The sequence below is a fragment of the Mytilus edulis genome, chromosome 7 (assembly GCF_963676685.1).
Source record: "Mytilus edulis chromosome 7, xbMytEdul2.2, whole genome shotgun sequence".
NCBI classification, from domain to species: domain Eukaryota; kingdom Metazoa; phylum Mollusca; class Bivalvia; order Mytilida; family Mytilidae; genus Mytilus; species Mytilus edulis.
In genome coordinates, this window is record NC_092350.1 from 85,252,465 (window position 1) to 85,396,643 (window position 144,179).

Below are 144,179 nucleotides of genomic sequence, written 5' to 3' on the forward strand. Positions count from 1 at the left end.
TTCTGATTTTTTATTTTCAAATAACAACCTTGCTGCACACAACACAAATCGTGTGTGGCAAGGCATTATGGCCACTGACCACAATTAATTCCTCTATCAAATCTTTATAACCTTTTGCATCATTAAAAAAATTGCACCATGCACTTTTGTCAAATTGTTTGTGTGTGTAATGTATAGTCCTAGTCCAAATATATATCCAAAATTCAGAAAGATTGAACCAATCACTTTTTTCAAATTTAGCCAATACACATCCATACCCCTATTGAAAAGTCAAGAGATGTTTCGATAACTGTAAATATTACCTTTTTGCACTTGGCCTAATCACTCATTCCATATCAAAATCAGTTAAAATATAACATCCAAACATTTATTTCACCTCTCTTCTTTCATTTCCACCCCAAAAAATTAAGACATGAGTGAGGAAGGGAAAGAAAAAAATTAAGGAAAAATACACACTAATTAATAGGAACTATATGAAAAGTGGGGTCATTAATTGTGGTCTTGGGCCTATTATGTTTAATTTGTTTTCCTTGATTCCGAATCATATAGACGCTTCAATGCAAAAATGCCTTGATTTAAAACGCTAGTTGACTACAGCATTGGAAAGGTATGACATAACCAACGCACGTTTACTACAGCATCGGAAAGATATCACCAAAAACCAACATAGCAAAAAAAGAATTCTGGACAAGAATGGCCAATGAAATTTTTTGAGTCGCGGTGATTTTACCGGGTCGGTCGGGGGAAGGGAAACAAATAATATTTTATTTGTGGCCTGGTATTTAAAAAAAAATGCTAAAACAAAGTAATTTCTGCATATCAAATTGCTTTCACGGCGATTGTCTTGCCAGAAGAAAGTTCTGTTTACCAGCTGACGTTGTTTTGGTTTTTTTCGAGATCATTGTTTCTCATTTATTTTTAGTTTTCAGTATTAATTGCTCTGTACTTAATGTCTGTTTTGTTGAAGGAATGTACAAAAACACTGCCACGTCCTGGCTGTGTTTTTGTGATCTGATCAGTTAAGCCCGTTCAACTGATTTTTATAGTTTGTTTATATATTCTGTATGTTCCTGTTCCATGTCAGCAGCCTATAATTCAGTGTTGTCGTATGTTGCTGTATATCATTTTGTATTTCATTAATCACTTTTTTTACATAAATCAGGCAGTTAGTTTTCTCGTTTGAATTGTTTTACATTCGTAATTTGGGCCTTTTATAGCTTACTATGCGGTATGTGTTTTGCTCATTGTTGAAGGCCGTACGGTAACATGTAGTTGTTAACTTTTATGTCATTTTGTCTTTGGTGGAGAGTTGTCTCATTTGCAATTATACCATATCTTCTTATTTTTATATCTTTGCTCTCATTTTAACATGCGTAGTCATTATATTTGTCAACATTTTACACTGCCTACTAATATTAAAATGAGTTGTTGGTCGCTACCCCATTATTTATAATTAGGGGTCGCAGGTCGAGAAGATAGTATTGGTTTTATATGTTTCCGAATTGACAAAAATAAATTGCAATAGATGCAGTTAGGTAAGATTTAAATCTCTGCATGTACTAAACTATATGCATCTGGAACTGGAGAATCGCGAAAAACGTGCGTGGATTTACAAGAAGAAGTGAACATAGTGTGAACGGAAACGTTAAATGATGCTTGATGAATGAATTGAATTGAGAATGGAAACGGGGAATGCGTCAAAGAGACAACAACCCGACCAAACAGTAGAAAACACCGCTAGGCCACCAATGGGTCTTCGGAAGTATTAACGTTTAATATAAAAAAAAAATCCATTAATTAATAATTCAACATTCTCTCTGCATGCTCTACCTTCAAGTTCTGTCGCTGATTTAAATTGTTGTAATGAGTTATAAGATCATTATGGAACGGAAAAACCACATTAGTAAACAATATCAGATAGTTTTTACGGTCATCCATTATCGATGGACTAATCAATGTGACTCCCGCGCTGTAAATGATAGTTAGGTTTTTGTAAATGCATTTACGGTCGTAAATCGAAATGAGCTCGCAAATGAAATTCTACTCCGTCCCGGTAAATTACAACCCGAGAGAGAGAGAGAGAGAGAGAGAGAGAGAGAGAGAGAGAGAGAGAGAGAGGGAGAGAGAGAGAGAGAGAGAGAGAGAGAGAGAAAGAGAGAGAGAGAGAGAGAGAGAGAGAGAGAGAGAGAGAGAGAGAGAGAGAGAGAGAGAGAGAGAGAGAGATGAATTTGATGGTTTTTCTTTTTGTATTGTCGTGAATCAATTTAAAGTTCTTAGTATTACTTCGAATATCTACATGTATTTTGTTTCTGTAAATGTTGATACAGTGATTATAGAAAAACTGCTATATTGTTAATTGCTTTGCATTGAAAGTGATAACTTCAAAATTGCTGATCGTTATGGAGAGGGGACTGAAAACTCCATTCCCAATCCCCTATAAAATATGTATACACATATCACGTTACATTATGTACTGTAATTAAGAAGCTTGTTCGATAGTCTCTGTCATGGTACTCGACTTTACGAGGAGCAAAACCACTGTGGAACGATATATTTTTTGTATCATATACTTAGAGTGAATAACTTATATTTTTTACAATATGATCTCAGCATTAACTTTACGTGAATTCCATATTTCCCGAATTGGTGCTTAGTCGGCTGATATAAAAAAGAAAAGATGTTGTTACTATTGCTACGCTCATTCGACATTTACCTTCATATTATGGCTCGCGGACTGATATGTAACGTTATCGCAAGGGACGTCACTTGGCAAATTCCGGAAAATTCACCTCAACGGTACGTTTTCAGTGAAAAATAAAAACAAAAAAACTTAGTATGATACAAAACAAATATAAGAAAACAGCATGATATTTTAAGTCATTGCTCATGTGCATCGTCACAATACAATTACAGTCCAGCTGGTCATATTATTACTGGAGACCTTGGCATCGTTACCAATGAACAACTAAGAGAGTTGTTAGCCAAGGGACCAAAATATAGAATCCCCCAGCCCATCAACTGGAAAAAGAATTTCAAGTTACTGATGGATGCAGTTGAGGACTATGCAAGAAAATGGGTAAAGCGCGAACCAGACGAACCAGAACTGGACACTTTGTCTGAATGGATCAAAGCTATTCGATCATGCATTCAGAGGCGCATACAAAAACTACGATGTAATATGAGTACTAAAATTTCTAACCCTTTCAAGAATCCGGAGGTTGTGGATGCTTTATCCTCTTTGCATGACAAATATGTCGTTGTTCCAGCAGATAAAGCCTCCAATAATATTGTCTTCATATGTAAAAAACATTATTTGCAATGTCTCACTACAGAGCTTGGAATTGATAAAACTACTGGTAATCCTACATATTCTTTAACATCATTTACCAAGGACGAAATTTTACAAAATCATAAATCTGTCCTTCTTTCTTTTGGTATCAACATCAAAGAAAACGAAGAAAACTTGCCTTCATTATACTGGATACCCAAATTACACAAAACTCCATATAAAGAACGATACATAGCTGGGTCTTCAAAATGTTCAACCAGACATCTTTCTAAAGTACTGACTACTATTCTTTCGACAGTTAAAGATGGGCTTCAAAAATATTGTGAGGAGATATATTCTACCAGTGGTGTTAACCAGATGTGAATTCCCAAAAATTCGAAAGATCTACTGCTTAACCTTCAATCACAATCTTTGCAATTTTGCAGCAACATAAAAACTTTTGATTTTTCTACGCTATATACTACTATTCCCCATGCTCAGTTGAAAGATCGACTACACCATCTCATAAAACAGAGCTTTTTCTATAAAAATGGAAATCGTAGATACAAATTTCTTGTTTTGGGTTACAATAATTCATATTTTGTGAAAAATCACACTGAATCTCCCAGAAAATATACAGAAGATGATATTATCAAAATGCTGGACTTTTTGATCGACAATATATTTGTTGAGTTTGGAGGATTAATATTTCAACAGACAGTCGGTATTCCAATGGGTACTAATTGTGCACCCCTGCTGGCTGATTTGTTTTTGTACTCGTATGAAGCAGAATTCATTCAGAACCTTCTAAAAGACAAAAAGAAAAAGCACCTTGCGAAATTCTTTAATTTTACTTTCCGATATATTGATGATGTTCTATCATTGAATAACCCATATTTCAGCCAATACTTACATCTCATATATCCAAGTGAACTTGAAATTAAGGATACCACTGATACTAGAAGGACTGCTTCATACCTTGATCTTTTCCTCAATATTGACGTAGATGGACGACTTCACACGAAAATCTATGATAAACGGGACGATTTCAACTTCCCAATTATCAATTTCCCATTTCTTAGCAGTAACATACCCTCTGCCCCTTCGTATGGTGTTTACATATCACAATTGATACGTTATTCACGTGCTTGTTCACACTATACGGACTTCATATACAGGAGTGTGCTCCTTACGCAGAAACTGCTCCAACAAAGTTATGAGGAGGACAGATTAAAATTGACACTCCGTAAATTTTATGGACACCATCACGATTTGGTGGATCCATACGATGTTTCGTTGACCAAACTAGCTAAGGACATTTTTACCACATGGTAGATTGTGTTTTGTCATAATGTCGTCTAATCTTTTAATTACCAAACGTGACTTATTCCCGATTGTGACTGTTTTGCCGAGTGTGAACTCGCATTACTATAAGACGTGGTACGGTACTTATCCATCCCAAATTCATGTATTTAGTTTAAATGTTTAATGTTATATTTGTAATTCTCATCGGATTTTGTCAAATGTGTTGACGTCTTTTCTATTATATTTATGTGTTATGGTAAAGAAAATTATTCACCGCCTTCATTTATCAGATTTGATTTCGTTCAAAGTAATCAGTACGATATTTTACGTTTGAAGTTAGATTCATAACAAACCTGACATAGTTTTATAATATAGTTAATTGCTACCTCAGTTTTATATTAATAAGAATTAAAATGTGCTTTGTTATTAAATGCAATATCAGTATTTAGTTCAAATATGTAATCTTAAATTAATCTTAATTCTAACTTATTCATTCTTATGTGACGTCATTTTTCATTTTTTGATGCTCTGTTTTACTAATTCAAATGACGTCATTTTTTCGTCATTTTTCAGTTTCAAATAGGACGTCACTTGGCGTAGAGGTTTAAACGTATTCGGATGTGTCTACTTTTGTGTTTCAAATGTCTGGTTATGTAAATGTATTTCAGTTGTTTCCTGTAATTAGTTTTATACTTCAGCTTTATCATGTACATCTTTTGAATATTCATTTTATTAAATTTACTGTTTGCAAAAGTATAAATTACTCTAAATTATAGGGATTTTCTGGTAACTTGACAGAAAACCCTTGCCGTTTTTGGCACAACCTTTTTGATCTTTTGGTCCTCGATGCTGTTCAACTTTGTACTCGTTTCGGCTTTCAAACTTTTGTATCTGTGCGTCACACATAGGTCTTGTGTGGACAAAATACACTTCTGGCGTATTAAAATTTTGAACTTGTTGCCTTTTGTTGGCTGTTGTTCGTGTGATTCTTTGTCAATTGTGTTCTCCAATTTATTTATATTGTAGTCCTGTGTTGTCATTTTGATGTTATATTTCACATGGCCATAAAAGTGCGAGGTTTGGCATGCCACAAAACCAGGTTCAACCCACCATTTTTTCCTTTAAAAATGCCCTGTACCAAGTCAGGAATATGGTCATTGTTATATTATAGTTCGTTTCTGTGTGTATTACATTATAACGTTGTGTCGTTTGTTTTCTCTTATTTTTGAGTGTAAATTCACATTGCGATAAGACGTGTCACGGTACTTGTCTATCCCAAATTCATGTATTTGGTTTTGATGTTATATATATATGTTATATTTGTTATTCTCGTGGGATTTTGTCTATATGTGTTACATTTTAGTGTTATGTCGTTGTTCTCCTCTTATATTTAATGCGTTTCCCTCGGTTTTAGTTTGTTATCCCGATTTTGTTTTTTGTCCATGGATTTATGAGTTTTGAACAGCGGTATACTACTGTTGCCTTTATTTAAGTAAAATGCAAAACAAATGATACAACAAATGCATATATTTAAATATAGTTCTTGTCTGTATTTCTTATGCTGAAGTATATAATAAAAAAATCATCATATGTCACTTTTCATATCATTCATATTAGATGTATTACATTTACATTTGGCGTCCGTCGTCCGTAAACTTTTCACTTTATGAACTTCTACTTGAGAACCACTTAAAAGGATCGATATATTAAACTGTTATTTTCTTCCATTGTTGAAGCATCTGATAAAAAGATCATAACATGTAATTTTTCATATTGGATGTATTATCAGCCCTTGGATTAATATCAACCCTCGAGCATTTGACTTTTTGACTGATATTGAACCTTGGGCTGATGATACATCCGATATAAAAAATGCCATGTAATAATCTGATAGTATTGATCGCAAAGAATATAAAACGTTTGCGGTTAACTCCTTTTTACGCATTTAAATGAAATAAAAATGTATTTATAGATTTCTTTAATTGCCCATTTTAATGAATATATCATTAATAAAATAAAACGAGAGGCATACATACACCAATGAGACAGCAACTCAACATAAACTGGATCTTTCATCACTGTATTGGATACCTAAACTACATATGTGTCCTTACAAAAAACGGTATATTGCTGGGTAGTCCAAATGCTCCACGAACCTCTTTCTAATTTATATAATCAATTTTATCAGCAAACATAGCCGGTCTTCAAAGTTATTGGGAAACTACCTACTATCTAGAGGTGGCTAAATCAGATGTGGATGCTTTAAAAAAAATCTTAAGATCTCTTAGAGTATATGCAATTCAAAACACTTTCATCTTGCAATAGTACTAACATATTTGATTTGACTTTTCTGCACTTTGGACAAGTATTCCACATTCCAAACTAAAAGACAAATTGAAAGAGTTGGTCCTGCTTTGTTTCATAAAAAAAGAATGACCAATGTAGATACAATTATCTTGTCTTAGTGAGGGACAAATCCTACTTTGTTAAAAATCACTCTGATTCAAACAAAATATTCTCTGTAACTGACGTTATCAAGACGCTTGATTTCTTGATTGATAACATGGAAACAAACTGTGCCCCTCTTCTTGCCGACTTGTTCCTTTGTTCATATGAAGCTGACTTCATACAGGAACTTCTTAGGAAGAAAGAAAACAAGTTAGCAGTATCCCTTAACTTTACTTTCCGTTATACAGATGATGTGTTCTTTCAAAATTAGGTGACTATGTTAAACGCATATATCCCATCGAACTTAAGATAAAGGATACAACAAAAACAGTTACGGTTGCTGTTCACAAGGAAGCTATCAAACCAAGAGTTCCAAGTGGTGAAGATAAAATCATCACAACTTAATTGTTTCGGACGCCATCATGCGTTGTTTGGCCGTTAGGGAATACCCGTTTCACAGATGACAGCGGATATGTTCCTAATGTCGTTACTACAATCGCGTTCACTTTTTCCGTATGTGACATATCGAATTATACTTATTACCGGATTTATACTAACATGAGCAACACGACGGGTGCTACATGTGAAGCAGGATCTGCTTACCCTGCCAGTGCACCTGACATCATTCCAAGATTTTGTTGGGGTTTGTGTTGCTCAGGCTTCAGTTTTCTATGTTGTGGTTTGTGTATTATTGTTTGTCTGTTGGTCTTTTTCTTTTTAGCCATGGCGTTTTCAATTTATTTTTGACTTATGAGTTTGAATGTCCCTCTGGTATCTTTCGCCTCATTTGTAAATATTGTAAATTCAGAAATAAATTGATGCATTTTTTTTTTTCGAATCACCAACTGCTTGTATAAATGCTGCATTCATCAAATGCAATTGTCAAAATTTGGTGTAGAAAATCACTAGTCTACTGTGTGCTGCTGGTTAAGAAAGGAATACAAATAAGCGCAATACGACAGAAGTGTTAATTATAAAATGTATGTGTCGCCTGAACTATAATATAAATTGTCAAGCGACACAAATATTTATAAAACAGACAACACATTATAACTTTGCGTTTGTTTTTTTTTAAATATTCCATATGTACACACACCTCTTCTATCCGTCAAAATGTAATCTTCAATTTTATGTGTCTGGTCTCTGACTTTTCTGGCAATATCAGTTGTATTTGATTCTTACTACGGAAGCGTATTAGCGCCACACATTTTTTTATTTATAATTTTCTTCCTATCTTTGCGTTATGACGCAAACCTTTGCAATATAACGCAAACCTTTGCGATATAACGCAAACCTTTGCGATATAACGCAAACCTTTGCGATATAACGCAAACCTTTGCGATATAACGCAAACCTTTGCGAAATAACGCAAACCTTTGCGTTTAACGCAAACATCTTGATTTCAATTATTCATTAAGTTTTGTATATGCCCGTCTGTCATTAAATTTCTGTTGTGATTTAGTTAGGAAAAGAACCATAAATACAAGAAAAAGTCGTTGAAATAAATATGCATAGGAATCAGAAAAGTATATATTTTAACAAGAAAATAGATATGTTATATGCATATTTTATTTGAAAGGCCAACATTTTTTAAATTTTGATAAGTAGATTATAAGAGCAAAAATAATGTGATACAATTGTAAAACTGTCAAATAGACAAAATGATCGTTCTGCTGTAAAATGAGTAATTGAGAAAAAAAAATTATTTTCAATTTTGATGTAAGAAATCGTTTTTTTAAATTTCAGAATATGATAAAGATTCTTTGATAAAAAGTCATGAAATTTTCAATCTAGAGTTGTCACTTGGTAGCAATTTATATGGAGAGAACATAATTTTATTAATAAAACGTCTTCATAATATTCATTTATTGCAAAAGGGTAGTTAACCAACCTTACACAATCCACAAACGAGAGCTTACTTTGGAAGTATATTTATATTCGGCTATAGCTATATTAGCAGGGTTGGTTTTTTTTCTTCGGTATAACTTTAATTTACTCAATTTTCATTGTAATATATGTACATGTATTACATGTACATCATTTTGGGGGCACTTGATAGCTTGATGTTCGTTGTGAGCCATTGCTCCGTGTTGATGACCGTACTTTGAGCTATAATGGTTTACTTTTACAAATTATGACTTAGATGGAGAGTTTTCTCATCGGCACTCATACCATATATTCTTATATCTATTATCCTTCTCATTATTAGTTAAAAAGTAAAGCAGTTTACTTTGCAATGAGTACAAAGAAGATGAATTTTAATATATGCAGCCTCCTCCATTAATAACTGCTGCTTCCTTTGAATCTTAAATAAGAAATAAGATAAAACAAATGTTTGCGTTACATCGCAAATGTTTGCGTTAAAACGCAAATGTAAACACAATATGTGGGGATTAATTTTGTTTTCCCGCACACTTTGTTATATTATATCAACAATTTTTAATATACAAATTAAAGTAAAATAAGCCGTTTTCTCTCTCTTCTGTTTGTTTAATTATTTAAAGGCTTTTAAAAGTAAGATATTTTACACGTTTGCCGATAGATTCCTCATTTTTGGCATTTGTAAGGCAGTTTCCTTCTGACAAAACATTGACCAAACGCTTCGACCAAACTAGCTATAACACCAGTATGGCATCATTTCAAATACTTTATTTACGATTCGAAGGCATCTTTTTGAAATGTTATTAGTGTGGAAAAGCGTTGACCGAAGCACATTTTATATGAAGCGCAGAATAAACATGTGTGCACGGTCAACACTTTTACAACCCTGCAAACGAACAAATAGAATCATTCAATTCTTTAAAATTGATATATATATATAATATACCTTGATTTTTTTTATGACTCAAAATGACCAGCAGCTGTACACCAACAGAAAAAAAAAAATATTCCTCAGAAAACTTATGATGATGATCCAGCTTCTTACTGTCCAGCAGCTGCACACCAGCAGAAATGTTTAAATTCCATACCTCAGTACTTATGATGATCCAGCATCTTACTGTCCAGCAGCTGTACACCAGCAGAAATGTTTAAATTCCATACCTCAGTACTTATGATGATCCAGCATCTTACTGTCCAGCAGCTGTACACCAGCAGAAATGTTTAAATTCCATACCTCAGTACTTATGATGATTCAGCATCTGACTGTCCAGTAGCTGTACACCAGCAGAAATGTTTAAATTCCATACCTCAGTACTTATGATGATCCAGCATCTTACTGTCCAGCAGGTGTACACCAGCAGAAATGTTTAAATTCCATACCTCAATACTTATGATGATCCAGCTTCTTACTGTCCAGCAGCTGTACACTAGCAGAAATGTTTTAATTCCATACCTCAGTACTTAGGATGATCCAGCATCTTAATTACTATCCAGTAGCTGTACACCAGCAGAAATGTTATAATTCCATACCTCAGTACTTATGATGATCCAGCATCTAACTGTCCAGTAACTGTGCACCAGTAGACATATTTTAATTCCATACCTCAGTACTTATGTTGATCCAGCATCTTACTGTCCAGTAACTGTGTACCAGTAGACATATTTTAATTCCATACCTCAGTACTTATGATGATCCAGCATCTTACTGTCCAGTAGCTGTACACAAGCAGAAATGTTATAATTCCATACCTCAGTACTTATGATGATCCAGCATCTTACTGTCCAGCAGCTGTACACCAGCAGAAATGTATCAATACCATACCTCAGTACTTATGATGTAAATGTAGTACGCACCCAAGATCAGATATTTATTTGTTTTATATTGAAAGTTTGCTCTCAAATACATTTTAAAATTTTTACTATAAATTATGTATCACAATATAAAATGTCATTTTCATCGATGATTTATTGAATAACTAAAACTATAAAAATCAGTTGAAAAAGGCATAACTTTTAAGATCCTTTTTGTGTTTTCAATAAAACATCGATGAAAATGACATTTGATATTGTGATACATAATTTATAGTAAAAATAGTAAAATGTATTTGAAAGCAGACTTTCAATATAAAAGAAATGAATATCCGATCTTACTCATATTTATGAACTTAAGGAGATATAGAAACCATCATTGAGACAGCAACCAAAAAACAAAAATATGCAAAAGGCAAGTGTCTATACAATATGTCAAGCTCTAAATTTGCCCAGAAAAGGACGAAGGTTTGGTACCATTAAAACGTTTAATCCAGCTGCAACTGTTTGCACCTGTCCCAAGTCAGGAATCTGATGTACAGTAGTTGTCGTTTGTTTATGTAGTTCATACGTGTTTCTCGATTCTCGTTTGTATATAGATTAGAACGTTGGTTTTCCCGTTTGAAAGGTTTTACATTACTAATTTTTGGGGCCCTTTATAGCTTGCTGTTCGGTGTGATCCATGGCTCCGTGTTGAAGGCCGTACCTTGACCTATAATGGTTTACTTTTATAAAATGTTATTTAGATAGAGTTGTCTCATTGGCACTCATACCACATCTTCCTATATCTATTTTGATGAGGTTGATACTTATAGAATATAGATTGTTTTTCAAACGAGAAGCCTGATATGAAAAATTATCCTAAAAAAAGATCAAAGCAGACTTTCAGAAAACAGCGAAAGTGATTTATCAACCCCACATATACGATATTTACTGAGGCCTACAGCACTTCTCTATGGTTGATAGAATATACGATATTCACTGAGGCCTACAGCATTTATCTAGGATTGATAGAATATACGATATTCACTGAGGCCTACATCACTTCTCTAGGGTTGATAGAATATACGATATTTACTGAGGCCTACAGCACTTCTCTAGGGTTGATAGAATATACGATATTCGCTGAGGCCTACAGCACTTCTCTAGGGTTGATAGAATATACGATATTCACTGAGGCCTACAGCACTTCTCTATGGTTGATAGAACATACGATATTCACTGTGGCCTACAACACTTTTCTAGGGTTAATAGAATATATGATATTTGCTGTGGCCTATAGCACTTCTCTAGGGCTTATAGAATTTACGATATTCAATGTGGCCTATAGCAGTTCTCTAGGGTTGATCGAATATACGATATACACTGAGGCCTACAGCACTTCTATAGGGTTGATAAAAAATACGATATTTACTGAGGCCTACAGCACTTATCTAGGGTTGATATAATATACGATATTCAATGTGGCCTACAGCACTTCTCTATGGATGATAGAAGATACAATATTCACTGTGGCCTACAGCACTTTTTTAGGGTTGATAGAATATACGATATCCGCTGTGGCCTATAGCACTTCTCTAGGGCTCATAGAACTTACAATATTCACTGTGGCCTATAACAGTTCTCTATGGTTGATAGAATATACGATATTCGCTGAGGCCTACATCACTTCCCTAGGGTTGATAGAATATACGATATTTACTGAGGCCTACAGCACTTCTCTAGGGTTGATAGAATATACGACGATATTCACTGAGGCCTACATCACTTCTCTATGGTTGATAGAACATACGATATTCAATGTGGACTACAACACTTCTCTAGGGATGATAGAATATACGATATTCACTGTGGCCAACAGCACTTTTCTAGGGTTAATAGAATATATGATATTTGCTGTGGCCTATAGCACTTCTCTAGGGCTTATAGAATTTACGATATTCAATGTGGCCTATAGCAGTTCTCTAGGGTTGATCGAATATACGATATTCACTGAGGCCTACATCACTTCTATAGGGTTGATAGAATATACGATATTTACTGAGGCCTACAGCACTTATTTAGGGTTGATATAATATACGATATTCACTGAGGCCTACATCACTTCTCTAGGGTTGATAGAATATACAATATTCACTGAGGCCTACATCACTTCTCTAGGGTTGATAGAATATACGATATTCACTGAGGCCTACATCTCTTCTCTAGGGCTAATAAAATATATACGATATTCACTGTGGCCTACAGCACCTCTCTAGGGTTGATAGAATATACGATATTGACTGAGGCCTACAGCACTTTTCTAGGGTTGATAGAATATACGATATTCACTGAGGCCTACATCACTTCTCTAGGGTTGATAGAATATACGATATTCACTGAGGCCTACATCACTTCTCTAGGGTTGATAGAATATACGATATTCACTGTGGCTTACAGCACTTCTCTAGGGTTGATAGAATACACGATATTCACTGAGGCCTACATCATTTTTCAAGGGTTGATAGAATATACGATATTCACTGAGGCCTACAGCACTTCTCTAGGGTTGATTGAATATACGATATTCACTGAGGCCTACAGCACTTCTCTATGGTTGATAGAACATACGATATTCACTGTGGCCTACAACACTTTTCTAGGGTTAATAGAATATATGATATTTGCTGTGGCCTATAGCACTTCTCTAGGGCTTATAGAATTTACGATATTCAATGTGGCCTATAGCAGTTCTCTAGGGTTGATCGAATATACGATATTCACTGAGGCCTACAGCACTTCTATAGGGTTGATAAAATATACGATATTTACTGAGGCCTACAGCACTTATCTAGGGTTGATATAATATACGATATTCAATGTGGCCTACAGCACTTCTCTATGGATGATAGAAGATACAATATTCACTGTGGCCTACAGCACTTTTTTAGGGTTGATAGAATATACGATATCCGCTGTGGCCTATAGCACTTCTCTAGGGCTCATAGAACTTACAATATTCACTGTGGCCTATAACAGTTCTCTATGGTTGATAGAATATACGATATTCGCTGAGGCCTACATCACTTCCCTAGGGTTGATAGAATATACGATATTTACTGAGGCCTACAGCACTTCTCTAGGGTTGATAGAATATACGACGATATTCACTGAGGCCTACATCACTTCTCTATGGTTGATAGAACATACGATATTCAATGTGGACTACAACACTTCTCTAGGGATGATAGAATATACGATATTCACTGTGGCCAACAGCACTTTTCTAGGGTTAATAGAATATATGATATTTGCTGTGGCCTATAGCACTTCTCTAGGGCTTATAGAATTTACGATATTCACTGTGGCCTGTAGCAGTTCTCTAGGGTTGATCGAATATACGATATTCACTGAGGCCTACATCACTTCTATAGGGTTGATAGAATATACGATATTTACTGAGGCCTACAGCACTTATTTAGGGTTGATATAATATACGATATTCACTGAGGCCTACATCACTTCTCTAGGGTTGATAGAATATACAATATTCACTGAGGCCTACATCACTTCTCTAGAGTTGATAGAATATACGATATTCACTGAGGCCTACATCTCTTCTCTAGGGCTAATAAAATATATACGATATTCACTGTGGCCTACAGCACCTCTCTAGGGTTGATAGAATATACGATATTGACTGAGGCCTACAGCACTTTTCTAGGGTTGATAGAATATACGATATTCACTGAGGCCTACATCACTTCTCTAGGGTTGATAGAATATACAATATTCACTGAGGCCTACATCACTTCTCTAGGGTTGATAGAATATACGATATTCACTGTGGCTTACAGCACTTCTCTAGAGTTGATAGAATACACGATATTCACTGAAGCCTACATCATTTTTCAAGGGTTGATAGAATATACGATATTCACTGAGGCCAACAGCACTTCTCTAGGGTTGATAGAATATACGATATGCACTGAGGCCTACAGCACTTCTCTATGGTTGATAGAACATACGATATTCCCTGAGGCCTACAGCACTTCTCTAGGGATGATAGAATATACGATATTCACTGTGGCCTATATCAGTTCTCTAGGGTTGATAGAATATACGATATTCACTTAGGCCTACAGCACTTCTCTAGGGTTGATAGAATATACGATATTTACTGAGGCCTACAGCACTTCTCAAGGGTTGATAGAATATACGATATTCACTGAGGCCTACAGCACTTTTCTAGGGTTGATAGAATATAAGATATTCACTGAGGCCTACAACACTTGTTTAGGGTTGATGGAACATACGATAATCACTGAGGCCTGCAAAACTTGTCTAGGGTTGATGGAATATACAATATTCACTGAGGCCTACAGCACTTCTCTATGGTTGATAGAACATACGATATTCACGTGGCCTACAGCACTTCTCTAGGGATGATAGAAGATACAATATTCACTGTGGCCTACAGCACTTTTCTAGGGTTGATAGAATATACGATATCCGCTGTGGCCTATAGCACTTCTCTAGGGCTTATATAACTTACAATATTCACTCTGGCCTATAACAGTTCTCTATGGTTGATAGAATATACGATATTCGCTGAGGCCTACATCACTTCCCTAGGGTTGATAGAATATACGATATTTACTGAGGCCTACAGCACTTCTCTAGGGTTGATAGAATATACGACGATATTCACTGAGGCCTACATCACTTCTCTATGGTTGATAGAACATACGATATTCAATGTGGACTACAACACTTCTCTAGGGATGATAGAATATACGATATTCACTGTGGCCAACAGCACTTTTCTAGGGTTAATAGAATATATGATATTTGCTGTGGCCTATAGCACTTCTCTAGGGCTTATAGAATTTACGATATTCAATGTGGCCTATAGCAGTTCTCTAGGGTTGATCGAATATACGATATTCACTGAGGCCTACATCACTTCTATAGGGTTGATAGAATATACGATATTTACTGAGGCCTACAGCACTTATTTAGGGTTGATATAATATACGATATTCACTGAGGCCTACATCACTTCTCTAGGGTTGATAGAATATACAATATTCACTGAGGCCTACATCACTTCTCTAGGGTTGATAGAATATACGATATTCACTGAGGCCTACATCTCTTCTCTAGGGCTAATAAAATATATACGATATTCACTGTGGCCTACAGCACCTCTCTAGGGTTGATAGAATATACGATATTGACTGAGGCCTACAGCACTTTTCTAGGGTTGATAGAATATACGATATTCACTGAGGCCTACATCACTTCTCTAGGGTTGATAGAATATACGATATTCACTGAGGCCTACATCACTTCTCTAGGGTTGATAGAATATACGATATTCACTGTGGCTTACAGCACTTCTCTAGGGTTGATAGAATACACGATATTCACTGAGGCCTACATCATTTTTCAAGGGTTGATAGAATATACGATATTCACTGAGGCCTACAGCACTTCTCTAGGGTTGATTGAATATACGATATTCACTGAGGCCTACAGCACTTCTCTATGGTTGATAGAACATACGATATTCACTGTGGCCTACAACACTTTTCTAGGGTTAATAGAATATATGATATTTGCTGTGGCCTATAGCACTTCTCTAGGGCTTATAGAATTTACGATATTCAATGTGGCCTATAGCAGTTCTCTAGGGTTGATCGAATATACGATATTCACTGAGGCCTACAGCACTTCTATAGGGTTGATAAAATATACGATATTTACTGAGGCCTACAGCACTTATCTAGGGTTGATATAATATACGATATTCAATGTGGCCTACAGCACTTCTCTATGGATGATAGAAGATACAATATTCACTGTGGCCTACAGCACTTTTTTAGGGTTGATAGAATATACGATATCCGCTGTGGCCTATAGCACTTCTCTAGGGTTCATAGAACTTACAATATTCACTGTGGCCTATAACAGTTCTCTATGGTTGATAGAATATACGATATTCGCTGAGGCCTACATCACTTCCCTAGGGTTGATAGAATATACGATATTTACTGAGGCCTACAGCACTTCTCTAGGGTTGATAGAATATACGACGATATTCACTGAGGCCTACATCACTTCTCTATGGTTGATAGAACATACGATATTCAATGTGGACTACAACACTTCTCTAGGGATGATAGAATATACGATATTCACTGTGGCCAACAGCACTTTTCTAGGGTTAATAGAATATATGATATTTGCTGTGGCCTATAGCACTTCTCTAGGGCTTATAGAATTTACGATATTCACTGTGGCCTGTAGCAGTTCTCTAGGGTTGATCGAATATACGATATTCACTGAGGCCTACATCACTTCTATAGGGTTGATAGAATATACGATATTTACTGAGGCCTACAGCACTTATTTAGGGTTGATATAATATACGATATTCACTGAGGCCTACATCACTTCTCTAGGGTTGATAGAATATACGATATTCACTGAGGCCTACATCTCTTCTCTAGGGCTAATAAAATATATACGATATTCACTGTGGCCTACAGCACCTCTCTAGGGTTGATAGAATATACGATATTGACTGAGGCCTACAGCACTTTTCTAGGGTTGATAGAATATACGATATTCACTGAGGCCTACATCACTTCTCTAGGGTTGATAGAATATACGATATTCACTGAGGCCTACATCACTTCTCTAGGGTTGATAGAATATACGATATTCACTGTGGCTTACAGCACTTCTCTAGGGTTGATAGAATACACGATATTCACTGAAGCCTACATCATTTTTCAAGGGTTGATAGAATATACGATATTCACTGAGGCCAACAGCACTTCTCTAGGGTTGATAGAATATACGATATGCACTGAGGCCTACAGCACTTCTCTATGGTTGATAGAACATACGATATTCCCTGAGGCCTACAGCACTTCTCTAGGGATGATAGAATATACGATATTCACTGTGGCCTATATCAGTTCTCTAGGGTTGATAGAATATACGATATTCACTTAGGCCTACAGCACTTCTCTAGGGTTGATAGAATATACGATATTTACTGAGGCCTACAGCACTTCTCAAGGGTTGATAGAATATACGATATTCACTGAGGCCTACAGCACTTTTCTAGGGTTGATAGAATATAAGATATTCACTGAGGCCTACAACACTTGTTTAGGGTTGATGGAACATACGATAATCACTGAGGCCTGCAAAACTTGTCTAGGGTTGATGGAATATACAATATTCACTGAGGCCTACAGCACTTCTCTATGGTTGATAGAACATACGATATTCACGTGGCCTACAGCACTTCTCTAGGGATGATAGAAGATACAATATTCACTGTGGCCTACAGCACTTTTCTAGGGTTGATAGAATATACGATATCCGCTGTGGCCTATAGCACTTCTCTAGGGCTTATATAACTTACAATATTCACTCTGGCCTATAACAGTTCTCTAGGGTTGATAGAATATACGATATTCACTGAGGCCTACATCACTTCTTTAGGGTTGATAGAATATACGATATTTACTGAAGCCTACAGTACTTCTCTAGGGTTGATAGAATATACGATATTCACTGAGGCCTACAGCACTTCTCTAGGGTTGATAGAATATTCGATATTCACTGAGGCCTACAGCACTTCTCGATGGTTGATAGAACATACGATATTCACTGTGGCCTACAGCACTTCTCTAGGGATGATAGAATATACGATATTCACTGTGGCCAACAGCACTTTTCTAGGGTTAATAGAATATACGATATTCACTGTGACCTATAGCACTTCTCTAGGGCTTATAGAACTTACGATATTCACTGTGGCCGATAACAGTTCTCTAGGGTTGATAGAATATACGATATTCACTGAGGCCTACATCACTTCTATAGGGTTGATAGAGTATACGATATTCACTGTGGCCTACAGCACTTATCTAGGGTTGATATACTATACGATATTCACTGAGGCCTTCATCACTTCTTTAGGGTTGATAGAATATACAATATTCACTGAGGCCAACATCACTTATCTAGGGTTGATAGAATATACGATATTCAATGAGGCCTACATCACTTCTCTAGGGCTGATAGAATATACGATATTCACTGTGGCGTACAGCACCTCTCTAGGGTTGATAGAATATACGATATTCACTGAGGCCTACAGCACTTTTCTAGGGTTGATAGAATATACGATATTCACTGAGGCCTACATCACTTCTCTAGGGTTGATAGAATATACGATATTCACTGAGGCCTCATCACTTCTCTAGGGTTGATAGAATATACGATATTCACTGTGGCTTACAGCACTTCTCTAGGGTTGATAGAATACACGATATTCACTGAAGCCTACATCATTTTTCAAGGGTTGATAGAATATACGATATTCACTGAGGCCAACAGCACTTCTCTAGGGTTGATAGAATATACGATATGCACTGAGGCCTACAGCACTTCTCTATGGTTGATAGAACATACGATATTCCCTGAGGCCTACAGCACTTCTCTAGGGATGATAGAATTTACGATATTCACTGTGGCCTATATCAGTTCTCTAGGGTTGATAGAATATACGATATTCACTTAGGCCTACAGCACTTCTCTAGGGTTGATAGAATATACGATATTTACTGAGGCCTACAGCACTTCTCAAGGGTTGATAGAATATACGATATTCACTGAGGCCTACAGCACTTTTCTAGGGTTGATAGAATATAAGATATTCACTGAGGCCTACAACACTTGTTTAGGGTTGATGGAACATACGATAATCACTGAGGCCTGCAAAACTTGTCTAGGGTTGATGGAATATACAATATTCACTGAGGCCTACAGCACTTCTCTATGGTTGATAGAACATACGATATTCACGTGGCCTACAGCACTTCTCTAGGGATGATAGAAGATACAATATTCACTGTGGCCTACAGCACTTTTCTAGGGTTGATAGAATATACGATATCCGCTGTGGCCTATAGCACTTCTCTAGGGCTTATATAACTTACAATATTCACTCTGGCCTATAACAGTTCTCTAGGGTTGATAGAATATACGATATTCACTGAGGCCTACATCACTTCTTTAGGGTTGATAGAATATACGATATTTACTGAAGCCTACAGTACTTCTCTAGGGTTGATAGAATATACGATATTCACTGAGGCCTACAGCACTTCTCTAGGGTTGATAGAATATTCGATATTCACTGAGGCCTACAGCACTTCTCGATGGTTGATAGAACATACGATATTCACTGTGGCCTACAGCACTTCTCTAGGGATGATAGAATATACGATATTCACTGTGGCCAACAGCACTTTTCTAGGGTTAATAGAATATACGATATTCACTGTGACCTATAGCACTTCTCTAGGGCTTATAGAACTTACGATATTCACTGTGGCCGATAACAGTTCTCTAGGGTTGATAGAATATACGATATTCACTGAGGCCTACATCACTTCTATAGGGTTGATAGAGTATACGATATTCACTGTGGCCTACAGCACTTATCTAGGGTTGATATACTATACGATATTCACTGAGGCCTTCATCACTTCTTTAGGGTTGATAGAATATACAATATTCACTGAGGCCAACATCACTTATCTAGGGTTGATAGAATATACGATATTCAATGAGGCCTACATCACTTCTCTAGGGCTGATAGAATATACGATATTCACTGTGGCGTACAGCACCTCTCTAGGGTTGATAGAATATACGATATTCACTGAGGCCTACAGCACTTTTCTAGGGTTGATAGAATATACAATATTCACTGAGGCCTACATCACTTCTCTAGGGTTGATAGAATATACGATATTCACTGAGGCCTACATCACTTCTCTAGGGCTGATAGAATATAAGATATTCACTGTGGCGTACAGCACCTCTCTAGGGTTGATAGAATATACGATATTCACTGAGGCCTACAGCACTTTTCTAGGGTTGATAGAATATACAATATTCACTGAGGCCTACATCACTTCTCTAGGGTTGATAGAATATACGATATTCACTGAGGCCTACATCACTTCTCTAGGGTTGATAGAATATACGATATTCAATGTGGCCTACAGCACTTCTCTAGGGTTGATAGAATACACGATATTCACTGAGGCCTACATCACTTTTCAAGGGTTGATAGAATATACGATATTTACTGAGGCCAGCAGCACTTCTCTAGGGTTGATAGAATATACGATATGCACTGAGGCCTACAGCACTTCTCTATGGTTGATAGAACATACGATATTCACTGAGGCCTACAGCACTTCTCTAGTGATGATAGAACATACGATATTCACTGTGGCCTACAGCACTTTTCTAGGGTTGATAGCATATACGATATTCGTTGTGGCCTATAGCACTTCTCTAGGGCTTATAGAACTTACGATATTCACTGTGGCCTGTAGCAGTTCTCTAGGGTTGATAGAATATACGATATTCACTGTGGCCTACAGCACTTTTCTAGGGTTTATAGAATATACGATATTCACTGACGCCTACAAAACTTGTTTAGGTTTGAAGGAATATACAATATTCACTGTGGACTACAGCACTTCTCTAGGGTTGATAGAATATGCGATATTCACTGAGGCCTACAGCACTTCTCTAGGGTTGATAGAACATACGATATTCACTGTTACATATTTTTATATAGTATAAATAATTAATACATGAAAGTCAAATGGAAACAAAAAAATATACATCAACATATATCTTTTTTATTATGAATGATTTGTATGATATTTTCTTTATAAATTAACATTGACAATTTATTAATCTTCAAAACTCCAATCCTCCTTCGAATTGTCATTAATGCACTCGAATGCGTTTTTTTTCACTGCAGTCTACTTGACTGGTCTTTTATTTGTTCATCACTCATCCCCCATCTTTATCCCAATTAGAACTTATTATGCTTGCTTACTGCACCTTTGTCCAGAAACACATCACATCATTTCTATAGATGTGGCTTCGATTGATGTTTTTTCTTCACATGATACATGAAAGCCTGTACTCTCTTTTGACCTATTCATTCAAGAAACTTGCATTACATAATGGGTACTGATTGTACACAGTTCAGAGAGAAAACAGGTTTTGTTATCCTCTTCGTGGCACGCTTTTCCAATAGAAAGTATTGGATGTCAAAAACTGATTTAATGTGTGTTTGTCTACTTAAAACGCATGGATTGAAGAAAATCTCTGTCATTGTTTTTTTATATGTTTTTGTTTGGCGGATATAAACGACCAAAATGGCAAAACGATTCACGGTAAATTCGAATTTTCTTAGGATCCGAAAAATCAACGACTAGGTCAGTATGTATATTAGCTTTAACGTGCCTATTTATTAACTTATTATTGATTATCGGAGGTGTTGAACTAAATCCCGGACCTAACCACTAAGTCGAAAATTCTGATAGTACCGTTAGTGGAAACTCGTTTGATCTCACCTCACTTTTTTGAAAATAACATATCCTTTATTCATTTAAACGTCCAAAGTTTAGTCCCTAAGCTAAAAAGATTACCAATAGAATATACTGAATTTGATTTGATGTCATTTACTGAGAGCTGGCTTAATCCATCTGTACATGATACCGACATTTCAATTCCATCATATAAATTGTTTCGTAATGATAGAACTAATCGCGTCGGTGTAGGCGTGGTAGTGTATATAAAAGAAAATATTAACTGCGTCCATAGACCCGACTTGCAGATAGGTAGTTTAGAATGCGTCTTGTCAGAATTAAAACCAAAAAGCAAATCCTATTTATATGGAACATTTTACATTTGTTTTACATACCCCCAAATAAATCAAAACAAACATGGGAAATTTTGTATCATTCAGTTAGCTATTTCTACTAATAAAAACATAATCCTCACAGGCGATTTGAATATAAACCAAAATGACAACAATCCCAATGACAAAATTACAAACGTAATTGCTCAATATAATCTTAATCAATTAATTGAAGAAAACACTTATTTTACTGAATACAGCTCGTCAATTTTAGATTTAGTCATTGTAAGTGTTATGAATATGGTATACTCGGAACAACATATATTATTACCCATGTACACTCGGAAGACTACCACGTCATATTAAGGAATTCCGGGGTTCCCCATGATATATTTGACATTCATTACCCCAGTTGTTATCCAGATCGGACGTCCCCACATTGATGAGCGACCTTCTAGATGACAAATGACTCAAACCTAGGATTGTTATACTTAGGTAATATAACACATACACATAATCCTATAAAATCATTACAGTGGTGTCAGAAGTGGGCACGAATACACTGATATACACTAATAATCGGTGACATCCATTCGCGCCATATTTTTTCTTTGTTTTCGCGAGAGGAAAATCTTTGTTTCTTCTCTTCCGCGATTGTATTATTTTATGGCGCGCTGATTTATCAGTACTATTGATATTTGCGCGAGTGATATATTCGTTTCATATTTTCATTGTGATTATCAGACTTTCCGTGTGATAATAAATCCCATCCCCCTTTTTGTAACACATTTACCAAATACACAGATTTGCATACACCTTGAGAAAAAGACAAAATAACCTTATAAACAAACTACTAGTGGATAGTTTTTGATTATCCATTTGGTTTATTTCAGGTTTTGTTTATTTATATTAATACAAACCAACATATTTTTTTTCATTCATTGATATTCCGTTGAGCGTCAGATCTTCTGATGTCAGATATCATTTATATGTTTTTCTTTTGTTTGTCATAAATTATTGATACAACTGTGCGTCAGATCTTCTAATGTCATAGTTGTTATCAATTTTTTTTTTTCATTTTGTGTAATTGTCTTGTCGGTTTTACCGTCTGAAAAGTTTTCACTCATTAAAGAATGTGTCGATAATAAAACTTGTACTGTACTACTACTTGTTGTTAATTGTCATTGTTTACAATTTCATGCCTGTGTTTAAATAGTTTTTTTTTATCTGAGTTTATGAATTTGTATGTTTGATATTAATGAGAAAGACAAATATTAACATATTTGCTTGTGCATATTATATGTTTATTTACATTTATGCATATGTGGAAGTTTTTAATATTTAGGTCCATTGACTTATATGATGATATAATCAGGGTTATTAAAATTAGTAAATTTCTGAATCAGCTTTGCACGTCAGATCCTCTGATGTCATAGGTGTTTTCAGATTATTTTTTGTTATATACACATGATACACTTGTGTTTTAATTTTCAAATCAGAATAAAATCAAAATACCAATTTTTCTAAAACTGTGATTGTATGTACAGGTGTTTGTGATTTTGTTTTTAAATCTTGTTTGTGGGTGTAGTGTTATTGTATATTGTAGTGTTACACAATTTGTATTGTATATATTTTGTGTGTAATTCCTTGTAATTTTATTTTTTTAAAGCTTTTATTGTAATCTTAGTTAGTAAATCACAACTCAATTCAAAATATGAGTAGCTCAAGTAATTTTGACGGAACAGTGCCACTCGAATGGTCTCTGCTGAAAGCCGATATTGAATCTACAGCTTTCGTGAAAGGATGGAATAGTAAAATAAAATTGCAAACATTGGTTTCGAGAATTTCTGGAAAAGCACTGAAGTTCTTTAATAACAGGTCATATACAGTAGAAGCAGACTACGACACATTTTGCAAACTCTTTAACGACCGATTTGACTCAGTTGGCAACCCATTACTCATTAGGGAAAATCTAGAGAATACCTTTCCATATCCAGATGAGTTGTTGGACGTATTTACAGACCGGATTGAAGCGTTGGTAGAAGGGGCATTCCAAAATGAATCAGAACATGTAAAAGAACATCTGGTTATAGAATATCTTACTAATGTTTTTGTGAGAAAGAAGGGAAATAACTAGTACAAGCTGTCGCCGAAGGTTCAGTTTACGAGGCAAAATGTTACTTCTGTACATTAAGTAAAGTACCATCTAAGAGATATCTAAAACTGAAAAGTTTATGGGAACCTAAAATGACAAATAATAGATGATATTAATTTCAATATTGAAAAGACCGAAGACCATGATCCTATTGTAAGAAGACAAGAAACAGATGAAATTGTTGATTCCAAAGAGATAACTAGAACAATTAACAACAATGAAGCAGAATGTTATACCCCATCTAAACATTGGAGTGAAGTGGAATGTAATGAAGCAATGAAAAAGAAAGGAGCTGATACCAATTTGATAGAAAAGACGGAAGTCCACAGTCCCGTTATGATAGGACAAGGAACAGAGAAAACGGATCAAGGAAAGACAATCGAGAAAGTATTAGACCCAGTAATAGAACACCATGCAACACCATGCCATTCCAACGTTGTGAAGGAAGATACAGTTTACACAATCGAAAGTCAGTATCCCAATTACGAAGCGTATTGGTTAGGTGAAGATGATGATAAAATGCACACAGAGGAAAGTTCCAGTTCCAAGTACGACACAGATTGTTTAGGTGAAGATGATGATAAAATACAAACAGATGAAACTCCCAGTTCCAACTGCAAGTCAGGTGCAATATGTGATACCGAGGAAAAGGGACAGAAAAAACTTAACGAACAAAAACGTGATTGTAATAACAAAATAAATAAAAGTAAAGTCAGTGCAGCTAAACCATGCAAAGAAACATCGATGTTAATAACTCGACACAACCTCCATCTACTTGTTCAAGCAATGGTTAAAGACAATAATGACACAGATAAAAAAAAGTCAACAAACAGACAGGAACATATTTTAGAAGAAAACATAAATATCAATGAAGATTCACAGTGTATACTAAAATACGACCAGGTCATGCAATCGCAACCCAAACACGAGGAAGGAGGACATAAAGACTTGAAACATTTTATCAAGTTAAATTCATCCCAAAATCAGTTAAGTCAATCAGAACTAGAATTGCTTAGTAACACCATTGACCGCCTTACTCCAAATAATGTATACTGCCAAAATAACCTGTTGACTCTTGAACTCAAGTATAAACAATATCGTTACTGGATGACCCGTAAGCATGATGAAGATGAAGATAGGGAAAGAGATAGTAATAAACAGGGAAACAGTTTTGAAGATACTCTGAGTAACTGCGTCTAAAAACAAATTCTAAAGAAATAACAATAGACACAAACTGATGGCCTATCATCGGAAAAAGAATCCAATCTTACAAAAAGAAAGGAGGTGAAAGATCAAAGTACACAAACATCAGATGATAAACAAACTCCAATACACTTTGATCAAGAACATGAATGGAACATGCATTTTAATCAGACAGCCATCAACCATTGCAATACAGTCAAAACAGGCGATGAACATATTGATCCTGGTTTTCTTGAAGGAACACAATTAAAAGGAAAAACACGTACAGAAAAACTTCAGGAAGCAAAGAGATGTACAAGAGCATACGAGAACAACAATATAGGTCGAGATAGTTTGAAACATACAGAAAAGAAAGCTTACGTAAAGACTAAAACGTCCAACTACAAGAAAATAAAAATGGAACAATAGATTAAAAAGATAAAGCACAAGTTAATCACCGACAAAAAAGAAAGTGATACAAGTAAAAGGAATATGATGAGCACAATTAAAAGAAAGGACGAACTCGTAAAAATGAGAGTGTTACTAAAGACAATGAGTTGGGGTAAAGACGTGAAACTTAGATGGAAGAGACCGAAGGCTAAAAGATTCCATAGTAAAACATTGGGGAGATCCGATTGGAACTTGAACCTTAACAAAAATGATGTTCAGACTGAATGTTTGGTGACGGGCACATTGCTGCAACCGAAGATTGAGATACTGTTGCCAAGCATTAGTTTCTTGAGTTGTGTTTTTATGGTTTCAATTTGAATTAACATAGATGTATATAGTTACTGTATTAATTTTATCAGAATTAAATTTATATTGAATGCTATAGTTACTGCCATGCATACGTGTGCTAGTGTTGGTTCTGAATACTAGCGTATAATTTATTTGAATTAACATTTGAGACATATAATTACAATGTACAAATGATGTATATATATAAGTTTATGACATTAATTTCTTTAGATATTCGTCACTGGACTTGAATGAGTAAAAGACAATCCATCCAAATATTCATTTCAAAGTAATGTATCAATGGAAGCGTCACTAATTTGAGCTTAATCATGGTTTATGTCGACAATCATTTTATTCATATTAATCATTTATGCGGTTCTTTCTAATATCCTATCTTCCAAAATTTCTACTGGTAGGATCATGACAACGACGAAGTGAACTATTTCACCCCAACGCAATTGAAGTTGTATTTATGTAAGCGTGCCCAACTAATGTTTTTGGAGTAGAATCGTTATTGTTATTGAAGAGGGAGGAAGTGGAAAGTATATTTATTTCAAAGTCATATTTTGCATTTACATTTTAAAAGACATGCATCCTGTATTCTTTAAATAATTCTATTTCCACCAAATATATGTGATCCTGCGGATAGACGAAGTTCAACTTGTTCAGCAACCACAAGATGCCGTGATGAAAATTAAGCTGTGTTTTTAATATAATTGTATAGACGTTTTAAAATAAGCATTGACAACACATTATATTTCATAATCTTCATAATCAATTTTGTTTATATGGAGATTGTTTTATATATATATGTGTGTACAGAAGAAAAAGGTTGGCTGAAATTCTATTATTAAAGCGTTATGTATACGGCATCACATTTGAGAATTCATCTACATGTATCAACTACAACTGTACTGACTAGTGGTTTCAAATTAAGGATATATTTTCTCGCATATAAACTTCAAACAGTAATTCTACAGAACGGGTCCAATTCTACGAAAGAGGAAGGAATGTTATGAATATGGTATACTAGGAACTACATATACTATTACCAATCTACACTCGGAAGACTACCACGTCATATTAAGGAATTCCGGAGTTCCCCATGATATATTTGACAGTAATAACCCTAGTTGTTATCCAGATCAGACGTCCCCACATTGATGATCGACCTTCTAGATGACAAATGACTCAAGCCTAGGATTGTTATACTTGAGTAATATAACACATACACATAAACCTATAAAATCATTACATAAGCGAGCCGGAGGCCAGAGGGTGATCTAACACTGACACACCGAGTCTGAGTGGGATAACTATTTTACATCCCAGTTGTTTAAGATTAGATGAAAAACCATTTACAATTCATAAAATCTAGTTCAGAGCACCACACAACCATTACAATATACTTTATATAAATTATTACTATATGATGTATACCCTTTATGACCCCCAAACACGATGAGTAGATATCAAACAATGTCAACTCGACCCACTTGCAGTCGGCCCACACTATATCGTCACTTTATAAAAAAATCGCCCCACTCTTGTTTACCGACTCGCCCCACTTTTGAAAAAGTGTAAAATCAAATTGAACAATCAGTCTGAAGAGTCATTATTAACGAAAAAAATTTAAACCCCACTGAATAAAGGTCTGGCAACTCGCCCCACTTATAAAAAGATCTTGCTTCCTTTAAGTATGTCAAATTACTCTTAGTTTGTACCCAATCTCCTGGTGTAGTGGTATGTGTCGTGGCTTGATATGCTAAAGGTCCTGAGTTCGAATCCCAGCATATACATTGGTTTTTCTCTACGTGAATTTTGATAGATAGTCTTTTTCGTATAAATAATTATAAGTTTATAGTGGATTTGACATTCCCGCCAAAATGTTACAGAACAAAGGAAAGCATGCATAACAAAGAAACTCAAACTGGGGTGATCTGGTAGGGGTGATCCGGATCCAGCTCCTTTGTTCTAACATGAGTGATAAGAGCCGGATTACCCCTGTTAGAACAAAGAAGCTGGGATGTAATTACACAGAAATCGGTCCACCTCTGTTATAGATAATGCATATTTTAAGGTTTTTGTTGTCGTAGAACACACCGAGGGGTGTCAGGATTGATCAATTGAAAGACCGACCGGAGGGAGGTCTTTCTTTGAACAATCCTGACACCCTGAGGTGTGTTCTACGACAAGAGAAACCTTAAAATATGCATCATCTGACTTATATACCGTAAAAAAAAAAAAGTTATAAAGATTTGTAAAATTTAGTATCCTATGTTACCGACAACACTAAAGTGGGATATTTCTTCCTAATGCGTTCAGGTTTTAATACGCCCTGTGGCTCATTTAGAATGTGAAATAAAACTTTCTAAATAATTTATAAAGATTTGTAAAATTTAGTATCCTATGTTACCGACAACACTAAAGTGGGATATTTCTTCCTAATGCGTTCAGGTTTTAATACGCCCTGTGGCTCATTTAGAATGTGAAATAAAACTTTCTAAATAATTTAGATATAAACCTTTTAAAAATATTATCCATACACAATTAAAATATTACTTTAACTGCATGAAGTAAGACACAAATGTATTGTTACCATCCGATAACGGTGTATGACAAATACAAGACACATTGTAAGTACTGTATTGTACCACTAAGCTTATGAAAAAGGGGGAGGGGGTATTTTTTTTCTATTTGTTATGTTATTTCTATCGCGGAAAAGTGGTTATTTTTTTAACAATTTTACATGAATCGAATGAAAAATTCAAAAAGATTGTCTCTTGAATAGCAATACATTTTATTAAAAGATAATCAGGATATAATTATATACACTCCGCACCCGACCCTTTCGTGAGTTACGTTAATGTTATTCAATAGAATATAAGATTATCTTATTAGTTGATCATTTGAGTAAAAGGTATACATAAATTTAAAAAAGTTAAGAACTGACACGAAGACGAATATAAATACATGTACATGTGTAGGTCACAGTATGATTTCCTATTCAGTGTGTATCGTCAAAAACATGCTTGAAATATTTGCCACTGGACGTTAAGCAAGCAACCAAAAATCAATCAACCTATTCAGTTTGAATCTTACACACGAATATGATAAATCTGGATTTATTTTATGAAAGTCTACATTAAAATTCATCTGACATATATGATAATGTTTCTTTATTGGAGCGATAAATTAGCAAAACTTCAAGTTATTTGTCTCTTAGGGACCGTTCAATATTTATCAGATGGATGGGCCGGTGCAAAATGGGGCGGGGCAAGCACTTTTTTTGTGGAAATATTTGGATGGGCATGAACTTTTTTTTTAAATATTTAGTGGATGGGCCAGAACATATTTCATAGGAAAAATTTTGCTATCAATTTTATTGGTTTGTAGGATATTTCTTTTGCCGGCACTCAAAACATGTCTCAACAAACTGGTAGCTTGGCTCATTTCTGTCAATTTTAAGGATTTAATTAAGGAATAAAAAGCTAGAATTTTCTGTTCAGACCTATCTTTTAAATTATTTTGACCTTATAGAATACCAAATTGTTTAATAGTTTGGTGTATTGCGGTAAAATTTATGGATTAAGTAATAGGTAAGAAAAAAAAGCTCAAATTTTTAGATAAGGCTAAATTCAGATAGTAAACTTTAAATTTTTTTCTAACTTTTTCAAATCAACTTGGATTTTTCTAAAACTCTACAGCTATCTCATTTATATATTGATCTTATAGAAAGCCAGGTTGTTTGGTAGTTAGGTGTATTGCTGTCAAATTTATAGATTTAATTAATAGATAAGAAAAAAAAACTCAAATTTTTAGATAAGGCTAAATTCAGATAGTAAACTTTAAATTTTTTTCTAACTTTTTTTAAATCAACATGGACTTTCATAAAACTCTACAGCTATTTCATTTATATATTGATTTTACAGAATGCCAGGTTGATTGGTAGTTTGGTGTATTGCTGTCATTCTTATGGATTTAATAAAAAGGTTAAAAAAAAAAAGCTCAAATTTTCAGTTAAGGCTAAATCCAGATCGTCATGGATTTAATAAAAAGGTTTAAGAAAAAGCTTAAATTTTCAGTTTTTGGTTATTTCAAGATAGTCATCTTTAAAATTTTTCATAACTTTTTCAAATCAACTTGCATTTTCATAAAACTCTACTGCTATATCATTTTTATATTGATCTTACTGAATGCCAGGCTGTTTAGTACTTTTGTTTTTTGCTGTCATTTTATGGATTTAGTTAATAGGTTGAAAAAAAGCTACAATTTTAAGTTTAGACTAAGTTCAGATGGTCACCTTTCATTTTTTTTATAACTTTTTCAAATCAACTTAGATTTTCATATAACTGTACAGCTATCTCATTTATATATTGATCTTAAAGAATGCCAGGTTGTTTTATAGTTTTGTGTTAAGCTGTCAAATTTAGGGAATTAATTAATAGGCGAAAAAGGCTGCATCATTAAAGTCAAAAACATGTCTGCCTATATTTGCTTAAAAAGACCATATTAAATATCTTTTTGAAAAGTAGAATAGATAAAGGGACAGTGATATTTGAACTATAAACATGTTCTGTTATTAGGACAATAATGAGTAATTCAGTATATGATAATATGTTTTCTAGTCCAAGAGTTATTGTCCCTTAATTTAAATTATTTCCTTTATTTTAAATCAATATTGTATTTGAGGCTGTACATATAAAATCAAATCTGTACATGTATATTCATACTGGTTTTGAAAATCAATAAAATGTATGGTTCTGATACACACATAGATATCGATATATACATATAGAATTAACTAGCACATTTTAAATTTTGTATAAAGATTATTCTTTGATTTCAAGACATAAAAATTTAAAAACTTAAAAATAGAAAAAGAACCTAAATCATTTTTGATTGTCTTAAGAGTTTTAGAGGGGCAAGGACTTTTTTTATAGATTTTTTTAGATGGGCAAGGACTTTTTTTCAGAATTTAAAAGGATGGGCTATAACTTTTTTAATGAAACAATATTAAGAATGCACCGGCCCATCCATCTGATAAATATTGAACGGTCCCTTAAATTAAAATGCGGGACTACAATGACAGTTTCTTTTACACCTATCATCGATTGATCTTTAAAAAATAAATTTCCAAATACATGAAATAGGCAACAAAAAACTGTTAGACGAATAAAGTTTTGAAGTAAATCATAGATTGCATGTTTATCAAGGAAAATAATGACCTCACATAGGTCATTATTTTATGCCATTGTCATCGAAAGATGGTATCGTTCTGAAAGAAAATTACTCCATATAGGTATATAAACTTGAACAAACGCGTTATCATTTACCAGTTATAGGTATTATTAATTGTATTAAAAAGAATGATCATCCCATTAGGCGAAAAATTTACCTGTACGACCGTGGTGATTATGAATCATATGGACAACGGCTTTCGGACATAAATTGGGACTATTTGTTCATCGCAGATAATGTTGAAAAAACTACCATAAACATAACTAAAGTTATTCTCGAAATCGCCGAGCAAGTAATCCATAACCGATTTATAAATGTAAAAAAAGGCGACCCCCCATGGGTAACTACAATGCTGAAAAAAATTATAAAGAAAACAAATAGATCCCATAAGAAAGCTAAACAATCTTACACACCCTATCAGTAGGAAAAATTAAAAAAAGTTAGAAATAAATGTGATACTGCTGTTATAAATGCCAAAACAGATTACAAGAAGAAATTATCTGATAAAATTATGAACGAACCCGTTAATAGTGAAAACTGGTCTAATATGGTCAAATCATTATTTGGAAAGCAACATAAAGAAATTCCTTTACTAAAAGTAAATGACGAATTAATAGATGATCGTAAAAAATGGCTGATATTTTTTATGTATATTTTTGTGATCAGTCGAATATCGATGATTCTAACGTCCAACTGCCAAATTTAGAAAAGTTTACTTCAGAATTAACCACAATAGAAATTACAGAAAAAGAGGTTGAGGACATATTGTTAATTTTAGACACGTCTAAAGGCTAGTGGACCCGATTGCGTAAGTCCTCGGTTATTGAAAGAAGCGAGTAATATTGTTAAACATCTTTTTTGTAAATTATTTAACATGTCTCTTTCTGTTGGTAGGTTTCCCAGTGACTGGAAACTTGCCAATATTATTCCTGTTTTCAAAAAAAAATCTTCTACGGAAGTATCAAATTATCAACCGATTTCCCTGATAAGTGTTCTCGGTAAAGTTATGGAAAGATGTGTATTTAAGCATGTTTACAACTACTTACTTGAAAATAATATTTTGACGGACAACCAGTCAGGATTTACACCTGGTGACTCGGCTATCAATCAATTATTATATTTGACAAATGAATTTGGGAGAGCTTTAGATGAGGGTAAGGAAATTCGGGTTATATTTTGTGATAAGTAAAGCTTTTGATAGAGTTTGGCATAAGGGGTTGATTCGTAAATTAGAAGCAATTGGTATATCAGGTCAGTTGCTTCACTGGGTCAAAGACTGCTTAAGAGGCAGGAAGCAACAGTGGTTATTAACAATAAAACGTCAGGATGGCGAGACATTAATGCCGGTGTTCCTCGGGGATTAATCATTGGTCCTCTCTTCTTATTAATATTTATAAATGATATTGTAGCTCAAATTCAGTCAGAAATAAAACTGTTTGCAGCCTATATCTTGTATGAGTTTGACTGTCCCTTTGGTATCTTTCGTCCCTCTTTTATAGTGGACAATCCAGTAAATGATGCATTAAAGATAAATGAAGATTTAGAGAAAATTCACTACTGGTCTGAGAAGTGGTTGGTTAATTTTAATGCAAAAAAAAACTGAGAGCATGAAACTAAAAAAAAAACATTGCATCCACAGCTTTTCATGAATAATTTTCCCTTAAACTCTGTAAATGAACACAAGCATCTTGGTGTGATACTGTCAAACGACGGTCATTGGCACAAGCATATCGATGTGATGGTTAAGGAAGCTTATTCCCGCTTAAATATCCTTAGAAAATTTAATTCATTTTAAATAGAAAAACTTAAGAACAACTTTATTTTTCTTATTTAAGGCCGGTTCTTGGATATGCTGATGTAGGTTGGGATACATCTACATTAATTTTAATTCATTAAATAGAAAGCGTCCAAATAGAGGCTGCAAGGATTGTGACTGGAGGAACACGGTTAACATCTATTAACTTACTTTATAAGGAAACGGGACGAGAAAAACTGAAGAATAGACGAGAGGCCCACAGACTTACATATTTGTACAAAATGTCTAACAATATTACGCCATCTTATCTTAATAATATTTTACCTGAACGGTTCCGTAATATAAATGAATATAATACGCGTAATGCGAATGATTTTCAACCTATTGCAGCTAAAACAACAACTTACTCTAACTGTTTTCTCTCATCAACAGTAAAATCCTGGAACTCGCAGACAATTGAACTACAAAACAGTCCGTCCCTTCTCGTTTTCAAAAAAAGTAACCGTGAAATTAAGGCGGTCTTTTATCATAATGATTGTGGTTCCAGATCCGGTCAAATATATCATGCGAGAATAAGAATGAACTGTAGTGGACTCAACATACACCACTGTGACAGAAACTTGATACAATCCCCGAAGTGTGTTTGTGAAGACCCTGAAACAACGGATCACTATCTATTAAAAGGCAAAATATTCAACGTACCTCGCAAAAGACACATTCACAATTTACAGATTCCAATCAAAATTTCCACTAATGTCTTACTTTTGGGCTCGGGTAGACTCACAGTAGAACTAAACATACTAGTATTTAAAGTTGTAGAAAACTTTATTATAAGTAGCAATCGATTCACATCCACAATCAAATAATTCTAATTACTCACTCCTCCCCTATATAAAAAAAAAATTCATTCTTTAATAACACCCTCATTTTTCTAAAAACACCTTTCACTCCCTTCCTTTGCTATATGTTTTGTATTTCTTATGAATTTTCCTTTTGTTACTGTAATCATTGACTGTATTTTATTACATATTCAGCATGTGTTCATAGCTTGTAATTTTATTTTCGAATTTAGGGAGACGGATTTATATAAGAGCACTGCTCTTGTTTCTTAATCCCGATTATTGAATCTTTTGTATATTTCGTATTTATGTCTTTACCCTTGTATCTATATATATAATGATTTCTTTAATAAAATATGTTTACAGTAAGATCCGTTTCTCGGATATTACAAGCAATAGTACAATTATATGGTGTATGGAATGATTGAAAGGGGTACATGTCAGTCTGGCATGTTTTTATTAGACCTTTACCGTTTACCTCACTTTTATGGTTTATTGGTCAATGTTCGGTTGTGTGTTTTGGTCTATTTTTTAAGTACCAAAAGTTATATGTAAACTGTATTTGGTGTATAAAATGATTGTGATATGTACATGTCTGTCAAGCCAGTATCATCTGACCTTGAACTTGTTTTCATGTTTCATTGTTAAGTTTTTTTTGTGTTTTTGTCAGTTTTCAATTACTAATAGCAACTTGTGAGCTTTAATTGGTATATGGGATAATTATAAGATGTATATTTCTGTCTGGCAGGTAACATCTGACCTTGACCATGTTGACCATATATTCATGGTTCATTGGTCAATGTTAAGTTTGTGTGTTTCCTGTCTGTTTTTTAATTACCATAAGCAATACATCACTTTATTTGACGAATGGAATAATTGTAAGGTGGACATGTCTGTCTGAAAAGATGTATCTGACCTTGATATTATTGTCTTGATTCTTTAAAGATGTTTATCTGATACTTGTAGTGAAAGTTTTACTGTAAAACCTCATCTTTTAACATACAATCAATGGTCAGTAAAGCAGGCGAGACATTTCAGCACGTGCAATAACGACTACTATTTAGGTCAACATTCCTTGTAGTACATTGTAACATGTTTATCTTTCTATAAATTCATGATTATCTCGCTCAGATTTGGAGACATAGGGATCTAAATCTGACGGCTGTGTTAGCTTTTGACAAACTATGTGAGTAGGTTGAAGACCTGGATAATTATGAGAAAATTGAGAAAATATTCAGGGGTTATAAAAAAACAACTTGTATATACATGTACATGAATAAAAAATTACCATAAGACATTTAAAGGCCAATGCTGTAAATTCAGACTTAATACGTGCATTTATTATTGTATATCACTGATTACTTGTAAAACGTGAAGACTTATTAATTGCAAACATTTTGTTCAGGAAAATCACTTAATCAATTTTCAAAAAAAAAAAGAAAAAGCAATAATTTGAATTGAAGGTCCAGCTTACCACATTCCCTTTGTATGAGGCATTTTCATGGAAGATCTTTTATATTTGAACGCAAATGGAAATATTTTAGACGACCGATAAACATAAACCAATGAAATGCAGACAAGCCATAGAAGACTGAAGAATTTTAAAACTTCAAAGGCCAACTGGGTTTGAATCACTTCTGAATGCTAGTTTTTATTATTGCACTGTAAGCCACTTGTCCTTGGCAAGCAAGCAGAAATTTGTTTCGACAAATGAGAAGAAAAATGTCAGAATATCAGTCTGGGACTTGCAGTAGGAAAAGATGTTTGTGTAGATTGATGCAAAAAAAAAACTAGTATACTGGGAAAGGAAGCAATTACATATTTCTTTAAATATTCCCTTTGACCAGGTAACTTACTTGATAATATAATTACTATAGCCCCAGACTAAAACCCAACACATAGTTCAGGAGTATAGGAGCTATGGCGACGACTGTCCCTCTCTTTTTGTACTTTTTTTTTTATGAAAGTAAACCGTGATAATAAATGAGGACATTGACTACTGTGAATTCAGATATTATTGCGAGGTTTTTGTTAATTCGAATAATGCGACTGGATGAGTTAAAACGAAAAGAAATAAGCAGGTGTAATACCATCATTGAATTTCCCCTTTTAGTCTTTGCTAGATTTGCACTTTTCAAAAAATTGTGCAGAATTCATCTTTTTTTTAAATAAAGAAATACTTGGCATGAATAAAGTTGTATCATGTGCATTACTATAGACAAAGGCTCATATACTATTCCATTGCATATCAGAAAATAACAATCACTGGAAGTTAACCAATCAAATGTTCACCTCTTTTTTACCTGTGTAAAAGCTTTAGTAACCATGTAACCTCAAGTTTCCAAAAAATTCTATATAGAAACACCAAATAAAAAAACAATGGTGCTTTGAAACACCCAAGATATATGTTTATGACCAAGAATTTTTTTACTGCAATGAAAGGCAAGATTAATTACCTACAACTGTCAAATTCAAGGGAATAATGTTTTTTAACCTTTTTCGTATGCAACCGGATGTGACGTACTATGATTAGGTATTATTACACCAGCAGTCTCCTTTAACTTCACTCTCCCCTATATAGATGATGATCTCTTGCTTAATAATTCAAAATGTTGTGACTATGTTGAACCCATACATCTCATCGAACTTGGGATAAAGACTTCAGTTGACTGATACCGTTAAATCTGTCTCATTTCTTGACTTACTTTGCAACAGGCCATCTACCGACACCTCAGAGAGTTGTTTCAAGGGTTCATAACGTGCAGAGAGCCCTGCACACTTTTTACACCATGCATCATATTTAACGTCCCAATTCAGATTCGATGTCCTTTTAGCAATGGTTTTTCTGTCGGTTGGTAAGAGACCAAGAATGACCATACTTATATTCCTCAGTCACCCTTGGGATTCCTCAACGATGAAATGTATTTTCTGTTTGAATAATGATGTGCATATGCTGATAAAATAGAGTATGGACATGGGGAATGTGTCAAAGAAACAGCAACCCGACCAAAGAGTAAAACACAGCCGAAGGCCACCAATGGGTCTTCAACACAGCAAGAAATGTGATGTATGTTATGGTTTAAATCCTACTTTAATCTTAAACTGTATCGTAATGTTAACTGCGAATGATAACTACGTCCATTTATCAGTGACATACAGATGGATACTGTCTTCTGATCATATACAGCTTGTTGGTGTGTAGTTCTATTCCAAGAAGGTTTGGGTTAAAGTTTTGACATCTAAACGAAATTCTGAACCTAAGTGTTGATGCTGCAGATGGAATGTTGTATCGCTATGTCTCGCTTTCGGGACAAATTGTCGCAGGCTCAACAAATGTATCTTGCATTATGTGTCAATAATCAATACTTTTAAGAAAGATAAGACATTTTTGTATATGTTAAAGAAAGTTTTGACTTAAAAAAAAAGTTGCCGAGAGTCACACATATTGAACTTATCAAAAAGATAACAAAAATTTGAATTGAGAGTCCAACATACCTAATTCGCTTTGTTTGAGGCAATTACATTGACAAACTTTGATTTTTAACGTTTATAGACATTTACAAAAAAAAATAGTTATGAATAAACAAATAAAAGGGAGAATATTCAAAGAAGCATACAGACTAAACGTATAAGGTCAACTGGTTTTTTATATAAAGATTGGCTGCAGGAGATTCAAAATTGAGTACTTCATATTTTATTAAGGGAAATATCAAGATTGCTTTTTATAGAGATTTGTTATGACATAATCATTGAATGAAAAACATGCAAAACATAACTTTCGTATCTTTAATTAATTAAATTTGATGTAGAAAAAAATCATTAGATATATCACCTATCAAGAACATTATGCATACAACTGTAAAATTTACATATACAATATAAACTAGTTTAAATGAGTACACATCGCACCAGTAAATACTAACTTTTATCAAGGGCACTACTCACATCACTATAGCATTTACATATGGAATATAAACTACTATCAAATAATTACACACCACAACAGTAAATACTAAGTTGTATCAAGTGCAATATACATACAACTATAACATTTACTTATTAGGTAGTATAAAATAAGTACACATCACACAAAAGTAAATAGTAGCAGACCATACATTACATATTAATCCTAACTGCTAAAAAAGACAGTCCTTTCTCAGTAAAATTCAGAAAAATGAAAACAAATACCTGCGAAATCTTACACTGGATGCTGTCATTTGATCGTAAGAAAGCTCTGTACTAGTTTTAGTCAATTCTTAGAAAGTTTGACAACATTTTAACCACAGACTAAACATATACGTTGATGCGACGGATGACAGATTAGAGAATTGCTATGTATCAATTTGGCTACAAAATGTTGCATGCTCGACAAACATGTATCATGCATTATGTGGCAATATAAATTCCTTTTTAAAAAGATAAGACATGTTTGCGTACGTTTAAATGTTTTGACTGTGTATAGAAATGTATGCTTACATCAATTTAAAAAAAAAAAAAAGAAAGACATAATTTGAATTGAAGGTTCAGCTTACCACATTCCCTTTGTATGAGGCATTTTCATTGAAGATGTTTTATATTTGAAAGCAATGGAAATATTTTAGAAGACCGATAAACATAAACCAATGACATGCAGACAAGCCATAGAAGAATGGATACTTTTAAAACTTCAAAGGCCAACTGGGTTTGATGCACATTGATTCTTAACGTTATAAAATAAAAATAAAATGATTTAACAGTATTTATCTAAATAGCGTTCAATGTAAATGGAATCACTATTAGACAAAAAGATTTCATGATGATCCGGCCCCAAGTCGATCCGTCCCAACGTCCTATGTCGATCCGGCCCAAATCTATCTGGTCCCATATTTAAAGACGATCGGGCCCCAATATAAAAAAAATATTTACAAGGAATAAAAATAAAAATATATATGAATTCAGTGTAATTCATAAATGTTTATAATTTTTTTAATAATATAAAAGGTGGGAAATAAAAAAGTTTGCCTTAAACGAATAAATTTTTAAAAGATGAGACATTTATTTCATTTTTTTTTTTATATTTACATTTTATATAGAAATCTAATATTGTTTTTAATATAAAATATTTGAATTTTAACCAAAGTATCACCTTAAATTGATACGGATGGTTATGCATTATAAAACAATTATGTTGATTATTACAAGTTTTTAAGACTATTGAATATGCAAAACTAGAATAAAAATATATCTAAAAAAATTTAGTACCATCAACATTAACAACAGTAATAAGCATGATTTTTCTTCAATTGACTGTGACCTTAACAAGTCTGTCAATGGGTGTACTAGTAAATAGTTACATAGCTGCACACGCTGATCCCGAAGCTGATGTATACACACTTTATTTTTGTTCAACGTATAAAGACTTCTCAAATTGAGAAATGTTTTGCCGAATCCTCCCATAAAAGAGGAGACATATGTTTTTCTTTTAATATTGCAATTCAATGGTACAAAAAAAAAAACAGAAAAAAAACCCAGAGAAGACAGTTGTGGAAAGAAATAAAAGTACATTTCTTCTTCCTGTTATCTTTAAAAAAAAGAATAAAACCAGGTGTAATCCACCATTTCTCTACACTTGGAAATGCCTGTACTAAGTCAGGAAAAAATGACAATTGTTTTCTATTCGTTTGATGTGTTTGAGCTTTTGATTTTGCCATTTGATAAAGGACTTTCCGTTTTGAATTTTCCTTGGAGTTTGGTAATTTTGTTTATTCTACTTTTTATTCATATCTTATATAACATACAAATTAAAGAAGTAGAAAAATAATATGAATACATCATGCATATAACACTATAGAATTGACTTAAGCAATATATGCAATTAAACATTATTTACAAACTACACCATCAAATACTAATATTTAATAACGTGTATTAATAAAGGCAATAGTAGTTTACCGCTGTTCAAAAGTCATAAATCGATTTAGAGAAAACAAATCTGGGTTACAAACTAAAACAGAGGGAATCACATCAACTGTAAGAGGAAAACAACGAAATAACCTAAACAGCGCACCAAGCATGCAACCTTATGTTGTATACAAGCAATAGAAAGCTTTAACTTGAGCAGCACAAACCCCACCCAAAACTAGGGGTAACATGTATGAAATACAAAATGTATATAAAATTCACATAAGCTGAGTCATCAGTTTTCTATGTAGTGTTTTTTGTTGACTTGTTCCTCTTTCCGTTATGTTTCATTTTTTTGCCATGGTGTTGCCCGTTTTTTTCTTCGACTTATGAGTTTGATTGTGTCATTTGTATTCCGCCTCTATTTCATCACACATAAAATCATCTTTAAATATCATTCAACTAAATGTTACAATAAAATTGAAAAAAAGTCTCATATCAGCGTTTTGAGCAACACAACTAACTGTTAAGAAACAGAAAATATCAAAATCATTCCTGGAAAGTTATGACAAAAAAAGGAGACCAGTTAAATGAAACTGCTAAACAAATATGATTAATAGCAATAAATCATTTACAATTCATGTCGACATACCATTTCATAGTTATTTATATACAATAACCTGGACAGATGTGGCATACAAACAGAGTAACCATAACATGTTAAACAAAGACAAACTTTGGTAAAAAATTTCATGAAAAAAAATCAGTTCATCGTGTAAACAATTGAAAAAAGTTAAGGATGTGCTGATGTCAGGTTTAAGAAAATTGGTCAAATGTTCGGACTTGTTGGGTTTTTTCCTCCAATAAAGGGTAAAATATTTTGCTCATAACACCCACTTTTTCAATCCTGGTGTCTATGATGAGTTTATTTTTCTTCATATAAGACTTCAATAGCTCATAAAAGGTCACTTACCAATATTTAATCAGATTCTTGATTTCTTTTCTTATGATTTGAGACCCAAATAATTCCAATGCTAAATATAAGTCCGAGTCAGACGTTTCCCGACATTTTTTCAAAACCAAATATCTCAAAAAGGAGTTTCATAACCTATCACTATTTTTAGCTCCTATTTGGATCCTAAACTAATGCTCTTTTGACTAATTATATCAATTTGAAATTCTAGATTTTTTTAATTTCACCTAAGTACATCCTTAATCAACTATGTTCTTAGACGTTATAAATAAAAGAGTTTTTTTGACAAAGCAAAATTCTACCAAAGATGCATACAGTTAAATAATGTATTTCGAAATATTTACAAATTTATGTAAACGTATTTACAATTACTTTTTTCTTCCAAAAACCATTAGGAAGGTAATTTTAAAAATGCTACGTTACCCTAAGCAGATAGAAGTATTAAAAAAAATCAATACGAATTGCACTGAAAAGGGGACAATATACAAGTGATCGTTTTCATTTTAAATGTAAATGCAAATGTATTTTCACTAATTGTTCAAAAAATTTTCTAGGTTGTCAAACTTCAAAACACCAAACTAGTCAACATTATTCAAGAGAAGTCTGCCAAAACATTTTCGATGATTTTTATATTTTTACCAATGTTGTTGAACGCCTGACCAATATGTCTCAGAGATGGTCTGATAGCATGAAGATTACAGAATGTAGACTTCCACTCTTGCATAATGTCTCGGTTAAGTTTCACCAAATCTCTTTCCTTTTGTCGGAATCGAATCTGCTCCCAGGTTTTGAATTCCATTCCAAGCTCAATAAGAAATGGCAGCGAGTTGTTTCCTACAAACGGGGCGAGTCTGTCGAAGTGTTCTTCTGAAGGTTCATAGTCCCAAATTTCTGGTTCCTGGTCTAATGCAAAAAAGCAAATTGTTATTTTTGGGTTTTGTTTATATTAATTATTTGCCTTAAATAACATGTACTTTTATTGAATTGTATTTTAACCTTTACAACTTTTTCATTTAAAGAAAAGGCTGTGTATATGAAAGTAGTTACATGTTACTGCAGTTTACACTGATTGTGAACAAAGTTCAACAAAACATATATATGTATAATTGGACATCCTACTGATGAAGGATATAAGTTATCTAAAATATTTAACATTTGTATATGAGTTCATGTTTTTTTGTGCTGTTGTACCCTTTTAGACTTCCTTATATATAATATATATATATAAATTATACATTATTTAGTATGTAAATATTAGAATGTTTAAAATAGTTTACTAAATAATGTGTTAAGATTACATAAGGCAATCTATAATTTTATTTGTGTAATTGTATTATTCTCTAAACTGATTAATCCAAACTCCCATAGACTTGTAAGTCATATGATGCTACTTACAGGCACTTATATATTTATATAAATATATATATATTTATTATAGTGTTAGACCTGTATAACCAGTGCTATCCGATTGAGAATGTCACATGTTTAGACGTGTATATGTATACGCCTAAAAAAGTGTACAAGACAACACCAATATTAAACTAGAGGCTCTAAAGAGCATGTGTCGCTCACCTGTATTTACTGATGCTTTGGAAATCATGTAAAATAAGGTTTAAATCATAATTTATAGTATAAGATATTGTTATATACTATAATAATATCTAAGATAATAGCAAAAAACTGCATAATTTCCATAAAATTACTAACTCAGGGGCAGCAACCCAACAACTGGTTGTCGGATTTGTCTGAAAATTTCAGGGCCGATATAGCGAAATCAGATGAACATTTTTGCCACCTGTCAGATTTGCTCTAAATGCTTCAGTTTCTGAGATATAAACCAAAAACTTCATTTTACCCTATGTACTATTTTTAGCCATGTCTGCCATCTTGGTTCGCAGGCAGGGTCATCGGACACATTTTTTAAACTTAGATACTCTTATGATGATAGTGGACAAGTTTGGTTACATTTTGTCTTAATAGTTTCAGAGGAGAAGATTTTTGTAAAAGATTACAAAAATTTAAGAAAAATTGGTAAAATTGACTATACAGTTCAATAACTCCTGAAGGGGTCAACTGACCATTTTGGTCATTTTACTTATTTGTAGATCATACTTTGCCGAACATTATTGCTGTTGACAGTTTATCTCTATCTATAATAATGTTCAAGATAATAACCAACCAGATGCTCCACAGGGCGCAGCTTTATACGACCGCAGAGGTTGAACCCTGAACGGTTGGGGCAAGTATGGACACAACATTCAAGCTGGATTCAGTTCTAAATTTGGATTGTGATTAAATAGTTGACACAGCAAAGGTTTCTGACACAGAATGAATGTGGGCTAATAAACTTAAAATTTGTTTTTTGCCTTTGTGCAATTCACTAAGCTGTTGAATATTAATCCTCACAAAAAAATGTTTGAAGAAATTTTCTTTCTATATATGAAATCTGAAATGACAAAATTTAACCCCCCCCTAATTCTTTTTCACATCCCCCTTTCCCTTATTCAAAAACTGATCTCAATTCAAATTTCGAATGGAGTTTGCAACAATAACTACTCATTTAAATACATCATAAAATATTAAAATGTAAAAAAAGTGTTTGTTATCACTGAATAGTAAAGATTGTTTTAATTTATCAATTTATCAGTTGGTAGTTAAAGTGAATATACATTGTATATTGTATAAAACAATGATTTAAGTTGATTCAACTACTATTCTGGACAAAGAAAGATAATTCCAATTGAAGATTTCTTGCTATTGCGCAATACTGTGCAATTGAAAATGTCTTGCTATTGCACAATACTGTGCAATTGAAGATTTCTTGCTATTGCTGAATTCTGTGCATTTGAAAATTTCTTGCTATTGCACAATACTTAATATAATAATTTTGGATCCTGATTTGGACCAACTTGAAAACTGGGCCCATAATCAAAAATCTAAGTGCATGTTTAGGTTCAGGATATCAAAGGAGCGCAAGAATTCAAATTTTGTTAAAATCAAACTTAGTGTAATTTTGGACCCGTTGGACTTTAATGTATACCAATTTGAAAACGGGATTAAAAATTAAGAATCTATATACACAGTTAGATTTGGCATATCAAAGAACCCCAATTATTCAAATTTTGGTGAAATCAAACAAAGTTTAATTTTGGACCCCGATTTGGTACAACCTTAAAACTGGGCCAATAATCAAAAATGTAAGTACATTTTTAGATTTAGCAAATCAAAGAACCCCAAGGATTCAATTTTTGTTAAAATCAAACTCAGTTTAATTTTGGACCCTTTGAACCTTAATGTAGACCAATTTGAAAACGGGACCAAAAATTAGGAACTACATACAAAGTTAGATTCGTCATATCAAAGAACCCCAATTATTCATTTTTTTATGAAACCAAAAATAGTTTAATTTTGGACCCTTTGGCTCCCTTATTCCTAAACTGTTGGGATCAAAACTCCCAAAATCAATCCCAACCTAACTTTTATGGTCATAAACCTTGTGTTTAAATTTCATAGATTTCTATTTACTTATACTAAAGTTATTGTGCGAAAACCAATAAAATGCTTATTTGGGCCCTTTTTTTGTCCCCTAATTCCTAAACTGTTGAGACCAAAACTTCCAAAATCAATCCCAACCTTCCTTTTGTGGTCATAAACCTTGTGTTTAAATTTCATAGATTTCTATTTACTTCAACTAAAGTTATAGTGCGAAAACCAAAAGTCTTCAGACTACAACGACGACGACGACGCAAACGTGATACCAATATACGACCAAAATTTTGTCCGGTCGTATAAAAATGGCAAAATTTCTTTAAAAGTACCAATTAAGGGATAGTAGCCCAACAACTGGTTGTCCGATTCACCTGAAAGTTTCAGGGCAGATAGATCTAAACTTGATAAACAATTTTAACCTATGTCAGATTGATCTAAATTATTTGGTTTCAGAGATATAAGCCAAAAATCTACATTATACTCTATGTTCTATTTTAAGCCATGTTGGCCATCTTGGTTCGCGGGCGAAGTCACCGGACACATTTTTTAAACAAGATACCCTAATAATGATTGTGGACAAGTTTGGTTAAATTTGTCTAAGTAGTTTCAGAGGAAAATATTTTTGTAATAGATTACAAAAATATTACTATGTTCTATTTTTAGCCATGGCTTCACCGGATACATTTTTTAAACTAGATAACCAAATGATGAAAGTGGCCAAGTTTGATTTAATTTGGCCCAGTAGTTTCAGAGGAGAAGATTTTTGTAAAAGTTAACAACCACGACGACGGACGATGGATGCAAAGTGATGAGAAAAGCTCACTTGGCCCTTCGGGCCAGGTCAGCTAAAAAAGGAAATAATAAATGTAAATATCTCTATATATATTTGTATATCTAATATGTTAATTGTTGCACTTACCGAAGTCAATTAGCTTGTCTCTCACCACCTTAAAAGAATAATGATGAAAATAATTGATTGAAAGTAAAGCAAATATTGTTAAGGCATTTTAAAAGGTCAGAGCAATTGAAAAAAAAATCGATTAATACTGAATACAAAGAAGCTTTATATAGATTAAGAACTATATCGTCTGGTTATAAATCGATTAATACTGAATACAAACAAGCTTTATATAGATTAAGAACTATATCGTCTGGTTATAAATCGATTAATACTGAATACAAACAAGCTTTATATAGATTAAGAACTATATCGTCTGGTTATAAATCGATTAATACTGAATACAAACAAGCTTTATATAGATTAAGAACTATATCGTCTGGTTATAAATCGATTAATACTGAATACAAACAAGCTTTATATCGATTAAGAACTATATCGTCTGGTTATAAGAATGAATTGTGTACCGTAGCATTTAAGTGTAAGAAGTAGTAATGTACAATTAAAATTCCCCTTACTTTGCAAAGAGTGTGTGGGTTCTGTATGTTGCCGATTGCAGCAGCTTTCCTGATGTCATCAAATGTAATGGAAGAACTGTCAATACACCTATGCAGTATTTCAAAATTTAATCTTTCTGCTTCTTCCCCTAATGTATCATACAAACTCTCCCATATATTATACTTCATTCCAAGATGAATAGATAACTCTTTGGTTTCGTGTATGCTGTACTCCATTGACAATCGACGTAGGTGAATATCTGTTGGAGTCTGCTTTAAGAACTCGTTGTCCGTCACTGAAATAGAATATTAAGTTTCTGAATTTTCTCAAAATTTGTTAGATTTTAATCTTTACTGAAGGTTATGCCAGAAGTTGTGTTATTAATATTTATTTCTTAAATGCTGTTAATTTCCCAAAATAGCATGACAGATGGAATGGTGTTTTGTTCAAATGCAGATAGGTGTAGGGTGCACATGGAGTGTTAATACAAACTACGCAATGGAGGTTGACTATGGAGACGGACATATATTGTATTGAGCAATGGTGTTGTGTATGTGATTATATGATGTTTCAGCTGGGTTTTTTTTCGAATCGTAATAAAATACAAACAGGGAAAATGAAAAAATGGAATTTTACCAAATCAAAAGAATAATAACATTTTGTTACATCAGTTGCATTGAAATATTGTGATTTATTTCCAAGGAAAAAAAATGATAAATCGTTCCTCTAATGTCATACAATAATGCCGGTGTTGTCCAGACGTTGGCATTGACCTTGTGTAAAACTAAACTGAGAATGCAAAGACAAGTATAGTTCCTAGCATTACTTATTCTAAATCCACTTCAAAGCCAATGTTATAAAATGAATAACTTATCTTACGAAAAATCAAACCGTCAATGAATGTGTTGTTTTATCATTAGTTGAATAGTTTTCCTTATTTGAAATGTAGTTATTCTGAAATTACACTGTAGGTTGGGAAAAAAAAAACATCTTTTACTTATCATTTAACCTAAGCTAGCTATATAGTGACTCGTTAGTGAATGTACTGATACTTTTAGTTACTTTAATGGCGGTCAACTATTTTGATCCAGTTGATGTTGAGTTTTAATTTTGAGTTTTCATGCACTTCAAGCTGTTCAATAGTCATAAATCGATTTAACTGAAACAAATACGTGTCACAAACCAAAACCGAGAGAAACACATGAGTTATAAGAGAAAAACAGAAACAATGAACTGCTATTAAAACAAACGCCAACATACATAAAAACGAACTATTTGATAACAACTGCCATATTCCTGACTTGGTACAGGACACTTTAAAAAAAAGGTGGGTTGAACCTGGTATTATGGCTAGCAAAACCTCCCGCTTATATGACAATATTAAAAATACAACTAAGTAACAACTTTACGTGACAGGAATACAGTACAAATGAACGCAAGAACACTCAGGACAGAGAAATACATAAATAAATAATATAATAGTACATTAGAACATGTAAACCTCAAAATAACAACGAGCACCTCATATAAATTTACAACAGTACACAAGTCCAGCACAATATAATTATGAACTGTGCATCAGACGAGTGCATTAACGCCACAAAAAGTGATGTCACAGGTAAATATGCATTTTGTAAGTTAAAGAATGATCAGCCTATGCTAGAGTACAAACCATAATGTTCTGGTTTTTAAACTGCTCATTGCAAACCCACTCCAATATATGTAATAAAAGGACAGATCTTAGTATCAACAATTACAAATGACAGACTTTAATTAAGTGTTAACTAGTTTGAATGTGTTTCAATACATTTATATTGACTATGAATTATCTATTCAAATGAAATCCTCTTCTATATTATTCTAAAAATAAATAGAAAATGTGTCCATGGGACACAGATGATGCCCCTGCTTGCATTAAACATTATAAAGGTACACATAAATCCAAAACAGTAAGAGTGACGCTACCCAAGTTTGTACCTGGTTTGCGTTTTGTTGTAATAAGCATTGTGTATAACATGTATAAGTTTCATAACATTTAGTTTAAGCAAACTTGAGTGAGAGAACATAAACGAGAAATTCAGCAATATTTCCATGTGTAAAGGGCATAACTCTTAAACAGTAAAAATGATGCCACCAACATTCAAACTTGATTTTTGTTGTGTGGTAATAACCATTGTGTATAAGTTTCATAACATTTGGTTAAGGCAAACTAACTTTAGACATCTAAAGAACGGAAACGAAAATTTCAGCATTTTTTCATTTGTACAGGGGCATAACTCTAGAACGGTAAAAGTGACACAACCAAATTCAAATTTTATCTGTGTTATGGGGTAATAAGCATTATGTGTAAGTTTCATAAGATTCGGTTGAGGCAAACTAAATTTAGATAATGGAAACAAAACATTCAGCATTTATTTCATTTGTAAAGGGTCATAATTCTAGAATGGTAAAAAGTGATGCCACCAAAATTCAGACTTGATCTGTGTTTTGTAGTAATAGGCTTTGTGTATAAGTTTAAACCAAATCAACATTTGTTTGAAGCAAAATAAAGTTAGAGAACGGAAACATATTTTGGGACATACGGACGGACTGACATATAGATGGACAAGGGTTAGATGTAATGCCCCCTCCGCTACTTTGGGAGAATAATAAACATTGACTTTATCTAACTAGAGGCTCTAAAGAGCCTGTGTCACTCACCTTGGTATATGTGAATATTAAACAAAGGAAGCAGATGGATTCATGACAAAATTGTGTTTTGGTGATGGTGATGTGTTTGTACATCTTACTTTACTGAACATTCTTGCTACTTACAATTATCTCTATCTATAATGAACTTGGCCCAGTAGTTTCAGTGGAAAATGTTAGTTAAAATTTACAAATTTTATGAAAATTGTCAAAAATTGACTATAAAGGACAATAACTCCTTTGGGGTCAATTGACCATCTCCGTCAAGTTGACTTAATTTATAATTATATTCAAGATAATAACCAAAAACAGCAAAATTACTAATTCAGGGGCAGCAACCCAACAACAGGTTGTCAGATTCATCTAAAAATTTCAGGGCACATAGATCTTGACCTGATAAACAATCTTACCCCATGTCAGATTTGCTCTGAAGGCTGCGGTTTCAGAGTTATAAGCCAAAATCTACATTTCACCCCTATGTTCTATTTATAGCCATGGCGGCCATCTTGGTTGGTTGCCCAGGGCACGGGACACAATTTTTAAACTAGATACCCCAATGATGATTGTGGCCAAGATTGGTTAAACAGTAGTTTCAGAGGAGAAGATTTTTGTAAAAGATGACTAAGATTTACGAAAAATGGTTAAAAATTGACTATAAAGGGCAATAACTCCTAAAGGGGTCAACAGACCATTTTGGTCCTGTTGACTTATTTGTAAAACTTACTATGCTGAACATTATTGCTGTTTACAGTTTATCTTTATCTATGATAAAATTCAAGATAATAACCAAAAACAGCAAAATTTCCTTAAAATTACCAATTCAGGGGCAGCAACCTATCAACGGGTTGTCCGATTCATCTCAAAATTTCAGGGCAGATAGCTCTTGACCTGATTAACAATTTTACCCCCATGTCAGATTTGCTCTAAATGCTTTGGTTTTTGAGTTATAAGCCAAAAACTGCATTTTACCCCTATGTTCTATTTTTAGCCGTGGCGGCCATCTTGGTTAGTTGGCCGGGTCACCGGACACATTTTTTAAACTTTATACCCCAATGATGATTGTGGCCAAGTCTGGTTTAATTTGGCCCAGTAGTTTCAGAGGAGAAGATTTTTGTAAAAGATGACTAAGATTTACGAAAAATGGTTAAAAATTGACTATAAAGGGCAACAACTCCTAAAGGGGTCAATTGACCATTTCGGTCATGTTGACTTATTTGTAAATCTTACTATGCTGAACATTATTGCTGTTTACAGTTTATCTTTATCTACAATAATATTCAAGATAATAACCAAAAACAGCAAAATTTCCTTAAAATTACATATTCAGGGGGAGCAACCCAACAACGGGTTGTCTGATTCATCTGAAAATTTCAGGGCAAATAGATCTTGACCTGATAAACAATTTTACCCTCATGTCAGATTTGCTCTAAATGCTTTGGTTTTTGAGTTATAATCCAAAAACTGCATTTTACCCCTATGTTCTATTTTTAGCCATGGCGGCCATCTTGGTTGGTAGGCGGGGTCACGCCACACATTTTTTAAACTAGATACCCCAATGATGATTATGGCCAAGTTTGGTTAAATTTGGCCCAGTAGTTTCAGAGGAGAAGATTTTTCTAAAAGATTGCTAAGATTTATGAAAAATGGTTAAAACTTGACTTTAAAGGGCAATAACTCCTAAAGTGGTCAACTGACCATTTGGTCATGTTGACTTATTTGTAGATCTTACTTTGCTGAACATTATTGCTGTTTACAGTTTATCTCTATCTATAACTAGAGGCCCTAAAGAGCCTGTGTCGCTCACCTTGGTCTATGTGAATACTAAACAAAGGACACAGGTGGATTCAAGACAAAATTGTGGTTTGGTGATGGTGATGTGTTTGTAGATCTTACTTTACTGAACATTCTTGCTGCTTACAATTATCTCTATCTATAATGAACTTGACCCAGTAGTTACAGTGGAAAATGTTAGTAAAATTTTACAAATTTTGTGAAAATTGTTAAAAAAAAATGACTATATAAAGGGCAATAACTCCTTAGGGGTCAATTGATATTTTGGTCATGTTGACTTATTTGTAAATCTTACTTTGCTGAACATTATTGCTGTTTACAGTTTATCTCTATCTATCATAATATTCAAGATAATAACCAAAAACAGTAAAATTTCTTTAAAATTACCAATTCAGGGACAGCAACCCAACAACATGTTGTCCGATTCATCTGAAAATTTCAGGGCAGATAGATTTTGACCTGATGAACAATTTTATCCATGTCAGATTTGCTCTAAATGCTTTGGTTTTTGAGTTATAAGCCAAAAACTGCATTTTACCCCCATGTTCTAATTTTAGCCATGGCGGCCATCTTGGTTGGTTGACCGGGTCACCGGACACATTTTTAAAACTAGATACTCCAATGATGATTGTGGCCATGTTTGGTTTAATTTGGCCCATTAGTTTCAGAGGAGAAGATTTTTTCTAAAAGATGACCAAGATTTACGAAAAATGGTTAAAAATTGACTATAAAGGGCAATAACTCCTAAAGGGGTCAATTGACCATTTCCGTCATGTTGACTTATTTGTAAATCTTACTATGCTGAACATTATTGCTGTTTACAGTTTATCTTTATCTATAATAATATTCAAGATAATAAACAAAAACAGCAAAATTTCCTTAAAATTACATATTCAGGGGGAGCAACCCAACAACGGGTTGTCTGATTCATCTGAAAATTTCAGGGCAAATAGATTTTGACCTGATAAACAATTTTACCCATGTCAGATTTGCTCTAAATGCTTTGGTTTTTGAGTTATAAGCCAAAAACTGCATTTTACCCCTATGTTCTATTTTTAGCCATGGCGGCCATCTTGGTTGGTAGGCGGGGTCACGCCACACATTTTTTAAACTAGATACACCAATGATGATTATGGCCAAGTTTGGTTAAATTTGGCCCAGTAGTTTCAGAGGAGAAGATTTTTCTAAAAGATTACTAAGATTTACGAAAAATGGTTAAAAATTGACTATAAAGGGCAATAACTCCTAAAGGGGTCAACAGACTATTTTGGTCCTGTGGACTTATTTGTATATCTTACTTTACTAAACATTTTTGCTGTTTACAGTTTATCTATATGTATGATAATATTCAAGATAATAACCAAAAACAGCAAAATTTCCTTAAAATTACCAATTCAGGGGCAGCAACCTATCAACGGAATGTCCCGATTCATCTCAAAATTTCAGGGCAGATAGATCTTGACCTGATTAACAATTTTACCCCATGTCAGATTTGCTCTAAATGCTTTGGTTTTTGAGTTATAAGCCAAAAACTGCATTTTACCCCTATGTTCTATTTTTAGCCGTGGTGGCCATCTTGGTTAGTTGGCCGGGTCACCGGACACATTTTTTAAACTAGATACCCCAATGATGATTGTGGCCAAGTCTGGATTAATTTGGCCCAGTAGTTTCAGAGGAGAAGATTACTATATAAAGGGCAATAACTCCTTAGGGGTCAATTGACCATTTTGGTCATGTTGACTTCTTTTAAGGTCTTACTTTGCTGTACATTATTGCTGTTTACAGTTTATCTCTATCTATAATAATATTCAAGATAATAACCAAAAACAGCAAAATTTCCTTAAAATTACCAATTCAGGGGCAGCAACCCAACAACAGATTGTCTGATTCATTTGAAAATTTCAGGGCAGATAGATCTTGACCCGATAATTTTTTTTACTCATGTCAGATTTGCTGTAAATGCTTCGGTTTTTGAGTTATAAGCCAAAAACTGCATTTTACCCCTATGTTCTATTTTTAGGCGTGGCGGCCATCTTGGTTGATTGACCGGGTCACCGGACACATTTTTAAAACTAGATACCCCAATGATGATTGTGGCCATGTTTGGTTTAATTTGGCCCAGTAGTTTCAGAGGAAAAGATTTTTCTAAAAGATTACTAAGATTTACGAAAAATGGTTAAAAATTGACTATAAAGGGCAATAACTCCTAAGGGGTCAATTGACCATATGGTCATGTTGACTTATTTGTAGTTTCAGAGGAGAAAATTTTTCTAAAAGATTACTAAGATTGATGAAAAATGGTTAAAAATTGACTATAAAGGGCAATAACTCCTAAAGTCGTCAACTGACCATTTGGTCATGTTGACTTATTTGTAGATCTTACTTTGCTGAACATTATTGCTGTTTACAGTTTATCTCTATCTATAACTAGAGGCTCTTAAGAGCCTGTGTCGCTCACCTTGGTCTATGTGAATACTAAACAAAGGACACAGATGGATTCAAGACAAAATTGTGGTTTGGTGATGGTGATGTGTTTGTAGATCTTACTTTACTTAACATTCTTGCTGCTTACAATTATCTCTATCTATAATGAACTTGACCCAGTAGTTACAGTGGAAAATGTTAGTAAAATTTTACAAATTTTGTGAAAATTGTTAAAAAAATGACTATATAAAGGGCAATAACTCCTTAGGGGTCAATTGACCATTTTGGTCATGTTGACTTCTTTTTAGGTCTTACTTTGCTGTACATTATTGCTGTTTACAGTTTATCTCTATCTATAATAATATTCAAGATAATAACCAAAAACAGCAAAATTTCCTTAAAATTACCAATTCAGGGGCAGCAACCCAACAACAGGTTGTCTGATTCATTTGAAAATTTCAGGGCAGATAGATCTTGACCCGATAATTTTTTTACCCATGTCAGATTTGCTCTAAATGCTTTGGTTTTTGAGTTATAAGCCAAAAACTGCATTTTACCTCTATGTTCTATTTTTAGGCGTGGCGGCCATCTTGGTTAGTTGGCTGGGTCACCGGACACATTTTTTAAACTAGATACCCCAATGATGATTGTGGCCAAGTCTGGATTAATTTGGCCCAGTAGTTTCAGAGGAGAAGATTTTTGTAAAAGATTACTAAGATTTACGAAAAATGGTTAAAAATTGACTATAAAGGGCAATAACTCCTAAAGGGGTCAATTGACCATTTCAGTCATGTTGACTTGTTTGTAGATCTTACTTTGCTGAACATTATTGCTGTTTACAGTTTATCTCTATCTATATTAATATTCAAGATAATAACCAAAAACAGCAAAATTTCCTTAAAATTACTATTTCAGGGGCAGCAACCCAACAACATGTTGTCCGATTCATCTGAAAATTTCAGGGCAGATAGATCTTAACCTGATGAACAATTTTACCTGATGTCAGATTTGCTCTAAATGCTTTGGTTTTTGAGTTATAAGCCAAAAACTGCATTTCTCCCCTATGTTCTATTTTTAGCCATGGCGGCCATCTTGGTTGGTTGGCCGGGTCACCGGACACATTTTTTAAACTAGATACCCCAATAATGATTGTGGCCAAGTTTGGTTAAATTTGGCCCAGTAGTTTCAGAGGAAAAGATTTTTGTAAAGTTAACGCAGGAGGACGACGACGGACGACGATGACGGACGCCAAGTGATGAGAAAATCTCACTTGGCCTTTCGGCCAGGTGAGCTAAAAAGTAATTGAGAATGAAATAGCTATCAATGTAATCAAGAATTTTAACTGGCTAAAACTCACTGTGTATCATCGCCACTGGAAATTGGGTACTAACGAAGCAAGAGAGAAATAGAAAAAAAAGTAAACAAGTTAAGAATTCATTCAATTTAAAGCATTTCCACTCATTTGATGAGGGTGCCGCTTAAGAAATGATTTACTGATATATAATTCTTTAAATTATTAGGCCGATAAGCATGATAAGTACAAAATTAATACAAGATTTTGTGTAATACTCAAAAACTTACCACTAAGTACCGGAAAATTTTGTCGCCCCATTCTCAAGATATTGAACTGTTTTTCATTATTTTTCCAGGCACGTTTTTAGATTATTATTATAATAATTATAGTGTGGCATCATATTTACTGAAATTTGTTGTCAAAAACATGTTTTTTAAAGAATATAGACCATAAAATATAAAGTCTAAGGTACGACAACTTGCTCGTGTTGACAAATTTACTGTATGGCAACTTGTTTTCAACTGTATGGCAACTTGCTAATTTTAGAATAGTTATTTACCGTCCTTTTAAAAAAAATAAAGTATTAAGTTCAAATATCTAAGGTTTTTTTTGGGGGTGGGGTACCTTTTTATGTTAAACTGTTTTTGTCCTTTTCAAGGTTTAAATTTGTTTAAAACTGTTATTTGACTGATAAATTTTAAAAACTGTTAACTGTTTTCGATCCACTTTCTGTAATAAATCTGTTTTGTTAATATTTGCAATGTTGTTAACTGTTTATTTTTGAAATTGAGATTCCTGTTATCTGTTACTTAATACTTAAAGTGTTCACTGTTTTTGACATTATTTTCTCTGTTAACTGATCTTAACAGTTATTTACAAGAATCAAAATTAAAATTTGCTGTCCATCTCTTTCTTTACGTTGCTTCCCCAAAGGAGTAACATAAACAGCATATATGTAACTGTACATGTCTTTAAAAAATCTTTGAGTATAGTAAAATTAATCCTTGATAAAATTGAGAATGGAAATGAGGAAAATGTCAAAGAAACAGAAGGCCGCCCAAATAGAAGAAACAACCCAACGCAGCGAGAAAATTATGCACTAGGGTGGGGTAAATCACAGATAGGAAAAAACTTAGAATTGACACTCATAATTTTTAAACACCCTCTTTCCCTTCCTTCCTAATAAATAAGGCTTAATATTTGAGTTATGCATGTGTATATTTATGGAAAGAGAATCGTCCATAGATTTGATTTCCAATAGTAATAATGGTGAAATATAATCTCTTTTTTTTTGTGTGACCATGCCGGCAACAATCAGCATTTATTTGATACCAAATATTGCAAAATAGGGGGTTGAACATGTCACAAAGATCTCAACAATTTGGTCCAAAGGAAAATTTAACAATCAATAAAAGTGATACCTTTCCTGAAACCATAGACATATATCTATCAAGAGGTAAAAAAAATCATATGCATTTCTGCTGTTTTTCCATAAAATTGAATTGAAAAGATCGAGCCTCAAATCTTTGTTGAAAAACAATACAAAATTTCTAAATCTATGGTGGTACGGATAGGAACGTATGGACGGTCAAACTGAAAAATGGCTTATAAAACATGCTAAAAACAATCTAAATGTTCATATAAACCCACTAGGAAGGCTATTATATTATTTAACTATCTAAAAATCAATTCAATTGTACAAAAACTTTCATATTTAGAAAATTCACCATGGCTATAATGCAAAACTAAACTTGTAACTGTGTATTGGTATACCTGAAACTGTCTCCTAAGTGAGCAATCATTTAACTACAAAAAGGGGGTAGAAGTTCAATGTTTGTTTCTTGAAACATATAAATGAACCAAAATTTAAAAAATGAAATAAATACAAGACTATATAGCAAGGGTAAGGACTCAAGTTGGGTCATGCAGGTGCAACAAATGCGGCAGTGTTAAACATGTTAAGGGATATCTCATGCCCCTCTTTATACGTCTAACCAATGTAGTTATTTCTGGCTTCTATTTGTAATGTATCCAAAACGTGAAAGGCCACTTCTTATCCAGCTAAAACCCTGGTCAGTCCTATGATGAAAATAATTTAGATGTATATGGAATGTTTGATAAGTTATATTGACCAAAAGTACCTGGACGGAATTTTCAAAAATAAAGTACCTTTTCAATTTGCAATGCGTAAAATAACTGAACAGTGTGGCCTGGTAGAAGAGGCCGAAAAATGAGGACTTGGTTCTCAAATTGATGTCAAATTTGCTAGTCTAAGACTTCAGAAATGTAAAGAAGGACCAAGGCTTTTTTTTTATATCAGCTCAGAGTTCTTAATTGGGACTTGGAGATGAAAGAGTGCTTCAACTTGTGACACCTTACATGTTACTTTCTGATTTATACACTGGTTTTGATGATTTAAAAAAAAAAATAGTAAACCTTCGTAATTCCTTTTAATAAAATCATGTAAGCAAGGAGTCGTATGAATACCCTGACTGAGTGTAACCCTAATTTATAAGAGCCCCCGCCATAAAAAAAAAAATAATGTTCGCGCCCTATAGTATTCACTCATTCTATCTGTTTGTACACTTTCCGACGTCATGACGATAACCCAAGTTTGCTACGACTGATTGACATAACACATTTACTCAACAATATACATAACCAGACGAAGCCTCCCTTTTGCTGTTTGAAGTATTTTCGATTATTCATGACATAATTCTTTTTCTTGGAGTCAATCACTCCGTCTGAGTTTCCATCCGTTCAATTGTCTGTCCATAAAAGAAATATGGTACTTGCGTGTGTATTCTGAAAATTAGTCAGCTTTTTAAAAGATTCCTTATGGAGTCTGGCATTTCTGCGACTTTGTACAGTGGTTTTCAAATTTTTTAATACATTGAAGATATGCACTTCCCCTTTTCATTGCTTTCGGGTTCGTTTGGAACTAGAGGCTCTCAAGAGCCTGTGTCGCTCACCTGTTACTGTATTTACTGATGTCGGCCATCTTGGTTGGAAGGTGGAGTCATTAGACACTTTTTTTTTTAAATAGATACCCTAATAATGATTGTGGCCAAGTTTGGTTAAACTTGGCCGATAGTTTTAGAAAAGATTTTTGTACAAGTTACAAAAATGACGAAAAGTTGTTCAATATTGACTATAAAGGGCAATAACTCCTTAAGAGGTCCTCTAACAATTTTGATCATGTTGACTTATTTGTAGATCTTACTTTGCTGAACATTATTGCTGTTTACAGTTTATCTGTATCTATAATCATGATAATAGTATTCAAGATAATAACCAAAAACTGCAAAATTTCCTTAAAATTACTAATTTTAGGGCAGCAACCCAACAACAGGTTGTCGGATTCATCTGAAAATTTGTGAGGGAATAGATCTTATTCTGATGGACATTTAAATCTTGAAAGATTTGCCTTAAATGACTTAGTTCCGAAGATATAAAGCAAAAACTGCATTTTACCACTATGTTCTAATTTTAGCCATGTCGGCCATTTGTTTGGTAGGTGGGGTCATCGGACACATTTTTTTAAACTTTATACCACAATGATAATTGTGACCAAGTTTGGTTAAAATTGGTCAAGTAGTTTCAGAGAAGAAGATTTTTGTACAAGTTACAAAAAAAAGACGAAAAGTTGTTAAAAATTGACTATAAAGGGCAATAACTCCTTAATGGGTTGACTGACAATTTTAGTCATGTTGACTTATTTGTAGGTCTTACTTTGCTGAACATTATTGCTGTTTACAGTTTATCTTTATCTATAATAGTATTCAAGATAATAACCAAAAACTGCAAAATTTCCTTAAAATAACCAATTCAGGGGCAGCAACACAACAACAGGTTGTCCAATTCGTCTGAAAATTTCAGGGCAGATAGATCTTGACCTGATCAACAATTTTACCCTTTGTCAGATTTGCTCTAAATGCTTTGGTTTCAAAGACATAAGCCAAAATATACATTTTTCCCCTGTGTTCTATTTTTAGCCATGGTAGCCTTCTTGGTTAGATGGTCAGGTCATCGGACACATTTTTTAAACTAGATACCCCAAGGATGATTGTGGCCAAGTTTGGATAAATTTGGCCCAGTAGTTTCAGAGGAGAAGATTTTTGTAAAAGTTTACGGACGACGGACGACAGACGCAGGACGACGGACGCCGGACGACAAACGACGGACGCCAAGTGATGAGAAAAGCTCACTTGACCTTTCAGGTCAGGTGAGCTAAAAAAGGGGTAAATCAAAGTTGCTGTTAACTCTTATCAGCATTTAAAATGTGTTGTTAACTGTTTTTGCCAAAATCGAGGTGTTGTTAACATGTTAACAGACCCCCTACCCCCTTCTAATTTTGCATTAGATAAAATGCATTAGATAGAAATATCATTTGCTTGACAGCATTTAAGATGTATACAAATTATATATTTTCAAAAAGAAACTGACAAGAAAATTAAATCGAAATGCAATTCACGATTTGTTTCTTCTTACTTTCGGTGAATCTTAATTTTTCTTTTTACAAATGAATCATTTCAGAAATTAATTAATTAAACAATGTTATGTGTCTGTCTGAATTTTCGATCCTGTGGTTGTCGTTCCTTCATCTCTATCTTATTTTTTGTTTTCATAAATTGTTTTGTTATTAGTTAGGCCGTTAGTTTTCTTGTGGAGTCCTTTCACATTTTTCAGTCGGTGCTTTTTATAGGTACGAGTTTTCGTTGTTGAAGGCCGTACGATAGCATATAATTGCTTACATACACTTTATTTGATCCTGATGGATAGTTATCTTATTTGCTATCATACCACATCTCCTCTGTTTTTATTTAAAAACAGCTAGCACCAACAAAAGATGAATGGACGGTTTATTTTATTGAACTTACAAAATTTACAAAAACAACAAATAAGACAACAGTCGTTAGTAGTATAACGATCTATGGATGTATTTAGGATAATATGGTTGAAAATTTTTTTTTGTACAAAATCGAAAAGCGGTACGCAAAGAGGCCATCTGAACTGAATTAACGGCATATATTTAATAATTTTTGATAAGTAAGACATTTTGTATATTTGTAAGCCTGTAAAGCTTTGATATCAACAAAATATCGTTACTTGATATTATCTAAACAGTGATTAATTTCCTCTTAAAATTATAATATATTGCAAGACGCCGTACAGACAAAAGTTGTTATTTGCAATTCGCCGTACAACGTCCTGCAATTCGCCGTACAACAAACAAACAATGTTTTTGTCCATATTCTTTAAAAAAAAATGTTTTTGACAACAAATTTCAGTAAATATGATGCCACACTATAATAATCTAAAAACGTGTCTGGTAAAATAATGAAAAACAGTTAAATATCTTGAGAATGGGGCGACAGAGGACGATCAACCTCGAAATTTTCCGGTACTAAGTGGCAAGTTTTGGAGTATTACACAAAATCTTGTATTAATTTTGTACTTATCGGCCTAATAATTTAAAGAATTATATATCAGAAAATCATTTCTTAAGCGGCACCATCATCAAATGAGTGGAAATGCTTTAAATTGAATGAATTCTTAACTTGTTTACTTTTTTTTCTATTTCTCTCCGCTTCGTTAGTACCCAATTTCCGGTGGCGATGATACACAGTGAAACAATGTCTGTCTATAGATTTAAACAAACAGAGTAGTGAACAGAATTTAGTTAAAAATGTTGCTTAACTTTGCTCTTGAAACTGTCGCTTGATCATCACAAAGCTCTATTGAAAAAAAATGGACAATAATGCGAGATTAATCATTGCAATTTTAGGAAAATCTGCATACAGTATTTTGTATTAGATATCACAATGCGAGTTTTTATTATTGCGATACTCAATCAGTCGCATTTTTAATTAATAAAAAACTCATAATAATTTCAGAATTTACAGTATCAGATAGATATACAATAATGTATACATTACCTGGGCATGCTACTCCACATGTAATTTCTGCCTGAAAAGTTATCAGAATATAAGTTAATTGAAAACAAATTAAAAAAACAGTTTGCTTGAAATACGTCCACATACTTTTTTTTAGCATTTGATGAACGATTGCTATTGTTCTAGTTTTGGTATCTTGTGCTAAGTGTTATTATCATATTTTCACTATTATGTTTTTGTTTTTTATGTAATCAGTTTTCTGATAAGTTTCCGAAAATGTCTGCAAGTTTTGTTCTTAAAATGTTGTGTTTACATTTAATTATCAAACTGTATAACAAAGATTAAAATTTGCTTTTTATCATTTCATAATTGATATATATTGATACCTAAATATTTATCGTTTTACAATGCTTTTTTTGTCATTTTGTAGACTACATGAATGTAATAGAAGCTGCATTTAAGGAAATGCTACACAAAATAAATTATTAAATAATAAAATATCAGTTAAACTATATTTGTTTTATATACAACATAACTATATTTTTGTCCTTTACTGGTATTTACCTTTTGTAAGGCCCAGGAAGATAAGATCTCATTGGTGTGCTCAATTCTGTGTTCTGGACATATCCATGAACCATCTTGTTCTTGATGTTCTGACATTGGCAGAAGACAAGGATTTTCCGGTGAACTGCAACACAAACTCAGATTAAAAGAGCCTTCATTTATAACAGATCCTGTACTGCTTGTCTTGACGTAAAGCTGACTAATTTTCTCGAGTGCAATAGCTGAACATTCCCTAATACACGATGCTAGATCTCTCATTATAAGTTTTCTATTCGTTAGGTGAACAAGACGAACAACAATCATCTCATCATCACAGTTAACGCACATATCTAGAGATGGGTCTATATTAAAAACCGCTGACCTATGGAACAGCATTTCATCGTTTTGCTGTCCGTATGTTTTCACTGCAAATATGCTCAAGCAGTAACTGATGAATCTAAAGGACAACGCTGGGGGAATCATTGACGAAGGTGAGCTGAATGCTATTGCGATATTTCTCTGAACGAAATTAGTGGATTTAAGATACCCAGTTGTATCATTGGTTCTAACCATGCTAGCAACGTAGTAGAATTCAGCTGGTATACGTTTGTGTGTCTTGTCATATCGCCTTGGTTCAACCAGTATATCAAGATGTGTCATGACTCCCAGTAAATAATCTTTATGTTTTTGAAAAGACTTGTATTTTTTCTTCTGCCAGATATCGGCTACTGACTTTTTTGCTATTACACCCTTCTGACTCATTAATTCCCATGATACCTGTCTAAGTGTGTCATCTTCACAGAATCTTCCATCAGTAACGATTGACTTAAAGGCATCAATCAGGTGCGTCGGTGAAAGAATGATGTGTTGATCCAAGCCTGATTCATCAAAATACAAGATTCGTCCTACAGAATGCTGAAACTTGAGAAATACTTTCAATTCTTCATCTGTCAGTGGTCGAACGGGCTGAGCAGAATTTATCTTCATCATATGGTCCATGGTTATTAAAGGAATGTTGCGGTTTAGAAGTGAGTCAAATTCGAGTTCGAGAGGAATAAAACATTTTGGAAGTTCTTGACCCCATGTTGGTTGCTCTATGGCTTGTTTGATAATGTTCTTTTTAATCTTCGCCATTTCTGGATCAGATTTGTCCCTTGCATTTACAAAAATTTGGTCTTTAATGACTAAATGGGACAGCAAGGGACTTCCAGAAAACATCTCTTCTATAGCATGGAATAATTGTTGACGTCTGGGTTCAACTTCCATCTGTAAATAAACATCTCATCTTGAATCTTGTGAATTAGCTTTTGCTTGTATAAATACTATTATTCAAGTGCTTGTCCTCCCCCAAAAAGTGTATATAAATGGCAGAGGCAGAAGTGATAACTTGTCAGTTTCTTTTACTTTTTACTTAATGAAATTTGTGATGCATGATTTTACCTTTTTCATGTAAACACATTTTCAAATATTGTTCCACATTTTGCCTGTCTGTCAAAAGTCTTACAAAATGACAAGAAAGAGCAATAAGTAGTTTCCTGACGGAAAAGAAAATGATACTAGCTTCTAGCAAATACTATCTATCACTATAGTTTCGTATTTAACAAAATGAGATATAAGGCAAACATATGCGTTTGAGACAGCAAATCAACAACACAGATAAAATCATGTCATTTAACATCTAAACTAAAAAAATAGATTTCTGTTAACAAACTTACAGCTCTCAATTTATCCTTGTGAGTTAGAACAATCATGATTTTAGGAAATCCTGGTCCACTTCCTTTACAGTATGTGACTATGGTGTTTATCCAAAATCTGAGGTAGTCTAAAAGAAAGATGTTGTATAAATAACAACAATTAGTGAAAGAATGTCCATGTATTTTTATCTTTTATGGATAATTATTTAGGCAGTCTAACATTTCTAAAAAAAAAATGAAAAGTAAAAAGGATGATATTTTGTTTAAGTTAAAGTCTTGTTTTTTTGCATTGCTCTCCTGCATATCTCAAATTGACCACAAATACAATTATTAAACTTGTACCAAGTCAGGAATATGACAGTTGTTTTATATTCATTTGATGTGTTTGATCTTTTGATTTTGTCAATCGTAAAGGGACTTTCTGTTTTGATTTTTCTTTGTAGTTCAGTATATTTGTTGTTTTACTTTTTCTTAGAATTACCCCAAAAAAATAAATAATAAAATTAATCCATTCAATTAATTGAATTTGTCAAAACTATTGATCGTCAGTAGTAATTATAAGTAATGACTGGCAGAAACTAGTAATTTATTTCTGAGAAACTCGTTCAACTTTTAAGTAGTCTATTTCAGTAATTTTGAGTAATCAATATTAATAATTTCTAGTAATACGCAAATCAGTAATTACGAGTAATAGTCTTTGTAATTTCAAGTATTATAAGTAGCTGCAAGTCTCACAAGTAATTCAAAGAAATAACCCAAGTAAACTTTTACATATTAGTCAAACCATGTATCTTCACTGCCTTCAACAATGAGCAAAACATATACTACATAGTTAGCTATGAAAGGCCCTAAAACGACAAACGGCCTGATTTATGTACAAAATATTTAACGAAAAACAGATGTGATATACAGCGACAAACGACAACCACTTGTTGATAGTCCTAAATATAAATCTGTACTACAAGTATCATATAAACTTAACATGATCCAACATTGTCCAAGAAAATGCGGTAAAAGTCAGATAAACCTAGCTAGAAATACATGCACACCTTACAATCATTCTATACACCGAATGTAGTTGACGTATTGCTGATAGTATATATACAAGAAATATACCAAACCCTTGAAATTTTATACTGACCTATGAACCATGAAAATGAGGTCAAGGTCAGATGAACCCTACCAGACAGACATGTAAACCTTACAATCATTAAATGCATCACATATATACATTTGTAGTTGACATATTGCATAAAGTAACTACGAATCAAAATTAACCAGGAAAACTTAACATGCAAATGATGTCAAGGTCAGATGATACATGCCAGGCAGACATATACACATAGAAATCATTCCATACACAAATATAGTTGACCTATTGCTTATACTTGTTATAGTTGAAGAAAAGCAGAACAAAGCACAAACACTTAACATTGAGCAATGAACCATGAAAAAGAGGTCAAGGTGAAATAAAACGTACCTGCCTGAAATGTACATCGTAAAATATTTCCATACACCAAATATAGTTGACTTATTGTGTACAGTATTAGAAAACAGACCAAAACACCAAAACAATAACTTTAACAACTGACCCATGAACATGAGGTCAAGGTCAGATGACACCAGTCAGTTGGATATGAACACCTTACAATCATTCCATACACCAAATATAGTAGACCTATTGCTAAAAGTATCTGAGACAAGGACTTGACCACGAAAAGATAACCTTGTTCACTGATCCATGAAATGAGGACAAGGTCAAGTGAAAACTGTCTGACAGCCACGATGACCTTGCAAGTTACACACATAAAAAATATAGTTATCCTATTACAATGTACTTATAATAAGAAAGAAATTTAAGTTACAAAAAAGCTGAACTTTTTTTCATGTATTCACTGAACCATAAAAATGAGGTCAATGACAATAAACAGATGACGACAAAAACTTTATAACGTAAGGCATTTATATACAAAGTATGAAGCATTCTGGTCTTCTACCTTCTTAAATATTAAGCTTTTGAAAAGTAAGTTAACACCGCTGTCAGATCACTATCCCTCTATCTTGCTTTCGGCGACAGAAGTCGCAGGCTAAACCAAAACAGTTGAAAACGGCTTAACTCATTAGATCGATACAAATCACACAAAAACCCTTACAAAAACACAAAATACTCAAGAACAGATCTGAAAGTATTCGCAGTTACTGAAAGCTAGTTGCAAACCAATGATAACGAAACAACAAATCATGTATCTAAAACTAAAATATCAATTACTACACATCTAACATCAAATGGATTTCGTGTAAAGACGTCAGAGAAAAATATGACCTTGCACAATGTCAAAGGTATTGACGATTATAGGACCATGAATGGGTATAAAATGATAATGAGTTTTGCTTTACTTAAATGATTTTAAAATCAATATTTCTACTGGAAAACAATGTTCAAAGATCTATTTTCAGTGTTGAATTAATAACCCTCTAGGATAATTTTATTTAAAGAATTGTATCTAAATTTACAGGTCTGGTAATCAACATCACTGTTAAAATGAGGACGGCTATCCTGTTGGCGATTAAAGAACCAGCTCACATACTCCTTGGCCCCATATTGTCACTGGGCAAACACAATCTCATCAGCTTTCAAAGTTCAAAGACTCCTAACTCTTTTAAAAGTTAACCTATAAAAACTTCTTGTGGATATGCACATTTACATATTATGTCCTAATTATCTATAAAAAAGTTTCATGAAAATCAGTTGTGTCATTTGACAAATTGATGCAGAAGTATATTTTGACCAAAAGTTCAAAGGGGCATTCCTCCTCTTTAAAAAACGTAATCATAACTTCCTCTCGATATGCACATCTACATATTAAGTCCTAACTATCTACAAAATTTACTATAATAAAGTTGTGTGGGTTCAGAGGAGTTGCAATCACAAACTGTTGTAGTAGTATAATTAGGCCAAAATTATCAGTTTAAAAGGCATAACTCTAAGAAATAAATGCTTCGCTGAGCGCAGCCTGATACGATCGCAAAGGTCGAACCCTGAACAGTTGGGGCAAGTTTGGACACAGTATTCAAGCTTGATACTGTTAGAATATGGATTGTGATAAAAAATTTGAAATACTTTAGGTTTCTGACACAAATTGAATGTGGTCAACGATCTTAAAAAATTAAAATGGGACATTCAATTTACAAAGAATGGTCTGATATCCAAAATCTAACAACATGGGAAGATTTAGCATACATGTATAAAAACACCATACATTTTATTTTAGTTGATATTAAACATAATATGGACTAATCTGAAAACAGGGCCTAAAATATAAAAACTAGAGGCTCTAAAGAGCCTGTGTCCCTCACCTTGGTCTATGTGCATATTAAACAAAGGACACAGATGGGTTGACATTCATGACAAAATTGTGTTTTGGTGATGGTGGTGTGTTTGTAGATCTGAACATTCTTGCTACTTACAATTAGCTCTATCTATAATAAACTTGGCCAAGTAGTTACAGTGGAAAATAGTTTGTAAAAATTTACCAAAATTTACAATATTTATGAAAATTGTTAAAAATTTACTATAAAGGGCAACAACTCCTTAAAGGGTCAATTGACCATTTTGATCATGTTGACTTATTTGTAGGTCTTACTATACTGTACATTATTGCTGTTTTTAGTTTATCTCTATCTATAATAATATTCAAGATATGTAAATAACAAAAAGCTGCAATTTTTTTTTTAAATTACCAATTCATGGGCAGCCACCCATCAACGGGTTGCCTGATAGGTCTGAAAATTTCACGGCAGACAGATCTTGACCTAATGAACAATTTTATCCACGTCAGATTTGCTCTAAATGCTTTGGTTTCAGAAATATGAGCCACAAATTGCATTTTACCCTATGCACTATTTTCAGCCATGTCGGCAATCTTGGTTCGCAGTCGGGGTCATCGGACACATTTTTTAAAACTAGATACCCTACTGATGATTGTGGACAAGTTTCGTTAAATTTGTCTTTATAGTTTCAGAGGAAAAGATTTTTTTTAAAGATTACAAAAATTTACGAAAAATTGTTAAAAATTGACTATAAAGGGCATTAACTCCTTAAGGGATCAACTGACCATTTTGGTCATGCATACTTATTTGTAGATCCTACTTTGCTGAACATTATTGCTTTTTTGCAGTTTATCACTATCTATAATAATATTCAAGACAATAACCAAAAACGGCAAAATTTCCTTAAAATTACCAATTCAGGGGCAGCAACCCAACAACGGGTTGTCTGATTCATCTTAAAATTTCAGGGCAGATAGATCTTACTTGATAAACAATTTTCCCTGTCAGATTTGCTCTATATGCTTTGGTTGCAGAGATATAAGCCAAAATCTACATTTTACCATATGTACTATTTTTAGCCAGGTCGGCCATCTTGGTTCGCGGGCTGGGTCACTGGACACATTTTAAACAAGATACCTAATGATGATTGTGGACAAGTTTGGTTAAATTTGTCTTAGTAGTTTCAGAGGAGCAGACTTTTCTAAAAGATCACAAAAATTAACCAAAAAGTGTTAAAAATTGACTATAAAGGACAATAACTCTGTAAGGGGTCAACTGGTCAGTTTGGTAAAAATTTACGGACGCCGGACGACAGACCACGGACGCCAAGTGATGAGAAAAGCTCACTTGACCCTTTGGGCCAGGTAAGCTAAAAAGTAAATGCACTATAAGATTCAGCATATCATACAGCCGCAATAATTCAGTTTTTGAAAGTTTAATTTTGGACCCTTTTGACCTCAATGTAAAAAAAAATGGGGTCTAATGTTCAAAATAGTAATATAAGATTAGAAGCCTAAAACATTAAAGACTGTAAATCAATCCCATTGAAATTAGGTAAAAATTTGTATTTTTTTCAATTGACGATTTCTTGCTATTGCGCAATACTGTGATATTTATATGCAATAATGTGCTACTGTGCATTACTGTGCTGTTGCGCGAAACTGTGCTATTGCGCAATACTATTGCTATTGCCCAATTCTGTGCTATTGTGCAACACTGTGCTATTGCGCAATACCGTACAATTGAAGAGTTCTTGCTACTGCATAATATTGTGCTATTGTGCAAATATAAACCCCGCCAAAAAATGGAACCCCCCCAAAAAAAACTTTTAATCCCCCCTGGGGTAATTATCCCTAAACTCAATCACAGCTTCCCTTTAAGGTATGGAACCTTTTAGTACAATTTTAGAAAGATCCATTCACTTTAACACACGCTATTGTCTGGAAACTAGAAACATGCTTGATTTGGCACCTTTGTTGCCCCTTATTCATAAACGGTATGGACGATTACCCCAAACTCTATCCCAGACTTCCCTTTGTGATATACTGTGAAAGTACTTTTATTCGTGGGGTACCAATTTTCGTTTTTTTTCGTGGATGACTTTATCCACGAATTTAAGTGTCCAACGAAATAAAACAACTATTGTCCAAATCAAGACATGGAAAGATCCGCATCGGTAGGTTTGACTACTGATATGATCTAGACACTATATTGAATAAAGCCAAATCTGAGAATAATTTAATAGCAGTCACAGAACTGCAACTGCATGCAGGATTATACCCATTTGCTCTTTAATAACCTAAACTGTACAACTTTTGATGTTTTAATTCTCATAAAAATATTTTTGATCGATGAAAGTTAGATTTCCTATGCTAGTATGATAAAGTGTTCATTTGATATCCTCATAGTTATCGTACTTATGGGAAATAATAATTTTATGCTGGGCTTGATTTTGATAAGAATTATTTGACAATTCAAAATACGTTAATAGCATTTGTTTATGTTACTGTTTTCTTTAGGTGACATGTTTATGGCCTAATTAACACCTTTGATGGTCTTTAATCTGTTGATCACTTTATCATGGGTTAATTAGTGATATCACTACGATTTTGGGTCAATGTTTACTTTGCAATTTCCTTCAGTCCAGAATATTTGTAACCTTCGTTTCTAAAGGCTTTAATTTTTCAATTGTTTTTTTTTTAGAAAACTAAAATCCACGAATTTAAATACCTACGAACATGTAAATATTGCTCAAACCACGAAAATTGATACCCACGAATTAAAGTACTTCCACAGTAGGATATTTTACAATGTCAGAGAGATCCATACACTCACACACAAGTTATTGTCTAGAAGCTACAAAAATACTTGTTTTGGTCCATTTGTGTGCCCCTAATTCCTAAACTCTTCGGGCAAATATCCCCAAAATCGAACCCAACCTTTCTTTTGTGGTTTTGAACCATCTGGTAAAATGTCATAGAGATCCATATACTAAAACAAAAGTGATTGTCCGGAAACCAAATGTGTCTTCGGACGACGCAGTCGACGACATGATAGCATTATACGAATGCAAACATTTTTTGGCAGTCGTATAAAAAAAATAATCGTAATTTTCTGTCGATATGCACATCTACATAGTATGTCCTTATCATCTATAAAGTTTCATGAATTATGTTGTGTGGTTTCAGAGGAGTTGCGATGACAAGAACAAAACTGAAGGACAAACCGACTGACGGAATGATGGACTGACAGACGGACAGACGGGTCAAAATCATTATAACATACATGGGATATAGGTACAGAAAACTTCCAAATAAATTTTTTGCATCTTTGGAAGAATACTTCTTTTCGAATCTTATAATCCATACGCTTTCAAATTTATCCTCGAGCGTTCCTGATGACGGTTAATTTAGAAAAGCGCATCGGACACATACATTTTATAAAGTGTTGTTATATTTTTTGCAGCAATAGGTAGTTACCGCTGTCCTTGAGTGTTTTAATCAGCCCATTTGTCAGTTATTCGGTACTGACATGATTCAGAACAAAGCTTTCTAAAATTGTCCGCTTGAAGATTTTTAAAGCATTAAGAAGCTACTTCAGGCGAAGTCAAAAGCAGGTTTTTTATTTGCTATTTATCTAGGTCCTATTTCGTCAAACAGCTCTCAAATCTTTGGCTTAAATATTCAAATATTCGGCCTTGGGGGTTCCAGTTGAAGGTAAATTCGGAAAAATGCTTCGGACACATGAAGTTTATAAAACTGGTAGACTATCTGTCACCAAGGGTATCATCAGCTTGATAGCCAGTACTTATATACCGACATGATTAAATCAAACCTTTCCTAAATTGTCAATTTATAAATTGTGAAATTATGGAGACGTTAAGTTTCAACTCCCTCAGACAACATTGAACTCAGGTGGATTCAGCTATTTTTTTAGGTCCTTTTTTGGTCATACAACTCGGTTCCTATAAATGTTTTACTTTAAAATTATCAGCGTTAGGCGTGCTTAATAAAGGTGAATTTAGAAAAGCACTTCGAACAAAAAACAATTATTAAGTTTTAATTTTTTGTCCTATCATATTGTCCTTTAGACCAAGGGGATATGCTGTCTGTATTCACCTTTCAAGATTTTAGTCAATTTCTATTCTCATTTGCTGTTATGTTCAAAATTCGATTTCTCCCAAACCACTCTTTGGTTCTGCATTTTTTATTCATTTCAAATAGTATAAAAACAGTGGCCAGACGTCTTTTCTTTATCCACTTCAGAATTGTTCAAATATTCAAATTCTAATCGGAACATGCTATATGAGGTCCTTCAATTTTCTTAAAACAGCTTATCAAAGTTTGAATGAAAGCTCGACTCTGAAGTGCTGCATTTTTAAATCTTAGTCTCAACTCTAATTATACTAGTTTTTCAAGCTGGGATTTATAATCTTTTTTTTGTTTTAGTAATAAATGGTATGCAATTATGAAAAGTGTCTACATTAGTTATAAAGAGATGCACCATGAGTGCATAAAATACCCGTCGCTTTTTCAACAGACCAAGTTCCATAACTCCTCAATGTCATATCAGAAATTTATAAAAAAAAAAAAAGCGAGTTATTTTAATAGATATAAAGCAGCCACCAAATTTCCATAAAAACTGCTCGAAGGACTGTTGAGTTGTTGTCTGAAATCTGGAAAATCCCCCATTTTTTATAACAAAATTCCATAACTCGGAAACGTAAAATCCTAAATTTATAAATTCGAAAGTCAACTTAAGTGAATAGATATAAGTAAAGGTAACAGTAGTTGACCGCTGTTCAAACGTCATAATTTGATTAAGCATAACCAATCACCAAAGTTTCATGTAAAATGCTCAAAGCAAAAATCGGAAAATCAAAATTCAAAATTTATAAAAATCTAAAGGGGCTTACGTCAATAGATATAAACAAACATTTTCGTGCAAATTAGTGGAAGCGTTTTTGAGTTATTGTCTGACATACGATCAGACGGACGAACAGACTGACTGACAGAGGGATGACCAGACAACGGTATACCATAATAAGTCCCGTAAAAGAGCGTATAAAAACCAGAAATTTTAAGTATTTTTTTAATGTACTTCAACCTTTAGTTATTACTTAACTTGATTTGAAAGATCAGTTAATTATTTTCAAGTAATTCACTACACATCATGCACATAATAAGTATACTCATAAGTAATATATTTTCTCAAAATAATTCAAGAAAAAATAACTATGTGATGTGTTAAAGGAGTACTTTTTTTAATAAATGTTCATACAAATACAATATCAAATGTACATTTTGAAAATGTTAACAATGTAATACTCAATATTAATTGCATTTCAAAGGGACAAGATTTACGTAAAATAAGTTGAATGGCAGCGATTTTTAAATTAGTCCGAGCCATTTACTGATATAAACCTTTAATATTAATTTCAAAAATCTGACTGGAAATGCACGATTGGGATTTCCTAGAAAAATAGTTACCAAATGAATAAATGTCATAACAAACATGACAGAATGTAAACTTGACAGCATTTTCAATGCAATTTTTTAAAAGATTTATACATGCAATAGTACATTATTATATTGGACATACTTAATCGGCACAATTTTTCGAATTATTTATAGATAGTGCCGATATATTTTATGCATTGGAGTACTTGCTGATATAAATCATTGATATTAACTTCAAAAAAATATCTGACTAGAAATATGGGCTTGAGATTCAGAATGTTGACATTTCCATGCAATTTTTCAGAAGATTTATACATTCAATGGCCATAACTATACTGAATAAACTTAATCGGCATTGTATTCGAATGCTTCCGAGATATTGCCAATATACATTTCATAAATATATGGGCAAGAGTTGTATGCATTGGATTACTTACACTATCGATCTGACAGACAGAGTAACAGAGCGTTGACTGGTATTTCTATGTTTCGTCTGCTCAGGGACAATAATATATAATTACTGTATTTTGTATAGGTTAATTTGAATTTACTGACTTTTGAAAACTGATATTTACTGAGGTCAGCGGACAACGGACTCGTTTTCAAAAGTCAATTAAACCGAAATTTTTACCGAAACAAAAGACAGTAATTGTTTTATTCCATATTCAAAGAGAGTACCGAGAGAAATGCAAGTTATGCCAATTATTGACTAAAACCAATGCAACAGTACACCAAATGAGTTAAACATAATTATAGACATAACCCGTTTCTTATTATTCTTTGATATAAAAAAACGTAACCTGATGATAGCGTTTCTTTGTTTAAGTTGAATATGACGTCATAACTCAAATAACGTGACGACTAAAATCCCTAACAAGAGAACCACAGGGTGCACACACTGAAATGTCTCGTCTTCTGTACAAATCATTGATATTATGTTGATAGTCCTAAGTATAAAGCTTTATTACAACTGTCACATAAACTTAACATTAACCAAAATAGCTAAACAAAGACCAATTAACCATGCAAATGAGGTCAAGTTCAGATGAACCATGCCAGGCAGACATGTACAGCTAACAAAGCTTTCATACAACAAATATAGTTGACCTATTACTTATAGTTTAAGAAAAATAGACCAAAACACAAAAACATTAACACTGTGCAATGAACCGTGCAATTGAGGTCATGGTCAAATAAACCTGCCGGACTGACATATAGATCGTAATATATTTTCATACACCAAATATAGCTGACTTTTGGCATATAATATTAGATAAAAAGACCAAAACTTAAAAACTTAACTTTGACCACTGACCCATGAAAATGAGGTCAAGGTCAGATGACACCTGCCAGTTGGACATGTACACCTTCCAGTCCTTTCATACACCAAATATACTAGCCCTATTGCTTATAGTATCTGAGATATGGACTTGACCACAAAACTTAACCTTGTTCACTGATCCATGAAATGAGGTTGAGGTTAAGTGAAAACTGTCTGACGGGCATGAAGACCTTGCAAGGTACGCACATACCAAATATAGTTATCCTATTACTTATAATAAGAGAGAATTCAACATTACAAAAATTCTGAACTTTTTTTTCAAGTGGTCACTGAACCACGAAAATGAGGTCAAGGACATTGGACATGTGACTGACGGAAACTTCGCAACATGAGGCATATACAAAGTATGAAGCAATTTGCAGCAAAAGTTGCAGGCTCGAAAAAAATCGGAAACGTTACGGTATTTCTGTTTCTTTTTTAACAGATTTGAAAATTAAAATATGTTTGTATTAAAATGAAATATATACAGACCTCGTCCCCTTTCACGGGTCATACCTGCCTCATATTAAGCTTTGTGTATAAGTTTCATAACAATTGGTTGAGGCCAAAAAATTTAAGAGAACGGAAACAAATTTTGTGGACCTACGAACAGAAGGACAAAGGTAAAACATAATGCCCCTCCGCAACGTCGAGGACTTAATGTTTTTTTTATCGAAAGCGATAAAGTAGCTGATATACATGACAAAAGAGAAATTACCCAAGAATACATGGAATCACTTAATGACTTCCACACAAATATGAACACACACACACAAACACATCCATATGTACAATGCATATATGTAGGAGTGTCAAGAAAGGGGTTCAATGTTGATAGGTACACATGTATAAGGGTAATAGACATTAGAACATTCTTTGCAAATCAATAGTACATTTATAAACAATTAATATACATAAGTGGGGGATGTGGTGGGGGAGTACACACACTAAATGTGTAAGGGTAATAGCAACTGAGATATTTCTTACAAATCGCTATTACCTCGAGCTGTTTTAGGTCCACTTTTTCCAGGCAGATACTGTTCAAACACACAGGGATCATCAAGGTTTCTACTACCATCCAACACTAGCAAGTAAATAGCTCGATATGTCAAAAACGTTTGGTGGGTACTATAGAATACATCTTGCCCTCCGAAGTCCCAAATGATGACTGGAGCTATTTTCCTGTGATGTAGCTTCTTCTTTCCAGCTTTAACAGTTTCGTCCCAAAATCTTTCTTTTGTCATCACCACCTTTATTTCATCAACATCTCTTTGGACACCAAATAGCTTCTTTAACTTTCCAATGATACCAGGGTTTCGTACTACTTCTGTAGTAGAAGTTGTTTCTGGTGATTTGGTTTCAGTTTCTAAATGACACTCTGGAAAAATTACATAAGCTATACAACTGAGACAAGTAGTAATAAACAGGTTTCTTTAATTTTTATCCGATTTTCTTGATATGTTGATTATTTGTATTAAATAAATGTGTCGTTCTTTGATCTCAGTTCTTCCTTAATTTAAAATCAATTTTGCCTTACAATTTTCTTGCTTTCCTCTGCATTTCCTATTGTGACGTCATGACGAAAGCCGACCATGATTGATGAAGTTATGTAGAAAGAACACATCTTTTTGCAGAAGATTGGGATAAAGGATTACATTTCTCTGCATATCGTAAAAAAAAACCATTAGAGAAACATATTCTACTTCTAAATATCGTGCTATATGATATGTATCCACCCTCAAGTTTAGTCTTAAATGCGAGCCTTGCGTGTTAAATTTGGACATTTCATTGTCTCCAGTGCAAAAAATATCATACTTCACTCGAAGCAGTAGAACAATATACATGTTTTAGTTATAAAATATGGTATACAACGAATCGAATCAATTAACAACGAAAACCTTATTCACATGAAACATCATAATGTGGAATTCAAAACTGACAATGTTTTAAATGTACCTAATATTTGTTCTTGTTTGTATCAATCTTCACCCTGACATACCTATATTCTTGAAATTTCTTGTTAAAACATCGTTTGATATCAATATGAGAAGTATTTTCCCCATTACATTGCTATAAGTAACAATGGTCTACCAATGTAATAAATATTACTGACACAAGACGACGGGCGTATAAAAATCCAACCTTTGAATTACTTCATATATATATTTAAATAAGTTAAATTTTACCTCTTTAGACATATATACCAACTTAAAAACAGTCCAAATTTTTAAAAAATCTAAAAACTTATAGTTATATAGTTATTATGCAACAGAGTTAAGAGCCCCAAGAAATTATTTTTTGTTGAAAGCAGACAAAGTTTAATGTTGGGCCCTTTAAACCTTAATATGATATGGACTATTTTAAAAGCAAGGCCCAAAATTAAACATCTAAATAATAATTATAATAATAATCTTTATTTCAAGAGGGTATGCACAATTGGTACAGACACTATTCTCCTTTGAGGCCCTCACATGTGTAAATATAGTAAGATTTGGCATAATCATACCATTACAATTAGTAGTTTAATCGGATTTAAATCTTAAGGTCATTTTGCTTTCAATTATTTAAACCTCCCCTGTAGTGGTAGTAGATAGTATAATCATAATTTTAGGTAACAGGTGAATATACTATTGGTATCGGTATCGGACTCGACCCAGAACTTCTTAATTATTGGCAATATTAATTACGTGGAAAACAAAAGGGCCTGGATTGGTTTAATTTTTAATATACACCTTTGTACTATATTAGTTATATATAAAGTTGAATTCTTTGATTCGTCTTTTTTACGTGATGACGGCTGACAAATTGGACCTCGTAATTTTAGTATTATAGATGTTTCTGTTTAAACTTTCCTTTCGTTTCATATACTATTTAAACTGTAGAAAGTCACCAATGAGAGATTTTTATTTTTACAGCATGGACAAATTATTCAAATGTTAGATTAAATTACCATTATATATACCTGGTGTAGTTTTAGAAAGGACTGGCAAGGAACTAACAAATCTCTTTCCGCGTGGTACGTTTATTTCTTTGTCAGATCCCTTTGACAGAACAGGGAGAGGTTCGTTTGCTGCTATGATTTCAGGCTGCGTTTCTTCAATTGATTGATTGTCAGTAACGGGTTGCTCAGTATCCTCTACGTAACTTCTGGCTTGAGATTTGTCAAGATGGATAGGTAACAAATAATTATCTGCATGAATGAAAAATAATGTTTGTCATCATATTAAGACATAAATCATAAGATTTTTGAATGCGACAGAATACTGCATTGCACATGTTGTAAGGTTTAAGAAAGTTATGACCATTAAATTAGACTTTCAATCAAGCCTTGATTGTTTGAGGCTTGTGTGTAGTACCACAGCACATTCGCACTGGTTTATAAATACTTAAAGTGCAGTTCACTCACGGAAACATCTTTGAAATTATAAAGGTCGTTTTTTTTATTTCAAGCTGACTGATATCTTTAATTAAACAAAACATGTTTTTGATTTTTTTCATCGATCTTTTTTTTTCTGACAGACATGACAGAAAGCTTTTTTGAGTGAGCCAACGACTAAACGTTTAGAGAGAAAATGTATAGCAGATAATGTTAAGTATTATATTTCCCGTTCCTTTGGCAGTATGACTTAAGAAAAAAGTGGTAAAATCTATTTGTCAAGTACACGATCTCTCGTATCGTACAATACAATGTCTTCGAAAGACTCTTCGCCAGAACGCTTGCCTTGATTGCATTTAGCTTTGGTAAAACAAATATAGATATGAATACGATCATCATAGATACCAGGATTGAAATTTCATATTTGCACCACACAACCTTTTCGTCTACAACAGAATAATTAGTGATGTTTTCCATCCAAACTTTGAAAAGTTCAGTTTGATATGAGCCGGTCAAGTACTTATTCTTATACTGGGGTTGTTTTCCAGTTGCTATTTTCCTTTAATTTTAAAATTCCAAAATGAACTGTTTGTAATGATGACAAAATAGTACGACATGATGTTTGAGGGCAATAGACTTTCAGGAAATGTTTCAGTCATATATAACCGGAACTTCAGACTTAGTCATTTACATCAGCAGCCCCCACAAATATAAAAAAATATGCAAGAAATGCTAAATATTATTTGTTAAACAGATATCCAAAAATATATTAGTCTTGTAGAATTGTGCCTTCTTCATTTATATAACTTCTTTGCAGTGGAATATTGTGTACTCAAAGATTCTAGTCATTTAAGGGAAACACGTTTATTAATACATTATTCTGCAATTGCCATAACTTTTTATACCACATATCCTAATGAGACAATGATCATGTATTTTTGTATAGATAGATATATCACATTCTCAAGATTTGAATTCAATACCAACCATATGATGATGAATTAAATAACGGAATAACAGTAACAGTTTGCATGGCTAGATAAGATCGTAAAATATTAAACTCAATGTGCACACTACACATTTGACCAAAATGTGATCTGACAGCAAAGGTATGAAAAACATAATTGTTTATGCAGCCTGTCGAATATCATAAGATGTCTGTTATGGATTCCTCAGACACATTCAAATCTATGTTCAGCAGGTGCATGTGTCAATATTTTTTATTGAAAGTCCAGCTGGACGTTATGAACTGGGCTCCTGTTATTAAGATATGCGTGCAGGATTACAGCCCATTTCACTGAAGTTCTTCTGGTTTGTCTGTTATAAGAAATTCAAAGATAACTCGGAATTGATATTGATTGACATTACAGTTATCTGAACTGCTCTTTTTTGTATGAAAATTCTTCGATCAAATTTATTAAGTGTGTCTTTCTTTTGTATTTGTATTTAATATATACGTTATTTTAACTGTTCTAGTCTACATATCAATCCATAATTCAATTACTGTAAAATGGGTGAAAATCGCAATTGAATGAATCTTGATTCTTAAAGGCTTACTTGGATAAGTACAATCTTCTGTTTCTTTCGAAGGGACAGATAATTCTGGTGTTGGAACCACAGCACCATTCAATATATCCGGTGTTGCATTCTCAGACACTGATGAAAGACTTTCCGATATTAACGAGCGTTGAGCTTGTCCATCAGGAACAACTTCATCTTTAGATGACGACTGATATTTCTCTTTGTGCTTTGTCAAAGTATCTCTACTTTGAGGTAAAGATCTACTGATAGCTACTTCTGATAATGTAAAATCTAAAAATATATTGATAAACTTATTTTTAGTTTTTATCCAATGTTGTGCTGTTACACCATTGTACAAAATTAAAAAAAAGGTTTAACAGTTCTAACAATCATAAACATAATTAATCCAGCCACTTGCTAAATGGGACTGTCCCAAGTCAGAATCCTGTAACTCAGGAGTTGTCGTCGGTTGACCCCTGCAAAATGCTGTCCTGAAAATATCTTGTCTTTCAGGATATCCCAGGAAATCCTGGGATATCCTGAAAAATCCCAGCACTGGTAATTGTGTAAATCCTGAAATTTCATGTGTCCCAGGAAGTCCCATGAAGTCCTGAAATCTGTTGTCCTGATATTTCAGGAATTTCCAAGACTTTAAATTTCTTTAATGCGGGGTTCACACATTGCCGATTATTGCTCCCGTTTGAGATCAGACAGCGATATGACACGAAAAGTGAAAAAGTCGGATTAGTATCCTCAATTATCTGGAATGTCCTAGTATTGTCTGAACGCAGTCGTTTTAGTTCGTAACAGATTCTTAATGGTCGGGAAGGGTCCGAATAGTTCGGCAAAGCACCCCGACAGTTAGGTGTGTCCCGTAACATTCGGGGAAACTCAGCCGATTTTGTCTAGTCGGATTACAGTCGTGACAGCTTCTGGTGTATCGGATCGAGTCTTAAGAATGTTCTGTGTATTCGGGACGGTGTCCTGTGGAACGGGACTGATCTGGAGAAATTTGCTATTACTGTTTTTCTGCCGATTGAGTCCAGATTGCATCCAGATCTTGTCGATTGCGAACCTTTTTTGCCGAAACCGTTCCGAAACAGTCCCGTTATTAATTCTAAATTCGTCAATATTACCCACGACAGAGTCCCGACAATTACAGAATACAATACGACTGAGACCAGACAAAGCCGTTTGCAATACGATAGAGCGGACTGAGATAGGATTATGTTCCGACAGTACCTGATCATCACGAGTATGCCGACAGTTTTCGAACGGATTACTTCCATCAGCGTCGGTTCACTGTCTTGTCACTATCTGATGTCTGTCGGATTACATTCGGTAGAATCGGGATGCAGTCATGACAGACTCGGTCGAATTTTACCTGGCGAAAGATACAAATCGGATTAGAAGCGGATTTAGAACGAGAATATCGGGATAAATTTGCTTGGAAACGGTTGAATATCGACGCTTCCTGAACAATATCTGATTGTTGTCGTGATTAAAAAAAAAAATTGCCAATTTTAATTTAAGTTTGAATTTCCATCCATGATTCATAGGATCTTGATCAGACTTTCAATTAATTTTAATCCGGAATGGTCCTGTCAAGGACTGCAGTAAAAATCGTGAATGTTTGACCCCAGCTTAAGGAATTTTTGGGGTATTTCAGGACTTACAATATTTGATGAACACAATTTTATCCTGATTTTTCAAGAACTCATAAGACTATTAACAGGAATTTCTGAGATATTTCAAGACTTCAAATATATGAGTTTCTTTTCAAAACTTAGTCTTTTTGTGCAATTTGAATTCCACTTAAGTATATTTACAATTCCATTTAAGTTCCAAGAAGTGTTTGTGCACAGTAAAACTTTTATAATGATCATACTTTTTTTTTAGGAAACTCAATTTTGGGAAAATGCAAAACTCACATATCACAAATCATGTCACATGCCCCAAGCCAAAATATGAGTAACAACACAACATGATTTTTTTTTAATTAAACATTATTATTTTCAAAGCTCATGATCATACAACCATAGATGTAATAACCAAGATAATAGATTAACTGTAAACAGGTTAAATGTATATAATTTCAAGTATCTAAATGAACAAACAAATAATTCTCATGCTTTAATTCTTTCTCTTTGACATGTGAGCCAGAGTGAATAAAATGTATAAATGTGCCATCTGGATTCCATTTATTTTAGTGTAGACACTGGACATGAAGTGTGAGGCCACATGCAGGGGATCACATATGGCTAAATTATACATTTTCTGCAATTACTATTTTAACCTTAAACATTAAGATTGTAAATAAACAATAAATGGATATTTATTTTATCATAATACACATATCAAATATTCAAGATAATTTAATTTATTCAACCAGGGAACCTTTCAAAGAAAATTGAAATTTAAGTACCTTAAATAACCTCTGACACAATTAGAATTTGAACTTGGACAACAAGCAAAGATGTCTTATATCCTAAACACAACATGCATAAAGTGAATGCAGATATAAAATGAAATTAACTTATTTTCAACAGTTCTATATTTTGACATTATATTAATAGTGCAGATATTTTCTTCTGGTGACATGACTGTTCGATTTCAAGGAGCATTAATTTGATGATTACAAGCATTTTGGAAAATATCTTTTGGTAAGTACAGATACATTAGTGATTCCACCATTTTGAAAATGTGCATATGACAATAAGAGTAAAGAAAACAGTTATAGAATGTTTACATAAGATTAACTTTCATCACGATCATGAGGAATTAGCAATACATTGTTATCATATCACATTTAATGACAAAATATTTTAATATTATAGGTATGCTTTTAATAATAATATACAAAAAACTTAAACAGAAAACTTGGTCCTTAATGGCAGGGTACATTTATACACAAAATATATATATGTATGTACTCATTTAAATAAAGAAAAAAAACCATGTTGACTTAAGGATGTCTGCTGCTCAGTTTCATAATAAATAACTTTCCATAAAACTAGTATATATTGATAAGGGATCAATTGAAGAAGCAAAATATCCAAAAAAAATTAGGGGTCAATGTGCTTGTTTTTGAGATACTAGCCGCAGAAATTTTGGCGGGAAAATGTTCTCTCGTGACTTTTAATAGCTTTATCATTGACCATGCAGTTAAAGTTCTCAAAAACCTAAAAAGATAAATAAAGTTTATAAAACTTGTACAAATTGCTTATAAATATACATGGAAAAGATTTATAAAAAGAAATATGGGGGTTCATGGGCAAATTGTTTTAAGGCATTTAAATGAATAAAACCAGAGGATTTCGAAAATCTGGCAAACACTCCAAAAGATGACATTGACAAGCAAACATCCTTAAGCTGGGGTCACACATTCACGATTTTTACTGCCGTCCTTGACAGGACCATTCCCGATTAAAATTTGTCAAAAGTCTGATCAAGATCCTGTGAATCGTGGATGGAAATTCGATTTGTATCTTTCGCCAGGTAAAATTCGACCGAGTCTGTCACGACTGCGTCCCGATTCTACCGAATGTAATCCGACAGAGATCAGATAGTGTCAAGACAGTGAACCGACGCTGACGGAAGTTATCCGTTTGAAAACTGTCGGCATAATCGGGATGATCAGGTACTGTCGGAACGTAATCCTATCACGGTCCGCTCTATCGCATTGCAAACGGCTTTGTCTGGTGTCAGTCGTATTGTATTCTGTTATTGTCGGGACTTCTCCAGATCATTCCCGTTCCACAGGACACCGTCCCGAATACACAGAACATTGTTAGGAATTCGATCCGATACAGCAGAATCTGTCACGACATAGGCACGATTGTAATCCGACTAGACAAAATCGGCTGAGTTTCCCCGAATGTTACGGGACGCACCTAACTGTCGGGGTGCTTTGCCGATCTATTCGGACCCTTCCCGACCAGTAGGAATCTGTTACGAACTAAAACGACTGCGTTCAGACAATAATAGGACATTCCAGATAATTGAGGATACTAATCCGACTTTTTCACTTTTCGTGTCGTATCGCTGTCTGATCTCAAACGGGAGCAATAATCGGCAATGTGTGAACCCCGCATTAAACAAATCTGACATACTAATGCATGAGATTTGGTATTTATATTTTTTTATCAAACTTTTGTTTTGTTTCAGATTTACTGATAAAGACCATGCAGCTCTGATTTATTAATAAACTATAGTGAAGGCAAAGATACATTTATGTGACCAGCTTAAACTGTCAAGACAAGAGGGCTTTTGGGAAAATTGGAGAGAAATGCAGATGATAACAATAAACAAAACAGTGACTGTACTATAGAAAATAAATTTGTTTTCAAGTGATTTGATTTTGAAAATGCCCGAAGAATGAATACTGTCTTTTCATAGATATTAATGGATAAAAGTCCATGTTATCCGCATGGCTTTTTTTTTATTTTTTGGTATGTCTTGAAATATCCCAGGACATCCCAGGAGTTCTCAGGACAATATTCAAATAATTTACAGGTTAACAAGTCCTGAACAGTTTTTGAAATCCTGGGACTTCTCAGGACAATCCTGAGATATTTCAGGTTTACTAGTCCTGAAAAGTCCTGAAACCCTGGGACTTCTCAGGACAACCCTGGGATATTTTAGGTTTACTAGTCCTGAAAAAGTCCTGAAATGTCCCAATTGGTCCTATGCTTTTAGGATCAGGATTTCCTGGGAAATCGTTTTTTTTTTTTAAATAAAACTGAAACTTCCACTGTTAAGATACGATTCTCTGGCATAGAACAGACATATTTTTGGTGAAGATGCTTCATATTAAATACAAGATTCTATGACTTAGAACAGAAATGTTTTCTGAAAGGAAACGATTTTATTGCATGGAGCAAAAATGCTTTATGTCACAATACGTTTCTCTGACATAGAACAACGATTTTATGTCAAGACACGATTATGTGGCATCAAACAGAACTGTTTCTGTCAAGATACGATCGTATGGCGTAGAACAGACATGTTTCTGTCAATATGCTTCATGTTAAAGATATAATTTACATTTTTCTGTATACTCTATATTATATATGTATGTTTTCACCAATTGTTAAACCTCATTTAGGGTTAATATTAGAACAACCAGATAATTCAATGGATTTTGCGACAACAGAAATTGAAGGCATATAGCAACAAATTAAAATGGACCGCTGTATAGGTTATATTCACATTAGAAATAAGTATGTTAACAGTTTACCATTGATGTATTTCTTGTTGAAATTTGATTTATAATGTATATACTTTATATATTAAGATTACCTTGTTTTCCATGCATCCATTCTTCGGCCTCACGGTCAATAAATGACAAACCATTGTATAAATCAATCCCATCAGTTGATAATCTCCTTATGGTTGGACCTTTGCCCACAAGATATCTTGCAATTGTAGTTTTACCGGTGCCTTGTTCACCTGCTAACATAACTCGAGCTTCATAATGGCAGTATCCTTCTTCCTCTAATAAACTTGCAAATACACCAGCTGATCTTTTGTCAAACTGATTAACCTCCAGGGGTAAACCTAGAAAACGTCGCTTTATTTGAAAGTATTTCAATTAAAGAAACTTAAATAAGAAACAGGAGATGACGTCCTCATAACAGAAACACACTAAGTAAACAGGAGACTTCAAAAGTCCTGTTTCCCTCGCCTAGATATGTGTGCTTTGTTCATTGTTGAAAGCCGTACGGTTACCTATAGTTGTTAATGTCTGTGTCATTCTTCTTGTGGACAGTTGTCTCATCTCAATCATACCACATCTTCTTTTTTTTTAATATTTTACCATAACAGACTAAAATATAATGTATGATTTAAATCTCCTGTTGGTTGACCTTGTATCGCTGATAATGTCTTCCAATTTTATAAATCCCGGTATCAACTACAGTTTTAGCCAACACCTAAAAAGGGGTAACTTGTCATGAAGGAAACTAACTCAAATGAGGGGGTCCCTAACAATTTTAGCTTTGCTAATCTTCTTATAGAATGTGTCTTGCTTGTTATTTTTGCTTACTTATTTATATATCAAAACAAAAACAAAAAAGTATTAACAAAAATGAACAAAATTGGTATAAATTACATTTAAGAGCAAAAACTCTTCTGAGGAGTCATCTGACAGTTTTCGTGTAAATGAACAGTAGCCATATCTTGACATTCTGCATCTGTCAGATTTTCTGTAGCAATAGAGGTTTCACGATAATGCACACAACTTTCATATATTTTTGGTCATGTAAGTTCATGTTGTTAAGCAGACGGAATCTACAGACATTATTAATTTACAATAGATACCCACTCATGATTTTGAACAATTCTTTTTTTTTCCAAATGAACAGGTAGTTTCACGGGAGACGATGTGTACAAAATAAATATAGCAACACGCAAGGGGATGACAGACGCAAATCAAAAAAAATAGTTGAATTGAACCTTTAAGTCATATAAGCTGAATATCATTTAACAGGCTGTCAGAGAGACATCACACCGGATTTTCCTGCAGAGGTCGAACCCTGAACAGTTGATAAAAGTATGGACACAACATGTAAGCTTAAAAACAAGTCTGAATTAGGATTGTGATTGAATATTTAATACAGCATGGAATTGTGACACAAAATAAATGTATTCAAAGAATATTAAAAAAAGAGACATTGCTAGAATCAGCATATAAAAGAACCCCAAGAATTCTATTTCTTATTAAATACTTCTTAGTTAAACGATTTCTGTTCAAAAGTATATAACTTAAAATTTATTTTCATGAACCAATAGTGTAAATCTAAAATTAGCTATGATTTAACCATAGAATCTTACATTAGATATAATGTAATTAAAAATGATGTTACATTTATTTTTAAATTATAATCAAACATAATTTATAGTTTGCAAATAATTCTGTCACTCCAATTATAATTGACAATTATCAGATGGTCACATTATATTATCTTGATAAAAGGTGTAATCACACTTTATATATCATGTATATATAGCTGATAGTTCCCAATATTTATTTTTTTTATTTGTAACAAACTAATATAGATCTGCAACTTATCTTTACTTCAGCTTTTTAAGTTATAAAAAAAGATTATTATGTAATGAATTTGTAAACAGGATCAAATAAAAATTAAAATTAACACACACACACAAACAAATATTTCTATATATAGCAATAATTCATTTATACAGAAAAACAAACACACCTTCCACAAAATTCTTCAATCAATTTACCATAGAAAAGAAGAAAAAAAATCTTCAAACAATTTACCAAAAAAAGAACAAAATCCAAATGTGTATTTAACATTAATACAATGTCTGTCAAAAATCTATAAAACTTATCTGTAATTATCTATACAACTCCCATATTATGGATATAGCTTTTTATCATCAACACTAAGAAAACAGAAAATTTTCAAATAAAACTGTGACTCCAATTATAATTGTGAGATAAGACATAAGACATATGCTATTTATTAAACTTATAACAGGTGAACGGTATTTATAAAGTGTAATCAAACTTTGTGCATATAATTGGAAATTTCTGTTCAAAGGGAAGTAACTCAATCTAAAAAAAGGACCACTTATGGATATTAAAAAGGGTGATAACTCAATAACGAAATTAGTTAAAATCGTAAAAATTGAAATTAAACTTAACTGGCAATATTCATTTGTTAACATAATGAAGTCATAACTAGAATGCAAAATCGCATGTTGTTTACCTTGTATTATGTCATAATTAAAAGACATGATAAAGATACCAAAGGCCAAGTTCGGATGGATATCTAGAGTAGATTGAATTGACATGGTCATATATAACACCTGTTATGATTGGATAAAGCTTTTCCGCCATTAACACTCGAGGAACCCTGGTTGTGGCAGGGTTCACAGAGATCGACTCGATATCCCGGATGTTATGACGTTAACCCAATCAAATTTGAATGTAAACATATTCAGAGTAGGGGCCTTGTACTTCCGGTAATCTAGAGACCTTACTCTTCAAAATTATTTACCGTTCATATGGAACTCTAGTCAGAACTCTAGTTCCATCCGAACTTGGCCAAAGATATGTTCAAACTCATTTGTCGAAAAACGAAGTGAAAATGCAAGACGTTCCCAAAAGACAAACTACATTATGCAGTATTCAAAATGCATAACACTTAATAGCATGATAATATGACTAAAAAAGAATACTGTTACTCATGATCATGAAGTCAGAACTAAAATGAATCACATCGTGATATTTACCCTGATTATAATGTCATAACTAAAGTGCATAATATCATATAACTTTTTCAACAGAAATTATATTTTAGAAGAAATAACATTTTAGGCAAAATAGAATGAATGATGTAATTTAAAGCCCTATTGTTAATTTAAGAAGAATCACTAATTTTTCTATGTTTTATAACATAACACTAAATCATTTAAAAATAACAAGATATATAGGTAATTGGAAATACGCTGTTTTCTTCCTTACTTAGACCTGAACAAGAAACAGCCAAGTGGAGTATTTACAACATTGTTTTCTTCAATTATTCTTTGATAACGAAATTTAGTATTAAAAAAACTACTGTTACAACTTTCTCAGGAAAAATTGACCTAAAATTAACTTTTTTTTCTTGTTCAGCTTTTCCCTTATTCATGTTCATTACGTCATAACTACAATCCCCTTCCCTTTCATGAATTTGACCTACCGAATTATACTTTTTACCGGATTTGTAATCACATAAGCAACACGACGGGTGCCGCATGTGGAGCAGGATCTGCTTACCCTTCCGGAGCACCTGAGATCACCCCTAGTTTTTGGTGGGGTTCGTGTTGTTTATTCTTTAGTTTTCTATGTAGTGTCATGCATACTATTGTTTTTCTGTTTGTCTTTTTCATTTTTAGCCATGGCGTTGTCAGTTTGTTTTAGATTTACGAGTTTGACTGTCCCTTTGGTATCTTTGGTCCCTCTTTTACAGTGAATTTGTATAATCAGAGATTATGTAGAATCCCTGATTTTTCAGGGAATATGTAGAATAGCAAAATCATTAGTAATTATGTTTAATCCCTGAAAATGACCAGTGATTTTACATAATCACTGAACATTTTAATAATTATTCTACAAATTCCCTAATATGATTTCAGGGATTATGAATAATTTAATGATCCTTTATTTGATAAAAAAAAATTATATAGACAAATTATATATTTTCTTTCCTTGCCAGATGAAATAATTTTGCTTTGAAACACAGAGGACGATCTAAAAAATATAACCAACACAGGGTTTCGAGATAGAGTTGAAGACGTCAAAGTTAATAATATCAACATTCCCTTTATAGCAATAGCTTTACATGTATTGTTTGTTTATCAAAATACAGGAGCAAATGAATATTCAGGTAAAAAAGAAGATGTGGTGTTAATGCCAATGAGGCAACTGTCAACAAGAGACCAAAATGACACAGAAATTAACATATATAGGTCATCATACGGACTTCAACAATGAGCCATACGGCATAGTCAGCTATAAAAGGCCCAGAAATGACAATTTAAAACAATTCAAATGAGAAAACTAACGGCCTTATTTAAGCTCTATTTTTAAATCCACAAAGCATATTATTTGTGATACATGTAAAACAAATGGTGAAGAAGATTACGGAACATCTGTGTTTTGTGTTGTTTTTTTATTGTTTAAATGAACAAGACATTCAAACTGTGAGAACTAAGGCATCTAAATGTAGGAAAAACAGGCAGAACTTAGGATTGACACATTGAAACAAGCTTGCATTTGGTGTAATATTCTCATAGCAATTCAGAATTTCCAAATGGATAAAAAGGAAAGGGCAGCCCTTAAAACATAATAACAATTGTTTAAAAAAAGTCTGAAAAAGGATATCGCCTGACTACAAAACATGGTATCTTTCTTTCTCGAACCAGTTCAAGGTTGCAAATTCTCATCCTTTTTTTTGGGGGGGTACCTTCAGATGTTTTACTTAAACACTTTATTTCACTACGCCAAGTCGTTAACATCTGATTCGATATGTGCAGGAAAAGGTTTTCTTAAATGTGGATATTGTGGTAAAAACAGATGTGAAGCATATTATTTTGGTATATTGCGTTTCACATTTTCATGTAGTGTGCCTAACATTTCAAAAATTTTTACAATGTATGTTACATTATAATGATGTTTTATGTGATTTTATAGAATAAATAATTTCAATTTTATTCATTTTCTTTATAAATAAAACTATTTCTTCATTTCAGTTATTATGTAGAATCCCAGACGTTTTTTCTAGTGATTATTCATAATCCCTGAAAATTTTAGTGATTATATATAATCCCTAAACTAGCCAGTGATTCTACATAATCCCTGAAAATTTCAGGGATTCTACATAATCACTGATTATACAAATTCATTGTAACATATACACGTAGACATCATTGTCTTTATATGTGTAGGTTTTGGCATTCCGGTTAAAGGTAAATTTAAACATGTGTACTCATAAACACTCTTAAACCAGCTTAGATGTTTGTGATGCACTTTAAATATATTTGATATTTTTGTTGTCGGTCATATAAGCGTGTAAAGAACACTCCCTGCTATTCAGAAAAAGTAGGTTTGTTATAAAAAATAACCATTGTATCTCATAAATATCAAAGCAGTAATTTCTAATGACAATATTTGTAGTATCAATGTCAAATTATATCATGTGAGTACAAAAAATAAGCTAGTCATGATGGTATGACCTTAAACAATGGTAGTATGACCCCAGGTAGTTAAAGGTCATCCTCTAAAGTATTTTAATACAAATGTACCATTGGCTATATCAGGGCGGCCAGTTTTTATTGATGGAGGAAATAGAGTGCCTGAAGATAACCATTGACCTTCACAGGAAAAATATAATTTGATGAACTATATTTTAGATATCATATAATATTAGTGTGTAAAATCTTATGATTCTTACATTTCAGTATACGTTATATAATTAACACTAGCTTAAGAAATGAGTTACTTGATAAAGAATTAAAATAAGTATTCACAATTTTAGATAGGTGTAAAGTAAATTATTATGTTATCCCCAGGGGGTCAAAAGACAATTAGAAATAAGGATTAGAATTAAGAGAAGTGTTATATTCAAAAAGGATTTCTTTCTTTTTAAGATTAGTTCAGTGTATGTAACAAAGACCTGATCTTTGGGAAAATAGGTCAATTATCATTAGTATGTCAAGTAAAGATATTGAGTATTAATGTTGTGTAAATTAAATAATGAAAAACACAATATATATTAGTTGACCATTTTTAATTAAGGACAATCAGTTGTCGGATAGTTGCTAGACATATTGTTATATATGTCGTGTACATGTTATTATTTTGTACAGGTTATTACTTGTACAAACATTTTGTACAAGTAATTACTTGTATGATGTCATCATACAGGTTATTACCTGTACAAATACAATTGTACAAGTAATTACTTGTCCAATTTTTATTGAGAAAAAGATAATAACTGGTACAAATCATTATTCTACCTTGGCCTATAATAAAATAAAAATAATTGGAAGAAGAGTTTCATTTTATTTATTCCTAACAATGACTTTGTCACTTTGCACCAGTAGTCCGTATTTTAGTAGCACCTCGTTGTTCAACCCAATATGCTCAAAGTGTCATGTTAGCTGAAGTTATTTACACATTTCGTAAAAAGAAACAAATTAAACTAAAAGATAGCGAGTTGTACAAGTTATTATCTTTTTCGCAACAGAAACTGTACAGGTAATTACTCGTACAATTATATTTGTACAAGTAATAACTTGTATGATGGCATCATACAAGTAATTACTTTTACAAAGTTTTTGTACAGTAACCTGTACAAAATAATAAAATGTACACGACATATACATTTCTCATGAACCTATGTGATTGTTATATGTTGACTGTTATTGCTGAATACTGAATCCTAATTTAATAAACATTTATATATAGACCTGTGAATCTGTGTAACATTAGCATGAATTTTTAAGAAAGAAACCAGCTAGTTCCCCCAAACTAGAATAATGAATAACCAGGTCAGTAATTGGCATAGTACTGACATCGGTTATATATGTTATAGTACTATATTCGCATTCAAAACAGTTATTGTCCATTAATGATAATTAAAACCATAAACACATGATACAGGTTGCACTTTGTAAATACAGCTGTTTCTCAAACCACGCCTCTTTTAGGGAGATTTTGAATATTCATAGAAAATTAATTTTCTTTACATACTGGTTCCCAGTTTTGCTCTCTGTGTTCCATCTCACAGAGACATTACTTGGGAATGTTACCAGTAAATATACATGTGCATATTGTTTACATTGAAAGCTGTGGTAACCATTCATTTGAGGTAGGGGTAGTTAAGAAAATTAGTGTTAGTTTAAACTCTGAGAAGTCCAGGGCATATACACGTTGAAAATAAGCCACACAGCCCTATAGTTTGACCTTTGAAAAAAATTGTAGTGCTTATGAAACTTTCAATTCTAGGATAAGATTTTTTTCAAAACTTCATAGGAAAAGTGTTACAGTTTTAGCCGTAAAAGGAGTTCCTATGGGAAATAGCAGTCAATATTTACAGAAATGCAACCTATATTGGGTGAAAAAAGAGAACATTCAGAATTAAACCAAATTTGCTTTATCTCACAGATTTTAAAGAAATTAACTCAAATATGAAGTTTTATAAATATTTCATGAAGATTGATAGAATCCTGGGCCTTCAATAAGATGACTCAGCATTAATTCACAGTTTACAATATGCATAGTTTACTTAATATTTGTAAGTTAAATTGTTCAGAAGTGTTTATATTTACTCTTCACAGTCATTGAAACTCATAGAGCCTTCCTGAATATTATTTATTGGGTGTTTGTGTCCGGTCGATAACCCAAAAGTTAGCTGTAACACCTAAATCTGCTTTTTTGTCACCACAGCATAATAAATGCAAGCTAGAAATACAACAATATCTTAACAAAACTAACAATAGTGTGCTCTATCCTGAATATGTACTAAATATTCCAAATTGCTAGAAACAGCAGAATGATTTAGGAAATTTGAGGCCCAAGGGGCAAAAAACATAGAAAATTGCCTACCCCCTGGGTCATAAAACAAATAATTTAACTTGTAACTGCTATGATTTTATGATTTTCAAGTTCTTAATATAGATAACAATAACTATGCTTTGAAGTTTTGCAAAACTCAGATGTAAGCAGTCATCTCTATAACATTTTATGTGAAGTTATATCTCAGACTGGTATCTGCATACATACAACTATTGCAACTATGGCTTTGTATGAACACTTCTAGTATATATATTAGCTAAATTGTGTCAGATATATGGTTACAGATGATACTGTTATGACAAGAATTCTAAATTGACCATTAAAGGCAGAAAATGTGTACCTTCATTGACAGAGTGGCATACTGTAAGATGTGAACTGGAGACAGAGGCAGGATTTGCTACTTTATATAATCTTGTATGTTATAATGATTGACTGCTAAACATTACATTTATAGTACGTATTCTGATATGCTTTCAATATGTTATCAAAACAGTTTTAAACAGATTCTTGGCATTTTATATCAGAAAATATGCAAATAGGGTAAGCTGGCAATAATTAAAGTCTTGTTTTCAAATTCTTTAAAAAATTGAAACAGGGGAGGGGGTATAACATGTACAGTAAAGAAAGACTTAGAGTACACACAGTGATTTTTTTAAGGTTATCTCACAGATTTTAAAGAAATTAACTCAAATATGAAGTTTTATAAATATTTCATGAAGATTGATAGAATCCTGGGCCTTCCAGAAAATGCAAAAGCACAGAAAGCAGTAATATAAAAAATATCATAAAAGAACGAGTCATAAGTTTATCAATCAGTTATGAAAAAAACAGCAAAATAAGGTAAAAGCATTTTCTTAGGAACACTTACCTAATCGCAACCAATTTTCATAATCCTAGAAATATTGAAAAAAAGGGTTTTATGTATTCGATACATTTGAAATAATGCTTTTGAGAAAAAATGAGAAGAAACATCTTCACGTGAAGACAAATATTAACAAACAGACACAGAATCAAACAATACTATTATTTCAAACTATCATTGTTCATGTTGTTGAAAATTGAATGAGAAAGACGGATAACCTGTAATGCAATTTAGCCATCTGAGAATCGGAGCACTTTGTGAAGATATAATTTAGCAGATTTTTGGTAACAATAAGAGTGCCTAATACCTAATATATTAATAATTTTATAAAATCCTCATTACATTAAGATGGATTTTCCGCCAAGTACAATTTTTCAGATTTCTAAAAGTAGAGGCTCTAAAAAGCATGTCTAGCTCACATAGATTAATATGCATCTACAAAAAAAGTCCACTCAACCAACATTGCAAACTTGAATCTAATTCCATCATTTGTTGATTTTGTGTTGCTTATAATTTGTTTATGTTTAAATTTTCTCTCTATTCATCATTTTCTTTTTAACACAAACACAAATTGATAAAAATATTGACTTATATAGGTTGCACTTTGTAAATACAGCTGTTTCACAAGCCACGCCTCTTTTGGGGAGAAATATAATATTCATACATACGTTAATTTGTTAACGTACTGGTTCCCACATATGATCTCTGTATTTCATCTCATAGGGACATGACTTGAGAATGTTACCAGTATGGAAAAAAAGGGAAGTGCCTAAAATTTAGTTCTTAGGAGGTCAAAAAGTGTAGGTAGGGGTAGTATAGAAATTTAGTACAAGTTTAAACTCTTAGAAGTTCAGGGCACATAAATGTTGAAAATATGCTGCACAGCCCTATATTTTGACCTTTGAATAAAATAGTAGTGCATATCAACTTTCCGTTCTGGGATATAATTTTTCACGAAACTTCCTAGTAAAAGTATGGTTTACCATGTGTTTCTATGTTATTCTGTTAGACCACTGTTTCGTGTAAGGGATAGGGTAAAGCTCCCATTTGCATGTTTTACCCAAAAATATGCTTCACGTGCCTGTTCCAAGTCCAGAACCATCAGTTGTTGTCGTTTTTTGCTGTATATCACAGTTGTTTTATGCTTAGTGTGTTAGCATCAGATGGGCTATATGGTTTCTCGTTTGAATTTTTCTTACATTTTTATGTATGTTGATTTTAGCTGAATATGCAGTTTTGGTCATTGTTGGAGGCCGTACTTTTACTTACAGTTGATCCCTGTCATTTGAACTCCGGTGGATAGTATTCTCATACCATATCTCTTTATCTTTATATTATCATAGACCTTATTTTGATGATTATTTTTGTCATTTACTGGTACATTTGTTTTCCTACTCTAGTTTTTGCAGAAATAAAAAAAAATGAATGTAAATAAATATAGGAAGATGTGGTATGAGTGCCAATGAGACAACTCTCCATCCAAGTCACAATTTATAAAAGTAAACCATTATAGGTCATGGTACGGTTTTCAACACGGAGTCTTGGCTCACACTGAACAACAAGCTATAAAGGGCCCTAAAAACTACTAGTGTAAAACCATTCAAACGGGAAAACCAATGGTCTAATCTATATAAAACCAGATGCTCCGCAGGGCGCAGCTTTATACGACCGCAGAGGTTGAACCCTGAACAGTTGACGCAAGTATGAACACAACATTCAAGCTGGATTAAACTCTAAATTTGGATTGTGATTAAATAATTGACACAGCATAGGTTTCTGACACAGAATGAATGTGGTCTAATGAACTTAAAAAAATTGTTTTGCCTTTGAGCAATTCACTATGCTGTTGAATATTAATCCTCTCAAAAAAATGTTTGAAGAAATTTTCTTTTTATTTATGAAATTTGAAATGAGAAAAATTGAACCCTCCCCCAATTTTTTTTCTCACATCCCCCTTTCCCTTATACCAAAACTGATCTCAATTCAAATTTCTAATGGAGTTTGCAACAATAACTACTCATTTAAATACATCATAAAATATTAAATGTAAAAAAGTGCTTGTAATCACTGAATGGTAAAGATTGATTTAATTCATTAGTTGGTAGTAAAAGTGAATATAAATTGTATATTGCATAAAACAATGATTTAAGTTGATTCAATTACTATTCTGGACAAGAAAGATAACTCCAATTTTCAAAGAATATTTCATAAAAACTGTGCAATTGAAAATTCTTGCTATTGCGCAATATTGTGTAATTAAATATTTCTTGCTATTGCGCAATACTGTGCAATTGAAGATTTCTTGCTATTGCGCAATACTGTGCAATTGAACATTTCTTGCTATTGCACAATACTGTGCAATTGAAGATTTCTTGCTATTGCGCAATACTGTGCAATTGAAAATGTCTTGCTATTGCACATTATTTAATATAATAATGTTGGACCCCGATTTGGACCAACTTGAAAACTGGGCCCATAATCAAAAATCTAAGTACATGTTTATACAGATTCAGCATATCAAAGAGCCCCAAGAGTTAGATTTTTGTTAAAATCAAGCTAAATTTAATTTTGGACCCTTTGGACCGTAATGTAAAGACCAATTTGAAAACAGGACCAAAAATTAAGAATCTGAATACACAGTTAGATATGGCATAACAAAGAACCCCAATAATACATTTGTTGATGAAATCAAACAAAGTTTAATTTCGGCCCCTTTTGGCCCCTAATTTGTTGGGACCAAAACTCCCAAAACCAATCCAAACCTTTCTTTTGTGGTAATAAACATTGTGTTAAAATTTCATAGATTTCTATAAACTAATACTAAAGTTATTGTTCAAAAACCAAGAATAATGCTTATTTGGGCCCTAAAAATGATGTTAAGGTTAGATAATATCAGCCAGACAGTTCAAGGTCTGATGATACCCACCAGACAGACATGTCCACCTTTCAATCACTCGATACATCAGATAAAGTTGACCTATTGCTTATAGTACTTGAAAAACAGACGAAAACACAAAAATTAAACATTGACCAATGAACAATGAAAATGAAGTCAAAGTCAGATAAAACCTGAAGACTGAAATGTACCCACTGAAATCATTCCATACACCAAATATAGTTGACTTTCTGCTTATAGTACTTGAGAAACGGACCTGATCATGTAACTTTAACCGTGGTCACTGATCCATGACATGAGGTAATGTGAACTTTGACTGACAGATATATAAACGTTTCAAGAAACCAATTTACCAAATATACATGTAGCTATCCAATTAATCATAATAAATGAGAAATTCTCATGACAAAAAAATACTCAATTTTTTGTTTCAAGCAGTGAACCATGACATTAAGGCCAAGCAAGTACAATGGACATCTGATTGACGACAACTTCGCAATATCTGCATACAATATATGAAGCTTTCAGGTGTAATACCATCATTGATTTTCCCCTATTAGTCTTTGTTAAATTTGTACTTTTCAAAAAAATGTGTAGAAATTATCTTTGTTTTTAAAAAATACTTGGTAAAGTTTTATCCTGTCCAGCACTATAGAAAAAAATTCACATCATATTTCATTGCTGATAAGAAAATAATTATCACTGGAAGTTAACCAATCAAATGTCCCCCTTATTTTATCTGTGTACAAGGTTCAGTCACACCATGTAACCTAAAGATTACAAAATATTCTATAGAAATCCCAAGTAAAAAATAAATGGTGCTTAGAAATACCCAAGACATATGTTTATGCGCAGAAATCATTTACTGCAAAAAAATGTAGGAATAATTACCTACAACTGTCAAATTCAAGGGAGTATTTTTTTCGCCCTATTTTCGCATACAAGTTGATGTGACGTACCATGATTTTGGGGGTATTACACCTCCAAGTGTTCTACCTTTTGAAATATAAAGCTTAATACAAATAGTTTACGCAGCCGCTGCCGGTTAGTAATACCAATGTCTCCAGACAAAAATAAGATGGTTGTGGCCAAGTCTGTATCCATCCAGTTAAGTAGTTTCAAAGGAGAAGATTTTTGGTTAAAGTCAACCTGAAAAATCCCCCCTTTCATAAGTAACCAATCTCTCTTAATTGGCAGAACCTGAATTAAAATTTGGCATGATTTCTGGAGGTTAATTTGCGCTCTTTAAGTAAATCCTAAGTTACTTCAGAAAGATTGATCTACTATTCTTCATTGACTAAGCATTTAGGTGTTAATTCAGCTACCGTACTGTATTAAAATAGAATATCTGAATTATTCGGATTTAAAAAATAAGGAACGACAACTATATTTGATCCAATTGGCCCCATTGATTCAGATGAAATTTTTGTAAAAGTTAAAAGAACACACGACTGACGCTTAGCAAATATAACATCTTACTTGGTTCCGCAGATCATGTCAATTGATACCCACAAAAAAAACAAGTAATGGATGAATGTTTTTTTTTATTATTTTAAAAGGTTCTCTACTTGTTATTTATGACATAAAATGTACCTTTAGTATGTCCGCTACTTTCTTCTTATCCTCTTTCTTACCAAACACGTTAAGTACTGAAGTCGCCAAATCATATGGAGTATCACCCTGAAATGCAAATAAACATTCAAGGACCGATATATATCATAGAATTCTAAATCATCCTCTTGTACAAGACAGGCTAGACAATACAAACAAATCATTCCTTGTTACTCTTTTAATTCATTCTTTCCCAATAAATCTTTTTAAATAGTGAATGAATCAAGACTTATATTGTTTTGTATGGTTGGTGGTTGTAGTGATACTTTAAGTATGTGGCTTTTTGTTGTTGTGAAGGCTATTCAAGATTAACACAACATTGTTGTAAATTGTTGGTAATTGGAGTGTTAAGATTCAAGGTTTGTGGTTGTGCTGATTGCAGTAAAGAATGTGTAATATTTATGAAAGCTGTGCAAGATTGTTAAATGAGGTGTATGCTGTGAACGGTGATACAGGTGTATATGGTAATTGGTTGGTTTTTGGAGTGTCTGTAGCCATGGTTTGTGGTAATATTCAGTGTAGTATATGGTTATTTTTTGTTGTGAAAACTATGCAAGATTGGTTGGTGAGGTGTCTGCTGTTAATAGGGATTAAAATGTGTATGGTAAATGGTTAGTGGTTTGAGTGTCTGTTCTAATAGTTGGTAGTTGTATTTAATGGTGATTAATAGTAGGTGTGGTGGAGGTGCACAGCTAGTAATAGATGTACATAGGTGTGGTGGTAGTATACAACTGGTAGTATGGGTCTAGTTAGGTGTGGTGGTAGTGCACAGCTAGTAATAGATGTACATAGGTGTGGTGGTATATTACAACTGGTAGTATGGGTGTAGGTAGGTGTGGTGGACTCATGTTAAATACTTTGATTATGTGACCTTGTGTTAAGATTTGATTGGTGATACAAAGTGTCGATTGTGAGTTGGCTTGGTTAATGTTTGTAAATCAAATGACTACACCATGTTAAATTCTTTGATTAAATGTCTGTGTTGATTGGTGATTTAAAGTGTGGTCTGTGAGTTAGTCTGATAAATATTTATAAATCAAGTGACTACACCATGATAATTACTTTGATTATTTGTCTGTGCGTTACGATTTGATTTGTGATTTAAAGTGTGGTCTGTGAGTTGGTTTGATTAATATTTGTAAATCAAGTGACTGCACCATGCGTTAAATACTTTGATTGGTTGTCAGTGTGTTAACATTCGATTATTTGTCCGTGTGTTAACCGTTGATTGGTGATCAGTGTTTTGACATCATTTGAAGTGTGTCTTGTGTGTTGGTATGATTGATGTTTGTAAGTCAAGTGACTACACCATGTTAATTACTTTGATTGGTTGTCGGTGTGTTAATATTTGATTGGTGATCAGTGTGTTGACATCATATGAAGTGTGGTTTGTGTGTTGGTATGATTGATGTTTGTAAGTCAAGTGACTACACCATGTTAATTACTTTGATTGGTTGTCGGTGTGTTAATATTTGATTGGTGATCAGTGTGTTGACATCATATGAAGTGTGGTTTGTGTGTTGGTATGATTGATGTTTGTAAGTCAAGTGACTACACCATGTTAAATACTTTGATTGGTTGTCGGTGTGTTAATATTTGATTGGTGATCAGTGTGTTGACATCATATGAAGTGTGGTTTGTGGGTTGGTATGATTGAAGTTTGTAAATCAAGTGACTGTACCATGTTAATTACTTTGATTGGTTGTCGGTGTGTTAATATTTGATTGGTGATCAGTGTGTTGACATCATATGAAGTGTGGTTTGTGGGTTGGTATGATTGAAGTTTGTAAATCAAGTGACTGTACCATGTTAAATACTTTGATTGGTTGTCATTGTGTTAATATTTGATTGGTGATCAGTGTGTTGACATCATATGAAGTGTGGTTTGTGGGTTGGTATGATTGAAGTTTGTAAATCAAGTGACTGTACCATGTTAATTACTTTGATTGGTTGTCGGTGTGTTAATATTTGATTGGTGATCAGTGTGTTGACATCATATGAAGTGTGGTTTGTGGGTTGGTATGATTGAAGTTTGTAAATCAAGTGACTGTACCATGTTAAATACTTTGATTGGTTGTCATTGTGTTAATATTTGATTGGTGATCAGTGTGTTGACATCATATGAAGTGTGGTTTGTGGGTTGGTATGATTGAAGTTTGTAAATCAAGTGACTGCACCATGTTAAATACTTTGATTGGTTGTCATTGTGTTAATATTTGATTGGTGATCAGTGTGTTGACATCATATGAAGTGTGGTTTGTGGGTTGGTATGATTGAAGTTTGTAAATCAAGTGACTGCACCATGTTAAATACTTTGATTGGTTGTCATTGTGTTAACATTTGATTGGTGATCAGTGTTAAATACTTGGTTCACATAATATCAAGTGAATTTTTGTTCTATATATCAATTTAAAATGTATACATTTTTCGTTAATAAAGATAGTGAATAAGAATAAAAATGAATGTTACCTGTGTTGTTTTCACCCAAGGACTGCATCCTTGATCTGTTAGCCATTTTGTTACATCAATCCGTCCATACTTAGCAGCACAATGTAAAGCTGTTTTTCCATTCTATAACAATATAAAAGTATAAACATGTTAATGGAGTGTGATAATAAATCAAGAGAGGAGTCAAACAATTTATCAAAATGTACGAAATATAACATCGGGTAAGAAAATAAACAATTATACTTGTTTATTATATACTTAGACTAAATAACATATGATTTTTACTGTATGATATTAGCAAACCAGGTGCTCCGCAGGGCGCAGCTTTATACGACCGCAGAGGTCGATCCCTGAACAGTTGGGGCAGGTATGGACAAAACATTTAAGCGTGATACAGCTCTGAATTTGGATTGTGATCAAATTTTTTACATTATATGGTTTTTTTTACACAAAACAAATGTCAAGATTTTACAAATCAATTAAAGATTTCTTCTTCAAACTTATTTAAATCTAAAATTAAATAGTTGACACAGCATAGGTTTCTGACACAGAATGAATGTGGTCTAATGAACTTAAAATTGTTTTTGCCTTTGAGCAATTCACTATGCTGTTGAATATTAACCCTGTCAAAAAAATGTTTGAAGAAATTTTCTTTTTATCTATAAAATCTGAAATGAGAACAAGTATAGACACAACTTTTAAGCTAAAACTTTTTTAGATAAGATAAAGGAAAAAAAACTTCATCAGCAACATTTTATATTGGCAAATTTCCAATGAAGTTATTTACATAAAGTTATTGGCAAGTAAAAATAGAAAATGACATCATAGTCATGTCTGGCAAATGTCCAACATACATTATCTAAAAACATTTTAGATAAGATAAGGAAAAAAAGCTTCATCAGCAACATTTTATATTGGCAAATTTCCAATGAAGTTATTTACATCAAGTTATTGGCAAATACAAATAGAAAATGACATCATAGTCATGTCTGGCAAATTTCCAACAAATATTATCAACTACTATTCTATACAAAGAAACTTTAAGATAACTCCAATTGAAAATTAATTGCTATTGCACAATATTGTGCAATTAGATATTTCTTGCTATTGTGCAATACTGTGCAATTGAAAATTTCTTGCTATTGCACAATACTTGATATGGAATCCTGATTTGGACCAACTTGAAAACTGGGCCCATAATCAAAAATCAAAGTACATGTTTAGATAAAGCATACCAAATAAGCCCAATAATTTAATTTTTGTTAAAATCAAACTTAGTTTAATTTTGGACCTTTTGGACCTTAATGTAGACCAATTGGAAAACTGGACCAAAAATTAAGAATCTACATACACAGCTAGATTTGGCATATCAAAGAACCCATTTATTCAATTTTTGATGAAACAAACAAAGTTTAATTTTGGACCCCCATTTGGACCAACTTGAAAACTAGGCCAATAATTAACAAGAGTGCACACGCTGAAATGTCTCGCCTTCTTTTCTAATCATTGATATTATGTTGATAGACCTAAATATAAAGCTTAATTACAACTGTCACATAAACTCAACATTAACCAAGAAAACAAAACATTGATCAATGAACCATGAAAATGAGGTCAAGGTCAGATGAACCATGCAAGGCAGACATGTACAGCTAACAATTCTTCAATACAACAAATATATATGACTTATTGCTTATAAATTAAAAAAAACAGACCAAAACACAAACACTTAACACTTAGCAATGGACCGTGAAAATGAGGTCAAGGTCAAATAAAACCCGTGTAACAGAAATATAGATCATAAAATATTTCCATACACCAAATATAGTTGACCTAATGCATAAAGTATTTGAAAATAGACCAAAACTCAAAAAATTAACTTTGACCACTGAACCATGAAAATGAGGTCAAGGTCAGATGACACCTGTCAGTTAGACATGTAAACCTTACAATCATTCCATACACCAAATATAGAAGACCTATTGCATAAAGTATAAGAAAAACAGACCAAAACACAAAAACTTAACTTTAACCACTGAACCATGAAAATGAGGTCAAGGTCAAATGACACCTGCTAGTTGGACATGTACACCATACAGTCTTTCCATACACAGAATATACTAGCCCTATTGCTTATAGTATCTGAGATATGGACTTGACCACCAAAACTTAACCTTGTTCACTGATCCATGAAATGAGGTCGAGGTCAAGTGAAAACTGTCTGACGGGCATGAGGACCTTGCAAGGTACGCACATACCAAATATAGTTATCCAATTACTTATAATAAGAGAGAAATTAACATTACAAAAAATCTGAACTTTTTTTTCAAGTAGTCACTGAACCATGAAAATGAGGTCAAGGACATTGGACATGTGACTGACGGAAAGTTCGTAACATGAGGCATCTATATACAAAGTATGAAGCATACAGGTCTTCTAACTTCTAAAATATAAAGCTTTTAAGAAGTTAGCTAACGCCGCCGCCGCCGCCGGATCACTATCCCTATGTCGAGCTTTCTGCAACAAAAGTTGCAGGCTCGACAAAAATCTAAGTACATTTTTAGATTCAGCATATCAAAGAACCCCAAGGATTCAATTTTTGTCAAAATCAAACTAAGTTTAATTTTGGACCCTTTGGACTTTAATGTAGACCAATTTGAAAACGGGAGCAAAAATTAAGAATCTACATACATAGTTAGATTCGGCATATCAAACACCCCAATTATTCAATTTTTGATGAAATCACACAAAGTTCAATTTTGGACCCTTTGGGTCCCTTATTCCTAAACTGTTGGGACCAAAACTCCAAAAATCAATCCCAATCTTCTTTTTGTCGTCATAAACCTTGTGTTTAAATTTCATAGATTTCTATTTGCTAATACTAAAGTTATTGTGCGAAAACCAAGAATAATGCTTATTTTGGGCCCTTTTTTGGCCCCTAATTCCTAAACTGTTGGAACCAAAACTCCCAAAATCAATCCCAACCTTCCTTTTGTGGTCATAAACCTTGTGTCAAAATTTCATAGATTTCCATTTACTTAAACTAAAGTTATAGTGCGAAAACCAAGAAAATGCTTATTTGGGCCCTTTTTGGCCCCTAATTCCTAAAATGTTGGGACCAAAACTCCCAAAATCAATCCCAACCTTCCTTTTGTGGTCATAAACCTTGTGTTAAAATTTCATTGATTTCTATTCACTTTTACTAAAGTTAGAGTGCGAAAACTAAAAGTATTCGGACGACGACGACGCCAACGTAATAGCAATATACGACGAAAAATTAAAATTTTTGCGGTCGTATAAAAATTAATGTCAATTCCACATTTTTCGAATTGGTGCTTAGCGGGCTGATATGAAATATTTATCACATGCTTCAAATATTATCACATGCCTTTCTGTAACGTTATCGCATGGCATTCCGGTGATACTCGGCAAATTTTGGAAAATACACATCAATGGTACTTTTCAGTGAAAAACATTGCAAAGTAGGGTACACAACAATTATTTGGATACAGAAAAGTATATTGTGTTAAATTCAATAAAAAAAAACCTAACAAACAATCGATCTAACAAATGATAAAATAAATGCATTTAAAAAAATTTCCAACATATTTTAGAAAGTTACTTTAACATGTTTAAATAATGACTTTTCCAAACAGTATTCATTATGTATATTTTTTAATCGTTCTTATAAGAATAGATCATACTGTTGTTTTTCTTTTCTATTTAGGCATTTGATAGAAAGATTTCATTTTAGATGTACTACCTTTGGGGTCCGACGTCTGTAAACTTTTTACTCTCTGAACTTCTATTTTCTATTTCTATTTCTATATTAATCTGTTATTTTTCTCCATTGTTGAACGTGTTGAAGCATATGATAAAAAGATCATAGCATATCAGTTTTTATATCACATGTATTATCAGCCCTCGATCAATATCAGCCCTGGAGCCATGCTGCTCTTGGGCTGATATTGAACCTAGGGCTGATAATACATGCGATATGAAAAATTACATGCAATAATCAGATAGTATAAACTGATAAATAGTGGATTAAAATATATAAACTAAATATATATTTTCTGATTAAGTTCTACAAAACAGGAAAAAATAATAACAAACCCAACTTAATATAAGTCTAACTAGTATTTCTTGTCCATTTTACATGAATATGATTAACAACATGAGTTTATGTTGATTCAGTGGAATGATCAAAGTTGAAAAAAAAACTTTTTTCAAGAAACTTAAAAATGAGTAATATTTTCTGATTCAGTTCGAAGAGACAAGAAAAATAAGACCCCACTTTATATAACTCTGTCAAGTATTTGTTATTTTTAAAATATGTTTTACATTAGATCTGTAAAATTAACATATAACAGACATCAAAACTTGTGTCATAAACTGGACAATGTTGTGTAATAAATATAAACAAAATATATATCACATGAATCAGTGGTCAAAACTGAATAAAATGACCAGTCACACTTGTATTTATATTCTACATAAACAACAAATAAACAACATGTTTTATTGTGAGATGTATGAACTTCCATCAGAACTGTCAGGTTAAAAAAAAAACTTTTTTCAAGAAACATAAACAATATTTATATCAATGGACTCAGCTGGACAAGACAATTAAAATAAGACCTCACTTTATATAATTCTAACAAATATTTGTTGTCCATTAAATCTGTCTGATTAACAATGATTCAGTAGAATGATCAAAGTTAAAAAAAAAACTTTTTTTCAAGAAACATAAAAACGAGTTATATTTTCTGATTCAGTACGAAGAGACAAGAAAAATAAGACCCCACTTTATATAATTCTGTCAAGTATTTGTTATTTTTGAAAGATGTTTTACATTAAATCTGTAGAATTAACATTATCTGACTAAAAATGTTAACACAACTTGTTCTCATCAACTTCTCATTAAAATCAGATGTTAACAAAATAACTTTTTGTCAGGAAACAAAATAAAACCTTTACTATCTGATTCAGTTCTGTGTTACGAATAAAATGAGACCCCACTTTTTATAATTCTAATAAATATTTGTTGTCCATTAAACCTGTCTGATTAACAACATGATTTTGTGTAGATTCTGTATAAAGTTGTGTTTGGTAAGAGTAAGGTGATTATATCTATCATTACCCCTGATGTGGCCTCTAACTGACTGCCCTGACTGGCGAGGTACATCACTACCTCCAGGTGTCCGAACTCAGCCGCCCACATTAATGGTGTCTGTCGTCCCCACTGTAATATCAACATATAACAGACATCAAAACTTGTGTCATAAACTGGACAATGTTGTGTAATAAATATAAACAAAATATATATCACATGAATCAGTGGTCAAAACTGAATAAAATGACAAGTCACACTTGTATTTATATTCTATATAAACAACAAATAAACAACATGTTTTATTGTGAGATGTCAGAACTTCCATCAGAACTGTCAGGTTAAAAAAATACTTTTTTTCAAGGAACATTAAAACAAGTTATATTTTCTGATTCAGTACGAAAAGACAAGAAAAATAAGACCCCACTTTATATAATTCTGTCAAGTATTTGTTATTTTTAAAAGATGTTTTACATTAGATCTGTAGAATTAACATAATCTGACTAAAGATGTTAACACAACTTGTTCTCATCAACTTCTCATTAAAATCAAATGTTTAGAAAATAATTTTTTGTCAGGAAACAAAATAAAACCTTTACTATCTGATTCAGTTCTGTGTTACGAATAAAATGAGACCCCACTTTATATAATTCTAACACATATTTGTTGTCCATTAAACCTGTCTGATTAACAACATGATTTTGTGTAGATTCTGTATAAAGTTGTGTTTGGTCAGAGTAAGGTCATTATATCTATCATTACCCTGGTGGATGTAGCCTCTAACTGACTGCCGTGAGTGACCAGGTACATCACTACCTCCAGGTGTCCTCTCTCAGCCGCCAACATTAATGGTGTCTGTCCAAACTGTAATATCAACATATAACAGACATCAAAACTTGTGTCATAAACTGGACAATGTTGTGTAATAAATATAAACAAAATATATATCACATGAATCAGTGGTCAAAACTCAATAAAATGACCAGTCACACTTGTATTTATATTCTACATAAACAACAAATAAACAACATGTTTTATTGTGAGATGTCAGAACTTCCATCAGAAATGTCAGGTTAAAAAAAAACTTTTTTCAAGAAATGTAAACAATATTTATATCAATGGACTCAGCTGGACAAGACCATTAAAATGAGACCCCACTTTATATAATTCTATCAAATATTTGTTGTCCATTAAATCTGTCTGATTAACAATGATTCAGTAGAATGATCAAAGTTATAAAAAAAACTTTTTTTCAACAAACATTTAAATAAGTTATATTTTCTGATTCAGTACGAAAAGACAAGAAAAATAAGACCCCACTTTATATAATTCTGTCAAGTATTTGTTATTTTTAAAAGATGTTTTACATTAGATCTGTAGAATTAACATTATCTGACTAAAGATGTTAACACAACTTGTACTCACTTCTAATTGAAATCAGATGTTTACAAAATAATTTTTCGTCAGAAAACAAAATAAAACATTTACTATCTGATTCAGTTCTGTGTTACAAATAAAATGAGGCCCCACTTTATATAATTCTGTCAAGTTTTTTTATTATTATTATTAAATCTGTCTGATTAACAAAGTTAAAAAAAAAATTATTTCAAGAAAAATAAAAACAAATTATATTTTCTGATTCAAATTAATGAGACAGGAAAAATGAGGCCCCACTTTATATAATTCTAACAAATTGTTGTTGTCCATTAAACCTGTCTGATTAACAGTATTTTGTGTTAATTCAGAATATTGATCAAAGCTTAAAAAGAATTCAGAGGTATTTCCATGTAAAATGTTTGTGTGGTGTATAACAGTTGCTTCAAATTACATGTGCTGTTGCTTATTATGGTAATATAGCAGTGGTTTTAGTTTGTGTTGAGTATAAGTGAAGAATTTCAAAAGCCGTGTTTTTACTTTTTGTTTGCGTTGCCTATAAATGTTGATATGTCACTTGTTTGTGAGCAGTATAAGAGTGTCATTGCTATGTCACTTGTTGGTGTTGAGTATAAGCATGTCATGGTTATGTCAAGTGTTGGTGTTGAGTATAAAAGTGTCATTGATATGTCACATGTTGGAGTTTGGTATAAGAGTGTTATTGCTATGTCACATGTTGGTGTTGAGTATAAAAGTGTCATTGATATGTCACATGTTGGAGTTTGGTATAAGAGTGTTATTGCTACGTCACATGTTGGTGTTGAGTATAAAAGTGTCATTGATATGTCACATGTTTGAGTTTGGTATACGAGTGTTATTGCTATGTCACATGTTGGTGTTGAGTATAAAAGTGTCATTGATATGTCACATGTTGGAGTTTGGTATAAGAGTGTTTTTGCTATGTCACATGTTGGTGTTGAGAGTATAAAAGTGTCATTGATATGTCACATGTTGGAGTTGAGTATACGAGTGGTATTGCTATGTCACATGTTGGTGTTGAGTATAACAGTGTAATTGCTATGTCACATATTGGTGTTGAGTATAAGAGTGTTATTGCTATGTCACATATTGGTGTTGAGTATAAGAGTGTTATTGCTATGTCAGGTTGGTTTTGAGTATAAGAGTGATTTTGTAATTTCACATGTTGGTGTAAGTATGTGATTACTATGTCACATGTTACCAGGTTACCCATGTCATGTTTAGTATAGAAGTGGTAAATATATGTTGTATGCTCATGTCTCACATGTCATGTTCAGTACAGGAGTGGTGAATGAATGTTGTATGATCAGGTATATCATGTCATGTTCAGTACAAAAGTGGTAAATAAATGTTGTATGATCAGGTTTCACATGTCATGTTCAGTAAAAGACTGGTGAATGAATGTTGTATGATCAGGTGTCACATGTCATGTTCAGTACAGGACTGGTAACTGAATGCTGTATGATCAGATGTCATAATTCCTGTTCAGTACAGGAGTGGTGAATGAATGTTGTATGATCAGGTCACACATATGCATGTCATGTTCAGTACAGGAGTGGTAAATGAATGTTGTACAATGTTGTGTCACATGTCATGTTCAGTAGAGGAGTGGTGGATGAATGTTGTATGATCAGGTGTCACATGTCATGTTCATTACAGGAGAAATGAATGAATGATGTATGATCAGGTGTCACATGTCATGCTCAGTACAGAAGTGGTAAATGAATGTTGTATGATCAGGTGTCACATATCATGTTCAGTATAGGAGTGGTGGATGAATGTTGTATGATCAGGTGTCATATGTCATGTTCAGTACAGGAGTGGTAAAAGAATGTTGTATGATTAGGTGTCACATATCATGTTCAGAAGAGGAGTGGTGAATGAATGTTGCATGATCAGGTGTCACATGTCATGTTCAGTACAGTAGTGGTGGATGAATGTTGTATGATCAGGTGTCACATGTCATGTTCAGTACAGGAGTGGTGAATGAATGTTGTATGATGTGGTGTCATAATTCATGTTCAGTACAGGAGTGGTAAATGAATGTTATATGATCAGGTGTCACATGTCATGTTCAGTACAGGAGTGGTAACAAATGTTGTATGATTAGGTGCCGCATGTCATGTTCAGTACAGGAGTGGTGGATGAATTTTGTATGATGTGGTGTCATAATTCATGTTCAGAAGAGGAGTGGTGGACGAATGTTGCATGATCAGGTGTCACATGTCATGTTCAGTACAGTAGTGGTGGATGAATGTTGTATGATCAGGTGTCGCATGTCATGTTCAGTACAGGAGTGGTGGACGAATGTTGCATGATCAGGTGTCACATGTCATGTTCAGTACAGTAGTGGTGGATGAATGTTGTATGATCAGGTGTCGCATGTCATGTTCAGTACAGGAGTGGTAAATGAATGTTATATGATCAGGTGTCACATGTCATGTTCAGTACAGGAGTGGTGAATGAATGTTGTATAATCAGGTGTCATATGTCATGTTAAGTACAGAAGTGGTTAATGAATGTTGTATGATGTGTTGTCACATGTCATGTTCAGTACAGGAGTGGTAACGAATGTTGTATGATCAGGTGTCACATGTCATGTTCAGTACAGGAGTGGTAACGAATGTTGTATGATCAGGTGTTGCATGTCATGTTCAGTACAGGAGTGTTAATTGAATGTTGTATGATCAGGTGTCACATGTCATGTTCAGTAGAGAAGTGGTGGATGAATGTTGTATGATCAGGTGTTACATGTCATGTTCAGTAGAGGAGTGTTAATTGAATATTGTATGATCAGGTGTCACATGTCATGTTCAGTGCAGAAGTGGTGGATGAATGTTGTATGATCAGGTGTCTCATGTCATGTGTAGTACAGGAGTGGTGAATGAATGTTGTATGATCAGGTGTCGCATGTCGTGTTCAGTACAGGAGTGGTAAATGAATATTGTATGATCAGGTGTCACATATCATGTTCAGTACAGGAGTGGTAACAATGTTGTATGATCAGGTGTCGCATGTCATGTTCAGTACAGGAGTGTCAAATGAAAATTGTATGATCAGGTGTCACATGTCATGTTCAGTACAGGAGTGTCAAATGAATATTGTATGATCAGTTGTCACATATCCTGTTCAGTACAGGATTGGTAATGAATATTGTATGATCAGGTGTCACATGTCATGTTCAGTACAGGAGTGTCAAATGAATATTGTATGATCAGGTGTCACATGTCATGTTCAGTACAGGAGTGGTAATGAATATTGTATGATCAGGTGTCACATGTCATGTTCAGTACAGGAGTGGTAACCAATGTTGTATGATCAGGTGTCACATGTCATGTTCAGTACAGGAGTGGTAATGAATATTGTATGATCAGGTGTCACATGTCATGTTCAGTACAGGAGTGGTAAATGAATATTGTATGATCAGGTGTCACATGTCATGTTCAGTACAGGAGTGGTTAATGAATGGTGTATGATGTGGTGTCACATGTCATGTTCAGTACAGGAGTGGTAATGAATATTGTATGATCAGGTGTCACATGTCATGTTCAGTACAGGAGTGGTAAATGAATATTGTATGATCAGGTGTCACATGTCATGACGTTCAGTACAGGAGTGGTTAATGAATGTTGTATGATGTGGTGTCACATGTCATGTTCAGTACAGGAGTGGTAAATGAATATTGTATGATCAGGTGTCACATGTCATGTTCAGTACAGGAGTGTCCAATGAATATTGTATGATCAGGTGTCACATGTCATGTTCAGTACAGGAGTGTCCAATGAATATTGTATGATCAGGTGTCACATGTCATGTTCAGTACAGGAGTGGTAATGAATATTGTATGATCAGGTGTCACATGTCATGTTCAGTACAGGAGTGGTAACAAATGTTGTATGATCAGGTGTCACATGTCATGTTCAGTACAGGAGTGGTAATGAATATTGTATGATCAGGTGTCACATGTCATGTTCAGTACAGGAGTGGTAAATGAATATTGTATGATTAGGTCTCACATGTCATGTTCAGTACAGGAGTGGTTAATGAATGTTGTATGATGTGGTGTCACATGTCATGTTCAGTACAGGAGTGGTAAATGAATATTGTATGATCAGGTGTCACATGTCATGTTCAGTACAGGAGTGGTGAATAAATGTTATATGATCAGGTGTCACATGTCATGTTCAGTACAGGAGTGATTAATGAATGTTGTATGATGTGGTGTCACATGTCATGTTCAGTACAGGAGTGGTAAATGAATATTGTATAATCAGGTGTCACATGTCATTATCAGTACAGGAGTGGAAACGAATGTTGTATGATCAGGTATCACATGTCATGTTCAGTACTAGAGTGGTGAATGAATGTTGCATGATCAGGTGTCACATGTCATGTTCAGTACAGGAGTGGTAAATGAATGGTGTATGATCAGGTGTCACATGTCATGTTCAGTACAGGAGTGGTAAATGAATATTGTATAATCAGGTGTCACATGTCATTATCAGTACAGGAGTGGTAACGAATGTTGTATGATCAGGTGTCGCATGTCATGTTTAGTACAGGAGTGGTGAATGAATGTTGTATGATCAGGTGTCACATGTCATGTTTAATACAGGAGTGGTTAATGAATGTTGTATGATGTGGTGTCACATGTCATGTTCAGTACAGAAGTAGTAAATGAATTTTGTACAATGTGGTGTCACATGTCATGTTCAGTAGAGGAGTGGTGGATGAATGTTGTATGATGAGGTGTCACATATGCTCAGTACAGGACTTGTAACGAATGTTGTATGATCAGGTGCTGCATATCATGCTCAGTACAGGACTTGTAACGAATGTTGTATGATCAGGTGTCACATGTCATGTTCAGTACAGGAGTGTTAATTGAATGTTGTATGATCAGGTGTGACATGTCATGTTCAGTACAGGAGTGTCAAATGAATATTGTATGATCAGGTGTCACATGTCATGTTCAGTACAGGAGTGGTAATGAATATTGTATGATCAGGTGTCACATGTCATGTTCAGTACAGGAGTGGTAATGAATATTGTATGATCAGGTGTCACATGTCATGTTCAGTACAGGAGTGTTAATTGAATGTTGTATGATCAGGTGTCACATGTCATGTTCAGTACAGGAGTGTTAATTGAATGTTGTATGATCAGGTGTCACATGTCATGTTCAGTACAGGAGTGTCAAATGAATATTGTATGATCAGGTGTCACATGTCATGTTCAGTACAGGAGTGGTAATGAATATTGTATGATCAGGTGTCACATGTCATGTTCAGTACAGGAGTGGTAATGAATATTGTATGATCAGGTGTCACATGTCATGTTCAGTACAGGAGTGTTAATTGAATGTTGTATGATCAGGTGTCACATGTCATGTTCAGTACAGGAGTGTTAATTGAATGTTGTATGATCAGGTGTCACATGTCATGTTCAGTACAGGAGTGTCAAATGAATATTGTATGATCAGGTGTCACATGTCATGTTCAGTACAGGAGTGGTAATGAATATTGTATGATCAGGTGTCACATGTCATGTTCAGTACAGGAGTGGTAATGAATATTGTATGATCAGGTGTCACATGTCATGTTCAGTACAGGAGTGGTAACGAATGTTGTATGATCAGGTGTCACATGTCATGTTCAGTACAGGAGTGGTAATGAATATTGTATGATCAGGTGTCACATGTCATGTTCAGTACAGGAGTGTTAATTGAATGTTGTATGATCAGGTGTCACATGTCATGTTCAGTACAGGAGTGTCAAATGAATATTGTATGATCAGGTGTCACATGTCATGTTCAGTACAGGAGTGGTAATGAATATTGTATGATCAGGTGTCACATGTCATGTTCAGTACAGGAGTGGTAACGAATGTTGTATGATCAGGTGTCACATGTCATGTTCAGGACAGGAGTGGTAATGAATATTGTATGATCAGGTGTCACATGTCATGTTCAGTACAGGAGTGTCAAATAAATATTGTATGATCAGGTGTCACATGTCATGTTCAGTACAGGAGTGGTAATGAATATTGTATGATCAGGTGTCACATGTCATGTTCAGTACAGGAGTGGTAACGAATGTTGTATGATCAGGTGTCACATGTCATGTTCAGTACAGGAGTGGTTAATGAATGTTGTATGATGTGGTGTCACATTTCATGTTCAGTAGAGGAGTGGTGGATGAATGTTGTATGATCAGGTGTCTCATGTCATGTGTAGTACAGGAGTGGTGAATGAACGTTGTATGATCAGGTGTGGCATGTCATGTTCAGTACAGGAGTAGTGGATGACTGTTGTATGATCAGGTATCACATGTCATGTTCAGTACTAGAGTGGTGAATGAATGTTGCATGATCAGGTGTCACATGTCATGTTCAGTACAGGAGTGGTAAATGAATATTGTATGATCAGGTGTCACATGTCATGTTCAGTACAGGAGTGGTTAATGAATGTCATATGATCAGGTGTCACATGTCATTATCAGTACAGGAGTGGTAACGAATGTTGTATGATCAGGTGTCGCATGTCATGTTTAGTACAGGAGTGGTGAATGAATGTTGTATGATCAGATGTCACATGTCATGTTCAGTACAGGAGTGGTAATGAATGTTGTATGATCAGGTGTCATGTGTCATGTTCAGTACAGGAGTGGTTCATGAATGTTGTTTGATGTGGTGTCACATGTCATGTTCAGTAGAGGAGTGGTAACAAATGTTATATGATCAGATGTCACATGTCATGTTCAGTACAGGAGTGGTAAATGAATATTGTTTGATCAGGTATCACATGTCATGTTCAGTACAGGAGTGGTTAATGAATGATGTATGATCAGATGTCACATGTCATGTTCAGTAGAGGAGTGATGGATTGAATGTTGTATGATCAGGTATCACATGTCATGTTCAGTACAGGAGTGGTTAATGAATGTTGTATGATCAGATGTCATGTGTCATGTTCAGTAGAGGAGTGGTTAATGAATGTTGTATGATCAGGTGTCACATGTCATGTTCAGTACAGGAGTGGTAGTGAATGTTGTATGATCAGGTGTCGCATGTCATGTTCAGTATAGGAGTGGTGAATGAATGTTGTATGATCAGGTGCCACATGTCATGTTTAATACAGAATTGGTAAATGATTGTTGTATGATCCTGTGTCATGTCTTGTGTTATGATGATGCAAGATTTATGTAAAGGAATTTTTTAATAGAATACCATGAAAGTGTATGTTAAGTGTCTTAAAGTATAATAAAATAAATCACAATATTTCAGTTGTATGCAGTTAAGAGGTTTTAGACAGCAACCCTTTGACATACAAACTGGAGTGGTATTCGTCAGTGTAATGAAGTAAATCACAATATTTCAGTTGTTTACGCTTACAAATTATCAGACAGCAACCCTTTGACATACAAACTGGAGTGGTATTCATCAGTGTAATGAAGTAAATCACAATATGTCAGTTGTATACAGTTAGGAAGTATCAGACAGCAACCCTTTGACATACAAACTGGAGTGGTATTCATCAGTGTAATAAAGTAAATCACAATATGTCAGTTGTATACAGTTAGGAAGTATCAGACAGCAACCCTTTGACATACAAACTGGAGTGGTATTCATCAGTGTAATAAAGTAAATCACAATATGTCAGTTGTATACAGTTAGGAAGTATCAGACAGCAACCCTTTGACATACAAACTGGAGTGGTATTCATCAGTGTAATAAAGTAAATCACAATATGTCAGTTGTATACAGTTAGGAAGTATCAGACAGCAACCCTTTGACATACAAACTGGAGTGGTATTCATGTTCATCAGTGTAATGAAGTCAATCACAATATGTCAGTTGTATACAGTTCATGCAGTTAGGAAGTATCAGACAGCAACCCTTTGACATACAAACTGGAGTGGTATTCATCAGTGTAATAAAGTAAATCACAATATGTCAGTTGTATACAGTTAAGAGGTTTTAGACAGCAACCCTTTGACATACAAACTGGAGTGGTATTCATCAGTGTAATAAAGTAAATCACAATATGTCAGTTGTATACAGTTAGGAAGTATCAGACAGCAACCCTTTGACATACAAACTGGAGTGGTATTCATCAGTGTAATAAAGTAAATCACAATATGTCAGTTGTATACAGTTAAGAGGTTTTAGACAGCAACCCTTTGACATACAAACTGGAGTGGTATTCGTCAGTGTAATGAAGTAAATCACAATATTTCAGTTGTTTACGCTTACAAATTATCAGACAGCAACCCTTTGACATACAAACTGGAGTGGTATTCATCAGTGTAATGAAGTAAATCACAATATGTCAGTTGTATACAGTTAGGAAGTATCAGACAGCAACCCTTTGACATACAAACTGGAGTGGTATTCATCAGTGTAATAAAGTAAATCACAATATGTCAGTTGTATACAGTTAGGAAGTATCAGACAGCAACCCTTTGACATACAAACTGGAGTGGTATTCATCAGTGTAATAAAGTAAATCACAATATGTCAGTTGTATACAGTTAGGAAGTATCAGACAGCAACCCTTTGACATACAAACTGGAGTGGTATTCATGTTCATCAGTGTAATGAAGTCAATCACAATATGTCAGTTGTATACAGTTCATGCAGTTAGGAAGTATCAGACAGCAACCCTTTGACATACAAACTGGAGTGGTATTCATCAGTGTAATAAAGTAAATCACAATATGTCAGTTGTATACAGTTAAGAGGTTTTAGACAGCAACCCTTTGACATACAAACTGGAGTGGTATTCATCAGTGTAATAAAGTAAATCACAATATGTCAGTTGTATACAGTTAGGAAGTATCAGACAGCAACCCTTTGACATACAAACTGGAGTGGTATTCATCAGTGTAATAAAGTAAATCACAATATGTCAGTTGTATACAGTTAAGAGGTTTTAGACAGCAACCCTTTGACATACAAACTGGAGTGGTATTCGTCAGTGTAATGAAGTAAATCACAATATTTCAGTTGTTTACGCTTACAAATTATCAGACAGCAACCCTTTGACATACAAACTGGAGTGGTATTCATCAGTGTAATGAAGTAAATCACAATATGTCAGTTGTATACAGTTAGGAAGTATCAGACAGCAACCCTTTGACATACAAACTGGAGTGGTATTCATCAGTGTAATAAAGTAAATCACAATATGTCAGTTGTATACAGTTAGGAAGTATCAGACAGCAACCCTTTGACATACAAACTGGAGTGGTATTCATCAGTGTAATAAAGTAAATCACAATATGTCAGTTGTATACAGTTAGGAAGTATCAGACAGCAACCCTTTGACATACAAACTGGAGTGGTATTCATGTTCATCAGTGTAATGAAGTCAATCACAATATGTCAGTTGTATACAGTTCATGCAGTTAGGAAGTATCAGACAGCAACCCTTTGACATACAAACTGGAGTGGTATTCATCAGTGTAATAAAGTAAATCACAATATGTCAGTTGTATACAGTTAAGAGGTTTTAGACAGCAACCCTTTGACATACAAACTGGAGTGGTATTCATCAGTGTAATGAAGTATTTCAAGTTAGTTTGTTTGTACCTGATTTTTGTCTTTTCGTCTGGCCATGGCATTCTCTTTCTACTTCGTGTACTTAATGTGTTTTTTCGCTGTTTTACTTGGGTAAAGGTGTTGAATATAGGAGTTGTATACATTAATGTTGCGTACTGATGTTTCTCACTGTGTGTGTTGAATACTGGAGTTGACTATATTGGTGTTGTGAAATATTGTTTTGCACTGTTTTTGTGGAATACAAGAGTTCTATATACATTTGGGATGTGTAATCATGTTTCTTAATATTTTGAAGACTATTTGCAATAATCAGAAATTAACATTGAATCACTGAACACTAACAAGAGCAATGTTTAACTGATTCATATTGTGTTTACTATATATAATAAATACATTCTACTTCACTTACCCAATCATCAGTTCTACATTCCAAACTAGCTCCATTCTTTACACATATTTCTACCTCTTTTATATTCCCCTCCTCTGCAGCTTTAAGAAGTTTCTGTAAGTAAAACAAAGTTTTAACATTTTCCTCTAGAACATACAAATGTATCATAAATATAATAATTGAATTTAATAAGCTACATGTTTACAGTTTCCATAGCTTATATCAAATACAGTAATTACCAAACGGAAGTAAGATTGTTGTCTATAATTTTTTTTATAAAAGACTTTATAGACAACTGTAGCATGTGTAGTATGCATCAGTTTTTGCTGGGGTTTGTATTGCTTGATGTTTAGTTTTTTAAGTAATACTTTGAAGATTGTTGTTTGAATTGTTTTTGTTCTTCATTTTTTGCCATGGCGTTGTCAGTTTCTCTTCAACTTACATTGTAAAAGAGTTGTGAATATATCCTGTGATATCTTACATCTCTTTTTTTGTTCCCTGGAATTTTGTATATTGAAATTCTTCTCACTGTAATGATATTGATTTTTTCCTATTCTCCTTCTTACAAAACTACACACCTGTATCTTTCTGTACAGTTTATTGACAACATAGGTCACATGACATAGGTCACATGACACTGACTGACTATGAGAATACTACACGCCTGTATCTTTCTGTACAGTTTATTGACAACATAGGTCACATGACACTGACTGACTATGAGAATACTACACGCCTGTATCTTTCTGTACAGTTTATTGACAACATAGGTCACATGACACTGACTGACTATGAGAATACTACAAGCCTGTATCTTTCTGTACAGTTTATTGACAACATAGGTCACATGACACTGACTGACTATGAGAATACTACACACCTGTATCTTTCTATACAGTTTATAGACAACATAGGTCATATGACACTGACTGACTATGAGAATACTACACGCCTGTATCTTTCTGCACAGTTTATTGACAACGTATGTCACATGACACTGACTGACTATGAGAATACTACACCCCTGTGTCTTTCTGTACAGTTTATTGACAACATAGGTCACATGACACTGACTGACTATGAGAAAACTACACGGCTGTATCTTTTTGTACAGTTTATTGACAACATAGGTCACGTGACACTGACTGACTATGAGAAAACTACACGCCTGTATCTTTCTGTACAGTTTATTGACAACATAGGTCACATGACATAGGTCACATGACACTGACTGACTATGAGAATACTACACGCCTGTATCTTTCTGTACAGTTTCTTGACAACATTGGTCACATGACACTGACTGACTATGAGAATACTACACGCCTGTATTTTTCTGAACAGGTTATTGACAAAATAGGTCATATGACACTGACTGACTATGAGAATACTACACATCTGTATCTTTCTGTACAGTTTATAGACAACATAGGTCATATAAGACTGACTAACTATGAGAATACTACACACCTGTATCTTTTTGTACAGTTTATTGACAACATAGGTCATATGACACTGACTGACTATGAGAATACTACACGCCTGTATTTTTCTGAACAGTTTATTGACAACATAGGTCATATGACACTGACTGACTATGAGAATACTACACATCTGTATCTTTTTTTACAGTTTATAGACAACATAGGTCACATGACACTGACTGACTATGAGAATACTACACACCTGTATCTTTCTGTACAGTTTATTAACAACATAGGTCACATGACACTGACTGACTATGAGAATACTACACACCTGTATCTTTCTGTACAGTTTATTGACAACATAGTTTATATGACACTGACTGACTATGAGAATACTATACGCCTGTATCTTTCTGCACAGTTTATTGATAACATAGTTTATATGACACTGACTGACTATGAGAATACTATACGCCTGTATCTTTCTGTACAGTTTATTGACAACATAGTTTATATGACACTGACTGACTATGAGAATACTATACGCCTGTACATATCTATTTGTACAGTTTATTGACAACAGAGGTCACATGACACTGACTGACTATGAGAATACTACACACCTGTATTTTTCTGTACAGTTCATAGACAACATAGGTCACATGACAATGACTATGAGAATACTACACACCTGTAACTTTTTGTAGTTTATTGACAACATAGGTCACATGACAACTGACTGACTGAGAATACTACACACCTGTATCTTCCTGTACAGTTAATAGACAACATAGGTCATGTGACACTGACTGACTATGAGAATACTGCACACCTGTATCTTTCTGTTCAATGTATAGACAACATAGGTCACATGACACTGACTGACTATGAGAATACTACAAGCCTTTATCTTTCTGTACAGTTTATAGACAACATAGGTCACATGACACTGACTGACTATGAGAATACTACACACCTGTATCTTTCTGTACAGTTTATTGACAACATAGGTCTGACTATGAGAATACTACATGCCTGTATCTTTTTGTACAGTGTATTCACAATATAGGTCATATGACTTTTAAGAAGAAAAACTTACCTCATCCCAACTTGCCATTATATCCTGTAAAAGAAAGAGAAAACATTGTATCAAATTTGTACTCAGTTGTTATTTGATGAGGAATAATGAAACTGTAATTATGATGTCATAGTTAGATTGTCCCAGTATGTTTAATTATTGAAATTGATCAAATCTGTATTTTCTCTAAACTATGAATAACATCCAAATTTGTGTTATGTAACATACCACCATAAAAAAAATGTATTATATAATTTTAGAACAAAATCACTCTTATTTTAAATAGATGCTGTACTTTCAGATTTTGCCTACATTTTAGTGTCACGTTAAAACAATCAAGAGCCATAAGTCCTGAGTAGTATAACATTTTATAAGTGAAAATTGGCACTTTCATAATTGAATGCAAGTTATTACACAGAAATGTCATTAACAGTTATTTTTCAATCAATTAAGGACAATAGCCCTTAATCATTGTTAATCAGAAACATGTTAAAGTCTTTGTAGCAACCATTTGTCTAAATTAGTTCTGTCACTTTTGTCTGGTGGAGAGTTGTCTCATTCGCAATCATACCGCATCTCAGTATTTTTATATTGTTAAAACATCTTCAATTTCAGCATAAATCATTAAAAAAAAAACTTAAAGTAAAGTATTAAAGCCCCTGTCTTAAGCTAATTATCAATTTTATTAAATACCCAAAGTGAAATCTGTTGGTCCAAGTTCTGCAACTGTCAATAAAGGATTACACGTGAGCCTTCGTTAAACTCTAATTTCAACTTCAGTATGTTATGTTAAGTCTGTCTTCATGGCCTTTATGCCACTTTATATTACATACCCCTTCTGCCAACAGTCAATTAACGTGATAAGAAACTGCAAATAAAGTTTTATAAAAAATGTTAAATAAATACACAGATGAAAACCTGTAAACAAGGCCTAAAATAAAATTTCATTTGTTTGGCATTGCCGCCCGATCCACTGAAAAACTTGCCGCCCCAAATAATTTTATTTGCGTTTCAGAATTATTTATTTTTTTATTTAAAAAAAATAGAAATTGTGCCGGAATTTGATCGTATCCGCCAAGTTTGTTCCTGGCTTTACTTATTTCAAATCACAATCTTAAAAGCGCTTGCCTTACACTGTATTCATGTGTGTTGGGAGCAAACATTTAAATGACATGGGATAGAAAAAGTCTGCCAAAAGTAATGAAACGGGGACCCAATTATTTGCCCTATTGGAACGCATTGAAAATCATAGTAAATACATAGGGTCCTGTTCAATAAATAATTTTGATAGCCACCTTGGGACTTCTGGTTCATGTTAGGCATTCATTTTGCAGTGTCTAAGCACAATCTCAGTACCTCATGACCGTTGTCATATGGTATTTTGAACCCCCTAAAAATTGAACCCGGGGTCAAAATACCATGCGGTAAAATGACCCCGGGGTCATTATACCGCATGGTATTTTGACCCCGGGGTCATTTTTCACATATGGTATATTGAACCCCCCTGCGGTATATTGAACCCCCCTGTTTTTAAGAAATAGTATTGCAGATAATCTAATTTACAATTTATTGGCTATTATTTTTTTTTATTAGAGGTTATGAGTAGGGGGTTCAATATACCGCAGGGGGGTCAAAATACCATGGCTATATAAAATTTTGCAAAATATCTTTTCAAGTATGCCAAATACATATAAACTACTTATTGGAGTATTATTACTATGTTAAGGAGTTAGAATAGCTTGGATTTTTGAAATTCAAGGTCTATAGTAGGGGGTTCAATATACCGCAGGGGGGTCAAATTACCATGGCTAATTAAAATTTTCAAAATATCTTTTCCAGCATGTTGAATACATACAAATTACAATTTGGAGTGTTATTACTATGTAAAGGAGTTAGAATAGCTTGAATTTTTGAGATTCAAGGTCTATGGTAGGGGGTTCAATATACCGCAGGGGGGTCAAAATACCATGGCTAAGTAAAATTTTCAAAATATCTTTTCCAGTATGTTAAATACTTACAAACTACGTGTAGGAATATTATAACTATGTTAAGGAGTTTGAATAGCTAGACTTTTTGAAATTTAAGGTCTATAGTAGGGGGTTCAATATACCACAGGGGGGTCAAAATACCATGGAAATTTATTTTTTTCAAAACATTTTTTCTAGCATTTTAAATACATACAAACTACTTATTGAAGTATTATAACTATGTTAAGGAGTTAGAATTGCAAGAATTTTTGAAATTTAAAGTCTATGGTAGGGGGTTCAATATACCGCAGGGGGTCAAAATACCATGGCTAAGTAAAATTTTCAAAATATTTTTTCCAGTATGTTAAATACATGTTTTTACAGAAATTTAAACTAGAAAGCAGACCCTTTAAACATTGTTAAAATAAATCTACAGTCAGTTACAGAACTAATGAAATAATAACACTACACAATTTATAACAAAAGTTATATATTTTTTTTAAGAACTACATTTTTGGGTACCGGACTGGTTGCCCTAACTGGGATCCTATTCCTAATGTCAAAGAGGCCGGCAGGGGAAAGCATCTCCCTATGCTGCAATGCATTGGTTTATAAGGGAGATGGATTTTATCAAAAATAAAACTTTAAGCTATTCTTTGAAAGAAACGTTCTGAGAGACCTTGTAGAGGACTCAAATTTTATCTTTTGTAAAGCAGAAACAGATGATTTCTGCTTGGCTTTGTCGCTTCATGAGATAGAAGTTTTTCACCAGGACATCACAGAACAAATATGTGTGGCTCTTACATGTTTTGAACTTATTAAATATTTGAAAGGAGTAGGTCCGGTAAGACCCCTTTTTGGCCCCAAAATATAACAGTTTTACAAAATTGTTAGAATGTAAACTTTTAGTTATTTATTGGACAGTTGAATGCTTCTGCTTCATAAATATGGGCTGTTTTTGACAATACAATACACATATATCGGGTTGTAGCACCATTAAGTCATGCTAAATTACTGAAATCTTCAAAATTCTATCATTTTAGTAAAATTTTAGACGGTTTCCTTGTAAAACGAAAGTGGCCGCATTCGTGTTCATCCATAATATTGAAATATAAGTTGTACTTTATGATAACACATAACATATATAAAGGTTGTGGATGAACACGGATGCGGCCACTTTCATTTTTGACAAAAACCATCTGAAAAGTGACGTTTTTTGGCATATTTGAGAGATTTTTCATATTTGAGCTTGAATCGGATCGTTTTTAATGACTAAATCAGTTAAAATCTTTCACTTATTCTAATTAAATCAAGTGAAATAGACACTTAAGTCTTTAAAAAGTGGTAAAAATCTTTCGTCAGATGAAACTGAAATTTGAGGCCAAAATGAGTCCTTACCGGACCTACTCCTTTATCATTGACACATTTTCCCTTGAACCAGAGAACAAAGTATCTACTATTGTCAGAACCACAATCATGCAGCATTCAAGATAATTATGGCTGTAAGCACCAAAGCTTAAAGACCAAAATGGTCCCAGATTTACAGGTTTATAGTAGTTTTGTACCAGTAGATGCTAGCCTGGTACAAAACATACATATTTTAAAGACTAACATCTTGTGTCTATTGAAGTACTTCCCCCTTTTCTTGCCTTTCTTCTTAACATGAATAAGATAATTTTTAAAACATAAAAGATACTGACAGAAACATATTTATAAATGTATCTGGTGTACTAGTGATGAATAAAATCCCCTCCTTTTCCACAATTCTAAGGGCTCATTAATTTATCTGTATTCATGTAATGCATGTCCAGATTTCTGTTAATCAAACAAGCATTACAACCCATTATTTATTTATCTGTAAAGATTGTCTGTCCTGCTGCATATTTCCATTTTCCATTTCCGTGTTCTGGTTAGTCTCGGAGTCTCAACGGTAGGTTTTATAACAGATTTTGAATTGTCACTTAATATGTCACTAAAACCAGACGGTGTTTCTACATCTGCTTGATTGTCGGATACGACTGGAATCGGAATATCTGGAATCTCAGATATATCTGGTAATTTATTGTCACTATACTGATCATATTTGTGTCTGATCTGATTCTGAGCAGATAAATGTTGACCTGATAAACAATTTTACCCCATGTCAGATTTGCTCTAAATGCTTTGGGTTTTGAGTTATAAGCCAAAAACTGCATTTGACCCCATGTTTTATTTTTAGCCATGGCGGCAATCTTGGTTGGATGGCCGGGTCACCGGACACATTTTTCAAACTACTAACCCAAAAGATGATTGTGGCCAAGTTTGGATTAATTTGGCCAAGTAGTTTCAGAGGAGAAGATTTTTGTAAAAGATAACTAAGATTTACGAAAAATGGTTAAAAATTGATTATAAAGGGCAATAACTCCTAAAGGGGTCAACTGACCATTTCAGTCATGCTGACTTATTTGTAAATCTTACTTTAGTGAACATTATTGCTGTTTATAGTTTATCTCTATCTATAATAATATTCAAGATAATAACCAACCAGATGCTCCGCAGGGCGCAGCTTTATACGACCACAGAGGTTGAACCCTGAACGGTTGGGGCAAGTATGGACACAACATTCAAGCTGGATTCAGCTCTAAATTTGGATTGTGATTAAATAGTTGACACAGCATAGGTTTCTGACACAGAATGAATGTGGTCTAATGAACTTAAAATATTTTTTTTGCCTTTGAGCAATTCACTATGCTGTTCAATATTAATCCTCTCAAAAAAATGTTTGAAGAAATTTTCTTTTTATCTATGAAATCTGAAATGAGAAAAATTTAACCCCCACCCCCATTTGTTTTCACATCCCCCTTTCCCTTTTTCCAAAACTGATCTCAATTCAAATTACTAATGGAGTTTGCAACAATAACTACTCATTTAAATACATCATAAAATATTAAAATGTAAAATAAAGTGCTTGTTATCACTGAATGGTAAAGATTGTTTTAATTTATCAGTTGGTAGAAAAAGTGAATATAAATTTTATATTGTATAAAACAATGATTTACGTTGATTCAACTACTATTCTGGACAAAGAAAGATAACTCCAATTGAAATATTAATTATATATATCTGTATTGTATAAAACAAAGATTTAAGTTGATTCAACTACTAATCTAGACAAAGAAAGATAACTCCAATTGAAATTGCAATTAGATATTTCTTGCTATTGCGCAATACTGAGTATTTGAAAATATTTGCTATTGCACAATACTGTGCAATTGAAGATTTCTTGCTATTGCGCAATATGTGCAATTGAAAATTTCTTGCTATTGCACAATACTATGCAATTGAAGATTTCTTGCTATTGGTGAATATTGTGCAATTGAAAATTTCTTGCTATTGCACAAAACTTAATATAATTATTTTGGATCCTGATTTGAACCAACTTGAAAACTGGGCCCATAATCAAAAATCTAAGTACATGTTTAGATTCAGCATATCAAAAAAAACCAAGAATTCAATTTTTGTTAAAATCAAACTTAGTTTAATTTTGGACCTTTTGGACTTTAATGTAGACCGATTTGATAACGGGACCAAAAATTAAGAATCTACATACACAGTTAGATTTGGCATATCAAAGAACCCCAATTATTCAATTTTTGATGAAATCAAACAAAGTTTAATTTTGGACCCCGATTTGGACCAACTTGAAAACTGGGCCAATAATCAAAAATCTGAGTACATTTTTAGATTCAGCATATCAAAGAACCCCAAGGATTCAATTTTTGTTAAAATCAAACTAAGTTTAATTTTGGACCCTTTGGACCTTAATGTAGACCAATTTGAAAACGGGACCAAAAATTAAGAATCTACATACACAGTTAGATTCGGCATATCAAAGAACCCCAATTATTCAATGTTTGATGAAATCAAACAAAGTTCAATTTTGGACCCTTTGGGCCCCTTATTCCTAAACTGTTGGGACCAAAACTCCCAAAATCAAACCCAACCTTCCCTTTATGGTCATAAACCTTGTGTTTAAATTTCATAGATTTCTATTTACTTATACTAAAGTTATTGTGCGAAAACCAAGAATAATGCTTATTTGGGCCCTTTTTTGGCCCCTAATTCCTAAACTGTAGGAACCAAAACTCCCAAAATCAATCCCAACCTTCCTTTTGTGGTCATAAACCTTGTGTCAAAATTTCATAGATTTCTATTCACTTAAACTAAAGTTATAGTGTGAAAACCAAGAAAATGCTTATTTGGGCCCTTTTTGGCCCCTAATTCCTAAAATATTGGGACCAAAACTCCCAAAATCAATCCCAACCTTCCTTTTGTGGTCATAAACCTTGTGTTAAAATTTCATTGATTTCTATTCACTTTTACTATAGAAAGAGTGCGAAAACTAAAAGTATTCGGACGACGACGACGACGACGACAACGACGACAACGTGATAGCAATATACCACGAAAAATTAAAATTTTTGCGGTCGTATAATAAAATTTTTGAGGTCGTATAAAAACAGCAAAATTTCCTTAAAATTACCATTTCAGGGGCAGCAACCCAACAACGGAATGTCCGATTCATCTGAAAATTTCAGGGCAGATATATCTTGACCTGATGAACATTTTTACTCCTGTCAGATTTGCTCTAAATGCTTTGGTTTTTGAGTTATAAGCCAAAAACTGCATTTACCCCTATGTTTTAGCCATGGCAGCCATCTTGGTTGGTTGGCCGGGTCACCGGACACATTTTCTTAACTAGATACCCCAATGATGATTGTGGCCAAGTTTGGTTTGATTTGGCCCAGTAGTTTCAGAGGAGAAGATTTTTGTAAAAGTTAACGACGAAGGACTACGACGACGGACGACGGACGCCAAGTGATGAGAAAAGCTCACTTGGCCTTTTAGGCCAGGTGAGCTAAAAATCTATGGAAAAACACTGTAAAACTGAGATCATACTAATGAACTAGAGGCTCTAAAGAGCCTGTGTCGCTCACCTTGGTCTATGTGAATATTAAACAATGGACACAGATGAATTCATGACAAAATTGTGTTTTGGTGATGGTGATGTGTTTGTAGATCTTAGTTTACTAAACATTCTTGCTGCTTACAATTATCTCTATCTATAACAGTACTTTCTGTGGAAAATGTTATTGAAAATCTTCAAATTTTAAGAAAATTGTTAAAAATTGACTATGAAGGGCAATAACTCCTTAGGGGGTCAATTGACTATTTTGGTCATACTGACTTATTTTTAGTTCTTACTTTGCTGTACATTATTGCTGTTTACAGTTTATCTCTATCTATAATAATATTCAAGATAATAACAAAAAAACAGCAAAATTTCCTAAAAATCACCAATTCAGGGGCAGCAACCTAACAACCGATTATCCGATTCATCTGAAAATTCCAGGGCAGATAGATCGTGACCTGATCAACAATTTTACTTCCTGTCAGATTTGCTCTTAATGCTTTGGTTTTTGAGTTATAAGCCAAAAACTTCATTTTACCCCCATATTCTATTTTTAGCCATGGCGGCCATTTTGGCTTGTTGGCCAAGTTACCGGACACATTTTTTTAACTAGATACCCCAATGATGATTATGGCTAAGTTTGGTTAAGTTTGGCCTAGTAGTTTCAGAGGAAAAGATTTTTCTAAAAGATTACTAAGATTTACGAAAAATGGTTAAAAATTGACTATAAAGGGCAATAACTCCTAAAGTGGTCAACTGACCATTTTGGTCATGTTTACTTATTTGTAGATCTTACTCATGTTACTTTGCTGAACATTATTGCTGTTTACAGTTTATCTCTATCTATAATAATATTCAAGATAATAACCAAAAACAGCAAAATTTTCTTAAAATTACCATTTCAGGGGCAGCAACCCAACAACGGAATGTCCGATTCATCTGAAAATTTCAGGGCAGATAGATCTTGACCTGATGAACATTTTTACCCCTGTCAGATTTGCTGTAAATGCTTTGGTTTTTGAGTTATAAGCCAAAAACTGCATTTTACCCCTATGTTCTATTTTTAGCCATGGCGGCCATCTTGGTTGGTTGGGCGGGGCATCGGACACATTTTTTAACTATATACCCCAATGATGATTATGGCCAAGTTTGGTTAAATTTGGCCCAGTAGTTTCAGAGGAGAAGATTTTCTAAAAGATTACTAAGATTTACGAAAAATGGTTAAAAATTGACTATAAAGGGCAATAACTCCTAAAGTGGTCAACTGACCATTTTGGTCATGTAGACTTATTTATTTGTAGATCTTACTTTGCTGAACATTATTGCTGTTTACAGTTTATCTCAATCTAATTAAAAACCGATCTCTCATCGCTCCTGTTTCTGATATGTCGCGTGGGAGATCTAACGAAACCGGCTTTGAGGTCACATGTGAGTGAACTAAAAGTTATGAATTTATAAAGATATGCAAATGAGTTGACGACCTATTAATAAACCAATCAAAAAAGTTTATGAATTATTTTGACTGACGATTTCGTCGTAAATAAAATGAGTTACATCCCTTTGCCTTACGTTAAACTTCCAAGATCGTGGAAGACTCAATTTCATTGGTCGAAAAAGACACACCTGCGAGGTCACTCACATGTGACCTCAAAGCGGGTTTCATTAGATCTCCCACGCGACATATCAGAAACAGGAGCGATGAGAGATCGGTTTTTAATTAGATAGAGTTTATCTCTATCTATAATAATATTCAAGATAATAACCAAAAACAGCAAAATTTCCTTAAAATTACCATTTCAGGGGCAGCAACCCAACAACGAAATGTCCGATTCATCTGAAAATTTCAGGGCAGATAGATCTTGACCTGATAAACAATATAACCCCGTGTCAGATTTGCTCTAAATGCTTTGGTTTTTGAGTTATAAGCCAAAACCTGCATTTTACCCCTATGTTCTATTTTTAGCCATGGCGGCCATCTTGGTTGGTTGGCCAGGTCACCGGACACATTTTTTAAACAAGAAACCCCAATGATGATTGTGGCCAAGTTTGGTTAAATTTGGCCCAGTAGTTTCAGAGGAAAAGATTTTTGTAAAAGTTAACGCAGGACGGCCAGGTGAGCTAAAAAAGGTTTATAAAACAATTTTGATTTTGGGTCATTCGACCATGTCACAAAATAAGCATGCAAAAAACAGGGAATTCAACACTTCATTTATAAAATACTTTATTCAACAATAAACTTTTTCGTATGAAACTGTTTATATTATCGCTTCATCATACAGTGGATTGATTGGCTACCTGCATTAAACTTAAAATAATTTAAAATATGAAAAAAAAAATGCATTTTTCTGGGACACCCATTGAAACAGCACATTACTGAATACTTAGCCATGTATGCAACATGCATCTTTCGAGTCTGAATAGAAACCGGAAACCTGGATGTATCAATTTGATTGTAAACTACGAAATGAATTTGGAATTACAATACGATATTTATTTACACGAAATATTAAAAGTTTTTACTTTTTAACTTTTAAAGTAATTCTATATTATCGTTACAATACAGCAGTACTCGAGTTATTTGCGATGAAATAATAATTACTGTTTTACTTCTTATTTTGTACTTCTTAAAAAGGGGGATGCTGATTGCGTAAGTCAAAATAAAAGCACGTGTTATACTTGTAAAACTTTGTAACTGGACTATTAATTTATTTATTTAATCTGGATTATCATAAGCATTTGCGGAAACTTAATTAAATAATCGACAAATAAATCGTCTATCTTCAGATAATATTCTCCTGTCTGCTTTGTTGATCTACATGTACAAGCTCAGGTACAAGTGGTTAGCGATCTTAATCCGGATATCCCTCAGGCGATAGAACTGGATTACACTATAAAGAAAGCCTGAAGGTTATGCAATTACATGCATTTGATTATAATTGCTAAAAAAAAATGGCGTCAGGCTATAAAAACGATCACAGTTTTGAACGATGGCGCAAGACATTTGAACGATGGTGCAAGTCATTTGACGATGGCGCAAGACATTTGAACGATGGCGGGGCGCCATCGTTAAACAGGTCATGGAGATCCCTGGCTAATAGTTCTTCCAACAGGGCTAGTAAAATCCTGCTAACAATAAGCCCTGGGCTAGTGAGCTTTAACAAAATTTCTTAACCCCTGATACTCCAATCATGTGATAAGAATCATGAGAATACTAGGTTGTTTTATACCCCAATCATGTGATAAGAATACTACATTTTTTTAACCCCAATCATGTGATAAGAATACTACGTTGTTTTATACCCCAATCATGTGATAAGAATACTACATTTTTTTAACCCCAATCATGTGATAAGAATACTACATTGTTTTATACCCCAATCATGTGATAAGAATACTACATTTTTTTAACCCCAATCATGTGATAAGAATACTACATTGTTTTATACCCCAATCATGCCAATCATGTGATAAGAATACTACGTTGATTTATACTCCAATCATGTGATATAAAGAATACTATGTTGTTTTAAACCCCAATCATGTGATAAGAATACTATGTTGTTTTAAACTCCAATCATGTGATAAGAATTATGAGAATACTACGTTGATTTATACCCCAATCATGTGATAAAAATACTTTGTTATTTTTAACCCCAATCATGTGATAAGAATACTATGTTGTTTTTAACCCCAATCATGTGATAAGAATACTACGTTGTTTTATACCCCAATCATGTGATAAGAATACTTCTTTGTTTTATACCTCTATGTTCTATTTTTGGTTGGACACACTTTTTAAACTAGATACCCCAATGATGATTGTGGCCAAGTTTGGATTAATTCGTCTCAGTATTTTCAGAGGAGAAGATTTTTGTAAAAAGATTACTAAGATTTACAAAAAATTGTTAAAAATTGACTATAAAGGGCAACAACTCCTAAATGGGTCAACATTTCGGTCATGTTGACTTACTTCTAAATTTTACTTTGCTGAACATTATTGCTGTTTACACTTTATCTCTATCTATATTAAAGGGAAAATTCACGATTTTTTACTTATGGTTTAAATATGTTCATTATGACATAATATATATATTCACAAAGTTTTATCGCTATAAGTGCAGTAATAAAGGAGAAATTCAATAATTAATGAAAAAATATCAACTACTTCCTGTAGGTCGTGATGTTTTCTCCTGATTTTTGCATGCCGGGATTTAAAATACAATCATTAAAAGTCTTGGTTTTTAATCATATTTTAGCGTAATCGTAAGCGCGCCGATGACTTATGCTTTATCTAATAACCATCCGATAATAAGAAGATAAAACGCACAGACGTTCAATTGTACTCATTCGTGAGATAAATTATCTATGTTAAACGTATATATTCAAATTATTTTTGTAGACAACCCAAAAAGTTATAAATTTATTTTTAATAAATGCATTTTCGGACTGATAAGGTGAACAAATTAAAGTACAATAATCTGTAAAGACAATATGTTGGTGTACTCTTATTGACCTTTTACTATCTCTGCTATGACTAGGTTTATACGATGTGTGTATTCACGGTTCTGTGGCAATACTCGTAGATGGCTTGTTGAAAGGTAAATTGTTATTTGCACTTCGGTATTTAACCACGCCTCTAGGGCACACCTTGCCAGGTGTGACTGTCTATTCGGATCAGTGGTAGCATTTAATACACACATTAAAAATACATATTCAAGTTGGTGACAAATAAAAATTGATCGCCGTAGAATTATTTAATTATATTTGGTGCTGTTATTTATTTGAATTCAAATAAGTTAATTTACTAAGAAATACACAATTTTCGGTTAAAGACGGGAAACTTAATTCATATGTCAAAATGAAATGATATACAAGTCTTGTCCTTGATTTATGTCTCATAAAAAAGGGGGATTTAGAAATTAGAAATAGCTTTACTAAATCATTTTTATTGGTCTTTATTAGGCGAAAAAATATACGAGAACACTTACATTTAGACTTTTGAAAGCCATGTATTAATTAATATCTGAAACTATCTGAAGATAACTCTACCGAAGCGGAAAATAATATGTACGAATAAAGAAAAAAATACTTTAAATTTTGTACTTAAGAGGTTTAAAAAGTTGACAGGAAATATAAGGATCTTCATGGAATGGAATCGAAAAATTACGAATAGATATTCTTTTCAAGTGTGAAAAACGTCAACCAAATTTATTCATAATCGGGAACGTCCTTATTAAAATCTGAGACATCTATAATAGTCGTCGTCTCCCAACGTATATATATACTTAAATAACTATTTGACCAACGATGTTTAAAATTAAAAGACAACGAATTTAATGTTATCTTTCCCTATTTTTGAATGTTATTATAAGTCTGTTCAACTTGCAAGAATACCCCTAAAGCGGACAAATATCCGACAAGCAGTTTATTCTTTAAATTGCTGTCATTGGATATCAAGAAAGAAAATAAATCCTGAAATTGATACTCAATAGTTTTCCTAGAAAATATTCACATCCCTTGGGGATTATTAGTGTACGTCCAGTTGCATATATTTTACATGAATGTCGGAACAATTGTGATGATGACGAATTTCGTTCTTTATTCGAGAACAATCTAATTGGATATATAAATCTGTGAGTTTACTATGTTCTTAACTTCGATGAACCAAAGCAAGTTATAAATTGACCTGTATTTAAATCAAATTGTTTCTTTTTTTCTTCTTCTTCTTTTGGTATAATTGTACAATAGTCTACCGAATTCGTTGATTACATACTGTTGGCATACGTGGACTAGTCTATTTACAAAACTTTTACCACAATTTACACAAAATGTATGTTTCTTTCTTATGTTCAATGTATACATGTATACATATTTTAAATTGCGCTACTGACTATAGTTCCGTAACTTTCTACCCAGGCGTATGTATACACGAATCGTCGACAAGTGCGCACATTTTTTTAAATCAATAATTCTGGTATGTTCCAATCTGTCCTAAACTATTGACAACGAGTATTTTCCCAAATTAACCCTTGGAAAAATATGTAAATAGATTTGTATTTCTTCAAATTTTTTGTTTTGTATTATTTTTTTTTTATAAATAATATTCTTTACACCAGAAATGTTATTTATAAACAAGCGTATGAGTTCAGTAATGACTAGTATATTATATCACTTTCGGACACGCAAAACAAAAATATATATTATACATGCACCTGATAGTTCAAAATGGAAAGTTATAAGTTACGGTCGTGTACACTGATCAATACCTACAGAAGTGAAACGATGCATGAACTTGCAAGCCCGCCGGACAGGAAATCGATTGAATACCTGGACGTGTCACCTTACACCCCTTCCAATACCTTTGGGAGTAATACCTTTAGCCATGCTGGTGATCAGATGAGGGAAGATCCGAATTTATTTAAATAAAGTTTATTACTTTAAAGAATTATGAACGAATTAGATTTTCGACAACAATTTCCACGGAACACTTATTTATGATTTGAACTTTGACTTTTTAACTAATTACAATATTATCAGTTTAAAAATAACAGACTATATGGTTATTTAAAAAAATAAGACCATTTTCCGTATCAAGTTAGTCAGTCAGATAAAACAACCGTACGATTGACAAGATATCGACACGCAATTACGACTACATCGTTTACTGTAGTTTTGTTCCTTTGTGGTTTATAGACATATCGGGATTTTTCATCAGAGAAGGTGACAAAATGGCGGAGCACAGAGAACTGATACTCAAAATTTAAAATCGATGGTGATCTCTTATTTAGCGGAATAAAACTTTAATATCTATAAATTTGAGCATTTTTATACAGAATGGACATAATATCAATTTTTGATTTTTTTGCGAAGTTTCCCTTTAATATTCAAAATAATAACCAAAAACAGTAAAATTTCCTTAAAATTACCAATTTAGGGGCAGCAACCAAACAACTAGTTGTCCAATTCATCTTGACCTGATAAACAATTTTACCCCATGTCAGATTTGCTCTAAATGCTTTGATTTTTGAGTTATTTATAAGCCAAAAACTGCATTTTACCCCTATGTTCTATTTCTAGCCATGGCGGCCATCTTGGTTGGTTGGACGGGTCACCGGACAACTTTATTAAACTAGATACCCCAATGATGATTGTGGTCAAGTTTGATTTAATTTGGCCCAGTAGTTTCAGAGGAGAAGATTTTTGTAAACGACGGACGACGACTGAAGCGGGACTCAAAGTGATGGGAAAAGCTCACTTGGCCCTTGGGGCCAGGTGAGCTAAAAAAGGTAGGACTTTGTAACTACGTAAAAATTTCTAACCAGCAATGAAATTTCTTGTCAAAATTTGGTGTCAAAGTTCCCCCCAAAATTTGCTCTCAGACTCCAGACGTAAAAAATGGCTTCAGCGTTATGACGTCGTAGAAAGGCGTCCCAGAAAAAAAATGAAATAGCCTAGCCAGAAGTCATAGGGGTCTCATTAGGGGGTTCTGATCCTGGATCCCACATTGTTTTGTCAGATTCCCGTATCCCGCTTACACTATGTACGTAAGCAATTCTTATTTTGTTGTCATTTCTCGGGTCCCGCTAGACGTCATTTCCCATTTTCACAACACAATAGTTTGACTTTCAGGTGTCAGGCTTACAAAAAATAGGCAATCCCACGTCATGCTTAGACCCCAATGAGACCCAGTCATAATTATTTGGACTAGGTATGAACCTGAAATTTGAGCATGAATTGACAGCAAAATACGGTTTTGAAGAGGAGAGGTGAAAAAAGTAGTTGGGTACCTTCTCCTAAATATACGTTGATAGTGGTTCTTCCCATGTATAGAAAAAAAACTTGTTCAGACAAGCTTTTTATAAAAAAATACTTGTTTACAAAAATGTGGACAAACATCAGCGCCGCCTGGTGTCTAAAAACTATTCAACAGTTCAATGCACGTTTTGTACTGACTTTTAACTTTCAAATTTGGTTTCACAAATACTTTTACCTTGAAGAAAATAAAATTACTCAGTTAAATGTTCAATTGAAAATGTCTTCTCAGTCATTGTTCCGAACATGAATACAAAGAAGAAGAGATATGGAAACCCGGAAATATGTCAAACTGTGTTCAAACTGTAAAAAATATTTTTAAAATCACCTAAAATGAATGTGTCATTTCTTCACCCGAGTCAGATATAACAGAAATATTAAAAACTTACCCTTTAAAGCCATTGAAATGACGTCTTCTTGGTGAAAAAGAATTGTTTGCAGTCTGTCGATAGCAGTTAAATTCCGAGAAGAGCAGGAAGTTTTTGTCAAAACGAGACACTGAATAACGGTATTAATTAGGACAAGTCGGACCAAGAAAACTCGGACCAGCTTTAAAGAAACTCGGATAAGATTGACAGACAAATCGGACCAGTTTGAAACACCGATTGGGCCGAATTAAAGGCGATTCTTAACCTTTTCTAAAACAACTAGGAGCAATGGGAAACACTGATTGGGTCCATTTGAGAACGCTTCATAGTGGTTGATCAGAAGGGGGGAGGGGTTGCTAAACGGCGGAAACTGAACGGAAACGGAAACAAACATTTATATAGACGGAATTTAAGGGTGGAAATAAAGAACTATGAAAATCAATAGATCTTGTCTTGCTGGTAATTTTTGCTATTTAAAGTGTCTATCTATTTATCATATATAGGGCACTCTTTTTCAATATAACAGGCGAACATGCGAGTGAGAAAATTCGTCATAGAAGGGTGATAACTCCTTAAAAGAAGCCATGAGAATGAAAACGGGGAATTTGTCAAAGAGACAACAGCCCGACCAAAGAGCAGACAACATCCGAAGGCCACCGATGGGTCTTTAATGCAACGAGAAAATTTCGCACCCGGAGGTGGTATCAGCTGGCCCAGGCCCCTAAATAAAATTGTGTACTAGTTCAGTGAAAATGCGCGTCACACTGAACTCCAAAACATATAAATGAGATAAAAATTAAAAAAAAAAAAAAACAAGACTAACAAAGGCCAGAGGTTTCTGACTTGGGACAGGCGCAAAATGCAGCGGCGTTAAACATGTTTTGTGAGATCCCAACCTCCCCTATACCTCTAGCCAATGTAGAATAAACTACATATGAAGCAATACACACAGTAAAACTAATTTAAAAAGAAGTCCGCCGGTCCGATGTCAGATTAGACAAGTTTTTCACATCAGGTTTTCGTTATTCATAGCGTTTTTTTAAAAGACAGCACTTGCATGTTATCCCTATGTTTTAATTGTAGCTATGTCGGCTAACTTGGCTGACGGGCAGGGTTATCCAATACAGTTTTTAAACTAGATACACCAATGGTAATTGTTGCAAAGTTTAACCGAGACTATCAGGCGACTCCCTAAAAGACATATGTGCAATAACATTTGGCCCAGTAGTTTCAGAGACTGCGAAGTTTTGTAAAAGTTAACAAAGCAAAATCGTACGACGAACGCCAAGTGACGAGAAAAGCTCACTTAGCAGGACCAGGTCACATCAAAAAGAACTCTCTCAAAGTATACCACTAAAGACTAAAGCAGATCTTAGTACCAGCAGAAGAATTACTATAATTGTATCAACTAAGAAGACATCAACTAAATATGAACCACTAAATAAACCGTTACATCCAAAATGGAAAGACATAATAACTTAAGTATGGGCGAGAACAAAATTAGAATATTGATTCAATCGTACAAAGTATGAGGGCAAGAAAAAATAGGCCATAGAATGTAAAAAAAATAGACCTTAAAAATAGAGAATGGATTAGCAGCTATCATATTATTATTAACTATTTTTTAACAATCATCAATACTAGTGCGATACCTGATGAATGGACAACAGGATTCATTTGTGCATTTCCGCTAATTAAGTGTCTCAAACATGCATTCTCTGCAAGATGCTGAAACACATAGTATAGTCCAACATAATGTGTTAACGTCTAGATTAGTGTAATATCATCAATGCTTTACGTCTTAGATGCATGATTTTTTTATTAGTTGTCAGTGGCTTTGAACTAGCTGTCAGTTAACTGCGAACTAGTGCTCTCAGATCTGTACCTAGTATCTTTTTGTTATTGAGATGTACAAGTACCCGGCCACGTCCACTTGTATTTGTGTCTATTTGATGAGATAAGCCTTTTCAACTGATTTGTATAGTTCGTTCTTATGTTGTAATGTTATACCACTGTCCCAGGTTAGGGGAGGGTTGGAATCCTGCTAACATGTATAACCCTGCCACGTTATGTATTTATGTATAAAAAAAGAAGATGTGGTATGATTGCCAATGAGACAACTGCCACAAGAGACCAAAATGACACAGACATTAACAACTATAGGTCACCATACGGCCTTCAACATTGAAAAAGCCCATACCGCATAGTCAGCTATAAAAGGCCCCGATATGACAATGTAAAAGAATTCAAACGAGAAAACTAACAGTCTTATTTGTATAAAAAAATTAACGAAAAGCAAATATGTAACGCATAAACAAACGACAACCACTGAATAACTGCAGGCTGCCTGTCTTTTGTACATAAATTAGGCCGCTAGTTTTCTCGTTTGAATTGTTTAAAATTGTCATTTCGGGACCTTTTAAAGCTGACTATGTGGTATGGGTTTTGCTCATTGTTGAAGGCCGTACGTAGGCAAAGAGTCGTGGTAAATTAAACAACCTCAAACAGGTCCAACATGCCGTTGATTCTTGGGGAACCTCAAGGATCTTCTAGGTCAGGTCTTATTTAGTAATGCTATCAGTGATATCTTGGAAAATCGGGTCAGGTGTTATTTAGTAAATGGTATCAGTGATATCTTGAAAAATCGTGTGTATGGCCAGTAGAAACACCCAAACGATCAGATGCGTAGCGTGAAATAAAGTATCATTTCCGTCATAAAAATAGAACAGAGCAGAATGAGTTTTCAGTTTTCTTGACATAATCACTAAAGACTACCAATATACGTAAAAGTTCTTTTCAAATTTCAATATTCGTTTTGTGTGAATGTATATGAATACATGTCTGTGTTAACGGGTGTCACATGTGGAGCTGGATCTATTTACCTTGGTAGCTTTCAAATTTCAATATTACTTTTGTGTGAATGTATATGAATACATGTCTATGTTAACAGGCGTCACATGTGAAGCTGGATCTATTTACCCTTACGGAGCAGCTGAGATCACCCCAAGTTTTTGGTGGGGTTCATGTTGCTCAGCCTTTAGTTTATATGTTGCATTTTGTATACAATTAATTGTTTGTCTGTTTGTCTTTTGGTCTTTTTGACTTTTTTTCTTTTTTAGTCATGGCTTTGACGGTTTGTTTTCGACTTCTGAGCTTGAATAACCCTTTGGTATTTTTCGCCTATCTTTGTATGTTTTCTACTATAGTAGAACAGCATACCGAATAAGGGACACTATTTACAATTGTAATATTATGAAACAAAAGTCACGGCTGCTTGAGAGGAATTGAATTTTCAGAGTAGAATTAAGCGGCATGATATTCAACATGTTTAAAGCAGCGTGGACAATTTGATTTTGAAAACCTTAGGATATTACTACGACTAACTTGGTGAGGGCACTGTGCAAATCGTATATATCCATGTAGGCTTCTAATTGTTCGCCACTTTTTGCACATTAATTCGTATTTATTGATTTAAATTCAAGAAGATATAATGCTTTTCCTATGTAAATACCAAACAGCATACTTCCAAATTGCAAGGATTTACTATACAAATCCTTGAGTATTGTAAAAGAGCGAGAAAGGCTTTGTGTAGTGAGAGGGATTTTGTCATTTTTTTTCTTAAAAAAAATGAAGTACACACAAGTTTCTATTCTAGTTCCCTGGTTTCCATATTGCATTTTTTCCATACAACATTGTCCTGTTTCTTTTATGTTTTCCTTCCCGCATTATACAAGAAAAGATACAACGAAAATCACCAGTGCAGAACAACCCAGCTCAAGCTAGCAGCCACTTGCAGAACAACGCAACAAGATACAACACATCACTAATCTTAAATCAAGGCAATTAAAAAAGTAGCACAAAAAAAAGATGCAAAGGATGTATTACTTATTTATTAAAAGTTTATTACTTACTTATTAAAAGTTTATAACTTATTTCTTAAAATTTTATTACTTATTTATTAAAAGTTTATTACTTATTTCTTAAAAGTTTATTACTTATTTATTAAAAGTTTATTACTTCACAACCTATAAGAATCGAGGCCGATGTCAATGTTTTTTATGTCTATAGTTTATTACTTTACAACCTATAATAATCGAGGCCGATGTAAATCTTTTTTAAGGCCTGTAGAGAATTTTTTTGTGTTGTTGAGTTGCTATCTTATAGACATTGATCAAACTTAAAAAAAAAAAAAAAAAAAAAAAAGTCGAACAGACTATCCTGAATCGCACGAACGATTACACATGACCTTATCAAATATTTAAAAAAAACATACTGCAGTCTCATCATCTGGTAATTATTTCAAAACTTTTTGCTTTAAAATCTTTTATTTTCAATTTATTCCTCTGTTGTTGTTTTTTTTTCCTTTTAAACATGTGTATACAATATAAAACATGACTATGTAGATAAAATAACCAAAAAGAAAAGATGTTAATTCTTCCTGTTTCCGTTTTCCGTTCCTTATTCCGTTTCGTTTTCCGTTTCCGCCGTTTAGCAACACCCGGTACGTACGACCCGGCACACCGTTTCATTGATCCGATTCGTCTTTTAAACAAGTGTGATTTGTCTTAAAAAAAATAATCCGAGTTGTCTTCAAATGATTTTGACAAACTGTCAATGCTTTATACGTAACAGATCGTAACATAAATGTCTATACATAAATTATTATTATTAATTATTATATATATATATATATATATAATCATTATCAGTATTATAAAAAGATATGTCAAACGGAACCATTGATTCACATAAATTTGACAATGAATATTGACTGATTGCTGCAACTCCCCCAACAGGAGCATCTTTTACTTTGCCACCTCCGTGAGTGAGGGTCTGGAATTGGGGGATCATTAGAAACAGGCAAACGGTACCATCTGACTGGAACCACGCAAACCGCGTCACACCTGTATTATAAAAGGGGATAAACATGACTACAGACCTATATCCTGAACATGCATAGCTTGCAAATTACTTGAACATATTCTTGTAAGCAGCATGATGCAACATCTAGAAATCAATAACACACTTTATAAATTACAACATGGATTTAGGGCAAAACGATCATGTGAGTCCAAGTTATCTTTCTGATTCATGAATTATCACAAAAAAATGACAAGAACATACAAACAGATCTCATAATCATGGATTTTGCTAAAGCTTTTGACAAAGCACCACACAAAAGATTACTATACAAAATGAAATACTTTTGGCATATCAGAACAAATAATAAACTGGGTCGAATCCTTTCTTTCAAACAGAACTCGAACAGTACTTTTAGAAAACATGACTTTGTCATCTTCAAAAATACCAGTCATATCGGGTGTCCCACAAGGTACATTGCTAGGACCTATATTTTTCCTTATTTACATAAATGGCCTTTATACAACAATACATCCAAAATAGCAACACAAGACTCTTCGCAGATGACAGTATACTTTACAGACAAATTTAATCTCAAAACGACTGCATCAAGCTTCAAACCATTAAAGACTGGAACAAATTATCCTCCGACATAACTAAAAACACCACTACAGAAACCTTCAAGGATATACTCACTCACGATGTGCTCCTTGATACCTATCCACACCTGAAGTAAACAGGCAATCATGATTTTATCTTAAATTAAAAGTAAAATAAAAATTTAATATATTAGAAAAATTAAATAAAAACGAAAAATCCAAAAACAATAAAAAATTGTAAAAATTGATAATATATATAACAAATTTATAACATTACAAAAATATTTATTATGGGGGGAAAAAATTAATAAATTATAAATTTGGAAACCTTTACCAGACATGAGCCGGAAAGTAAACATCAGTTTGTTTATGGTTTTCTGAAACGGAAGAAGAGACGAAAGATGAATAGAAGAAAAAGAGGGGGGAGTCGTTGAACAACTTACCAATCAGTGACATGTGTAATTTTAGAAAGTCACATTTTCCTTCGTCACCTCCGTGACAAATATAATTTCAGAAGACAATTGGCAATGTTTTTTTGTAGAATAGTATATTTGTTTAGCACAATTTCAACTTGTATGCATACATGAGAACACAGACAGTTGGCAATGTTTTTTGTAGAATAGTATATTTGTTTTGCACAATTTTAACTTGTATGCATACATGCGAACACAGACAATTGGCAATGTTTTTTGTAGAATAGTATATTTGTTTAGCACAATTTCAACTTGTATGTATACATGCGAACACAGACAATTGGCAATGTTTTTTGTAGAATAGTATATTTGTTTAGCACAATTTCAACTTGTGTGTATACATGCGAACACAGACAATAATTTATTGGCAATGTTTTTTGTAGAATAGTATATTTGTTTTGCACAATTTCAACTTGTGTGTATACATGCGAACACAGACAATTGGCAATGTTTTTTGTAGAATAGTATATTTGTTTTGCACAATTTCAACTTGTGTGTATACATGCGAACACAGACAATTGGCAATGTTTTTTGTAGAATAGTATATTTGTTTTGCACAATTTCAACTTGTGTGTATACATGCGAACACAGACAATTGGCAATGTTTTTTTTGTAGAATAGTATATTTGTTTTGCACAATTTCAACTTGTGTGTATACATGCGAACACAGACAATTGGCAGTGTTTTTTGTAGAATAGTATATATTTGTTTTGCACAATTTCAACTTGTGTGTATACATGCTAACACAGACAATTGGCAATGTTTTTTGTAGAATAATATATTTGTTTTGAACAATTTCAACTTGTGTGTATACATGCTAACACAGACAATTGGCAATGTTTTTTGTAGAATAGTATAATTGTTTTGCACAATTTCAACTTGTGTGTATACATGCGAACACAGACAATTGGCAATGTTTTTTTGTAGAATAGTATATTTGTTTTGCACAATTTCAACTTGTATGTATACATGCGAACACAGACAATTGGCAATGTTTTTTGTAGAATAGTATATTTGTTTAGCACAATTTCAACTTGTGTGTATACATGCGAACACAGACAATTGGCAATGTTTTTTGTAGAATTGTATATTTGTTTTGCACAATTTCAACTTGTGTGTATACATGCGAACACAGACAATTGGCAATGTTTTTTTGTAGAATAGTATATTTGTTTTGCACAATTTCAACTTGTATGCATACATGCGAACACAGATATGTGCACTTTTATTGTTGGCTTTATTTCAAGAATATATAATTGACCTGTTCCTTTGGTAAATGCAGGATTTACAATTCCGAACACAAAAGTCTTAACACTTTCTGATATGTCAAATCCTCTGTTTGCTAAGCAATTATCTCCTAGTAAAAGCTTCGTGTTACTAGATCATCCAACCTCGCGTGCACCCAACCTTTAGACAGTATATAAGAGGGTGTATATGGGGTATACAGACAGAATAGAGAATAGTGGGGGAGGGGAGTAAAGAAAAGAGTAAAATGGGCAAAACAAATAACAAAAAAATAGAGAATAATATATTAATGGATGCTAAAATATAATGAATAACTGCAAAATTTAAAGAATTGGGTAAAAATATAATGATAACAGAAAAGAAAAATGTCCAGAATCCAGAAGTAATTGCAGAATAGCCATTATTTTTAAAAGATAAAGATTAACGCGCGAAAATATTAAAGAATACAGAAATGAACCAGGACCCCCCATCCACACCCTCATATAATGACACAGATAAACAAATCAAAAACATCACAGTTACTTGACCAGGCCTCAGCACGGGCAGGTATATTCTAAGGTGTTTAACACAGTAAAAACAATGTGACAAAAAACTTACCCTGTCACAGAAATATGTAACTTCATGCTGTCACAGAAATATGTAACTTTACGCTGTCACAAAAATATGTAACTTTACGCTGTCACAGAAATAAGTAACTTCATGCTGTCACAGAAATATGTGACTTTACACTGTCACAGAAATATGTAATTTTCCGCTGTCACAGAAATATGTAACTTAACTCTGTCACGGAAATATGTAACTTTACACTGTCACAGAAATATGCAACTTTACGCTGTCACGGAAATATGTAACTTAAATTTACACTGTCATAGAATTATGTAACTTTACGATGTCACAGAAATATGTAACTTTACACTGTCACAGAAATATGTAATTTTCCGCTGTCACAGAAATATGTAATTTTACGCTGTCACAGAAATATGTAACTTTACCCTGTCACAGAAATGTGTAATTTTATGCTGTCACAGAAACATGTAACTTACCCTGTAACAGAAATATGTAACTTTACACTGTCACAGAAGTATGCAACTTTACCCTGTCACAGAAATGTGTAAGTTTACGCTGTCACAGAAATATGTAACTTAACTCTGTCACAGAAATATGTAACTTTCCGCTGTCACAGAAATATGTAACTTTACGCTGTCACAGAAATATGTAACTTTACGCTGTCACAGAAATATGTAGCTTTCCGCTGTCACAGAAATATGTAACTTTACGCTGTCAAAGAAATATGTAACTTTACCCTGTCACATAAATACGTTACTTTACGCTGTCACAAAATTATGTAACTTTACGCTGTCACCAGTGGCGTAGCTAGGTAATTTTTACGTGTACGCCCGAATATTGGCGAGGAATCCGAGGACCCCAAACAGGTCCATGCCAAACAATTGCTGGTAGTTGGTTAGAGTTAGTGAGCTAAATCGCTGGAAGCCAACGAGTTATCCAGAATGGATACCATTCCTGCTATGAAAAACTCCTCAGTAGCAACATACTTAGATTCTAAATGGTTTATTAGTTATGTTGAATTATTCGTTTTGTTAATTTGAAATATAATGGTAATTGGATTTAGATAAAATGTCAAAACCAGTAACTTTAAAATATATGTTTAAAAAGAGCCGTGGGGTAAAGCACGCGACCAAAAAAAAAATGTGTCCAAATTTCGTAAATCAACATGTAATAACAAATTTTCAGCCATGTCATATTTGTTCAGGTGCAATACTAGATATCGTAAATTCTGTGGAACCCTGGTTCCCGTGTGGGATTTTTCCCGCAAAAAGTGAATCCATTTTTCAGTCCATTACAGGATTTGAAAAATAAAAAAATCGAACATTTTCTTAAGATAGTTTTTCTTGATCTGGACTATTAAGTTCGGCCCGAGTTTCGTGACAAACTTTGAAGGTTTATGCATTTTTAATTTAAAAAAAAAGCCGTACGGTCTGTCAGTATAATATTGAAAAATGAATAAACAAATTCACTTTCAAAACTTCAAACCAAAATATTTAAAAAATGCTCGCATTCTGCTAAATTTTCATTTAATTCGATTTGACAAAGAATTTGTTGTGTAAAAAATGTTAACCGTAAACTATAACTATTAGTACCTGTTAATTTTTTCTGTAAACCACGGGAAAATTAACTACATGATAAACAATATTATGCTCTCAGTCAGTTTACTCATTTGACCACAAATAGTTTCTTTTCAACTTCCGTAAAATTTCAAAAAGGTTTGGCAAAGTTATTGTTATTTAAAAAAAAAAGTTTAACATACTAAACCTAAATATTGACACTGCCGACGACATTAAGGAATGCTATGTCATGAATGTCTTGCTTTGGCGTCATAAATATGTCACAGGAGCGACAAAACTGTCATAAATATGTCACAGGAGCGACAAAACTGTCGACAACAAAACAAATCTCTGAAGATGATGAAGTGTTTTGGCGTCATAAATATGTCACAGGCGCGACAAAACTAGATGACAAATTTTTATCAAATAAATGCTACCATAAAATTCAGAAATATTTAATTTAAAAGCGTTATTTTTTATTTGACCATTATATTATTCATGCTTTTTAAAATTTTCCGATGGGTTGAACTTAAGGATTTGTATAGTATAATTTGTTCGGTCCTTCTAAAAAGCGCCCGGGGAAGAAAAAAAAAACGCCCCGAGAAAAAAATGATAATATTTTATAACAATAAATGTGTTCCTAAATAAATAAAAAGTAATTAATTAAAGACACTTGAATTGACTAGGATGACAAAGTTTGTCCTGCATATTTTTAGTTGTAATCTCTGTCTCTGTCACTCTTTTCGGTCCTGCCTTTTTTTCTTAGTTTATCCTGACTTTTTTTTACATAAAATGTCATCATGCCTTTTTTTTTTTTAACTCAAAACTCCTGTCCTGCCTTTTTTCAAATTTAATTCTACACCCCCGCCCCTTAAACAATCACATGGTAGCTCCACTACGGCTGCTTGACGGTGATTCAATGTTATTTGTTTTATACCAAACACCTGCTTTTAACATGCATAGTATAATTGTTTTATTTGCTGATTCTGATGTATACATGTGCCAGTAACTTTTATAAAATAATGTATTCATATATTATTGTTAAAACTGAAACATTCATACTTGTTGTTGTGCTTTTCATTCATTCATTCATTCATTCATTCATTCATTCATTCATTCATTCATTCATTCATTCATTCATTCATTCATTCATTCATTCATTCATTCATTCATTCATTCATTTTTCATTCATTCATTCATTCATTCATTCATTCATTCATTCATTCATTCATTTATTTCCTCTATCAAGAGATTCAGCGAACAACATCTATGTTAATAATTTAACATAATAAATTACAAAAGTTTACAAAACAGACAACCCAATACAATATTACAATATTACACTATTTACAATAACTATAGCATATTACTTTAAAAAGACCATTTTAAGACAATTGCTCTCACTAACGACAGTTCATGTACTTAGCACGCTACTGTATCACCCTTCTCGTTACTCTGCTATACTCAGCAACACAGAGTGCAACGTGAACGTGACACAAATTGAGAAAACAAACTGTCAGTGTCGATATTTACTGTTGTTATGTGCTTGCCCAAAAGATTGCAGTATAACTGTTCATCATCGTATGAAAACAGTTCGACAAATAATTGCAATGGAAACCTTTCAATAATGAAATCCCACCATGCATCTCTTATTGATTAACATGATTAAGTACCACAACAACTATACAACACGCATGTACGTACACATCTTGAAATGGTCTGTCGCATAGCTCGCAAGTACTTCCCGCGTTATTAGGGATGTCAGTTAGTAATTTTGTTATGAAGTATGCGTTTATGATTTCTCTTGATGATCTAGCGCATTTCCAGAAATCAGGGACTTTGATCGAGAGGTGAATATTTCTAAAACGAGAAAAGTTATTGTCACTCTGTATTCGACGAGTCCATTTATCAGTTTGTACTTTGTCTACCGTATTATTTACTATAATTTTCCAAGATTGTTTTGTAGGGAAAACTCCATCTCGCATAAAGATAATCACATATTCATGGAGATAATATCAGTTATATAAGATATCAATAGTTTCTTGAATAAACCCATAATGTTTACGTTCGGTGTCAATACAATAAGAGTACAGGTGCACAAGAAATAGTTTTTTCGTCAGGAATTTACCATTAAGGCTACAAAGCTTTTGTAAGAAATATAACTTCTTTATCTCTATAGTTGAAGTAATGGGATGCAATCCAAGTATTCTTTGACACATATCCGACCTAGTTGAAGTTCTAAAGTCTAAAATACGCTTGACTATAAAGTGCTGAAAACAATTCAACGTTGCTATATCGTTTGACATTAAATTAGTCCACATTTCACAACCATTCAGTACAGTAGGTAACACAATAGATTTATACAGTTTAAGTAGAACGCATGGATTTGCTGACTTGAGACATATATACGGCTAAGAGCGAAAAATGAGTTCTTCTACATGCGTTAGATGTCC

The 144,179-nt window shown here is 33.4% G+C and overlaps 1 protein-coding gene and 1 long non-coding RNA gene across 2 annotated transcripts; both read right to left on the reverse strand.

Moving 5' to 3' along the window:
• Window positions 1-40,836: 40,836 nt before the first annotated feature.
• On the reverse strand, window positions 40,837-106,087 carry LOC139483466 (uncharacterized). The gene is made up of 16 exons (XM_071267487.1): window positions 105,863-106,087; window positions 104,224-104,325; window positions 103,492-103,593; window positions 98,370-98,471; window positions 95,883-95,969; window positions 91,400-91,424; window positions 82,743-83,000; window positions 77,478-77,732; window positions 75,507-75,734; window positions 73,545-73,922; window positions 62,456-62,562; window positions 60,762-62,006; window positions 60,240-60,270; window positions 46,124-46,398; window positions 45,627-45,654; window positions 40,837-42,121 (listed from the first exon to the last, which is right to left on the reverse strand). Exons 1-16 carry the CDS (start codon window positions 106,085-106,087, stop codon window positions 41,811-41,813), a joined length of 3,759 nt encoding a protein of 1,252 aa, XP_071123588.1. The 3' UTR covers window positions 40,837-41,810.
• An 8,756-nt stretch (window positions 106,088-114,843) lies between these two features.
• LOC139529659 (uncharacterized) lies at window positions 114,844-132,518 on the reverse strand. The gene is made up of 4 exons (XR_011665860.1): window positions 132,448-132,518; window positions 118,022-118,196; window positions 117,350-117,373; window positions 114,844-114,937 (listed from the first exon to the last, which is right to left on the reverse strand). It is a non-coding gene; the product is annotated as an uncharacterized lncRNA (long non-coding RNA).
• Between the last annotated feature and the right edge of the window lie 11,661 nt (window positions 132,519-144,179).

Excerpts from the sequence above, each read along its gene's own strand:
- LOC139483466 (XM_071267487.1), bottom strand. The coding sequence starts at position 106,087 with ATGGGTAACCTGGTAACATGTGACATAGTAATCACATACTTACACCAA. Across the intron at positions 98,472-103,491 it reads AGTTAGAGGCCACATCAGGG|AATGGAAAAACAGCTTTACA; the intron begins GTAATGATAGAT and ends ATATTGTTATAG. Across the intron at positions 62,007-62,455 it reads ACAAGGATAAATTGAGAGCT|ATGGAAGTTGAACCCAGACG; the intron begins GTAAGTTTGTTA and ends GTTTATTTACAG.